Below are 144,179 nucleotides of genomic sequence, written 5' to 3'. Positions count from 1 at the left end.
TAACCTCAAAATGGGAGTTTTCTCTGTAACTGAAGACTTAAAAGTTACCTACAGGCTAATAATAGATTTTAAATGCTATTTATGAGTTTACTCCCCTATATTCATTGACCCTTACTCTCTATCTCCCCCAGGGGATTTTCTTTCTCCTCTTAGTCTCACCTCTTTAGGTACCACCCATCACTGAGATCTTAGCACTTGATCTCTTTTAATTCTTCAGTGTTCATTCATTCAGCTCTCATTACTACGCAGAGAAATCCTATGGTAGACTCAATGTGAATGACTTCAAGAGAGATAAGAGTTCCTTCTTTATTAAACAAGATGTTGAGGTTACTACCCTTTCTATGTTTCTTAGTTTTTTCTCTTTTCTTTTATTTTTCATCTTAAACTAACCTTGGATAAACTCATTGAACTCTGCCATTCTAAAATCCAGAGATTATATAATCTGGAGAAGGTTATCTGGAGAGAATCCAGGTCCAATACAAGAATCCACACCCTTATGCCTTCAGAGAGCATCTGGCAATTGCACAGTCCAATTTTCTTGATTCCATTCAGTCAGTTCTGGAACTTGACTTGGAATGCATTTCCTTGACCATTCTTCAAGTTGCCATCTCAGACTACCAGAAGGCCATCAGGCTCTCTGTCACTTCTCTTTCCCCTGACTCTACCAGCTTAGTTTCCTTTGTACTCTTGTGTTCTTTGCTTAGTTACATTTTAAGTCAAGGAATCATGCTCTATTTTACTTCTGTTCAGAATCTAACACTATGTTGCAGACAGTTGCACCTGGATTCTATCTAGTGAGACCCTCCAAGGGAATTGCAGTTCTAACTTTAGAGAGAACTGCTTGTTTTCAATTTTGGTATCAATTTTATAGCTTTGTATAGATTTAGCCATTGGAGGGAAAAAGATAGAGATATTTTGTAGCAATGGTCCTATTTTTACAAAAGAAATTATTTTATAATTTTCAGGGTAGGCAAAGTTACTCAAATAAATTTAAGAACTAAAGAGTAGACACCAAGTGTCCTGCTTCTTTTTAACTTTTAGGCAAATATCCCAATCGTTAGTTTTTATTCATTCTGACATCATATCTGGAGAATAAGTTTTTATTTGTGCATACTGAACATGACGTAGTGACATATGATTAAAGCAAGCTTTTATACATACAACTGTAAAATTTGCAGCAAAAATAAGGCACCAGGCTTTGCTACTTTAAATATATATCCACTTAAAACTACTATTTTAGGAAAGACGATTAAAGTAAGGAACAATCAAAAGTGAAAAGATAGCAGCACCTCCCTTTGAAGTGGAAAAAGTCCCTTGGTCTAACTAGGGAGTGCTGACTTGGAAAAATTGGTAGTTTGACACCGTGGAAGAAATAAAATTGTCATGAACAAAGGTGAAGAGGGATTATATTTGTCAAGAAGAGACTCCTTCTGGATGAACTGTCTGAGGGCTGTGGCATGTCACATCTTGTCTTGGAAAGTTAATGACTGGTAATGTTGGAGGAATAGGTCTTTTGTCAGATCATTATAGCAACCTAGTTACAACTGCCTTAAGATGTAATGACTGGTTCAGAGAAGGGGCCAAAATACTTTAGGTGAAACACGACTCAATCCAATCACCTTTTCCCTGATTAGCAGAGGGAAGCCAAGGCAGTTTTACCTAGAAGGCACTAAGAGTGAGCCCTAGGGCAAGAACACAGAAGCTGCTTTTGGTCCCCAGAAAACGAGGGCTGAAGAGTTTGCTTGGCCCCTGACACTGTGCACGTAGTCAGCTCTGCTTTGCTCAGCCTTGCTCTAGTATGAACAGAGTTGGTTTTGGAATGTACTCGTCTTATTTTAAGCATCCTGGAAGAATGGAAAGCAAAAAATTAACCTAGAAAATTGAATGAGGCTGGATGAAAGGTGTTCTTGTATTAAATTAAATATTTTATTGCTCTTTACAAAAAAGGACAAGATCCCATGCAGTTTAGGTACATATCAGGAAGTCAATAGGAAAACTGTCCCTTTCTAGGAGTTCTAGGGGTCAAATTTAATGCGTGGGTACAGTGAAAGAGCATTGGTTTTTTCCTCATCTATTACTGCATCCCAGTTTTGATGTGTGTTTAGATCTCATCTAATGTGAAAAAGGAGAGGACAAGAAAGGCTACTATTGAAAAAAAACACAAAGAAGCATTATTAGGATGACAAATACTCTTTTAAACTTCATCTTAACTGTTAATTTTAAAGATAATTTTCTCTTGTTTAAAAAAAACATCATGCCAGGTGCGGTGGTTTATGCCTATAATCCCAGCACTTTGGGAGGCTGAGGATCATTTAAGCCCAGTTGAGACCAACCTGGGCAACATGGTGAAACCCCATCTCTACTGAAAATACAAAAACTGGCCAGGTGTGGTGGTGCATACCTGTAGTTCCAGCTACTTGGGCAGCTGAGGTGGGAGGATTGGCTTGAGCCAAGGAGGTGGATTTGCAGTGAGCTGAGGTCATGCCATTGCACTCCAGCTTAGGCCACAGAGTGAGGCAGACTCCATCACAGAAAGAAAGAAAAGAAAGAAAAGAAAGAAAGAAAGAGAAAGAAACAGAAAGAAAGAAAGGAAGAAAGAAAGAAAGAAAGAAAGAAAGAAAGAAAAGAAAGAAAGAAAGAAAGAAAGAAAGAAAGAAAGAAAGGAGGGAGGGAGGGAGAGGGAAGGAAGGAAGGAAGGAAGGAAGGAAGGAAGGAAGGGAAGGAAGGAAGGGAAGGGAAGGAAGGAAGGAATAAAGGAAAGAAAGAAAGAAAGAAAGAAAGAAAGAAAGAAAGAAAGAAAGAAAGAAAGAAAGAGAAAGAAAGAAAGAGAAAGAAAGAAAGAAAGAAATTAGCCTCGTGTGGTGATGTGTGCTTATAGTCCCAGCTCCTCAGAGGCTGAGGTTGGAGGATGTTTGAACCCAGGAGGTCAAGGCTATAGTGAGCTCAGATCATGCTGCTGCACTCCAACCTGGGTGACAAAGTGAGACCCTGTCTCAGAAAAACAAACAAACAAACAAACCAACAGACAAAAAGGTACACACTTAACATACTGCTTATTACTACCCCAAGTAATCTACAGATTTAATATCAAAATGCCAATGATGTTCTTCACAGGATTAGAAGAAATTATTTTTCTTTCTTTTCTTTTTTCCTTCTTCTCCTTTTATTCTTCCTCCTCCTCCTCCTTCTTCTTTTTGTAGAGATAGGGTCTATGTTGCTCAAGCTGGTATCGAATTCCAGGGCTCAACCGATCCTCCCACACTGGCCTCCTAAAGTACTGGGATTGATTACAGATGTGAGCCACTATGCCTGGCTGAAAAAAATAAGCCTTAAAATTTGTATGGAACCACAAAAGACCCTGAACAGCCAAAGCAATCCTGAGCAAAAAGAATAAAAATATACTACAAAGCTGTAGTAGCAAAACAGCATGGTACTGGCATAAAAACAGACACATAGACCAATGTAACAGAATGGAGAACCCAGACATTAATCCTCACATTTACAGCCAACTGACTTTTGACAAAGGCACCAAGAACATACATTAGGGAAAGGACAGTCTCTACAATAAATGGTGCTGGGGAAACTGGATGTCCATATGCAGAAGAATGAAACTAAACCCCCACCTCTCACTCTACTAAAAAAATCAATTCAAAATGGAGCTGAGACCTAAATGTAAGATCCAAAACTATAAACTACTAGGAAAAAAAAAAAAAAAAAAAAAACCACAAAGGAAACACTTTAGGACATTGGTCTGGGAAAAGATTTTGTGAATAAGACCTCAAAAACATAGGCAACAAAAGCAAAAATAAACAAATGGGTTATATCAAACCAAAAAGCTTCTGCACAGCCAAGGAAGCAATCAACAGATTGAAAAGATAACCTACAGAATGAGAGAAAATATTTGTAAACTATTCATTTGACAGGGGATTAATATCCAGGATATACAATGAACTCAAACATCTCAACCACAGGAAGCAAACAATCTCATTATAAAATGGATAGGTGATCTGAACAGACATTTCTCACTTGATCTTAGCCGAAAGGCCTATAAGCGATGAACAAACATTTTTCAAAAGAAGACATACAAATCACCAACAAATGTATGAAAAACTACTCAACATCATTAATCACTAGGGAAATGCAAATCAAAATGACAATGAGGTATTATTTCATCCCAGTCAGGATGATTATCAAAAAGGTGAAAATAGCAAATGCTGATGAAGATGTGGAGAAAAGGAAACTCTCATACACTGTTTGTGGGAATGTAAACTAGTACAGCCACTATAGGGGACGGTATGTAGATTCCTAAAAACACTCCAAATAGAACTGCCATTTGATCTAGCATTCCCACTACTGGGCACCTATCCAAAGGAAAGGAAATTGGTGTGTCAAAGAGACATCTGCACCCCCATGTTCATTGCAATACTATTTGCAATAACCAAAACATAAAATCAACCTAGGTGTCCAACAACAAGTGAATGCATAAAGAAAATATGTTATATAAACACAATAGAATACCATTCTACCATAAAAAAAGAATGAAATACTGTTATTTGTGGCTATATGGATGAACGAAAGGACATTATGTTACTTGAAATAAGCCAGGAACAGAAAATGAAACACCACATGCTCTCATTCATATGTGGAAGTGTAAAATAATTTATTTTGGATTGGTGCAAACCTAATAAAACAGGTTTTGCACCAACCTAATAGAACAGAGGCTGTTAGAGGCTGGGAAGGATGTGAAGGAGGAGATAGGGAGAGATTTATTAAAGGATACAAAATTACAGTTAGATAGAAGGAATAACTTCTAGCGTTCTATACTACTCGAGAACCGAAAATATCTGAGACAGATCTCAGTCAATTTAGAGTTTATTTCGCCACGGTTAAGAATGTGGCCTCAGGAGATCCTGGTGACATGTGCCCAAGGTGGTCAGGGTACAGCATGCTTTTTTTTTTTTTTTCTTGAGATGGAGTCTTGCTCTGTCTCCCAGGCTGGAGTGCAGTGCTATGATCTCAGCTCGCTGCAGCCTCTGCTTCCTGGGTTCAAGTGATTCTCCTGTCTCAGCCTCCCAAGTAGCTGGGGTTATAAGCATGCACCACCACGCTCAGCTAATTTTTGTGATTTTAGTAGAGATGGGGTTTCACTGTGTTGGCCAGGCTGGCCTCGAACTCCTGACCTCAGGTGATCCACCTGCCTCAGCCTCCTAAAGTGCTGAGATTACAGGTGGGAGCCACTGCGCCTAGCCACTGCTTGCTTTTACATATTTTAGGGATACATAACACATTAATTAATACATGTAAGATTTACATTGGTTCAATATGGAAGAGCAGGACAATTGGAGGCAGTGAAGGGTGGGATGGGAGGACTTCCAGGTCACAGACAGATTTAAATATATTCTGATTGGTTGAAAGAGTTATCACTAGAAAGGAATCTCTGCGTTAAGATAAGTCTTGATTCAATCACGACTGAACTGTGTAACCCTTGCCAACCCCTCATTCGGGGCCCAAATCTTGTCTCTTGAATCACTAATACCTCATCATGTGGTAGATTTCTCAGAACCAAGATTCTTCCCCCTGCCCTAATGAAAAATGACCACACTGGAGATTTCCAGTGCTGCAGTTCACCTATCAACTGATTGAAGTCTCCTGAAGCAAGACATCACCCTGAGTTTGCTAAGCTCTATGATTTAAACGATGCCACCGTCTTTGAGGCCAATCCTTACAGCTAAGATTATTTCTGAGATCCTTCTGCCATTTCCGAGCTTGCTTTCTGACAGCTGCTGAGTTTCCTGCATGCCTCGCAAGTAAGCCTGCACAATATTTTGCAGATGCACAGAATTAGTATTTATTTAGAGCTGTGTTTGATAGTGAGATTTGGGTAAACTGAACCGCTTCTCTGAGTCTCATTTTAAAATCTGTAACATGAGGAAGTTAAAAAGTTTCTGAGTCCTAAAGTTTAACATGTTAAAAATTATCCTAACCAATGATTTAAATATACTGACAAAGATCAAGATGAGCTCATCAATCCGCTTATCTCTTCAGAAAAAAATATTCCTCAGAAAAAAAAAATAACAACAAAATGAATCTCATAACTTTACTTAAATCAGAATAGGTACTATTGGCAGACTAGAATTTTAAGGAATCCATACAAGCACAAAAGATAGAAGCCAGAGAGGATCAGACTGATACTCAAAAAAGAATTCCTACAAAGTTGAGAGTAGACTTGGAATTTTTCATTCATTCATTCATTTACTCATTCATGTATGTATTGATTTAGATATTATGTAAAAAGTGCCTACTACATGCCAGGCACTGTTTTTAGCACTAAGGATAACATAGTGAACAAAACAGAGTCCCTCTCTTCATGAAGATTTCAATCTTGTAAGGAAAACACACAAGAAGCAAGCAAATAAACAATAAGCGATATATGCTTGGTAATGATGGTAAGTACTATGAAGAATAAAATAAAGCCGTGTAAGGAATTAGAGTGTGAAGTGGGGCCAGAAGATGCTATTTTTCAATGGGTTGGTCAACGAAAGCCTCTCTAAGGAGGTGACATTTGAACAAAGGACTGAAAGAAGTATGTGAGCATGCCAAGTGCTCATCTGAGGGAAGAGCATTTCAGGCAGAGTGAATAGTAAGTGTAAAGACCATGATCCAGGAGTGTGTTTGGTGAATTGAGGACTGAGAAGGTCCCAGTGGCCAAAGCAGAGTAAACACCAAAGGCAGAAGGGACAGATCATTAAAGCCTTCTAGGAAGGCAGGGTAAGGACTAAGAGACATAGAATTTTGTTCTAAATGTGATGACATGCCAAAAGACACAATTTGACTTGTAGATTTTTTTTTTTTTTTTTAATATAAGAGACAGGGTCTCGATGTGTTGCCCAGGTGGGAGTACAGTGGATTATCTACAGGAGTGATCATAGCACACTACAGTCTCCAACTCTTGAGCTCAAACAATGCTCTTGCCTCAGCCTCCAGAGTAGCTGGGGTTACAGGGGTGTGCTACCACAATTTGCATTTTTTTTTTTAAAAGGATGACTCTTGCTTTTATGTGGAAAATAAAGAACATGAGGGAGGGGGTACAGAAGGAAAGAACCAAAGTAAACAAGCCAGTCAGAGGTTACAGGAAAGGTCCAAGCAGAGATGGTGATGGTTTGTTCTAGGGCAGTAGCCACAGAGGTTATGTACAAAAAAAAAAAAATCAGAAATACCTACAATTAATTCTAAACAATTATTTGAACTGGAAATAAAATTAATAAAGTAAATTCCAGATTATTATCACCTGGAATGATACAACATGGCAGTAGTAGGAGAAAGAGGACCAAAGGGAGTGAAATTGATCAAGGGCAAGACACAGATGCTGTTTAATTATAGGAGTTGAAGAATAATATAAGTAAAATGGTGGTTAAAATTGAAATATTTGTGTGCAGAAGAAAAATCAGATGTATAATTTCTACGCTACTAAAATAAAGAAGAAAGCAACTTAATTTCACAAATGGCAAAAAAGAAAAAAGTAGTAAATCATATAAAATGGCAGGAATAAATAAAATCACAATTAATACAAATAAATTAAATCCTTCTAATGAAATAAAGCCCATATATAATTGGGCTTTAAAAATCCAGCTATAGGGCACAGTGGCTCATGCCTGAAATCCCAAAGCACTTTAGGAGGCCAAGGCAGGCAGATCACTTGAGGCCAGGAGTTCAATGCCAGTTTGACTAACATGGAAGAACCCTGTCTCTACCAAAATACAAAAATTAGGTGTGGTGGCACATGCCTGTAACGCAGCTACTCCAGTGGCTGAGGCACTAGAATCTCTTGAACCCAGAAGGCAGATGGAGGTTGCAGTGAACCAATATCTCACTACTGCACTCCAGCCTGGGTAACAGAGCGAGACTCTGTCTCAAAAGAAAAAAAAATACAGCTATATTGGAACACAGTATCAGAACCACCTGGAAACTCATTGTCAGAATCAATATTTCATAAGAATCAAGGAGTAGACTTTTGGATAAAGGGCTTTTTCTTTTAGGACCCTAGAAAGTTAAGCAGGGATGTTTGGCATATCTGGGCCCTGACACTTGTGATTTCTCCTGGAGAAAAGAAACGAGTGCTGAAGAACAGGCTAGAAGGTATGCTTATTTCTACTCCTCAGGATATAGATTTTGTGCCTTTTTGAACTTAGTTTTTCCATGTATTTATTTTTTGCTTATTTTTTAAAAAAGGCAGTTGAGTAAATTGTTCACTCAAATAATATGTTTAAAATAACATTTTGGGGAGGTTATCACACATATAAAATTATGTGATTTTTGACAAAGGTGAAATTCAGTAGCGAATGGATGAGTTTTTGAATAGATGGTTCTGGATCAATTGGATATCTATTTGGAAAAAATGAACCCTGACCCCTTCCTCACATTATTCACAATATTAATTAAAAATAGATCAAAGACCTAAATGTGAAGAGTAAAATAATGAAACTCTAGAAGAAAACAGAATATCTTCAGGTCCTTAAGATAGGCAATGTTTTCTGGCTGGGCACGGTGGGGCCTATAATCCCAGTACTTTAGGAGGCCGGGGTGGGCGGATCACAAGGTCAGGAGATTGAGACCATCCTGGCTAACATGGTGAAACCCCGACTCTACTAAAAAATACAAAAAAATTAGCCGGGCATAGTGGCTGGCACCTGTAGTCCCAGCTACTCGGGAGGCTGAGGCAGGAGAATGGCATGAACCCCAGAAGCGGAGCTTGCAGTGAGTGGAGATCGCTCCACTGCACTCCAGCCTGGGTGACAGAGCGAGACTCCGTCAAAAAAAAAAAAAAAAAAAAAGATAGCCAATGTTTTTGTTATTATTATTATTATTTTTATTATTATTATATTCGAAGTTCTAGAGTACAGGTGCACAACGTGCAGGTTTGATACATAGGTATACATGTGCCATTTTGGCTTGCTGCACCCATCAACTCAGCATTTACATTAGGTATTTCTCCTAATGCTACCCCTCCCCCAGACCCCCACCCCACAACAGGCCCCGATGTGTGATGTTCCCCGCCCTGTGTCCAGGTGATCTCATTGTTCAGTTCCCACCTATAAGTGAGAACATGAGGTGTTTGGTTTTCTGTCCTTGTGATAGTTTGCTGAGAATGATGGTTTCCAGTTTCATCCATGTCCCTACAAAGGACACGAACTCATCCTGTTTTATGGCTGCATAGTATTCCATGATGTATATGTGCCACATTTTCTTAATCCAGACTATCATTGATGGACATTTGGGTTGGTTCCAAGTCTTTGCTATTGTGAATAGTGCAGCAATAAACATATGTGTACATGTATCTTTATAGTAGCATGATTGATAATCCTTTGGGTATATACCCAGTAATGGAATGGCTGGGTCAAATGGTAATTCTAGTTCATGATCCTTAAGGAATCACCACACTGTCTTCCACAATGGTTGAACAAATTTACACTCCCACCAACAGCGTAAAAGCATTCCTATTTCTCCACATCCTCTCCAGCATCTGTTGTTTCCTGACATTTTAATGATTGCTATTCTAACTGGCATGAGATGGTATCTCATTATGGTTTTTGATTTGCATTTCTCTGATGACCAGTGATGATAAGCATTTTTTCATGTGTTTGTTGGCTGCATAAATGTCTTCTTTTGAGAAGTGTCTGTTATATCCGTTGCCCACTTTTTGATGGGGTTGTTTTTTTTCTTGTAAATTTGTTGGGAGTTCTTTGTAGATTCTGGATATTAGTCCTTTGTCAGATGGGTGGATTGCAAAAATTTTCTCCCATTCTGTAAGTTGTCTGTCCACTCTGATGGTAGTTTCTTTTGCCATGCAGAAGCTCTTTAGTTTAATTGGATCCCATTTGTCTATTTTGGCTTTTGTTGCCATTGCTTTTGGTGTTTTAGTCATGAAGTCCTTGCCCATGCCTATGTCCTAAATGGTATTGCCTAGGTTTTCTTCTAGGGCTTTTATAGTTTTAGGTCTAACATTTAAGTCTTTAATCCATCTTGCATTAATTTTTATATAAGATGTAAGGAAGGGATCCAGTTTCAGCTATTTACATATGGCTAGCCAGTTTTCCCAGCACCATTTATTAAATAGGGAATCCTTTCCCCATTTCCTTTTTTTTTTTTTTTTGGTGTGTGTGTGTGTGGTTTGTCAAAGATCAGATGGTTGTAGATGCGTGGCATTATTTCTGAGGGTTCCATTGGTCTATATATCTGTTTTGGTACCAGTACCATGCTGTTTTGGTTACTGTAGACTTGTAATACACTTTGAAGTCAGGTAGCGTGATGCCTCTAGTTTTGTTCTTTTTTGCTTAGGATTGTCTAGGCAATGCGGATTCTTTTTTTGGTTCCATATGAACTTTAAAGTAGTTTTTTCCAATTCTGTGAAGAAAGTCATTGGTAGTTTGATGGGGATGGCATTGAATCCATAAATTACTTTGGGCAGTAAGGCCATTTTCATGATATTGATTATTCCTATCCAAGAGCATGGAATATTCTTCCATTTGTTTGTCTCCTCTTTTATTTCCTTGGGCAGTGGTTTGTAGTCTCCTTGAAAAGGTCCTGCACATCCTTTGTAAGTTGGATTTCTAGGTATTTTATTCTCTTTGTAGCAATTGTGAATGGGAGTTCACTCATGATTTGGCTCTCTGTTATTGGTGTATAGGAATGTTTGTGAATTTTGCACATTGATTTTGTATCGAGATTTTGCTGAAGTTGCTTATCAACTAAAGGAGATTTTGGGCTAAGAGGATGGGGTTTTCTAAATACACAATCATGTCATCTGCAAACAGGGACAATTTGACTTCTTCTTTTCCTAACTGAATACCGTTTATTTCTTCCTCTTGCCTGATTGCCCTAGCCAGAACTTCCAACACTATGTTGAGTAGGAGTGGTGAGATAGGGCACCCTTGTCTTGTGCTGGTTTTCAAAGGGAATGCTTCCAGCTTTTACCCATTTAGCATGATATTGGCTGTGAGTTTGTCATAAATAGCTTATTATTTTGAGGTATGTGCCATCAATACCTAGTTTATTGAGAGTTTTTGTCATGAAGGGCTGTTGAATTTTGTCAAAGGCCTTTTCTGCATCTATTGAGATAATCATGTGGTTTTTGTCACTGGTTCTGTGTATGTGATGGATTACTTTTATTGATTTGCATATGTTGAACCAGCCTTGCATCCCAGTGCTGAAGCCGACTTGATCATGGTGGATAAGCTTTTTGATGTGCTGCTGGATTTGGTTTGCCAGTATTTTATTGATGATTTTCGCATCGATGTTCATCAGGGACATTGGTCTAAAATTCTCTTCTTTTGTTGTGACTCTGCCAGGCTTTGGTATTAGAATGATGTTGGCCTCATAAAATGAGTTAGGGAGGATTCCCTCTTTTTCTATTCATTGGAATAGTTTCAGAAGGAATGGTACCAGCTCCTCCTTGTACCTCTCGTAGAATTCAGTCGTGAATCCATCTGGTCCTGGACTTCTTTTGTTTTATAGGCTATTAGTTATTGCCTCAATTTCAGAGCCTGCTATTGGTCTATTCAGAGATTCACCTTCTTCCTGGTTTAGTCTTGGGAGAGTGTATGTGTCCAGGAATTTATCCATTTCTTCTAGATTTTCTAGTTTATTGGCATAGAGGTGTTTATAATATTCTCTGATGATAGTTTTCATTTCTGTGGGATCAGCAGTGATATCCCATTGATCATTTTTTTTATTGCATCTATTTGATTCTTCTCCCTTTTCTTATTAGTCTTGCTAGTGGTCTATCAATTTTGTTGATCTTTTCAAAAAACCGGCTCCTGGATTCATTATTTTTTTGAACGGTTTTTTGTGTCTCTATCTCTTTGAGTTATCTGATCTTAGTTATTTCTTGCCTTATGCTAGCTTTTGAATTTGTTTTCTCTTGCTTCTCTAGTTATTTTAATTGAGATGTTAGGGTGTCAATTTTAGATCTTTCCTGCTTTCTCTTGTGGGTATTTAGTGCTATAAATTTCCCTCTACACTGGCTTTAAATGTGTCCCAGAGATTCAGGTATGTTGTGTCTTTGTTCTCATTGGTTTCAAAGAACATCTTTCTATCTGCCTTCATTTCGTTATTTACCCAGTAGTCATTCGGGAGCAAGTTGTTCAGTTTCCATGTAGTTGTGCGATTTTGAGTGAGTTTCTTAATCCTGAGTTCTAATTTGATTGCACTGTCATCTGAGACACAGTTTGTTGTGATTTCTGTTTTTTACATTTGCTGAGGAGTGCTTTACTTCCAATTATGTGGTCAATTTTAGAATCAGTGTGATGTGGTGCTGAGAAGAATGTTAAGTCTGTTGATTTGGGGTGGAGAGTTCTGTAAATGTCTATTAGGTCTGCTTGTTGCAGAGCTGAGTTCAGGTCCGGGATATCCTTGTTAACTTTCTGTCTCATTGATCTGTGTAATATTGACAGTGGGGTGTTAACGTCTCCCATTATTATTGTGTGGGAGTCTAAGTTTCTTTGTAGGCCTTTAAGGACTTGTTCTATGAATCTAGGTGCTCCTGTATTAGGTGCATATACATTTAGGATAGTTAGCTCTTCTTGTTGAATTGATCCCTTTACCATTATGTAATGGCCTGCTTTGTCTCTTTTGATCTTTGTTGGTTTAAAGTCTGTTTTATCAGAGACTAGGATTCCAACCCCTGCCTTTTCTTTTGTTTTTCATTTGCTTGGTAGATCTTCCTCCATCCCTTTATTTTGAGCCTATGTGTGTCTTTCCACATGAGATGGGTCTCCTGAATACAGCACACTGATTGGTCCTGACTCTTTATCCAATTTGCCAGTCTGTGTCTTTTAATTGGGGCATTTAGCCTATTTACATTTAAAGTTAATATTGTTATGTGTGAATTTGATTCTGTCATTAATGTGTTCATGGGTAATTTTGCCTATTAATTGATGCAGTTTCTTCATAGCATGATGGTCTTTACTATTTGGCATGTTTTTGAAGTGACTGGTACTGGTTGTTTCTTTCCATGTTTAGTGCTTCCTTCAGGGCCTCTTGTAAGGCAGGCCTGGTGGTAACAAAATCTCCCAGCATTTGCTTGTCTGTAAAGGATTTTATTTCTCCTTTACTTATGAAGCTTAGTTTGGCTGGATACGAAATCTGGGTCGAAAATTGTTTTCTTTAAGAATGTTGAATATTGGCCCCCACTCTCTTCTGGCTTGTAGAGTTTCTGCCAAGAGATCTGCTGTTAGTCTGATGGGCTGCCCTTTGTGGGTAACTCGACCTTTATCTCTGGCTGCCCTTAACACTTTTTCCTTCATTTCAACCTTGGTGAATCTGACAATTATGTGTCTTGGGGTTGCTCTTCTTGAGGAGTATCTTTGTGTTGTTCTCCGTATTTCCTGAATTTGAATGTTGGCCTGCCTTACTAGCTTAGGGACGTTCTCCTGGATAATATCCTGAAGAGTGTTTTCCAACTTGGTTCCATTCTCCCATCACATTCAGGTACACCAATCAAATGTAGGTTTGGTCTTTTCACATAGTCCCATATTTCTTGGAGGCTTTGTTCATTTCTTTTTACTGTTTTTTCTCTAATCTTGTCGTGTCACTTTTTTCATGAATTTGATCTTCAATCACTGATACCCTTTCTTCCACTTGATCAAATCAGCTATTGAAGCTTGTGCATGCATCACGAAGTTCTCATGCCATGGTTTTCAGCTCCATCAGGTCATTTAAGGCCTTCTCTACACTGTTTATTTTAGTTAACCATTCATCTAATCTTTTTTCAAGGTTTTTAGCTTCCTTGCAATGATTTTGAACATCCTCCTTTAGCTCGGAGAAGTCTGTTATTACCAACCTTCTGAAGCCTACTTCTGTCAACTTGTCAAAGTCATTCTTTGTCCAGCTTTCTTCTGCTGGTGGCGAGGAGCTGCGATCCTTTGGAGGAGAAGAGGTGCTCTGATTTTTAGAATTTTCAGCTTCTGCTCTGGTTTCTCCCCATCTTTGTGGTTTTATCTACCTTTGGTCTTTGATGTTGTTGACCTACAGATGGAGTTTTGATGTAGATGATCTTTTTGTTGATGTTGATGCTATTCCTTTCTGTTTCTTAGTTTTTCTTCTAACAGTCAGGTCCCTCAGCTGCACGTCTGTTGGAGTTTGCTGGAGTTCCACTCCAGACCCTGTTTCCCTGGGTATCACCAGCAGAGGCTGCAGAATAGCAAATACTGAAGAACAGCAAATATTGCTGACTGATCCTTCCTCTGGAAGCTTCACCCCAGAAGGGCAGCTGCCTATATGTGTCTGTCAGCCCCTACTGGGAGGTGTCTCCCAGTTAGGCTACACGGGGGTCAGGGATCCACTTGAGGAGGCAGTCTGTCCATTCTCAGAGCTCAAATGCCGTGCTGGGAGAACCACTGCTTTCTTCAGGGCTGTCAGACAGGGACGTTTAAGTCTGCAGAAGTTGTCTGCTGCCTTTTGTTCAGCTATGCCTTGCCCACAGAGGTGGAGTTGAGAGGCAGTAGGCCTTGTTGAGCTGTGGTGGGCTCCACCCAGTTCGAGCTTCCCAGCCGCTTTGTTTACCTACTCAAGCCTCAGCAATGGTGGACACCCCTCCCCCAGCCAGGCTGCTGCCTCATAGATCGATCTCAGACTGCTGTACTAGCAGTGAGCAAGGCTCCAGGGGCATGGGACCCAATGAGCCATGCACAGGAGAGAATCACCTTGTCTGCCAGTTGCTAAGACCTTGGGAAAAGTGCAGTATTTGGGCAGGGAGTGTCCTATTTTTCCAGGTAGTCTGTCATGGCTTCCCTTGGCTAGGAAAGGGAAATCCCCAGACCCCTTGCACTTCCTGGGTGAGGTGATGCCCCACCCTTCTTTAGCTCGCCTTCCCTGGGCTGCTCCCACTGTCCAACCAGTCCCAATGAGATGAACCAGGTACCTCAGTTGGAAATGCAGAAATCACCCATCTTCTGTGTCTATCACGCTGGGAGCTGCAGACCTGAGCTGCTGCTATTTGGCCATCTTGGGATACCCCCGGCAATGTTTTCTTAAATACGAAAAGCACTAACCATGAAAGAACAGTTTGATCAAATAGATTTCATTAAAATTAAAAACTTCTGTTCATTGAAACACATCATTAAGAGAGTGAGCAATAATCTACAGATTAGGAGAAGAAAAATATAAAACAACTATTAACATATGACTTGTACCCAAAATACATAAAACTTGACTACAAATCAGTAAGAGAAAGAAAACTCAATGTTTTAAGAAATGAACAAAAGATTCAAGTAGGCCTTTCATAAATGTGGATATTTAAACAGCCAATAAGCAAATTAAAAAGAATTCAATATCATTGTTTATCAGGGAACTGAAAATTAAAACCATACTCAGATTCCAGTACATACTTTCAAAATCAGCACTACTACTTCTGTACATTGTTGGTGGGGTTTAAATGGGTACAACATTTAAATGGGTGGGGTTTAAATGTTCCTCCCATTTCTAAATCCCCTATAGCCATTAGCAAATTTTCATTCTGCAATAAAATTCCTTTGCCTAGCACAAGGTGAGAGTGTTTTTTTTTTTTTTTCATACATAGCTTTTCCTTTCTAGTTCAACTGGCAAATATCAAGGACATAATAAAAACTAAACTTATATATCTGTACCAGCCTCCTTCCTTGTCTATTCATCCTATCTTTACTTTCCTTGGTTCCTTACTACAAGACAAAGTGGCCTGTGTTTCCTCACTTATCATGGAGATACCCTTAATCTAGCATGTCTAGTTTAACAGTTACATGATCTGTGTATATTGATGAAATAATTACTAGTAGAGAGTACACATGGAGAGCTCCCCCAAAACTGAAAACTTAAATTTTTTTTACTACTTTCAAGGGACTTTGTATATACTAATCACTTTATAAACAGGGAATGAATTTGGCATAATAGTAATCAGACAAAAACTAAAGACCAGAATATTTAGGGAAGTAAAGTTGCTCTCACATTCTAGGTATGAAAAGATAATGACCCTCCAATTTTGTCTGAGTGTCCCTTCATTTTACCTCATCGTAGGTAACATGTTTCATTTCTTCTATTATAGATGTTCAGAACAGCAAATTTTTTTTTTTTAAAAAAATCCACTTCTTTTTCTCTTTTTCCTCATAGTCTTTACACATTGAAATCACTGTTTTCCATGGCCAGAGATTTCCTGCTAGCCTCTCTTCAAAAGTAGTCTGTGCTCTTCCAACCTTTTCTCTCCACAGCACCCCTACAGTCAAATCCGAACTTCAGGAGCCAGTGTTACCTCTTAGTCTTAGTGCTTTCAGGAAATTCACTTTCAGGAAAAGGATTTGATAGAGAATTCACTTTTTTTCCACAGGTGACTGCTTTAAGGAATTATCTTTTAAAATCTTTTAAATTATGTTTTAAAATGAATTTCTGATGGTGGAATTTTAAAGTCTGACAAACTAGTAGAGGGATGGTGGTTGGATTTTTAGGTTAGTAACCTTCCCTCTAACCTTCCCTCTGCCCCTTATAGGTACAACACACAATCTTTTTTCCAGTAAAGCTAGTTCTGTTTTCAACAGACTACAAAGTATAGCTATCTGATCTGCCCTTAGTCCCATGTAACTTTGATCTATTTTCTTTCAGAGGTATCTCCTTCTCAAAAAGCCAGGAGGAACTGGCAAAGAGTTGAAAAGAGTTCTTTTTTTTTCACCCAGACTGAAATGACCTAAGTTGCAAGGACTGGGTGATCTCAGTTTCTTTGCAAAGTACAAAGTGTTGTTTTTCATGGTTGGTAGTAAACAAAGAACAGAATGCATCACTGGTAACACTTAACCAAAAACAACTCTTCAGTTTATGACCTATTGCCTAAATCAATGGCAGCTTACAATGGACATGTCTGTAAGTGGAGACCCTGAATATAATAAAATGCTAACATTCACGACTTCTGTAAAAAGCATTAGCAACTAAATAAATCCAACCATTGCTGCCTTTGCACTGAGCATGAAGAACATTTCTACTGTTTAATAAGAAAGAACATCATCTCAATAGCTTCTAATATATAATGTTCAAATTTATAAATCTATTGCTTTAGTATTTTAAAGTCAGGGCCTTAGTGTGGAAGGTCTATAGCCCAAAGAGATCAATAGCATTTTGTGTGATGTTAATATGTTACCATTATTTGAGGTTCAAATAAAGATTAATAAGGGAATCCCAAAAATTAATAGCCAAAGCAAAAATTTATGGAGAGATGGTGGACTCAACTCTTTGTGATGCACTACTAAAAGGTAGGTATAGAACTCTTTGAGGCTCTCTCTCTTTAAATACAAAACCTGCTCCTTTGGTCTCTTTGTATAAATAGTAAACACCAAATAAACATCAGTGATGTGGGGGTTAACATTAGCATCCTTATACCTAAGTCAATATTGCACCACCTAAAAATAATTATATGCTCTCATCCTCAGTTTGTGTCTTTGACATATCTTCTTGTTTCTTACACAGACACTTGAAATTTGGCATCTACAAGTAAAGAATGAATTTACCCAAAACAGGTGGCCATGGCATAAGGAACTAGTATGACAAATTGACTAAGGATGTTAATAATCATACTTGTAGCTATCATATATGCATAAAGTACTTGCTGTGTTAAGGATTGTTTTAAGCCTTAATGTATACTAGCTCATTTAATCCTTTCAAAACTCTATAAACTAATTATTATTCCCAATTTACAGAGAACAAATAGAAGGAAAAATGAGATAAAATTGTTCCTATCATTGCAGTTAGGAACTGCCAGAAAGTGAAACTAGGCACTCTCACTCTGAAGCGACATTAGTAGCCACATGAACTATTTAAATTAGTTAATCAGTTATTCATATTTTCATCAAATATGCACCACATTTTCAGCACTGTGGTAGACTCCATGGCATATATGAGTGAGTGATATGAGATATGGTACCTACTTTTATAGAATGTAAGGCCTAGCAGTCACCATGAATATTAATCAAATTGTTACACAAACAAATGTAAAACTGCAATGTTACTGGTACACAAAGGAGGGATGTATGATGCTATGAGAATCAATCAGGGAGATTAGGGAAAGTTTTGCTGAGGTACTCACATACGCACTAGATATGAAAGATAGGCAGACTTAAACTAGACAAAGAGGAAGAGGAGATTTCAAGGCAGAGGAAACACCGTGTACAAATTCTCTGTGGTAAGTGGCAACAGAAAGAGTACTAGTAATTGAAAAAAGGCCAGTGTGAGGTGGGATCACAGAGAGTGAGAGAAAGAAGAGTAAGAGACAAGGCTGGAAAGGTTTTATAGGTCATGGTAACTTACATCTTTGCCTTATTTTTCAAGCACTGAAAGATTTTATATTATTTTATTATTGTTATTCTTAATTTTTTAGATAGAATCTCACTCTGTCACCCAGTCTGGAGTGTAGTGGCATGATCATGGCTCACTGCAGCTTCGAACTACTGGGCTCAAGCAATCCTTCCACCTCAACCTCCCTAGTAGCTAGGACTACAGGGCTGTGCCACCACACCCAGCTAAATATTTTATTATTTTTATTTTTATTTTTTTTGAGACGGAGTCTTGCTCTGTTACCCAGGCTGGGGTGCAGTGGCATGATCTCGGCTCACTGCAAGCTCTGCCTCCCAGGTTCACGTCATTCTCCTGCCTCAGTCTTCCGAGTAGCTGGGACTACAGGCGCCCACCACCACGCCTGGCTAATTTTTTTTTTGTATATTTAGTAGAGACGGGGTTTCACCGTGTTAGCCAGAATGGTTTCAATCTCCTGACCTCCTGATCCACCCGCCTCAGCCTCCCAAAATGCTGGGATTACAGGCGTGAGCCACCGTGCTCGGCCTAAATCTTTCATTTTTTAGAGATGAGATCAGTCACTGTGCTGCCCAGGCTGGTCTCAAACTCCTGGGCTCAGGTGATTCTCCTGCCTTAGCCTCCCAAAGTGCTGGGATTACAGGTGTGAGCCACCATGCCCAGCCCGAGCACTGAAAGATTTTAAATGGGGGAAATTACATAAATAGGTTTGTATTTTTAAAAGACTCATCTAACTTTAATGCTGACAATGGGATGGAAAAAGACCAATGAAAATGCATAAATGAGTTAAAAGGTTATTGTAATAGACCAAGTGACAGATGACTGGACTGGAGTGAAGAGGGTGATAAAGAGAAGTAGATTGAATCGAACTATCATAGGCTTGGCTTTTTATCATAGAAAAATCAATAGGGCTCTCTTGCAAAACGATCTAAGCAAGTTTGGTCACATACGACTATTTTGTTCCTTTTTGACAGGTAAAGGTAGTCACCAACTGTTGAGTGAAAGGGTTGGCTACTAAGTTACGATAAAACAAGTCTTGGGCCAAATTGTGTTGTACACACAAATATTTAAAAACTATGGCTAAGTGTGGTGGCTCATGCCTATAATCTCAGCACTTTGGGAGGCTGAGGTGGGCAGATGACTTGAGGCCAGGAGTTCAAGACCAGCCCGATCAACATGACGAAACCCCGTCTCTGAAAAAAACACAAAAATTAACTGGATGTCCTGGCCCACGCCTATAATTCCAGCTACTCAGGAGGCTGAGGCAGATAATCGCTTGAACCTGCGAGGCAGAGGCTGCAGTGAGCCGAGATCGTGCCACTGCACTCTAGCCTGGAAGACAGAATGAGACTCCTTGTCTGAAAATAAAAAATAAAACAGTTATTGACAGGGAGTCATACACACAACAATTCATATAATCTCTTCAATAAACTCAATTAACATCGAACTCTCTCTTTCATGTATTAGTTATCCATTGATGCACAACAAATTACCTCAAAATTTAGTGACTTGAAACAACAATAAATATTTATTATATGAGAGTTTCTGTAGGTCAGAGATTTGAGAGTAGGTTGGCTGAGTAGTTTTGGTTCAGGGTCTCTCATGAATCAAGATGTAGGCCAGAGATGTTGTTACCTAAGGCTTAACTGGGACTGGATGATCTGCTTCCAAAATGGCTCACTCACATGACTGACGAATTAATCTTCATGTTTCCAAAATATCTTATTGGTTACATAGACCAGCTCTATTTGATATGGGAAGAGACTATAAAAAGAGATGAACACTAAGGATCACTGGTGTTAGGTCACTGAGGGCCAAGGAGGCTGGCTATCATATATGACTACCACATGTATGATAGTTCATTTAAGGCAAACACGGCAATATTGAGGCAGGATTTAGTCAACCAGAATCCATAGAATCAATAGCTAGATACAGGACATTTTAGAATCAAACCTTGGATGCCATTCCTAAGGATAAAGATTATGATGCTTACTAGATTTTTACACCCCATTTTGCAAAGGCAGAATGTCTAAAATATATTAGCCAATGCACATACTTTGAACAACACTAATTTCACCAGTGAAAACACATTGCCACATTGCTTATATTAATCATGCTAATTAGAAAAATTATAGTGTTGTTCAAGATAAGTATGACTTGAGCCCTTGACACAGCTTCCTCTGGAATGTGGCCTTTTGATTAAATATTTTCTGACCACACATGGGAATGTGACTTCTTAATTATGGCAAGCAAGTGCACTTATAACCTAAATTAACACATATAATATCACATACATATATATCCACAGAATATCATATTATCTATGATCATTTATTTGAAAGTAAATTAAAGACATCATAATACCATCCATTATTTAGAAGATGCAACCCATGAGCTAAAGTAACTATCTTGGCCAATGACTATCACCAAATGGGACTGTTCATGCTGGATAAAACAACTTACAATGGAAATTACTGAATGGTCATTAGTGAAGCATTCTGGATTGGAATGTGTTACAGAAAAGGCACTTATATTGATTTTTATTTTTGAGGACAAAGCATTTAAGATTATATTATAGGGTTAACATGAGAATTACACAATATATTATTTCAAAGCACTTAGGACAAGTGCCTGGCAAATACTAAAGTTGTCAGTAAATGTGATGATGAAGACGGTGATGATGATGATGGTGGTGGTGTGGTGGTTATCATCTAACAACTTCAGACAGATACATGTCTCTTTATGATTATCAGTTGTACTGAACACAGTTTACTACCCAGATTCCTTTTCAGGGCTGAAAGAGTTCTTTGCTCAGCTTCTGGGAATGACATTAGCTGACAGCTCTCAAAATATCAGCTCCATACAGGAACTGCTCTCAACCTTACTCAAGGTCACAATCATTTCCAGGAGTCAGCCATTAGATAAATGAATGGGCACTGATGTACATAGAGAGGTTCAACCCCTTGCCTTCATTTGGGATGCCTCTAAAGTGCCACTCTAGCTTTAGAGCCACCCTAGGGTCAGCTTAGGCTTTATTGTAAGTACATCACAGCCAACTTCTTCCTCTACTCAATCCTGCATTTCCCCAGTGTTGATTATAAGAGCATTCTCAAATAAATATTCCTGCATGCAAATCTCCATCTCAGGGTCTGTTTTCCAGGGAACATGATTGAGCACATCAACGTTATTTAGTAAATTAGAAAGCTGTAAAGCTGGGTGTGATGGCTCATGCTGTAATCCCAGTACTTTTGGAGGCTGAGGCAGAAGAATCGCTTGAGGCCAGAAGTTCGAGACCAGCCTGGGAAACAGAGCAAAACCTTGTCTCTACAAAATATTTTTTTATATATATATTTTTAATTTAAAAAGAAGACTGCATACACAAACGTACCTGGCTGAGCGCAGTGGCTCACGCCTGTAATCCCAGCATTTTGGGAGGCCAAGGCGGGTGAATGACCTGAGATCAGGAGTTCGAGACCAGCCTGGCCAACATGGTGAAACTCCATCTCTACTAAAAATACAAAAATTAGTCAGGCGTGGTGGTGCGTGCCTGTAATCCCAGCTACTCGGGAGGCTGAGACAGGAGAATTGCTTGAACACAGGAGGTGGAGGTTGCAGTGAGCTGAGATCATGGCATGGAGCTCCAGCCTGGGTGACAATAGTGAAACTCCATCTCAAAACAACAACAACAAAACAACAATAACAACAACAACAAAAATGTACCCTGTCTATTGTCTGGTACTGATTAACACAAGGTATAAGTTTGAGATAAAGTTATACACGTAATTTAAAATATTATTGTTCACTTAGATTAGAAATTTGAGATCTTAAGTTGGTACTAGAGACTAATAGAAAAAGTTGTTAATTGAAATGTTTATCACATTAAATACTTTCTTACTGGAAAATTTGAAAATGTACATACAAGTGTTCATCTAATGTATGAGAGCACAAAATGCCATGACAACTTTTAACACAACAAACAAAGTTAGCATACAGGTTCTGTTTGTCAGGATAGGCTAGGGAATAATGCTCCTAGTTATAAACTATACAAAAATCTGAGAGGCCTATCACATGACAGTTTCTTATTCAGGCAAATCTGCCAAGAATGCAGGAGTTTCTCCATGTCAGCCCTTCACATAGTGACTCAACATTCCAGATTGCTCCCTTTTTCTGGTGTCTCCATTTCAATGTGATGTCTCAGGGCTCTTTGTTCCAGAAAAGACAGTATGGATGGGCAAATCATACACTGACTCTTACATGCTTTGGTATGGAAGTGATACATATCACCTTTGGTCACTGTCCATTGGTAGAACTAGTCACATGGCCCTGCTCAGCTTGTAGAACTAAGAAATGTAGAATTTTGTGTATCCAGAAAAGAGAGAAAGACTGAAAATATTGGCAAATATTGGTAATATCACTGACAGGGGAAATTATACCGTCCAAGGAAAGCTAATATTTTAGTACCCATAAGGATTGTCTTATTAAAAATCTGCTTTTTATGTTGTTTTTGAGATAGGGTCTTACTCTGTCACCCAAACTGGAGCACAGCAGTGTGATCAGAGATCACTACAGCCTCGACCTCCTGGGTTCAAGCAATCTTCCCACCTCAGCCTCCCTTGTAGCTGGGACTACAGGTGCATGCCAGCACACCCAGTTATTTTTTAAAAATTTTTTTGCAGATATGGAGTCTCACAATGTTGCCTAGGCTGATCTTGAACTCCTGGGCTCAAGGGATCCTCCCACGTCAGCCTCCCAAAGCGCTGGGATTACAGGCATGTGCCACTCCCCCAGCAAAAAATTCCTCTCTTGAGACAAACTTTCTGCACAGATTTTATCCTAGAAAAGTAATTGTAAGCTCCTATGTTTATTATGTAATTTGGATGAAAGCGAATGTATTAAGTATATAGACAGACTCAGCAGCTAAAGTTGAATTTAGCAAGGCATGGATAGTCTCTTCAGTTGTAAGATAAACAATAAAAATAGACCACTTTGAGTGGGGAGTGAAAATTTTGGTATAATTTTTTTTCCAGAGGTTTCCTTGAAAAGATAATTGTAAAATTTAAAAATAAGAATAAAATACAGTCACATGTTGCTTAACAGACAGGAATATGTTCTGAGAAATGCATCATTAGGTGATTGTATGAAAATCTTAGAATATACTTACACACGCCTAGATGGTATTGCCTACTACACACCTAGACTGTACAGTATAGCTCATTACTCTTAGATTATAGACATAGCATGTTACTTTACTGAATGCTGTAAGCAATTGTAACACAATGGGAAGTACTTTTGTATCTAAACATAGAAGAGATTCAGTAAAAATACAGTATAAAAGATTAAAAATAGAACACCTGTCTAGGGCACTTACCATGAACACAGCTTGCAGTACTAGAAGTTGTTTTGGGTGAGTCAGTGAGTGAGTGGTGAGTGAATGTGAAGGCTGAGGACATTACTGTCCAGTACTGTAGACTTCATAAACACTGTACACTTAGGCTACCCCAAATTTATTTTTAAAAATATTTCTTAAATAATAAATTAATCTTAGCTTACTATAAATTTTTCATGGTTTTGTTCCTTTTTAACTTTTAAAAAATTATTGATATCTAATAAATATACATATTTCTGGGGTACATGCATACAATGTATAAGGATCAAATCAATGTATTTAGGATATCCATCACCTCAAACGTTTATTATTTCTTTGTGTTGTGAACATTTCAAATATTCTCTTGCAGCTATTTTTAAATATATAATAAATTATCGTTAACTATAGCCATCCTCCATGCTATGGAACATTAGAACTTATCCCTTCTTTCTGTGTGTTTCTACCCTTTAACCAATCTTACTTTACTCACTCCACCACACCCTTCCTAATCTCCAGTAACTTTTTTTCTACTCTCTACCTCCATGAGATCAACTTTCTTAGCTCCCACACGAATGAGATCATGCAATATTTGTCTTTCTGTACCTGGCTAATTGCACTTAACATAACGACCTCCAGTTCTGTCCATATTGCTACAAATGATAGGATTTTATTCCCTTTTTGTTGCAGAATAGTATGCCATTGTGTATATATAGCACATTTTCTTTATCCATCTGTTGAGGGATGCTTAGTTTGATTTCATACCTTGACTATTGTGAATAGTGCTGCAATAAACAAGGGAGCGAAGATGTCTTTTTGATATACTGATTTCCCCTCTGGGGAGATAAATACCCAGTAGTGGGATTGCTGGATCATATGAAAGTTGTATTTTCAGTTTTTTGAGAAACCTCCATACTGTTTTCCACAATGGCTGTATTTTTTTTTTATTTGTGTGTCTGTGTGTGTGTGTGTGTGTGTGTCTGTGTGTATGTGTTTGAGATGGAGTCTCACTCTGTCACCCAGGCTGGAGTGCAGAGGCATGATCTCGGCTCACTGCAATCTCCACCTCCCAAGCTCAGATGATTCTCCCACCTCAACCTCCCAAGTAGCTGGGATTACAGGTGGGTCCCACCATGCCTGGCTAATTTTTGTATTTTTAGTAGAGATGGCCAGGCAGATCTTGAACTCCTGGCTTCAAGTGATCTGCCCACCTCGGCCTCCCAAAGTCATGGGATTATAGGCATGAACCACTGCACCTGGCCAATAGCTGTAGTAATTTACATTCTCTCCAACAGCGTATGTTTCCTTTGCTCTGCATCCTGGCCAGCATTTATTTCTTGTCTTCTTAAAATTGTTTAATTAGTGTATTTTTTTTAGAGATGGGGTCTCATTATGTTGTCCAGGCTAGAGTGCAGTGATCACAGGTGTGATCATAGCACGTTGCAGCTCAGATTCCTGGCCCCAACCTTCCGAGTAGCTGGGATCACAGACATATGCCACCACACCTGACTATTTTTTGCCTTTTTGATAACAGCCATTCTAACTGGGGTGAGATGATATCTCACTGTGGTTTTGATCTGCATTTCCCTGATGATTAGTAATGTTGGGCATTTTTTCATGTATTTGTTGGCCGTTTGCTTGTTTTCTTTTGAGACATGTCTATTCAGATCCTTCCCCCACTTTTTAATGGGATTATTTGTTTTTTTCCTGTTAAGTTTCTTATATATTCTGTATATTCCTTCTTTATCAGATTAATAGTTTGCAAATACTTTCTGTCACTCTACAAGTCGTCTCTTCACTCTGTTGATCATTTCCTTTGCTGTGCAGGGAGTTTTTTAGTTTAATATAATCTATTTATTTATTTATTTTTGTTTCTGTTGCCTGTGCTTTTGAAGTCTTAGCCATAAAATTGTTGGCTAGACCAATGAAGACTAATGTCCTGAAGTGTTTCTTCTGTGTTTTCTTTTAGTAGTTTTACAGTTTGGTGTCTCATATTCAAGTTTTAAATTCATTTTGAATTGACACTTGTATACGGTGAGAGATAGGAATTTAGTGTCATTCTTCTGTATATGGATATCCAATTTTCCCAACATGATTTATTAAAAAGAATATCCTTTCCCCAATTTATATTCTTGGCATATTCATCAAAAATCAGTTGGCTATAAATAGATGGATTACTCTTAGGTTCTCTATTCTGTTCCACTGGTATATGTGTCATTTTTATACCAGGAATGTGTTGTTTGGGTTATTATAGCTTAGTATATTTTGAAGTCTGGTTGGGCAATGCCTCTCACTTTATAATTTTTGCTCAGGAATGCTTTGGCTACCCAGGGCCTTTTGTGGTTCCATACAAATTTTAGGGTTGTTTTTTCTATTTCTGTGAATAATTTTATTGGTGTTTTTATAGGGATTGCATTGAATCTGTAGATTACTTTGGGTAGTATGGTCATTTTAACAATATTAATTATTTCTATCCATGAACATGAGATATCTTTCTATTTGTGTCCTTTTCAATTTCTTTCATCAATGTTGCATTGTTTTTGGCATAGAGGTATTTTACTGCCTTGGTTACATTTATTTCTAAGTTTTTGGTTTTTTTGTAGCTATTGTAAATGGAATTGCTTTCTTAATGTATGTTTCAGCTTGTTTGTTATTGGTGTATAGAAACACTACTGATTTTTGTATGTTGGTTTTGTATCCTGAAAATTTACTGAATTTGTTTATCAGTTTTTAGAGCTTTTCGGTGGAGTCTATTTTGTCTTGTTTTGCTTATTAACAGTGTCTTGCTCTGTCACAACCCACGCTAGAGTGCAGTGGCATGATCATTGCTCACTGCAGCCTTGAACTCCAGGGCTCAAGTGATCCTCCCACCTCAGGTTCACAAGTAGCTAGGACAACAGGCATGTGCCACCGCATCTGGCTAAAATTTTTAAATTTTTTTAGAGATTGGGGTCTCACTATGTTGCCCAGGCTGGTCTTGAACCCCTGGGCTCAAGTGATCCTCCTGCCTCAGCCTCTCAAAGTGCTGAGATTGCAGGTATGAGTCACCATGCTCAGCCTTTTTGGTGGAGTCTTTAGGTTTTTCTAGATATCAGATTATGTTGTCTGCAAAGAGAAAATATATGACCTCCTTTTTTCCAATTGGATGTCTTTTAATTCCTTCTCTTGCCTGATTGCTCTGGCAAGGACTTCCAGTATTGTGTTGAATAAGAGTAGTGAAAGCGGTCATCCTTGTCTTGTTCCAGTTCTTCGCAGAAAGGCTTTCAGCTTTTGCCTGTTCAGTATGATTTTAGCTCCAGGCTAACCACATATGACCCTTAATATGTTGAGGTAAATTCCTTCTACACCTAACTTGTTGAGAGTTTTTATCATGAAGGAAGTTAAATTTTAACAAATGCTTTTCTGTATCTGTTGAGATGATCATAAAGTTTTTGTCCTTCATTCTGTTGATATCACACTTATTAATTTGCATATGTTGAACTATGCTTGCATCCCTGGGTAAAGCCCACTTCATCATGGTGTATTATCTTTTGATGTGTTGTAACTTTTTTACTTTATAAACTTTTTATTTTTAAAAACTTTGTAACTCTTTTGTAATAACACAGTTTAAAACACAAATGCAGTGTGCAGTTGTATAAAAATATTTGGTTTCTTTATATCCTTATGCTATATGCTTTTTTCCATTTAAAAAGTTTTTAATTTAAAAAAATGTTTTAAATACTGTAATCCTAGCACTTTGGGAGGCCGAGGTAGGTGGACCACTTTGGGAGGCCGAGATAGGTGGACCACGAGGTCAGGAGATCGAGAGCATCCTGGCTAACACGGTGAAACCCCGTCCCTATTAAAAGTACAAAAAATTAGCTGGGTGTGGTGGCGGGCGCCCACAATCCCAGCTACTTGGGAGGCTGAGGCAGGAGAATGGCATGAACCCAGGAGGTGGAGCTTGCAGTGAGCTGAGATCACACTACTGCACTCCAGCCTGGGCAACAGTGCAAGACTCCGTCTCAAAAAAAAAAAAAAAAAAAGAATGAAGACACATACAAACACATCAGCCTAAGCCTACACAGGTTCAAGATTATTAATATCACCATCTTTCACCACCATATCTTGTCCCACTGGAAGTTCTTCAGGGGCAACACCACACAGGGAGCTGTCACCTCCTATGATAACAATGCCTTCTTCTGGAATGTCTCCTGAAAGACCTGCCCAAGGCTGCTTAACAGTTAACTTTTTATAAATATAAGTATAGGAAATATACTCTACAATAATAAAAAGTATAGTATAGCAAATACATAAGCCAGTGACAGTTGTTTATTATTATTATCAAGTATTATATACTGTGGATAATTGTGTGTGCTAGACTTTTATGCTAGACTGGCAATGCAGTAGGTTTGTTTACACCAGCATGACTACAAACATGTGCAATGTGTTGTGCTACATTATGATTACTACAATGTCACTAGGTAATAGAAATTTTTCAGCTTCATTATAATCGTACGGGACAACCATTGTACAAAAGGTCAGACATTGACCCAAATATTGTTATGAGGTACATGGCTGAAGTTGTTGTATGTATAATAAAAGTAAGCTTTGCCTAAATTTAATTCCACATTTAAGCATTCACTTCTTTAAAAAGGACTCTCAGGGCACTGTAGCTCATACCTGTAATCCCAGAACTTTGGGAGGTCAAGCAGAAGGATTGAGTCCAGGGGTTCAAGACCAGCCTGGACAACATAGCAGGACTCCCATCTCAAAAATAAATAAGTAAATAAAAAGGAGTAAAATTCCCCTGTCAAGTAAGTATACCTCACACCCTTATTTCTATGGCATTCTTTAATAAGAAAAACATTCATATGAGAAACATTCCATATTATAGATTATAAGAAACCGCATACCATGAAAAGTTCAAACATGAAAATAGTCCATGAAAACAAAAGTGAATGAAGATACAAATTTCCATGCTTTCCAGACCTTAAAAATAAACATACTAATTTATTTTTGGCTTACAGTCCTATATAATTTTATCACATGCAATTGTTTAATATAATGATCACTACAATCAAGATATAAAACTATTCCATCCCTCCAAAGAAATTCTCTTATACTGCCCATTCATGGTCACACCCTCCCCACAACCCTAACCCCTGGCACTACTGATCAGTTCTTCATTGCTGTGATTTTTATCATTTTGAAAATGTTATATAAACAGAATCACATAATAGATAACCTTTTGAGATTAGCTTTTATTTCAGTCAGCATAACAGCCTTGAGATGCACTCAAGTTGTTGTATGTATCAATAGTGTTTTCCTTTTTATTGGTCAGTAGGATTTCATGATAGGGTTATGCCAGTTTGTTCATTCATCAATTGGAGGACATCTGATTGTTTCATTTTGGGCTATTGCAAATAAAGCTGATATGAACATTTATGCACATGGTTTTGTGTGTAAGTTTTGATCTCTCTAGAATGAATATCCAGTAGTTGTATTATTGGGTTGTACATTAAGTGTATGTTTAACTTTATAAGAAACTGCCAAACTGTTTTCTAGTGTGATGGTATCATTTTACATTAGCATCAGCAACGTATGAGAGATCCAGTTACTCCGCATTTTGTCAGCACTTGATATCATCAGTACTTTTTATTTTAACCATTCTAACAGGTGTGTGGTGATAGCTCATTGAGGTGTTAATTTGCATTTTTCTAATGGTCAATTATGTTGATATATAATAATGCTTTACACTTACATCATGTTTTGCATTTTTGCAAATAATATTTTAAACATCTCAATTAATCTTCACAAGTACGGTGTGGCTATTTTATTTTATTTTATTTCATTTCATTTTGAGACAGAGTCTCACTCTGTCATCCAGACTGGAGTGCAGTGGCTCGGTTTCGACTCACTGCAACCTCCACCTCCCAGGTTCAAGCAATTCTTGTGCCTCAGTCTCCTGAGTAGCTGGGATTGCAGGTGCCTGCCACAATGCTGGGCTAATTTTTGTACTTTTAGTAGAGATGGGGTTTCACCATGTTGGTCAGGCTGGCCTTGAACTCCTGACCTCAAGTGATCTACCTGCCTCAGCCTCCCAAAGTGCTAGGACTACAGGTGTGAGCCACTGCACCCGGATCAGGGTGGTTTATTTCAATTGATAAAAAGCTGATATATAAATCTAGAAGAGAGCAAAATGTTGTTACTTCAAAGCAGAATCAAAAGAGTTTAAAACTCAAAAAGAAATGAGGCACTTTAGTCAAAATTCCCCATTTTACAGAGAACTAAGTTCCAGAGGGATTAAATGGTTTCTCGCACAGCTGGAATCACACCCAAAAACCACACTTCCGATTCTTGAATTTCTTCCATAATGTCCTATCAAGGAATTGATAATTTACGCTTGAATCTTTCAAGTGACTGGGAAGCCACTCATTTTTTTGCTCTATTCTTTTTGGATGTGTTTCCTGATATTGAACTGAAATGACATATAAGCAAGTGACTGTCTGCAAGTACTTTGACATCGAGTTGAAATGGCTTGCTATAGCTCCTGTCAATGGGTCTAGTTCCATCCTCCAAGACCTTCCAGTGGAAGCATGATCACTTTTTAACATGGCAAGACGTCAGATGCCTGAAGACAGTCATCATGATCTCATATATATATATATATTCCAGGCTAAGCATTTACATTTTCATTCAACCGTTCTTAAGGTGAGCTTCTTCATCATTCTGCTTGCTTTTATGTAAACCAGTCCTAGATATCTTATGGTGCAAAATACTGAAGAAAATATTCCTAGTAATATAGCCAGAGTATATATATTTTCCAATTATTCATATCTACTGCAAGAAATAATGTAATGTCCTTGCCTTTCACTTAGTATATCATGAGTATTTCTTTATATCATTAAAAACTATCTGTAAATGTATTCTTAAAATTTTAAGTTGAATCTTTTATTTTAAAATTATGTTTATTTTTTTAATGTGTTACATGCACATGGCACAAAATTCAACACATTCAAGAGGTTTTACAGTAAAAAATCATTTTTCCCAGACTTCTAGTTGACTATAACATGCTACTCTATAATGTGACATATTTCAGACACCCATTTTTTAGAGACATAACTCTTTATGATTATGACACTATCATATGGCTATACTGTCTTTTTAATCATTCGTGCTAAACTTTTTTGCCATTATAATTTTTTATAAACTTCCTAATATATATATAACATTATGAATGTATTTTAGATTTTTTTTTTAAGTAGATTCTTAGAAGAAAATTGCTGCATTAAATAGTATGGCTTGTGCATAATAACTTTCCACAAAATTACTATTTTATGTTTGCAACAGTAGTATATGTTTATGGTAAATATTATTTTTTCCAGCTTATTAAATGTCTAAAGGTGTTTCACACATGCCGGTGCCTGTCGATATCATACAATTAAATGTGGTTTTTATTTTTTACCAAATATAATGCCTTACAATTAATATTTGTTATATTTTATGTTTACGTTTGTTTTATTCACCAGATTTTAAACTCCTGCAGTCCAACATACCTTATTCATATTCTAAAGCCTAACATAGACATTTACCCAGGTAGATATTCCATAAATTTTTGACATCTAAATGAGTGGATAAACTTAAAAATCCTACTAATTTGTTGGACTCTGCCTATATTGTTATAGACTCTCAAAATTTTATTGATTCTAATTATGCCTATATAGAATTTAGCCCAGAGCCAACATCAAGCTGTTCCAAAATTTGGGGAAAATACTATCCTTCCTGATTTTGTGAATCAGGTAAAAATTTGATAAATATGGATTCTATGTTTTTATTTAAGTCAATGAAACACAGATGACCCAGGACTGTAATTCTATACTAAAAACCTCTGGAGAGGCTGACTGCCATCTAGGAGTCAGTATCCTTTGGATGCTAAGTCCTTCTCTGACAGTACTACCATCTAGCCTCCCCAGCCCCTCCAACTTACTCACAAGGATATGATTAAAAAAAAAAAAAAAAAAAGTAACTAATACCTCATTGGCCCAGATAAATATTACTTACTGAATTTTATTGGCTGACTAGTCTAGTAACTCTATCAGGAATCAGGAAGAAAATTAAATTAGACTGAAATAAAATGTTATAGATAAACCCGTGCTGTATTCGACTGATTACTGCTTTCTCTTACAGATGCTCCCAAAGCATCCTTTAATTATTCCTTTTAGATTGTTGTCTAGGATCAGCACGGTCCTGGCTGGTTATCAGGGGTGTTAAGAGAATCTCAGTTGAATGAATAAAGTCTTAGTCAAATAAAGATTGATTATTTATTTGGGAGGGTTTCCATGTGATATGGGTTATCATTTTATATCACTGGCACTCCTGTAGATGTCCATAATCTTTTCCGTATTTCTGAGAGCTTGTGACTACTTAGATTACTGAAAAATACTTTTTCCTATTAGTAGTTTGGATAGGGTCGAGTAAAGTATCTGCATACAGACATCTGTGACTCCTGCTACACATGAAGGGGATGGGAAGTGGGAAGCAGTTGTCAATTAAACAAAGACTCTCTCTGATCACATGAAATAATCTTTGGGGGATCTTTGGATATTAGCTTGGCTGCCACATGACTTCCCGGTTCTGGTAACCTGTAGTAACCCTATCAGGTCTATTTCAAACTCTGGCAATCTCTGTCAGAGCAGAGACTGTGGGGTCTGTCATTTGCTCATTCCATTCTGGTTCACATAGTCCAACCAAGAAGTCCCTCAGACTTCCTCTACCCTCCAGCACCCATTTCATTATCTCCCATTCCCTCCAAGCCAGGAAAACCTAATTGTGATGGTTAATTTTACGTGTCAACTTGACTGTGTTAAGGGATATCCAGATAGATGATAAAACAATATTTCTGTGTGCCTCTGTGAAGAAATTAGCATTTGAATCAAGACGGACTAAAAATCTGCTCTACCAACGTGGGTGGGCATCATCCAATTCACTGGAGGCCTGCCCAAATAGAACAAAAAGGGCAGAGAAAAGGTGAATTTGCTTTCTTCTTGAGTTGGGACCTCCTTCTTCTCCTACCCCTGGACATCAGAGCTCCTGGTTCTGCAGTCGTCAGACTCTAGGACTTATACTAGCATCCCTACCCCACATTCTCAGGCCTTACATTAGGTGTTAAGTTATTGGTTCTCCTGGTTCTCAGCCCTTTGAACTTGAACTTAATTACACCATTGGCTTTCCTGGTTCTCCAGCTTGCAGATGGCAGATCTTAGGTTTCTGTGATTGAGACATTTCCATAATAAATTATCTATCTATCTATCTATCTATCTATCTATCTATCTATCTATCTATCTATCTATCTATCTATCTATCATCTATCTATCGGAAAAAGATAAGCTGAGGTACAACAAAATTTTAAAGTTTATTTGAGCAAACAGTGATTCACAAATTGGGCAACTCTAAACCAGAAGTGGTTTGGGAGCTCTGCTGAAGGAATGCAGTGTGGAGGATTTTATAGGAGGAACATGAAAGCAAAGACAATATTTGATTGGTTACAGTTATATCATTTCCGTCTTTGGTCATCCTCTTGGAAAGTCCCTAGCTACATAATTATAAAGCTGCTTCTGACTGATTGAGCTTAAGTTCTGTGTTATATTCATTTACCATAAATAGCTCAAGTTAAGTTTTAGATTATGTTTGCAAATCAAGCAAGGTTAACTTATGAGGCCTAACTGGGTTTGTCTGCACAGAGATTCGTCAGGCTTGGTTTCCATTTTTAATTTGCTTTAACAACATGTATCATTCTACTGGCTTTGCTTCTCTGGAGAACCCTAATACACAAGTCTCTTAGAGATATTACTGTATTCTCTTTGAACTCTTGTGTATTAACTTTATAGGGCTTCTGTAACAAATTACCACAAACTGATGGCTTAAAACAATAGAAATTTATTCTCTTAGTTCTGAGGCCAGAAGTCCAAAATCAATGCATTAACAAGGCTGTACTTCTGCGGGAGGATCAAAAATCTGTTCTTGGCCTTCTCCAGCTTTAGTGGCTGTCAGCATTCCTTGATTTATGATCACATTACTCCATTCTCTGCCTCCATGGTCACAACTACCCCCTCCTCTTCTCCATGTCTTCTCTTCTGTCATAGATGAATACATGTCATTGGCTTTACAGTCCACCAGATAATCCAGGATGAACTCCTCATCTCAAGGTTCTTAATTACATCTGCAAAGACCTTTTTATCCAAGTAAGGTACCATTCACAGATTCCAGGACTAGGAGAAAGGCTTACCTTTTGCAGGGGCCACCATTCTACCCCTACATCTTACCTAAGAATACAGGTTTTTCTTCTTTCAAGCTTTGCCTCTTGAAGCTCTGAAGAAATTTAAGACTTGTTCTTTTCTCATCACCTTAGCTTTGAAGACTTATGTCTCCATTTTAAGCATGCCTTTGGCAAATTCAGTGTATTCTTTTGTTTCAGTTGATTTTTTTTTTTTTTTTTTTGAATTTCTTCTTCTTTTGGTTAAATGACACCAATGGGCAAAAAAGTTACTTAGTAAAAAAAAAAAATTCAGGGATTGAGATTTCCACTTTTCAACCTGAAGGCAGATGTTTTCCCATGTTTAGTGTTCTATTACATTTTCCATAATTCCTCAAAGATGAGTACCACTGTTCTCAGATCTCATTTGTACTTTCTTTTTTTTTTTTTTTCTGAGACGGAGTCTCGCTCTGTCGCCCAGGCTGGAGTGCAGTGGCCGGATCTCAGCTCACTGCAAGCTCCGCCTCCTGAGTTTAGGCCATTCTCCTGCCTCAGCCTCCCGAGTAGCTGGGACTACAGGCGTCCGCCACCATGCCCGGTTAGTTTTTTGTATTTTTTTAGTAGAGACAGGATTTCACCGTGTTAGCCAGGATGGTCTCGATCTCCTGATCATTTGTACTTTTTAACCCCAAAGCCTGTAATGTAAAACACTCAGAGCAAATGTTATAATCTAAATTCAAACTGTTAAGTACTCTCTTAGAAAATTTTTTCCCCTAATTAGGAACAGTATTGCTTTCTGTCAATATCTATATGCTTTTGAGTAATATTAACAAGTTGCTATTTGTTGTGAGCCTGGCTCAGTGTTTTGAATATGTTACTTCTATTAATGAGAAAAATCCTATGGGAAAGGCATCGCTATGTCTATTTTACAGATGGGGAAAAGGATACCCAGAATAATGTAACAAGTAATGTTGTCAAAGACAAAATTTCAACAAATGTAAAGATCTAATTGGTTTTTATTAGTGATTCTAGAATTGGGCAGCATCTCGTTCTATAAAATAGAATAGTGCTTCAGTAAGTTGAGCAGAGGAAGTGGACTTTATAGAGAGAAAGGGGCTAAAGAAAGCAGAACTAAGGAATAAAAAGTGTATTGATCATTTCAAAACGTTACTTTCCTTACAGGGTTAAAAAAGAGGGGACTTCCTTATCACACTGATTAAAATTGGCCTGTTTGGAGATTTGGTTGTTTTTTCCCTCCTGATTTCTTGGAAGGTCAGATAAACAACTTAGTTTTGGTTTGGTGACCTGGAGTTTTAGTATGAGTGACTCCATTTTGGTTTGGTCTGGAGGGGCCTAGTGCAGGAGCCCAATCCAAAACAATAGCCTCCCATAAATTTTGTTAAACAGTGCTGAAACAGAATTAAACCTAGGTTTGCCTGGCCCCACAAACACATGTTCTTTCTATGATGTCAACCCACTTCTCTAGTTTCCTTTGTAGAGAATGAAGCAAATAGTAGTTAAGGAGTTCTTTCTCTGTCAGCTCTAACCTTACAGTAGAAGCTGCTAGTGGGCGTTTCCCTTTCTTGATCTTCTGGTTCTGAACAGAATTTAAAAGGCCTGTTCTTTGTCCTTCCTTAGCATTTTTTGCAAGTCTCACCTCATTTGCGGGTTTCTGGTTTCTTGACACTATCCTTTAGGGCCCATGTTACCTTCTTATAATTATCCTTGGTATGTGGTTGCTTTCTCCCAAGGTTTCTGTCACTTCCAATTAGCCAAGCAATTCCTCCTTGTTGGTCAGAATTAGGTTCCCAGTTGCTCTGCTGGGAGGTTAAATCATGAGAAAGGCAAGTCAAAAACTTGTCAGATGTTTTTGATTTTAGCCCAATAAAACTTTTAACGTGGTCCAGCTATTTAAATTTTCTTTTTTGTTTGTTGCATTGCTATAGGTATTGACAAATAGTATACTGAGGGCATTGTGTTATCAACAACTAATTCCTTTATGGAGAATTGCAATGTAGCAATATATATTTGAAACCAGTTTTTGTTGTTTTTGGAAACGGTCTCACTTTGTTGCCCAAGCTGGAGTGCAGTGGCACGATCATGGCTCATTACAGCCTCAACTTCCCAGGCTCAAGCCATCCTCCTGTCTCAGCCTTCCCAGTAGCTGGTACCACAGGTGTGAGCCACTATGCCTAGTTAATTTTGTAATTTTTTTGTACTGGTGGGAGTCTCACTATGTTGCCCAGGCTGGTCTTGAACTCCTGGCCTCAAGCAATCCTCTCACTTTGGCCTCCCAAAGTGCTGGGATTACAGGCCCGAGCCACAGTGCCCAGCTGAAATTAGTTTTAAGTCTTTTGTATAAAACACTAAAGCAGTTCCAAGCTTCCCATTGTCTATATGTACACATGGCTATTTTAGCACATTCCCATTTGTTAGCCTCCACTCAAGTTCACCATGTGGAAAAACATTTTCTAATAAACTAATCTATTTGTATATCATATCTTGAGTGTAATCCCAAACCAGAAAATAGGAAATGGGATGGGGAATATGACCTCTTTGAAGCAAAACATGTCAGAAAGCCTATAAATAAGATCATAAAGTAGAGGGCCATGAATTGAGGTGGGAAAAATATTATAATTCTTGCTAACTTCTAAGTAAGATTTAGGATTTCTTTCCATTGTGAACATATGCAAAAAACCACAGTGTTATTACAACTATTTTGGTGACTTTTTCACTTACAAAAATCACAAACATTTTCCTATCACATTACTATATTTGTAGATATCTCAACATACAATTAGTATTATTTCAAAATTATACATTAGACATGCTAGATTTTATTATTTAATGCAATAATAAAAAGTACATGTAAAGTATACATTTATTAAATATTTTGATTACCATATTTTAGTATAATTGATTTTATTTATAATCCTGTGCATTATATTTGACGTACAAAAAACATTACTTTAAAAAGGACTCTCTAGGCTTCACTAGACTGTCAAAGGAATCTGTGGCATAAAAAAAGGTTAAGAATATCTGTTACAGACTCTGGCATGGTAGTTAAGAGCATGTAGTCTGATGTCACACTGCTTGGGTTCAAATTCTGCCCTGTCACATATGATATGACTTTGGTTATATTATGTATAATCTTTGTTTCTTAGATTCTTCATGTGTAAAATGGAGATAATAATGCCTACCTAAAAGTCTTGCTATGAATATGAAGTAATATCAGTAACAAGCTTAATACAATGCCAGCATATAGTATGTTATTTATCCTTGTATCCACCCAGATGAAGAGTTTCATTTGGATCCTATTTACATTTATTTATCTTACATACTTTTTTTACTGTGTTGTCACACAGTTACTAACGCTGACTAAAGTTTTTAATTATATTTTAAAATACTGACTAGTTTTAAATTATATTTTAAAAATACATGTATAAGGAAGAATGATAAAGTCCCACATGCCCTCCATCCAGTTTAAGGAGAAAAAAGTTACTTTTACTCTAAAAAGGATGCATATAATTTATTATCCAAACAGTGACAATTTGGGGAGTGACAATGCTATTAATCATTACACCAGAAAATCAGCAAACCAGAACTGTGCTAGGTAAACCAGGACTGTTTGGCCAAACCAACACGTATAATTATCATACTCTTAAGCTCTTTGTTCACCTATTCCTTACTTCATTCCCTTCCCTCTGTAGCTAGAGGAAATCACTGTCTTGAATTTGGGCTTATCATTCTTTTGCTTTCATTTATAGATTTACTTCCTACGTTTGTACTCTTATGCTATTTACTTTCATTAGTTCTTTATGTAAGTAGAGTCCTACTGTAAAATTCTTTTATGAATTGTTTTTTTGCTCAACATTTTGTTAGAGATTTATCTATGTCCACGAATTTGTAATTCATTTTTTCCACCACTATATTCTACTGTATGAGCATATACAATGTATTTAATCACTCTACTGTTGATGGACGGTGGATTTTTTTTCCACGTTTTACTGTTATAAATGCCATTATGAATTTTCTTGCTCGTCTCCTGCTATACATTTTTCCTGGGTCACAGAAGATGTGCATCTTCAGTTACTAGATAACACCATATTGTTTCCCAAATTGATTATATCAATTCATACTCCAACCAGCAATTACAAGAATTGTAATGATATTGCCAGACTTACATTTTTGTTCATCTGGTGGGTGTGAAATGGTATTTCCTTGTGGTTGGGTATCTTTTCAGGTTTTCTCCTGTATGAATTGCCTGTTTGGGGTGGAGAGCATTATCTTCATTTTTATTGAATTGTAGTGGTTCTTTACACAGTGTGAATACTGATCCTTTCGATAGTCGTATGTGTTGCAAAGATCTTCTCTCAATTTGTGACTTGTCTTTTGTTTTCCTATGGTGTCTTTTTCCTTTTTAACTATTTATTATGGAAAATGAAAACATACCATAGTCTCCTTTTATCTATGGTTTTGCTTTCCACAGTTTTAGTTACCTGCAGTCACCTCCTGTCCAAAAATACTGAAAAATTCCGGAAATAATTCATTTGTTTTAAATTACACATCATTTTGAGCAGCATGATGAAACCTGCCATTCTGCTCCATCTTGCCCAGGATGTGAGTCTTCCCTTTGTCCAGTGTATCAGTGCTGTATATGCTACCCACCTGTTAGTCACTTAGTAGACTTCTTGGTTATCAGATCAAGTGTAGCGGTATCACAGTGTTTGTGTTCTTTATTTTACTTAATGGTTCAGAGTGTAAGAGTGGTGATGCTGGCAATTTTGGATATGCCAAAGAGAAGCTGTAAAGTGCTTCCTTTAAGTGAAAACATAAAAGTTCTCAATAAGGAAAGAAAAAACACAGTATATATAGGGTCCAGTACTATCCTCAATTTCAGGCTTCCCCTGGGGGTCTTGGAACATATTCCCTGAAGTGGGGACTACTGCATGTAAAAGTTTGCAGAACAGAATACTAAGTCCCCATATACTTATTATTCAACAATTCTCAACTCATAACCAATCTTGATTTATACTACCACCCACTTTCCACATCTCTTATCTTGAAGCATATCCCAGACATTGTATCACTACATCTCTAAATATTTCAATATGTATTTCTAAAAGGAATCTTTAAAAATTACTATGATCACACAAAAATGGTTAATTCCTTAATATCATCAAATATTAAACAAGCATTCAAATTTCTATCATAAATGTGCCCTTACAAAATTTTTCAAAAAAGCAATTTGAATAATGATACAGATAAAATCCTGTGGTAGACAACCTCCAAAATGGCACCCAATAATCCCTTCTCATACTGTACTTAGTTGGTTTGTGTGTCTGTGTTAGTCTGTTCTGCATTGCTATAAAACAATACCTGAGGCTGGGTAATTTATAAAGAAAAGAACTTTACTTGGCTCACAGTTCTGCAGGCTGTAGAAGCATGGCACCAGCATCTGCTTCTGGTGAGGGCCTCAGGAAGCTTTTTGTCATGGCAGAAGGGAAGGAGAGCAGCATTTCATATGGTGAGAAAGGGAGCAAAAGAGATGACAGGCTCTTTTAAACAACCAGCTCTTGTGTGAACTCACATAGCGAGAACTCATTGCCGCAAGGACAGCACCAAGCCATTCATAAGGGATCTACCCTCATGAACCAAACCAGCCCCACTTCCAACATTGAGAATCACATTTCAACACGAGATTTGGAGGGTACACACATCCAAACCATGTCAGTGACCCACAGTTTGGCCACATATCTGTGTAATAATATGTCACTTTGGGGGCTAGGTCAAAAAAGGCATTAAAAAAACATGGTGGCTTCTGCTTCTTTCTCTCTCAGATTACTTGTTTTAGGGGAAGCCAGGAAGCTCTATGAAGGGGTACATGTGGGAAGGAAGTGTGGTATTCAGCTAAATAGCTAGTGAAGAACTAAAGTGTCCTGCCAATAGCATGTGAAAGTGAATCCTCTAGTACTAGTTAAAACATCAGATGATTACAGTCTCAGCTGATGGTTTGACTGATAACTTCACAAGAGACAATGAACCAGAGCCACTCAGCTATGCTGCTTCTGGATTTTTGACCTTCAAACACTACATGAGATAATGAATGTTTATTGCTTTACATGTTGTATTTTGGGGCAGTTTGTTATGCAGCAAGAGAAAATTAGTATACATTCTGGTACTCGGAAGTGGGATGTTATCAAAAACCTAAAATGTAAGTGTGGTTTTGGAACTGGCGGTGAGCAGAAGGTAGAACTTGGAGGAGTTAATGAAAGTTTGAAGAGCTTTGAAGAAATTTTTTTATAGAAGCATAATAGATAACCTTTGAGGAGGCTGCAGGTGACATCTTAACAGATTTGAAATCTCTTGTTGGAAAGTAGAGGGAAGGAGATCCTTGTTACATAATGGCAGAAAGTTTAGCAAATTTGTTACCCACAGATATGTACAAAGTAGAAAATATGCCTAATTAACTGATTGATCTAGCAAAGGAGACTGCCAGCCAAATGTTAAATATTTCATGTGTATTTTTTCTTGTTGCTTATAGTAAAATGTGTGAGGAGAGAGACAGTCAAAGGAAGAACTGTTAAACAAAACGGAGCCACGGCTAGCCATGGTGGCTTATGCCTAAAATCCCAGAACTTTGGGAGGTTGAGGTGGGAGGCATGCTTGAAGCCAGGAGTCCAAGATCACCTGGCCAACACAGCAAAAACCAGACTCTATTACAAACAAACAAGTCAAAACTTGCTGGATTTGAAGATTCCCAGCCTGTGCAGATGACAAATGATGCTAAAATTGGGGAATGTCTCCGAGCAAAACAAATCCAGGACACTGCCAAACAAAAAGTTGAGGGTGTAGTTATAAAGTCCTTTAATAGCTCACAAAGATCTTAAGTTGTGCCTCAGAGTATTTTCATCAAACGATGTGTCTCAGAAAAATCTCTGAATAACATCACAGGTTTTAAAAAAGTTTAAGGGTGTTTTCATCAGCAAAAGCCCGAGGTACAGGAGTTTATGTGGAAGAGATGTGTGGTTGTTGCTTTTGTCTAATGGAGTGAACTCAAAATTCACAAGTGAGCCACAAAGTTTTTAAGAGAAGGCTTTTAGCAGAAACACAGCCAGCCTGGACTAAAACGCACAGAGAGGACCAAATGGAAAGAAGCTTGTGGGACATTCAAGCTTCTATAGGCAGAAAGCAGGCAGAACTGTAAACAAGAAAAAGAAAGGGTGACTCAGTGAGTAGGTCCAAGATCCCAGAAAGCAGAACTAAGAGAATTCTAGCCTTGAAACTTGACCAAGGAACTACCACTGTGCCCAGGTGGGTTTCAGAATTTCCGTGAACCTATGTACCTTCCATGTTCCCTCTTTTTAAATATACATGTCCACATTTATTATTTGATTCATTTTCTATTACATGTGGAAGCAGAGACTATGTCTTTAGTGTATGGGTCTTCACATAAAAAAGAACTCTTCTTGAGGAGCTGTACTTAAGTGCACCTATGAGTGGCATCCACAATTGGAACTGATTTAGATTTCTAGACTTTGAACTAATGGTGTAATAAGATGAGAGCTTTGGAGAGCTTTTGGAGGGGATGAATATATTTTGCAAATCAAGAACTATCAATCATTGGGGCCAAATTGTGACAGCCAGCTTCCCAGTATTCATGCTCTTGTGTAATCTCCTCCCATATATTGTCAGGGAAATGTCTGTGTGACTAACAGTATAAAGTAGAAGTAATGGTTTATCACTGAGTGATCATGGTTTCTCTCGGATCACCTGTTCTGGAGAAAGCCAGCTGCTTAGGCAGCTCTAGGAATGAGCCCTCTAGGAAGTGGATCCTCTAACACCAGTCAAACTTTCAGACTACAGCCCAGCCAACATCTTGACTGCAAATTCATGAGACCTTGTGCCAGAATATATGGCTAAGACACCCATGGATCCCAAATCCTAAGAAAGTGTATAAATATTTTTAGATTTAAGCTAGGGTGATTTGTTATACAGTAAGATAACTAATGCAAGTCCACAGGCTGCTTCATATTGAACTAAGTCTCTTGCAATCTACAGTTTTCTCCACTTGTCCTTCTCCCTCTCCCTTTCTCCTGCAACATATTTGTTGAAATTAATTTGTCCCAATATTCTCCAAAATTGGATTTTTCATTTATATTTTCCATTCCAAAATATTACGTTGCGGTAGGTCTCATTGGCTTAAGGTTTCATTGGTGTTTATATTTCCTGCAAATTGGATGGATCTAAATACCTGATTAGTATCAGGGTCAAATTTTTGATAAGATTTTAAAATCAGTAGTGGTGTTTTTCCATTAAGAAGCATATAATGTTTTCTTGTCATGTTAGCAGCTGTTGAAATGCAATAAATAAATCCATGTGTTCATTAGGAATTTCAAAATGGCAATTTTCTATTACTCCTCCATTTATTAGCTGGAATACGTGTATAAAGAGAACCCTCCCCTCCTCTACTATGTGGTTACCTACAGTTCACATAGAAAAGGCAGGACAAATGCCTACTAAAAAAAAAAACCTGGTTTTCAAAATAATGAATTGATGCAACAGCATCTTCTACTGTTGACCAACTAAACACTGTTTTACAATCATTACGTACTCATAGATTTAAAGACGCTTGATATGTTCCAATCAATTGGCATTTACTGTCCTTATTGACACTCAAATGGTCTCATCTATGGCCAGAAGGATGCTTTTCAGTTGTCTCCTGAGTCCATTTGATATGACACCCTCATAGTCTATAATAGCTTCCTTGCTATCTAGCACAACGCCAGGCTCATCTTGTACATTTCCTGTGCATGACTGAAATTAACCGCTATTCCAAGGGATTATGGAGTCTTTTGAACAGGGGTTTTTAACTTTAACGTTTTGGACATACACATTTCCCTTTATACATATTACATTTCCCTACCATAAGATCATAAAAATATTTTGCAATCTTTCTTTTGAAGGTTTAATATGTTTTCCTTTCACACTTACATCTTAGTCACCTGAAACTACTTTTTCTGTATGGTGTTAGGTAGGGAGGACCAACTTCATTTTTCCCCCTATGAATATCCAGCATCATTTACTGAAATGCTCTAGCTTTTCCTGCCGGTACGCAATGCCATCTCTGCCGTAAGTCAAGATTCCTTACAATCAGGATTCCTTATAAATCAATTTTTCCATCTCTAAGCAGTATTATAATATCCTAATTACTATGGTTTTAACAGATTTATTGAGGTACAATTCACATACCAATTTACTCATTTAAAGTGCACAACTGAATTCATTTTAGTATATCTACAGAAACGTGCAACTACACATTTTAGAACTTTATTGCCTCAAAAAGAAACCGCACCCTTTAGCTATCACTACCCTGGGCCCCCATCACCCCAAACTTTGCAAGCCCTAAACAACCACAATCTATTGTCTCAATACATTTCCTACTTTATACATTTTATTTAAATGGAATCATACGTGGTCTTTTGCGACTGGCTTCATTTCAGCATGCTTTCAAGGTTTATCCACATTCCAGCAGGTATTAGTACTTCATTCCTTTTGCGGGCAAATATATCCCATTATATAAATGCGTCACTTTTTGAGTATCTTTTCATGGATAAACATTTTATCTTTTGATGGATATTTGAGTTGTTTTTATGTTTTTGCTGTTATGAATATCTACAAGTCAATTCCATCTTAAATTTGCTTCTGGAATATCCTGAATTCTGCTCTTTGTCATAGAGACTTTAGAATCAGTTTGTCAAGCTCCTTGATAAACTCATTTGGGATTTCTATTGCAATTATCTTCATTGTGTAGGGGAGCATTGCCATCTTAACTCGAGTCTTTTAATAATTGAACATGGCAATTTTAAAATTAGATATTTTTAAATGTCTGCCAATAGTTTTGTAATTTTCTACAGAGGTCTTCTATACCTTTTGTTAATTACCTATAGATAATTTATATTTTCAAAGCAATATAGTAAATGGTATGTTACAAAAATCATTTTCTAACAGTTCATTTCTGCTGGAGAGAAATGCAATTCACTTTTGTATATTGATAGTCCTATCAGTCTGTTTTCACACTGCTATACATACTGAAGACTAATTTATAAAGAAAAGGGGTTTAATTGGCTCATGGTTCTGCAAGCTGTACAGGAAGCACAGTGGCTTCTGCTTCTGAGGCAGCTTCAGGAAGCTTCCAATCATGGTGGAAGGCAAAGGGGGAATAAGAGCAAGAGACGGGGAGAGCTACCACACAATTCTAAATTACCAGATCTCCTGAGAACTATTTCAGTCCTCAGAACTATTTAGTACCAAGAGGATGGTACTAAACCACTAATGAGAAACCTATTCCCATGATCCAATCTCCCACCAGGCCTCACCTCCAACATTGGGGATTACAATTCAACATGAGATTTGGGTAGGGACACAGATCCACACCATATCAATAGTATATTCAGAATCCTTGCAAAGCTCTTAAATAATTTATCTGTAGACTAAGTTATGTTTATTTCCAATTTTTAATCTTTTATTTTTCTTGCCTTATAATGCTGGCTAGGATCTCCAACATAGCACCTGTTCCTGATTCTAATGGACTGCTTCAAATACTTCATCTTAAAATATTGTTGCTGTAGTTTTACTAGCTTAAGGAAGTTCTACACAATTCTAATTTGCCCAAAGGTTTATCCATGTCTGTTAATTTTTGCAAATAGTTTTCTTTTCCTGCATCTGTTTAGATAGCCAGATAGTTTTTCTAATCTTTTAATAAAATACATTCCTGGGTTAAATCCAACCTGATCGTGTTTTATTGTCTTTTCTTAAAAACAAATTTTCTGAGGTCTCTTTTATTCAGGATTTTTGTCTTTGTGAATATGACAGGGTTCTAATTCTTACTGCCGTTATCAAATCATTACTGCCCTAATAAAATCATTTTATTAGGCTTCTGTGACCTTGATGTTAAATTTGATAAGGGCAGTAAGGGCTAATTCCACAGTATATAAGTGGAATATACTATGTATGGAAGTAGAATATACTGTGGAATGGTTTGTGTAAAATTGAAATGATCTGTCCTTTGAAGGTTTCACAAAAGTCTCTGGGCATCATGATTTCTTACATCAACATCCCACCATTTATATTTTCCATTACTTGTTAGCTTTTGAAAAGTTACATTTTTCTGGAACTGTCTACTTCATTGATATTTTCCCATTATAAAGTTGTTCGTAATTTCTCACCAATCTCTACAGCATTTGAAACAATGTCCCCATTTTCACTTCTAATATTTATTTATTTATTTACTTTTTCCAAGAGACAAAGGTCTCATTATGTTGCCTAGGCTAGTCTCAAATTCCTGGCCTCAAGGGATGCTCCTGCCTTGGCCTCCCAACGTGCTGAAATTACAGACGTGAGCTACCACACTCAGCTTGGACAAAATATAAAACAAACATCTGAGAGCGTTAGAGACAATAAAGTATTCAGAAGGAAAAAACAGAGTTGTCGAATCCAGCATTTATATTAGCTTTTCCTCTGGAGTATCTTCTGATTCCTGAGATGATGGCTGAAAAGTTGAACAGGGTTTCTCACCCATAGAATTAAAAAGACAAAAACTGAAGTTTAGGGCCTGGTCTGGTAAACTCTGCATGCTTGAGTTAGAACTTTAGAGGTCTACATTCTGAGAGAAAGTATGAACAGTAAGTAGACCTGCCTATATTCTAATTGTCTCTATCACTAACTGGATTAAGATGATCTTGGATTACTAGTGTCCAAAGGTCTTGCCAGGAGACATGAATTCTTTCTTTAGAAAACACCATCATATTGGACTTCAAAGTATAGTTTCCCCATAAACAATTCAATCAAAACAATTCTGACATTCAATTAAAACATAGCCTAAACCAAGTTTTATATATTTATAATGTTTATAAAATAAATAATATAAAATAACATAAAAATAAGGGACATAAAAACAAGAAAATGTGATAACAACAACAAGAAAAGTGTCAGATAATAGCAGACACCATAGTTATTAGATACAGGTTTTAAAGTAATTATGATTAGTATGTTTGAGGAAATAAAAGATGAGATATTGGGTAAACAACTGGAAACAATAAAACAGAATCAAGTAGAAATGTTTGAACTGATAACCAAAAATATAACTAAAATAAATGCTTCAAGAGAGATTTTTTTTTTTAACAGATTAGAGACTACTAAAAGAAAATAGTGAACTGAAAGTTAAGAAGAAATATCCAGGATGAAACAGATAGGAAAATAAATGGATACAAGTGACAAAGTGAACTCTCAAATACACCTGTAAGGGGACTATCAAAAGAAGAGGAGAAAGGAGAGTGAAGGCAGAAGCAATGTCTGATGAAACATACCTAAGAATTTTCTCAAACAGCCTAAGGACATCACATCCAGATTCAAGAAACATTACAAATCTCAAAGAGGGAAAAAAAAAAAACACACACACACACACACACACACACAAACAAACACAAAACACATGTGGGCACATCAAACTTAAGACAAACCTCTTAAAAGTAGCCATTCAAAAAAATAGATTATACTGTGGCATATACTTTGAAGAGAAAAAAACAAAATGGACATCATGTCTCAGAGGACATAATGGAAACCAGAAGGAATAAAATATATCTCCAAAATGATAAAATAGCTGCTAATTCAGCAAAAAGGTTCTTAAAAAATAAAAGTAAAATAAGACAGTTTCAGGACAGAAAATCTGAATGGAATTGCTACCAGTAGACATTCAAAGAAATATGAAAGTACGTCCTTCAAGAAGAAAAAAGATCTTAGATGGAAGCTCAGAATCCAGGAACCACAAAACACAAGAGAAAAAGTTAATGTTTGGGAAATGTAAATTCATACTGTATAAAAAAAAGTCTTGAGAATTTAGGAAATGCATATCAAGAATATATAATGTATATAACATGAGGTGGGGCAGTAAATGAAGTTGATGTGTTCTCAGGTCCTTTCATTGTCCCGGAAGAAGTATAATACCAAATTATCTTAAAGATGATAAACCAAGGTTCTATGTTTTAATACCTGAGGTGAACAGTAAAAAGATACTAAAAGATACCTGTCAAGCTTATGAGGTAGAAAAAATGGAATAATTAAAAATAATCTAAAAGGTCTATATCCATACCACCCTGAATATGCTTGTTCTCATCTGATCTGGGAAGCTAAGTAAGGTTGGGGCTGATTGGCACTTGGATGACAGTCTGCTTGGGAATATCAGGTGCTATGGCCTAAGGAAAAAAAAAAAAAAAATCAAAAAAGCAAAAGAGAGAAAATGAAAATAGGAGAGGCGGGACAGATAAAATAAGAATAATGACAAACTTAAATCCAAATATGTTAGTAATTATGTAACATGTAAGCAGACTCTTTACTCCAATTAACAAATTACCAAAGTAGATTTAAAAAATATATTATCACTCTTTGCATTAAAACCAAACTACCATAAACTGGGTGACTTAAACAACAGAAATTTACTTCTCACAGTTCTGGAGGCTGAGCAGTTAGAGAAGAGTGCCAGCATGGTTGGCACAAATCAGGCCCTCTTCCTGATTTGTAGTTGTCTGTTTTCTTGCTGTGTCCTCACATGGTGAAGAGCAAAGAAAGAGGGGAAGCAAGCTGTCTAGTGTCTCTTGTTGTAAAGGCACTAATCCCATGGAGGGCTTTGCCCTCATTATTTAATCACTCCCCAAAGGCCCCATCTACTAATATCATGTCATTGGAGATTAGGGTTTCAATATAAGAATTTTGGTGTGGAGGGAGAGGGGACACAAACATGCAGTCTATAAAATGCTTTTTAATTTTTTGAGACAGGATCTTGCTCTGTGGCCCAGGCTGGAGTGCAGTGGCATGATCTTGGTTTACTGCAATGTCTACCTCTTTGGGTCCAAGTGATTCTTCCACCTCAGCCTCCTGAGTAGCTGGAACTGTGGGCACACACCATCACACTCAGGTAATTTTTAAATTTTTTTAGAGAAGAGGTCTCTCTATATTGCCTAGGCTAGTCTCTAACTCTTGTGCTCTAGTGATCCTCCCGCCTCACCTCCCAAAGTGCTGCAATAACAGGAGTGAGCCTCTGTGCCCAGCCTAAAATGCTGTTTTAACTTAGACAATAAACATTTCCATTAGAAAGACTAGTCTAATGACTCTTTAAGAGCTAGATAAAATTCCACTAAGCATATATAACAATTGATCAATCTTATTGTATGTAAGACTGCAACAAACTTTTTACCATTATAGGTATTACTACAAATAAGTATTTGTCATAAAGCATTTTAAGGGCAATTTAAATGAAGTAACTTTTACAACATTCACTTAAATGATATTTCTTAAGGTGAAGGCGGGAAAACAAAACAAGGTCCCAGCCTTGGAGGAATTTATAGTCTAATTAGGAGAACAGTATACATTAGGGAAAAAAAAATTACAATGAAAGCATCCGACACTTATACTTCTTCAGAAACAGCAGAAATTTCTTAGCAGAAAAACTAATCAGAACATGTTGCAAAAAATATGGACTGAACTATGAAAAAGTCATATATCTTAATGGTTGACAGAGTTCCAGGTCAGTGTGGGTATCATAACTTTTTGTTGGTCTTGAAAGCATTTGAGAACAGTTCTCACTCAGGATATTTCAACTCATCACAAAGCCCGAATGGTAAGCAACCAAGACTTTTCTCAAAGATTATGCTCCTAATTCCCTTGCTGAAACTACTGAATTTCTTTTCATCTCCATCATCTATCTTTTCTTCCCTTTCATAACCGTGCCCTTTCTTTGTATCTTCGTCAAAGACACCCACCTATTTTAAATAATGGAAACAGGAAAATTATTGTACTTCAAGGCAGGCAATCAACAGATAATATTATTATTCTACAAAATAAAAAAGACTGGGTGGCACTTCCTTAAAACATATATCCATTTTAATCATTAAATAGCATTACTTATATTACAGATTTTTCACATGTAATTGAGAGAACTGTGTGAAATAGAACATTAAAGGATATTAATCAAGTTATTTATCAACTTGATTAAATAAGGAACATTGAACTCCATGATCTATTAAAAATGATAAGCAGATAATCAAAACTACGATTTCTTTTTATGGTTTTACTCTGGCAGGAATGGATTCCATTCTGATAGTAATCCCAGTTTTACTGTCACATAGAAGATACTTTGTGAACTTCAATGACTGCCAGGTTTAGGACAGATATTAAGAACCACAGTGTCAGAAATGAAAGAATACAATTTCACAGAATGTGTTGTTTCTGACAGGTTGATAGCCACTTACCTTCTCCATCTTTTCTTCCTCATGGATAGCAGCTACTTCCCACAGATACACCAACAGACAATTCTAGCCCCTCTCTACCACACTTACCAGTTGCAAGTGCCCTGTGGCTTGTCTATTTACAACCCTGTCCTTACACAGCAGAAGCGGAACCCTTCAGTAAGTTCTGGATTCATCCTCAGCAGGATCTGTTTCACAAACTGTTCTCCAGTCTCACCTCCCCTCCAGCTATTCTGTCAGTACTTACGATTCCTAGATCTCCTTTAATTGTCACGCTGTTCGTCCCCCCACAAAACCAAATTTAAACAACAACAAATCCCTCATACACTCAGTCTGTGTCCCTTTCCTGACATAAAGCAACTGACCCTGTGCATGCTTCTTTTGGATGGCTGAGAACTCCGATTCCTTTGGGTCATTTACAGCTTGGATACCATACCCTCCAGGTACTCTGATAAGGAGGGTGAAATTTAGTATCTATACACCTGCCTACTCAACCTTCTTAACTTTCCTCAAAACTTCCTAGTTTCCCTTCCCAATTCCAACTTTATAAAAAACGTCACACTATGGCACAAAGTGAATTCATGGATGAAATTACTAACAGCTACAATTTAAGTAAGGATCCCCAAGTCGTGAGACAAATTTCTGGGTTGAAAGTGCTCTGTATATCCATTTCAAGCCTGCCTCCAGTACGACGTCTCATTATAATCAAATAAAAAGGCAGAAAAAGTTGACTGGAATAGTTTGGGAAAAACACAAAATTAAAAGGTGTATGAGAGTTTCACTTATTTGCATCTGATATAGATATATATCTATATATCGATAGATATCTAGGTATCTATCGATATATCTATAGAAAAAGAAAACCCCTCATACATTCAGTCTGTATCCCCTTTCCTGACATAAAGCAACTGGCCCTGTGCATGCTTCTTTTGGATGGCTGAGAACCCCGATATATCGATACATATCTGTCTATATCATAGATACAGATCACAGATACAGACAGATACCTATATGGAAAACGTCCATATTGGAACGTATTAAACAGGCAGAATTTTCTTCCTGGTTTCTCTGCTCTTGGTAGATGTTCTTCCGACTTCAATTGCCACCTGTGAATAGTGAAGAAACTTCTCACTATGAGATTCCATTGCCCTGAGGGAGGGAGAGCTACGGTACCCACTAAAGCAGGGAACAGAAGCAACTGAGGGGCAGGTCTGCGGAAACGAGGATATGCTAATAAGGGACCGAGTCGGGAAAGCTAGAGGGTAAAAAGAGGGCGTCACTTAAGCTGAGACAAAACGACGGCCAAACGCGGTCTTGACACTCTAAATCACCTGGGTCTGGAGTCGACTCCCTTCGCGCACCCTCACTCCCAATCCCGGCCCCCTCCCGCCCCTCTCCCGCTCCCCACACCAACGTGTGCCTCCGTCACCTCTCAGACAGTGGATGCGTTCCTGCTGAAACCACCCAACCTACCTCAGGGTCCTCGCAAGCGCAGCCACTGCGCTCCGCCCGCCGACGTACCTGTGCTGCGCCTGCGCCTCCTCCGCGCTCTCAAGGTCAGCACCGCCCCCAGCCCATAACCTGGCACCCACGGAAGTTGCTTTAGAGGACGTCCTGCGTATCTTCACCTCTGCGTGGCGTGGGGTCGACGGCGCTCTGGAGAAGGGAGGAACTTCCTGTCCCGCGTGCGCACAACTTCCGGCAGAGCCGGAAGACCCTCTCTTTCGCTGTTTGAGAGGCTCCCGGCTCAAGGACCGGGAGGTGAGAGGTTTGGGACTGTCCCGGGGACTCCGGGGTGTCTGGTCCACGACCTATCCTAGGCGCCATGGTGAGTTCTTCTGTGAGAGCAGTAGTGACAACGGTGGGGCGAAAAGGGTGGGGAGGTCAGTCCTGTAAAAAGAGCCATCAGGTGCTCTGCTCAGAATGGAGTGAGTTGAGACGTTGGGATGAGCTGCTGGACACGACCCACCACCTGTCCTAGGGTGTCTGAGCCCCTGAGGAAGCAGCGTTACGCCTGCCTGGCTGGGAAACTAGCGGGCCGGAGGTAGGGGCGTATCTGTCAGGGAGTATGGACTGGGTAGCCTGCCTGTTAATGGCCCATTTACTGTGTATGGCCTGTGGCGCCAGGTGATCCCAGAGTTGACCTTGCCGGGTCAATCACCTCTTCTGCGCCCCCTTCCCCAGCCGCAGAACAGTGGCCAAGAACTTCGGATCTTAGAAATGCGTTTAGCCTCTCCAGGTGGACACAACGGGTCTCCTTCTTGTACAGGATCAACACCTGTCATTTAAAGAAACGGCAGTCCCCTTATTCTTTACACTTAGCCATTTCATAATTGAAAAGGGTGTCAAATAGAAAACCCGAATTAGTAAGGACAGACTTTATTCGAAAGAAATATTGCAAGGGTGTGGAGGAGGTTGAAGCAACTGTTGCAGTAGGGAGAAGGACCATAATATTTGCATGCCCCTTAAAGATTAGGCAGAAAGGGTTTGTCTTTTATAGGGAGGGGTAAATAAGACGTCAGGAATTGGGGTGAAAAGGTGGGTATGATCCGACAGTAACCAGATAATGTTTTACCCTGAGCCCATCTATTCTGAGGAGGAGCTGTTAAGAGAGGTTTGTATATGTTGTTTCAGACTGGGGAAGGACAAAATTCAGGTACCCCACGGAAGAGAATCTTGAAGTTTGGCTAAGAAGTACTTTGTTCCGATTGATCTGTGGGACAGGTACTTCAGCAAGTCATTTACGGAGCAAAGGATGGGAATTAGAAGGGTCTGGTTATGGCCTTGTTTTAGGTAAACAAGGGGTGGGGGGGTATGGATCGACCCTTAGGCTTATCTGAGTTCTACAGGAAAGGTGATTCTTTGCAGCAAGCCAATTTCTCAGAACACAAACAGGGGCAAGGGGTTTCTTACCCTTTGCAGTTTTTCCAAGATCACAGGGCTCTGGTGAAGTTCATTATTGTCATTTTCTTAACTGTAAACAAGATTTCAGACCCTCGCGTGCAGAGGCGTCTGTCCTGGAATTTAACTTCAGTTTGCTGTGTATTTTCAGGGCCAAATATTGCCAACGAACGTTATTGTGTGTGGTGATTGGCTTTTGAATGACTTCGAAACTTAACAGAGTGTAGAACAAAGATCTTCAAAATAATGTAGTTCCTGGTCCACTTTAACAGATAACCTATCTCTTTAAAAAGTGTTTTTTTTTTGTTTGTTTTGTTTTTTTTTTTTACCTCAGTGGATAATATGGTTTTTATTGAGTTGTTTTTCTTTTGTATCAGTGAAATTAGACAAGGTTAGGGAAAACAGAACTGGGAGGAACCAAAGCCTAGTAATCACTCTTCTATCCCCATTTTTACAGAAGAAAGAATCTGGAGTCTAGAAATTGACAGTGATTTATCTAAAGCAACAGTAGTTTGGCAGTCTGGACTAAAACTCATGTTTTCATTTTTAAAATTTTAGATTAACTTTTGACTTTTTGGTCTGAAAAGTTGAAGATAAAGTATAATTAAAATACTTAAACTCATCGTAGTCACAGAAAAGCTGAATGTGAGCTTGTTTTCAGTGTTTTGGAATACTAGAAGTAGAGCCCTTCTTATCCTGTCAGTTCAGAAGAGGTAGTTAATGTTTGGAACTAATGTAATCTTACGCTGTTTGTCTGAATGCCATTTTAGAGCTAACTAGTTGGCTCTCTTCCTTCTGGAATTGCTTATATTTCTGAGTTAATTATCTTGGCTGAGTTTTATCTTTCCCAGCTATGAAATTGATAATGTCTGTATATGCAAGTGTGGTTAATGCTTGGAATTTTTCAAAAGAAAGAGTTTAACCATTAAATGAAGTGAACATGGGCTCAATTTATTGAGGATTCAGCTCGTTGAAATCAGAACTTGTTTTGCATTGCTGGGGCCTAATGATATTATGGAAAGAACATTAGTATTGAACCCAGAGGACCCAGATTCTGCTCATTGTTAGTTATATAGATTTGGAAAAGTCACTCAATTTTGATAAGAGTTCCAAATTCCTCCCAGATAAGAGAAGTGGGACTTGATGGGTACTAAAGCACCTTCTTACATTTGTGATTCCGTGACTACTCAGAACATTTTTCAGGATAGTTATGTGTTTCAGATTAAATAAAAGTCTGATTTCCACTGTTTTGTTTCCGTGCCATTTTGGTTTAAGTTTGATTTCTTTTATCATTCTCTTTTTCATTTTTTTCATAAGTCACATAGATAATACTTGGAATCTATGTGTGTTTGGCCAAGTCTGTCACTACTATCTTAAATACTGCTCCAGAATGGAACTCAACTCTTGGAATGTTTTGATTTAATTCTTGTTTTAATTAATGATAAACTAATTCTGTGCTCTCATTCTCTGACACATTATGTAAACCAAAACTCAATGGATACCTGTGTCTATAATAAGGTTTTTGTATTATGAATACAGGAGAATAGGATTATGATACAGACAAAATACTGAACCCACGCTTAATTTTTATGCTTTCAAGTTGTGAAGACAAGTCTATGGGAAATTTCCTAATGGAATAAAGCCATTTGCTCTATTGCACTTTCCTTTTTGAAAATTACAGACCAACTTTGATCAAATAGAAATCTTTCTACCATTCAAGCTAATTTGTGGGAGATAGGTAGATTAGAGCTAGCTCCTGGAATTGCAGATATCATGGCTTGCATTTGTGTATCATCCTGTAGTAACTTACTGCTGGAATTGAACAATGGTTTGTGGGCAGGTGTGGGAGAGGGGGCTGTGGGGAGGTTGTAAACCTTTGCCATAATCAAGTGGATTTAATGAGAAGTTTTCTTTTTGAGGGTAGTGGAGGGGAGTGTTGGGAAGAGTGTAGTAAATGCTATAAGAGAAACACATATAATAGTCTCAAAGAGTACAGCGGAAATAAATTAATTCTAACTGAGAACAGGTTGGGTCACGTAGTAGGTCACAGGTTCCCAACCCCTGGGACTGTGGACTCCTACTGGTCCATGGCCTGTTAGGAACTGGGCTGCACAGCAGGAGGTGAGTGGTGGGCAAGTGAGTATTAATGCCTGAGGTCCATCTCCTGTCAGATCAGTGGTAGCATTATATTCTCATAGGAGCGCAAACCCTGTTGTGAACTGTGCATGCGAGGGATATGGGTTGGATGACCCTTATGAGAATCTAATGCCCGATGATCTGAGGTGGAACAATTTCATCCCGAAACCATCCTCCCTCCACACTGCCCCCACCATGTGTGAAAAAATTTGTCTTCCATGAAACTGATTCCTGACGCCAAAAAGGTTGGGGATTGCTGTAGTAGGTGACTTCAACTGAGTTTTTAAAGTGGGTTAATATACTAGTTTTCAAGCTTGAGTTTGCATAGGAATCATCTGTACTACTTTATAAAAACACTTCTCTGGGCTCATAATTTGTGGTAGCATGAAGTTTTAGATTTGTATTTTTGAATTTCTTTAAAATTTTTACTTTAAGTTCTGGGATATATGAGCAGAACATGCAGGTTTGTTACATAGGTATAAATGTGCCATGGTGGTTTGCTGCATTTATCAACCCGTCATCTATGTTTTAAACTCTGGATGCATTAGATGTTTGTCCTGATGCTCTCCCTCCCCTTGCCCCCAACCCCCTGACAGGCCCCGGTGTGTGATGTTCCCCACTCTGTGTCCATGTGTTCTCATTGTTTAACTCCCACTTATGAGTGAGAACATGGTTTGGTTTTCTGTTCCTGTGTTAGTTTGCTGAGAATGATGGCTTTAAGCTTCATCCATGTCCCTGCAAAGGGCTTAAACTCATTTTTTTTTATGGCTGCATAGTATTCCATGGAGTATATGTGCCACATTTTTGTGATCTAGTCTACCATTGATGGGCATTTCAGTTGGTTCCAAGTCTTTGCTATTGTAAATAGTGCTGCAATAAACATACGTGTGCATATATCTTTAGAGTAGAATGATTTATAGTCCTTTGGATATATACCCAGTAATGAGATTGCTGGGTCAAATGTTATTTCTGGTTCTAGATCCTTGAGAAATCGCCACACTGTCTTCCACAATGGTTGAACTAATTTACCCTCCCACCAGCAGTGTAAAAGCGTTCCTGTTTCTCCACAGTCTCGCCAGCATCTGTTGTTTGCTGACTTTTAAAATAATTGTCATTCTCACTGGCACAAGATGGTATCTCATTGTGGTTTTGATTTGTATTTCTCTAATGACCAATGATGATGACTTTTTTTTTCGTATTTCTTGGCCACATAAATGTCTTCTTTTGAGAAGTGTCTGTTTATATCCTTTGCCCATTTTTTGATGGGGAGTTGTTTTTTTCTTGTAAATTTGTTTGTTTCTCGTAGATTCTGTATATTAGAATTGCATTTTTAATAAGTTCTGCAATTAAGTTTTTTTTTTTTTTTTTTTTAATCCTTACTCTAGTACTGGATGCAGTTCAGAGTTAAATTGGTGAACCTTAAACCCCTACTAGAGAGAAATGCAAGTATAAGAGACTTTGATGGAAATACTGGAGGTCCTTTTGCTAGCTCAGTGGTAATTTGACATGTACAGTTTGAAGGATGGATTCGGTCAGGTATTAGCAGTTAACTACTAAGGTTAACTTTTAGGTTTAAAACATTCAGGTTTCTTCTCAGTTCTCTGACTTTATTTTCTTCTGACTGCTTTCCTTCACTACTTTCTTACTACAGAGGCCTAGTTGAAATAATGTTATAGACTGACTTTTCTCTTGCTTAGTATTTGGTTGGTTCAAGGTTGGTTTTTAAGATTAGTTGATACTTTGGGCTTTGATCCACTTAAAAAAAAAAAAAATTGTTTCTTTTGTTTTCTCTGGGACAAAAGCCTAAAGTGCATTAAGTTGATTTCAGAAAATCAGAAGATATTCTAAAGATATTCATTTCTAAGAGAGAAGTTATTATTTTCTTACTGTCGTTAACATGGTTTTGCCCATGTTAATAAGAATGAATACAGCTTGTCTCAAAGGAACTTTTTAGAAATAAACTTAAGTGTAAACTGCCTTTCTACTCTTTGTATACCACTTACCTTTGAGTTATAGAAAAAAAGAAATCCTTACAGTCATGGTGAAATGAATATTCTCTTGACTTCGAAATGACTGTACCTTTTGTTTCACCAAACTTTAAAAAAAGTTCTTAAATCATTCATTTGTTATGTATTCACCATCTGTATGCCAGGCACTGTTCTTGGCAACAGGGATATAACTGCTTAAAAGCAGAGACAGTCTCGACCCTCATTTATTGGGAGAGGCTGATGATAATCTCATGATGAAATGAGCATGTAATATGTCAGTCGTGATACATTTAACAAAGATAGAGTAAGGGGATAGAAAATACCTGTTTTAGATAGGGCATGTAGGGAAAGCTTCAATGAGGAGGTGACATTGTGGCAAATTTGGATGCATAGATATTCAGCCCATGTGACTGGTACCTATGCGTACATATTTATTAACTGCTCCTGAAAAATTATTGTAGTGCGGTGTATCTAAAAATCAAGCACAAAGCTCATACTGTTTTCAGTTGTATAAATCTTTCCATAAATTTATTTACTGTCAACTTTCCAAACAGTAAACAGAAAAATAATAGAAGTGTGTGTTTTTAAAGATAGTAATCGATTATGTGAAATTTCATGTAATATATTTTATTTTTGTGTCACATTAAAATTTTTTTGCAGACTTTTTAAAGAGTAGTTTTAGGTTCACAGCAATTTTAAGAGAAAGATACAAGAGATTTCCTAGATATTCCCTGCTCCCACATATGCATGTCCTCTACTATTATCAACATCCTTCTCCAGACTGGTAAATTTCTTACAACTGATGAATCTATATTGACACGCCATAATTGCCCAAAGTCCATAGTGTACTTTGGAGTTCATTCTTGGTGTTGTACATTCTATGGGTTTGGATATAGTTGTAATCTTACAGTATGTAGACTTTTCAGATTGACTTCTTTCACTTGGGAATATGCATTTAAGGTTCCTCTCTGTCTTTTCATGGCTTAATAGTCCATTTCTTTATAGGGTTTAATAATATTCCATTGTCTGATGTACCACAGTTTATTCACCTACTGAGGGGTATCTTGGTTGCTTCCAGATTTTGGCAATTATGAATAAAGTTGATATAAATATCTATGTACAGTTTTTTTGTGTGGACAAAAGTTTTCAGCTCCTTTGGGTAAAAACCAGCAAGTGCAATTATATGGTAGGACTGTAAGGAACCACAAACTGTCTTCCATAGAGGTTATATCATTTTGCATTACTACCATCAATGAATCAGCGTCTCCATTGCTCTACATTCTTGCCAGCATTCGGTGTTGTCAGTGTTCTGGATTTTGGCCATTCTAATAAGTGTGTAATGGTATTTCCTTATTTTAATTTGTATTTTCCTAATGACATGATGTGGAACATCTTTTCATTTTTTTACTTTCTGTCTGTATGTGTTTGGCAAGGTGTCTTTTAAGGTCTTTGATGCATTTTTTAAATAAGGTTGTTTTCTTGTTGAGTTTAATTAAGAGTTGGTTATATTTTGTATAACAGTCCTTATCAGATATGTCTTTTGCAAATATTTTCCCCTGGTCTGGTTTGCTTTCTCATTTCCTTGGCATTGTCTTTTACAGAGCAGATTTTAATTGTAATGAAGTACAGCTTATCAGCTCTTTCTTTCATGGATCATGCCTTTGGTTTTTTGTCTAAAAAGTTGTTGCCTTGTCCACAGCCATCTATGTTATCTAACAGGACTTTTATAACTTTGAGTTTTACATTTAGGTCTATGTTCTATTTGAGTTAACTTTTGTGAAGAGTGTAAGGTGTGTGTCTAGAGTCTTTTTTTTTTTTTTTTTTTTTTTTGCACATGAATGTCTAGTTGTTTCAGTACCATTTGTTGAAATGTTTTTTTTTTTTTCCTCCATTGTATTGCCTGTGTCCTTTTGTCAAAGATCATTTGACTATATGTGGGTTTATTTCTGACCCCTCTATTCTATTCTGTTGATCTGTTTATTTCTTCTTTCATCCATAACAGAGTCTTTATTATTCTAGCTTTCTAGTGAATCTTGAAGTTGGTTCATGTCAGTCCTCCAGCTTTGTTCTTCAGTATTGTGTTGGCTCTTCTGGGTCTTTTGCCTCTTCAAATAAACTTTAGAACATTCCTTTTTCTTTTTCGTTTTTCTTCTTCTTCTTTTTTTTTTTTTTTTTTTGATATCCTTAAAGTAACTTGCTTGGAGTTTGATTGTAATTGCATTGAATCTGTAGATTAAGTTGAGAAGGACTGCCTCCTTGGTAATATCCTTTTCATGAACATGGAATATCTCTCCATTTATTTAGTTCTTTGATTTCAGTCATCAGAGTTTTGTAGTTTTCTTCATACAGATCTTGGCAGATTTTATTAGATTTATCCGTTAGTATTCATTTTTTTATGGGTGCTAATGTAAGTAGTATTTTTAATTTCAAATTCCACTTGTTCATTGCTAGTATGTAGGAAAGTGATTGACTTGTATATTAACTTTGTATCCTGCAACCTTGCTATAATTGCTTATTAGTTCCAGGATATGCCACCTATTTTTAGTCTTTTAAGTTATTGCAGTTCTTAGAGAATACAATTACAACTCACTTACCCAGTGATTTTTATGTTCACATCTTTTAATTGTATAAAACAGGCATAGTAGTTCTGTTGTTAAAGTAGGTTAAATATCTTTTGCGTTTTGGCTATAAACTATAAGATTTAGAAAACCTAAAACAGTTTAAACTTTTGCTACTTTGATACCGAGACTTGGGATCTTAGTATCTTATTTTAAATTAAAAACATTCTTAATCATTATGAAAATCGATGTGTGTGAAGTGTGCTGGCAAGCACCTGTAGTTCCAGCTACTTGGGAGGCTGAGGTAGGTAGATCACTTGAGCCCAGGAGTTTGAGATTGCAGTGAGCTGTAATCATGCTGCTGCGCTCCAGCCAGAGAAACAGAGTGAGACCCTGTTATAAAACACAAAACAAAAACTAAAAATGACTATTTGAAAAGTAAAAATAAATACATGGCATTAAAAGTGTGCTTGAACTAGAATTCTATGATTTTTATAGTTTGATTCAAGTTTCTGTGATTCTGATTGTGTAAATTTGGAAATACTGTTGATGAACATTTAGCTAAATGTACATTATAGGATACAAAGAGAGGAATATTCAGTTTCTATGAAATTCGAGAAGGGTTTCGTAAAGAAAAGTTTGGATAAGATTTTTAAGGGTGAGTAGCAATATGTCTGGTGGGTAAGAAATTAAATTTTACTTTTCCTCAATAACGATAGCAGCTGCATTTATTTTGCATTTAATATTTACCACATATTATTCTACATTCCACTTATATTGACTCATTTACATCTTTATGAAGTAGTTAAATTCTGTTTTTTTAAACCTCTATCTTACAGATATAGAAATGGATGCACAGCAAGATTAGATTAACTTGTCCAAAATCACACAGCTAGTGATGACAGAATTTGACTTTTAACCCAGGCTTCTTGTCCGTTGTGTTGTTGTGCCAGTCTGACTATTGTTTATCTTGAGTAAGATTCAACTTATGAAAAGATTGAATTTCACAAGTTCAATCTCGTGTTTGAAATGCAAAAACATTTTCCTGTAGAAATCATAATTAGTAATGATATTTTTAGAAAATGTTTCCCAAACCTAGTTAATACCTAATATATCTCTATAATATTCAAGCAATTAATCATTACTATCCAGCATAGCAGTACTGATTGACATTTCTAGCTAGGTGTCAAACATATGTGCCACTGCTGCAGTAAGTCAAAAGATTCTTTCATATTTCTTCTGCCTTAACTGCATCCACTTAAGGCACTGCTTTACACCAAAGCTTTAATTTCTCTTAGGCCTGAAGATGCACTTCTAGTAACACTGATGAGTTGAAGAGCAATTTGAGAAATTGGGGATGAGAAGTTCTCCTGAACTTGAATTTCTTGTAAGTGTAAGCATTTAGTGAGTTGCACTTGTTCCAAGCCTATCTCACAGTTATCCCAGTTCTTTTCCTGAGGACTCTTCTTTCCACTTGGGCTATTTGCAACTAGAACTAACTTTCTTCTTCAGGTTGCAAAGAAGAATGTAATCTTGTAGAGTACCTTGCCTTTCCTTCCATACATTCAGCAGACATAGTTCCTTTAAGGGATTTTACTGCTAGGAGAATTTCATAGGTCATATTCCCATGTTACTGCTTCACAGGTGTTTACTAATTTACTTGCTTATCACAGAAATCCTCTAGAGGAAAAAGAGACAATAATGATGGGATGTTCTAGTAAATTTTTGGAAGTAGAGAGGTTCGGATTGTGAAGAGGAGATGAGATAAATAGTAAGTGGCACTGCAGAGAGAAAGGGAGATTTTTCTCTACTGGTAGAAGTGGCTGATGAAGAAGGAACTTCAACAAGCTGTTCTGCTCCATGTTATAAATATATGATTATAGACTGCCAACAGTTAATGCCGTGAGTACTTGATACCATAAGGCTATGGCTGTTTTTAAAGTAAGATTAATACTTTTATCTTTGTGATAAGTAATTAGAAGCCCTTTGAAATACTAATCTAAATTATTTGTTTATATAGCTATCTTATGTCTGCCCTTTACACAGCGCTTAGCTGATTTTTGTTATCTTTTACCTGGTGATTGCCACCATTTGCCCCAATGTACTGAACCACTTAGAAAAAGCAATGTCATAGTTTCCTGCTTTCTTTTTCTAAAAGAAAAAGTCATACAGCAAGGTTCTGTTACTGAAGCCAAGACTTCATTACCTTTACTATTATGGAGTATTTTTATTATTTCTGGAGATTTGGGGCCTTTTTACAATGAACATAAATGATCAAATTCTTATGGTTTATGGGGATATGTATTTAAGTATTCGTGTTCCATAACTAGAACCATTTGTTTCTGCATTCGCCCTTGGTCGAGAGAGAAAGCATGACATTTTTTCCTTGAAAGATTTGTTTTCATTGATGGTTAAATTTATTACTAGAATTTTACTTATGTTTAAATTAATGCTTACTTCCTCCTTCCTCCCTTCCTCTGAGAAGATTAATTAACATCAGGACAATGAAGCTTCATTGTATCAGTTATTACTAGACAGTTTAGTTGTTTGGGTAGGATATTGCATGTCGAATGTAACGGTCTTTTCTTATCACAGTCTTTAAGAAAAAGTAGAAAAGAGCCCGGATAACGGGAATTAAAAATAATTACCAACAAAATATGTTTTCTAGTCAGTAGGGACAGATAAGCTTTAAAAACATTCATTGTACTGCAGGTCATAACTTTAATTGAGGCATTTAGTTCATGATGATTCAAACTATTTTCTAATTTAATTTCAACTAACATTTACTGAATGCTTATTCTTGATTTTAATAGAGAGCTTCCCACTTAATCATTCTTATCAGAAGTGTTTAATGTCATCATAGTTCTTTCTCTTGATAACCACTAAAAAGAAAACGTTTGGATTATAAAGAAAATGAATCATTTAAAATGAGAGAATTGGCCACGTATCTGAGAGATAGATTTTTTTTTTTTTAACTATAGAACTGTTGGCATTCACAGGTCTTTCCTGAGAGAAATACCCACAAACTACTAATTGAGGTGAATATAATGGGTGGTGGGCTAGGTGTACTCCTTTAATTTGGAACTCGGATTTCCTTTCAGGTCTTATAAATATTAGCTCATTTAATCTTTATGAGAAAGAATTATTCCTTGCCATTAGCAATAATTGCACAGGCTTTTTTTGTGGTTTAGAAATGTTAAATCTGTGAATGCCAGTGATTAATTGTGTATTTAGCTAAAATATTGCAGTCATAGACAATATGATCTGTTTGGTATTTTGGAGATCATTTGCCAGCCTTGTCATTTTGTAGATAAGGAATGAATCCCAGGGAGAGCTTTTCTAATTGCTGTGTAGCTAGTTATTGACAGAACTACTTCGATCCTAGCGTGTTTAATTATTTAATGCATTAAAAATATTTACAATGAATGCATTTACCTAACAGTTAACATTAGGGGTACACATTAAATTTTCTTGGCTTTTGTGTATGGCTTAAAATTTAGTTAAGCTGAAATTTTTATATTAAATTTGTTTAATGAAGCTTTATCAGTGCACTTTGAGCAAAGTTTTGATTTTTAGTTTGTTTAAAGGAAAAATTTTGTTTGTTTGTTTGTTTTTTGAGACAAATTCTCGCTCTGTTGCCGAGGCTGGAGTGCAGTGGTGTGATCTCGGCTCACTGCAACCTGCGCCTCCTGGGTTCAAGTGATTCTTGTGATTCTCGTGCCTCAGTCTCCCGCATAGCTGGGATTACAGGCTGTCGCTGCTACTCCTGGCTAATTTTCGTATTTTTACTAGTGAGGAGGTTTCACCATGTTGGCCAGTCTGGTCTGGAATTCCTGACCTCGAGTGATCTGCCTGACTCAGGCTTCCAAAACCCTGAGATTACAGGCCTTAGCCACAGCACCTGGCCTTAAAAGGAAAGTATTGTAACACAAAACTATTGCATTAAACTGAGAAGATTGTCTTGTAAAAACAGATATACTCCTTCCTTTGAGAAAGGAGAAAGCACAATATATTGTATGTAGAAAGCACAATTTATTATCTTTTAAAGTTAATAATTTTCCTTATGCTAAAGCTTAGTGTGTGACACACAGTAGGAACCTGAATGCAGTGAAGAACAGTGGGAAAAATTTATGTTTTATCCATTTATTTTATCAAAAGGTAAAGATTTATTCAACTTGTGTTGAATATCTGTCATCTCCCACCATCCTGGGAGTGGAGGCTGAAGAAATGAGATGAATGCCATTTTAGAGGGGGAGAGATCCTTAAATTAGTGGTCACAATTGAGCATGATACAGGTTATTTTGGAGTTATGCATATGTTCTTTAGTAGAAGTTGGAAAATCAACGAACGTTTTATAGTGCACATGAATGTTGAAGACTGAGTAGCAGTTGGTCTAAACAAGCTGATTTGTACATGTCAAGCATGTCTTTTCATTAATTGATTTTGGCTAATGACTTCTTTGAATATATACCTGTAGATATATTTTCTATAATGTTAGAAAATACTCTTAAAGAAGAGTGGCAGAATTTAGGAAGCTTTCTTCCATTGAACCTTTTATTTGTTACTTTTTAGTACTATAGTGAAACATTTATGCATGTCTTGGCTAGAGATGAAGTGGGTTGTTAATATGTTTAAGAATATTTTCTTCCTTGTCAACATTTTAATGACTATGGCATTGCTTTATATGAGATATTACATTATTTATTCAACCTCTTTTAATGGTGGAAAGTTATATTTTAAAATAAACAATTTAATTTGAACACCAATATGTTAAAATGGTTTATGTCTTATACTTAATTAGAATGTCTTCTATTCTTATGAAAAAGTATCTTTTTCCTTGCCTTCTTTGTTGTTGGTCTTCCATTTGCCTTATCATTTGTACTACGGAAAATGTCTTTTTATTTCTAAATTTAATCAAAATCTGATAAATGATTTTGTATCGTCATCTTTATCCGAAAGTCTAGAGCTAGTATTTTTTAAGATAGTTACGTCAAGTTCACACATTCTACTGTTATAGTTCTAATCTTTAAAAAATTTAGAATGTATCTAGGCATTGAGGATTTATGCTTTTTGACCTTTGAAAGGACATTAAATTTCTTGTTTTTCTGATTTAGAAAATGGCAAAAAAAAATATGCTTTCACTTCTTAGGGAAATTAAAAATGTATTTTATGCTGTAAAACATTAGTGCTGACAAACCCAATTAATTCTGTAAACAATTACATTTGGAAATTTATCTGAGTTCAAATTATAGTTGTTGACAATTACGATTTATATGTAATTCTAGTTGTAATATTAAGGTGAACTATATGAAATTGCCATTTTGTAGGTCAAGACCATTAAGTATTAGCAATTTCATAGGATTCAACCAATAAATGTATATTAGATATCAATAGGTGATCTTATTCTTTAGCTGCTTTTCTACCAAATCTTTCTGTTCTTTCATTTCATATTTAGTATAGCCCCCTACCCCCAGTTTTTACTTCCAGTCCAGTTTACGGTCTGTAAGGGCTGCAGGTATGTTAGAAAACCAGTAAAGGCCACGGTAGTGGGATACTAGAGAAGCTTTATGGGAAGGAAGTCTGCTGGTCTCTTCATGATTGTTTTATGCTGCTTTTATCAGCTTTGGCATCATATGGGAAAATTTCTCTTCTGGATTAAATATAGACAGTCTTCAGATGTACTAAAGAACCTATTGGAAATAACCATCTTCAAAAACCCAGTTTGGGTCCATCAGTTGCACATACTTTCATCACACTTTTCTTCTCAAGTTTCTAGACCTCCTAGTCGTATTGCCAGAGTGGTAATCCTGGTTTTTTATCTTATGACATGACATTTTTTTCCTCCTTTGAAGACCCTGATCTTGGTGTGGTTGTTCTTCAAGTTTTTCTTTCAAACTTTGTCCATTTTGGTGCTTTCTTTGGTTCTTTTGATTACCCACTTAATCATCCTGGATTTTCCTATTCTTGTAACCTGTATAAGGTCCCATGATAATCAATCTTTTTTTCCCCCCCTTAAATTTTTTTTTATGGATACAGAGGGTCTCACTTTGTCAGGCTGGAGTACAGTGGTGCGCTCATGGCTCACTGCAATCTCAACCTACTGGGCTCAAGTGATTCACCTCAGCCTTCTGAATAGCTGGGATTACAAGCACATGCCACCATACCCAGCTAGTTTTTTTGTTTTTATTTCTGGTAAAGGGGTGTTTTGCTATGTTGCTCAGGCTGGTCTTGAACTTCTTCCCTCAAGTAATCCTCCTGCCTTGGCCTCCCAAAGTGTTGAGATTGTGGACATGAGCCACCACATCCTGCTAAATAAATCATTTTTCTGATGCTTTTACCTAATATGCTGAATCGTGCAGATTTGCAGGTGCTTGACAATCATTCAATCAATTCTATATTCCTCTTTTGTCAAAATTTTCACAAATTTTAGCTGTCCCTTCTTCCCCTCCTTTCTTTTACAGCTCAACTCCTTACCCCATTGTGATTCTTAGGAGATGATCTGAGAATTTTGAATTTTGAAATAATCTATAATAAGTTCTTAAGATAACTTCCTATCTGCTGGAAGGTAGGAGATCTAGAACCTTGACCTGGTTTTTCCACTACCCTGATCAAATTCATATAAACTGCGAGACCTCTGTTTTCAGAATTAATACATCTCCATACCTATTTGTGCTTTCAATTCAGTAGGATGTATGAGATCTTGTAATAGATAAACTTCTTTATGTTTTTGATTTCATCTATTTCTGACCCTTAAGCAATTAAATTCCCACATTTAACTCTTCAGCACCTCCCTAACATTGGTTCCTTCCCTTTTGCTTTAAGCATGTACATTTCTCTCTTATAATAAATATATTTACATAATCACCTAAGTCTTATCTTACTGAAACTTGCAGAGATAATTACTAATCACATGCCTAATTTATTTTTTCTCTAAAAGTTTTAATTTTAAAAATTTTGCTTTTGATTTAGAAACTGTTTTGGTTCCAGCTTTTATGGTATTGCTTGGACTATTTCAGTGGATTTCTAATATAGTTCCTTGCTTCCAATTACTTTTACCACTTCAATTTATTTTTTCCCATTATAGTTGCAGAGTCATTTCTCCAAAACATGTTTGATTTGGTTACTTCCAGGCTTTATATCCTGGAATTATTTCCAAGTACTTGCAGAAGAATCCATTATGTGCAATCCATACCAAAGTCTAGCCATGTGGAACTTCACATTATTTCTGGATTGTGCTGTTTGTTCTCTTTGTCTTTGTACAGGTAGGTATAACTGCCTGACCTTCTCTTCCTTTCCTGTTCTGATAGTGGAATACTCTTTTAAACCTTATCAAACTGATTCAGATGTCACCTCTGTGAACCAGTATTTCCCAGACCTCCTTTGTATATTTAATCACTCTTTTGGAGTGTTCCCATAACATTAGAGATTGATCTCTACCATACCACTTATATTTTATTTGTAGGTGGCAGTGAGGAGTGATTAACACTTAAAGTGTTTGATAAAATCCACATATGATGAAAGAAATGAGTTAAGTATTCCTTCCAGGACCCATGGTAGACTAGATTGTAGCCAAATTAATGGTATTTACATATCCAAAGAGAGTAATTTTTCGATAGGCTTTATCTAAAGAAAGAGTATATCAATAAAAATAGCTAGAAATGAACGTAATTTACCCCAAATCATTTGGGGGTTGAGAGTATTCTACACTCTAGAGTGGTATTTTGTATATTTCATCAGACTTTCATCACTCCTTGAATGAAATATCCTTTAATGATATTTGCTCCTTTCTGCCCTAACTCACTACTCACCAAGCATCCTGTTTCTAATTTGGCTTCCAGTATATCATTAAGACAGTAATCGAATGGAACACTTAGTAAACCTAAATATCTGATCCACTTCATAGTTTGTTTCACTGTATATTAAGTGACAAAACTCTCACAAATCTTATTACAACCAGTCTGTCAATATATAAAGATTGATCATCCTTTGTATATTAGCAAAAGCCTATTTGCTGTGTGTTCGGAAAAGCTGAGGATGCACCCAGGTGCTTTCCTTGGGAGGCCTGTCTGAAGTTTGTCAGCCTTCTGTGTGAGTTTCTTTCAGTCTACAACTTTTCCTGTCAGTGGTTCTAGTATTCTACCAATCATCCAAACTAAAACATCTTGAAATAACCTTTGAAGCATTCCTCAGTTTTATTCTACAGTTGTTTTATACTTTATGTTCAGTCACATTCAGAGTTTGATTTTCTTCTGAAGTAGCTTTTATTTTTGTTCTTTCCTTTTGTTTCAACTACGTTTATCTTATTCTTAGTTTTTATCTTTAATAGATGAATATATCACTATGTCTAATTTTCATCATGTGTTACTTGAATTATTTCAGCTCCCTACTCCTGCCTGTTTAGAAGTCCTAGGTGATCTTTCTATTAAACATTTCAGCTAAATACCTTCTCTTGGTTTTAAAGACTCAAGGAGCTAAAATTCAGTCTTCATCCTATTTCCCACAGTTCCTTTTTATTTACTAAGTTTGCTTGGTTGAGCTAGGTGTTTTGCTATTGCATGTACCTTCTGTGTTCATGCTTGTCATTTAGCCTGAAATTCCCTTCTCTTTACTTTTCTATGTGATTTTAGTTTCTATCTTTAGGTTTCATCTACCCTATGAAACTTTATCCAATTTAAAAAATTTCTACAACCCATATTCATGGTACTGTGCAATTTTGTGCTCAAATATTATTTTAATATGTATATTTATTGTTACATAATATGTTAATCTTGGGTTTTAAGCTCTGTTAAGACAAATTCTTTTATAGTAGCCGCATTCATTCATTGAATTTTCAATGCTTTTTCTATTTATAGGTATAATTTTTGTAGTGACATAATTTGAATTTACAGTGATTTTTAACATTAAGATCATAAATCATTTGTTATATAATTTATATTGATATGTAGTTCTTTTTGAAACCACCTTTGTGAAATTATGACAGTAAGAGAAATCTGACATAGGTGACTCCATCTTGCTTCTAACCTCCAAGCTGTCCTAGGTCATTTTTGGGCATAGGCCAGGCTAGCCTTGGGAGGCATTTACTTTATAGTTTAACTTTGAAGCTAGGATGATAATAGTTCCTGCCTAAAACTAATCCCTCCCTGTTGAAACCACCTGAAACTGCCGTTTAAGACTAGTGAAAGACCACAAGATTAGAATTATGGGAGGAGCTTGAGTTCTATTAAGATGTAAGTGTAGTTTTTATAATCCCTTATTGCTCAGGAGTCATGTGGCCAGAAGTCATAAGATTTGTGACTTCCCCAATTACTCCTATAGATAACATCACTATTGTAATACCTAAGATTGGTTTTTTTTGAGATGTTTTTCAGACTGACCACATGCAGACTGTGACTCATGACTCATCTGGTCCTGTGTTCCAGTTGAGTGTATGAAGCAGACTCCCGTTTTCTATACCCCTATGATTTCATCTCCAACCAAGCAGCAGTCCCCATTCCCTAGCCCCATTGTCCACCAAATTGTCCACAACAGCTTTTAGCCTCTGAGACTTCGGGCGTGATCAGTCTCACTCAAATCAGTCACTTCTCACTCAAATCAGTCTCACTCAGTCAGTTGAGCCATTTCTTCCACGTGACTGGCCTTGCATTAAGTAAACTCTTTATTGCAGTGCCGTGATCTCTGTAAATTGATATTGTCTATGCAGCAGTCAGGAAGAGCCCATCAGGCAATTATAAATTTAGGGGCTTGTCTGGGGTCTGCGCTTCTGGGTGCCTGTCTGCTATTTGTCAGCTTTCCACTGGTACAGTGGAACTGGGGGTGAGCTCGGGCAGTTGCTTATTTGTCTCGAACTGAGGGCCATCTCTGATAGGTCTCTGCCAATGAGATGCGGTCAACCCTTTGTGCTTGGGCCTAATTGCAGTGAAGAAACAGTTCCTGGAAGATGTCTTTAAATTGGGCTGGTAAGCGTACAAAGCACTACCAACGTCCTCTTCCTTCTCCTGTTCTGGTTGGCCCCTTTTGGGCCAACTTAGCTCTCCCTAGATTGTACAGAGAGTCTTGGTTTAGCAAGATTTCTCTCCAGTTGGGTGGAGAGCAAGGGCTTTTTTGGAAAAACACTCTTCTGGTCTGTATTCTGGTTCTGAGAGGCTTCTTGTCTGTCTTTGTCTGTGTTTTCTTACATGTATATCACGCTGGCTGGAATGGGAAATGTTAATGGGAGACTTGCCTATAGTTCTATGAAATGGAAAAGGATGATTTTTCTTTTGTAACATGTCTTGGCCCCCTCACCAAAGCCACTCAGAAAGAGGGAACCTAGAAACCCGGCAAGCTAACAGAAGGGTAAGAATTTCTTACCAGCCAGGCTTCTGGTCTCGGTCTCTCTCTCTCTCTTTCTCTCTCTCTTTCTCTCTCTGTGTGTGTGTGTGTGTGTGTGTATGTGTGTGTGTGTGTGCGCGCGCGCGCGTGTGCAAACTGGCAGAGTGGATGGTAAAAATCACTGTTTGTCTCCTTTGCAAGATTTTGATTAATGGGAAAAAAGATTTATGAGTCTAGTCTTAGGATGTAATGAATCTGGTGTCTTTCTGTGTTGTTCTATCATAGTGAAGGATACCATAGGATAGAACATAGATATAGGACCCCTGCAAGCCTTCTGGTCCAGCTGGCCCTGCAGATTGGTTAGTTAAAACTTTGTTGTGGGTTCCTGAGGCAAAAATGGGATGAGGTTTCCCTCTTGTCTTCTTTTGTGTCCATGGAGCTTGACTTTGTGACCACGTGGGGATACTCTCTCTTGGTCTCTGCCATCTGGAGTTACAAGTTTTAAGGTTCATGTGAGGCAGCTGATCTGAAAGGACTGAAAGTCTGAGAAAGGCCAGCACACTTTTTGGCCCCAGTGTGTCGAGTCCTTCAGTGAGTTTTGTCTTAAGAGGTGCCATCCCTATGGGCCTTTTATTGTTTTTTTGCTATCTTAAGCCCATTCTTTCTGAGAAAGAATTATCAGGGATAATTCTGGGGAGTAGGGATGCTTCCTCTACTCCTTCTCTGGAAATACCTCTTGCTTATATGGTAAAAACCTGGAAGATTATGATCTGAGTTTTAAAAAAAGTTTTTGGGTTGAGTTGTCATTGGAACTAAGTACACGATTGAAAGAAAAAAAGATTTTTGAAATTTTTTATTCTAAACAATTGAAAAGAGGTTAAATAATAGTGTCATGACTAGCCTTGAGAATCCCCTTGTTCAGTTAGAAATGCTTTGCAAGCTCAAAAATGACTGTGCTAGGCTCCTTCTGGGAAGAGTAATGGTGACTGCCCAGCACTGTAGCTCAGTAGCTAAGGATTTTGCCTTTCATGGTGATGGCTTGGATTCAATACCTGGCTTAGGGATTGAGTCCTTTCCGGTTTGACGTTTGTGAGACATTTTGCCTCTTATTGACCCTTTTCCCTTCCATGGACAGCTTTCCATTTCCTGCTTTCTTTCTGTGGAGGGCATACAGGGCTTTGAGGCCTTTGTATGTAGATGATTAGCTGGGAAACTGAGACTTTATAGAATGTGGCCAGACAGAAATGTGAGTTGTACCCAGTTTGCATCGCCAAACTTTCCTTTCTTTGTGCCACTTTGCCATTTATAAAACCACTTTTCGTTTCTTTGGAAATACCTGGTGTGTCTGTGGTTAAGTCATGATCTTAGTTAAGGCTTACTGGGGGGGGCAGAGGGAGCGGAAGGCTTAAAAGCCAGAGGTGTCATCTGTTTGTCCTGGCTGGAGTCTGGTAATAAGAGATTTAAAAGAGCTCTATGGTTAAAAGGTGAATTAAAAGCTGGTAGGTAAGCTATACATATATTTAAAAGGCCTTTATAAGCTTTTTTTGTCTTCTTGGATCTTGTTTTTTTGAGGAAGTTTTTTATTTTTTTTTCCCCTCAGTCAACTGAATTGTTTCTCCATTTGCTTCTGTCTGTCCTCTTACTACCCTTGATGCCCACATGAGATGACCTAAGGCAGTTTCTGGCAGCCTGGGTCTCCTTGGGAAAAAGAGAGGTGCCGCGATTTTGGGAGAAACCTCTGTTTTCCTCATGGAACCGCAAGAATTGTAAGCAGAGCAATCCCTCTCAGAATCGAAGTTGATGCTCTGTTTTGTGTAGTGTTACTTGACTTTTTTTTACTTTTGGAGACATCAGAAATTATTTGGCATTATGAGAGAACTTTTAGCCTTGGTGTGTAATAAGAGATATACTTTTAGGGCTGGCTAATGGCAGTTACGGAAGGGATATTCAGGTTTTTGCATGTTTAGATAAGAAAAGCATGCTTTTGACCACCTGAAAGGTATGGAAACATCCTACCTCCCACTGAGAAGTGAGAATCCTGTGGGAAGAACGGGCTTATTGACTTTGGGTTGTCCACCAGCCTTGGAAAAATGTCCTTACAGTGAAATTCACTATTTTGTCCTGTAGTGTTTCTGTCTTTTGGGGACCCAGGATTTGGTGTAAAAATGGAATCCTTGATTTTTATCTAGATCTTTCCATGTGAGGCAGACATCACTGATGATTCACAAAACTTCAGTCCACTGGGTCTTGACTCATACATTACCTTCCAAATGCCCTTTTACACCTTTTTGCTGTCAATAGTTTCTCTCTTCTTTTGCTGTGTTCTCATAGAATCCTCTTCCTGTCTTCTTATTACATTGTATTGTAAGCAGTTACAATTGCAGTACCATTACAATTGTATTGTAATGGTCCATTTACTCTCCTAGTGAACTGGCGGCTTATTGATGGCAGGGACTGTGCTTTTCCCCCATTGTTAGTGATCCAGTGCCCCACACATGTAGTTTGTTGTTCAATAAATGTTCACTGAATACACCAAATAGACTGGTGAAAAAAGCATTGAGTTGGAAATTGTCTGGGTGCCAGATACATCAGTAACCGGGTAGTTGAGTGATGTTTGTTGTTTGGACCCTGTTTTCCTTATACATAAGTTGTTCAAAGATGGCTTGTTTAAATACGTCTAGTGTGAATTCTAAATTTTATGTGAACCTGGGTTGAAATGACAGTTTACATATTCTTTTGTAGTATAAATTATATGAGCATCCCTAAGAAGCCTGTCTCAACATATCATGCTGTCACTAAAACATGTAAACAGTCAAGAAACAAATGAATAGGAAGGTCATTGGGATATAATATCCTCTTTTTTATTTTCTCTTTTCTAACTTATTTAGGGAGATAACTGAAACCATTTGGGATGGTCTGAGTCCCAAGTATATATGCAGATATGCCTTTCAGTAGTAAACAATGTATGCTTTGTTTCGGTCTGTCAGCAGGAAAGCTAGTTTAATGAAACATAAATGTCAACTCCTGAGGTTGACACAATACTCAAAGTTTGAATTTATAAATTGCAGCATGTTTGTATTTAAGTTTTTAGAGTTTAATTTTCAGTATTAATAAAGCAAGACAAAATACTGTTATTTGGTACATTTTATTTCTTAGAGAATTGTTTAATTTTTCTTGGTAAGAATTTTTGTAACCTTCCAAGAAACTATTACAAAAATTGTAAGGATCATTCTTTTAGAGACTAAAGGCGGATAAGTTTTTCTTGTTCTTCATGGCCTTAGGTTAATAGATGTGGAAAGGTTGGAACCTAAGTTACCCCAGTGTTACACACTTCTTGGGGCTTATGAGCTATTTTTTAAATGGCTTTCCCCAGTTTCAGTTATCAAGAAAATCAGTGCCTAGAGGCATTGAATCCAGACAGAAACCATCTCTTTGGTCAGTTATTGTTTTGAAGTGTTAATAAAACCATTAAGGCTACTTGAATCAATGACCCATATGGTTGTGTGTTTGAGACCTCAGCCATGATAAACTTGGTATTTTCATTGCATCTCTGCTTATTTGACCAGTTTTCTATTGTGAAATTTATGTTTAAGATTATGGATAAATTTATGTAAGCATTCTCCTTTAATTAAAAATTATGAAGAATATTCAAGATATTTGATTTTTGAACATTTCAAAGTTCTGCTTTTGTATAAACTTACACAGTGACACTAAATTGGTTGGTGAAGACAGGTTATTGGAATGGTTTGTTTTTGAATTTTAAATGATTGTGTTTCTTAGTTAATGAACTGAGTACTTTATACATTAATACATTAATCCCTGGCATGTACACTGTAATTGTCAATTGCATAGTAATATTTTAAAAGTTGATTTTAAGTTCAACATTAATAATATATTAAATTGATAATACATGTAATTCTCTAAAATGATTGCTATTTTGAAAGTATATTCTGAGGATTCGTTTTTAAATGTACATGAAATGGAGCAACTGTGGTGAACTGTTTTCCACATAATTTAAAAATTCTGTCTCCAAAAGCTTGCGTAGATTCCTGTATTGGAATAAAAGTTACTTTTTTTTTTTTTTTCAGTAGCACATATTTAGTCACCTACGAGCAGATACATTGTAGGATAGATCTGTTGACTTATATAGAAGAATATAATAATATATTTTTTTTAGCACAGTATTCAGGTGATGTTTTGGGAAATTATTTTCAGCCTCATTTAAGAAGACAGAAATGGCATAGTAAAGAGAGTGAGGTTACATTTTTGTATTGAACATTATTTTAGTCAAACATTAACACTGAGAATGTACCAACTATAGTGTGATGTTTGCCTTTCTTAGGGTCAGTCTCTTTAATTTCTTCTTTGCTTTTATGTTTGATCAGTCTCTGAATTCTTCAACAATGTCTCTAAAGTGTATTTCTCTTCTGGGTACCGAAGATACCACTGTAATTTAAAGTTTCATCATTTTTTGTCTGGATTATTACAGAAAGTTAGTTGGTATTTCCTAATTCTAGTCAATCCAGCTCACTGATTTTTGCTTGTTTGTTTTTGCCTTAATATAATTTACATCTTTAAAGGTAGATCTGTCAGCAGTATCTCATCATGTTTGGTGATTTGGAGGAAGGGGAGAGTTGGGCAAGATGCCCTCTTCCCCAGTTTATACACTGCCTCATATGTATCTTCTAGGCCAGTCTTTCTGAAATACCATTTAACAGCTGTGACTTGTAGTTGTGACTGAGACATAATTTTTGCTGTTAAGGAGCAGAAATCACATACTCTTAATAAATTATTATATATGTTTGTGAGAGATTTTACTGAATTATTACCTTGAAGATTCTGTGTAATGCTGTCACTTCTTTCAAAGCTAGGCTGATGTTCACTTTGTCCACAAAACTTTCCATGACTACAAAATGGTCTCTTGCTTTTAAGTCTATAATCTCAAATAGACCAACCTTCTGGCATACTTACTAATGTATTTCTTGGTCTGGTTCTGCCCGAAAGAGTTCTTTGTAATGACATTCATTGTATGAAGATTGTAGAACTTCTATCACAAACTACACAGAAAATAGGATAGTAAATTCAAATGACAGGAAATGTTAAAGAAAAGGGTGAAAAATGCAGCCTTTGATGTTAGGTCAGTAGAAAAATGAACTGAACTTTAACCTAGTTGATAGAGTTTAAGACATTAAAATATCCACAAATAAAACCATAGTTGAGTCAGGTTTGGTAGACATTTTAAAAACAGTTGGGTAACATGATACCTCTAGTTTTGTTCTTTTTATCCCTGTTTGCAGATGACATGATTCTATATCTAGAAAACCCCATAGTCTGTGCCCAAAAGCTCCTTAATCTGACACACAACTTGAGGAAAGCTTCAGGACATAAAATCAATGTATAAAAATCAGTAGCATTCGTATACATCAACACCAAGTTGACAGCCAGGTCAAGAATGCAATCTGACTCACAATAGCCACAAAAAGAGTAAAATACCTAGGATTACAGCTAACTAAGGAAGTGAAAGACCTGTGCAAACGGAATTACAAAATACTGCTCAAAGAAATCAGAGATAACGTCAACAAATGGAAAAGCGTTCCATGCTCATGGATAGAAAGAATTAATATTATCCAAATGGCCATACTACCCAAAGCAGTGTACAGATTCAATGCTATTCCTATCAAAACTACCAGTGACATTCTTCACAGAATTAGAAAAAACTATTTTAATTCATATGAAACCAGAAAAGCTCGTATGGAACCAAAAAAGCTCAAATAGCCAAGGCAGTCCTAAGTAAACAAAAAAACAAAGCTTCGACTTCACATTATACCACAAGACTATAGTAACCAAAACGTCATGGTAGTGGTACAAAAACAGACACATAGACCAATGGAGCAGCATAGGAAACTCAGAAATAATGCCCCACACCTACAACCATGTGATGTTTGACAAAATCAATAGAAACAAGCAATGGGGAAAGATGTCCTGTTCAGTGAATCGTGCTGGGATAACTGCAAGCCATATACAGAAGATTAAAGCTGGACCCCTTCCTTATACCATGTACAAAAATCAACTTAAAATGAATTAAAAACTTAAACCTAAAATAAAAAACCAATAAAAACCCTGGAAGATAACCTAAGAAATACTATCCTGGACACAGGACCTGGGAAAGACTTCCTGACAAATATGCCAAAAACAATTACAACAATAACAAAAATTGGCAGATGGGACCTAGTTATACTCTTTTAAAGAGCTTCTGCACAGTAAAAGAAACTATCAACAGAGTAAACAGACAACCTGCAGAATGGGAGAAAATATTTGCAAACTGTGGATCTGGCAAAGGTGTAATATTCTGAATGTATAAGGCACTTAAACAAATTTGCAAGCAAAAACCAGACAACCCATTCAAAAAGTGGGCAAAGGACATGAACAGACATTTTTCAGAAAAAGTGGGCAAGCGACACTTTTCAAACGAAGACATTTATGTGGCCAACAAGCATATGAAAAAAAATGCTCAACATCACTAATCATTAGAGAAATGTAAATCAAAACCACAGTGAGACAGTATCTCTCACACCAGTCAGAAGGGCTGTTAATAAAAAGTCAAAATATCACAGATGCTGGTGAGGTTATGGAGATAAGGAATCACTTATACACTGCTGGTGGAAATGTAATTTAGTTCAGCCATTGTGCAAAGCAGTTTGGCGACTTCTCAAATAACTTAAAACAGATTACCATTTGACCCAGCAATCCCATTTTTGGATATACATTCAAAGGACTGTAAATCATTCTACTGTAAACACACATGCATGCGTATGTTCATTGCAGCACTGTTCACAATAGTGAAGACATGAAATCAACCTAATGCCCATCAATGGTAGACTAGATAAAGAAAATGTGGTGTTAAATACATATATACCATCGAATACTATGCAACCTTTAAAAGAATGGGATCATGTCCATTGAAGCAACATGGATGGAGTTTGAGGCCTTTATCCTGAGCAAACTTACGCAAAAACAGAAAACCAAATACTACATATTCTCGTTTATAAGTGAGAGCTAAACACTGAGTTTACATTAACACAAAGAAGGGAACAACATATACTAGGGCCTACTTGAGGATGGAGGATAGGAGGAAGGTGATGATTGAAAAACTACCTATCAGGTACTATGCTCATTACCTAGGTAATGGAATAATTTGTACCCCAAACCACTGTGACATGCAATTTACCTGTATAACAAACCTGCACATATACCCCTGAACCTAAAATAAAAGTTAAATAAATAAATAAAATGGTCCTGTTTAAGAACCATTTTTAATTTCTTTTTTGAGAACTGTCTGGACATATTTTTTTCTTTTTTAAATTAGGCAATTGATCTTTGACTATAATTTATAATCTCTATAATATCCAATAAGTAAATTTATCTCTTTGTGATGAGTTATACTTTTCCCCAGTTAATGTTTTTACATTGTTTATATTATAGTTTCTTCATGTAGAAATTTTATTTTATTTTTTCAACTTGTTTTGGTCTTCTTTATCATTTAGGAGACTGCTGTCTCTTTTTGAAAGTCTTTATTCTTGACATCGTAAGAAAAATTTTGTCTTCTAGTAGTGATAATAACAATGACAATAAAAACAAATAGTACTAACATAACTCTGTACCGGGCACAGTTTCTAACCTCAGCTTGATGAAGTAGATGGAATTTCTAACTCCATTTTATAGAAGGGGAACTAGACTTGCAGAATGTTTAATTAAATAACATGTCCAAAGTCATATAGCTAATAGGTGATGGAGACCAGCTTATAACTGAGGCAGTTTGGGTTCAGAATCCATTTTCTTAAACCAATAGGCCATACTGTTTTTTCTTCTTAAATTTTTTAACATTTTTAAGTGCTTTTTTGGTATATTAGGTTTGAGGTAGGAATTCAACTTTGTTTTTGGAGTGCTTGGCTAGAGGAGGAGCCAGCAAAGGGGAGGGTAAAGGATCGATCATCAATGTAGTAATAAAGCAAGGAACGTGGTGTACCATGAAGTATACTACTGAGATTTAAGTTGAGGAAAAATAATTTGTCAAGATGGAGTGATCTTCCTTTATGGTATATGTTTCAGTGGAATATGCTGAAGTAGAAGTCAGATGGATACTGTGTGGGAGATAGGAGAAAATGGAAACAGTGAGAACAAGTCTTGAAAAGTGGCTGTGAATATGAGGTTGAGAGAAGGCTGTCAAACAGGGGGAAATTATTGTTATTCTTTAGAAAAAAATGAAAGAGACTTACAGGTGTTACACAATGCTGATAGGAAGCATTCAAAATAGAAAAGAGATTAAAGAAGATAGAGGAAGACTATTCAATGGCAGAAGTTCCTGAAAATCAAAGAGAGTGGGCTCTAAAGCATAGATACAGAGATTTGCTTTCTATAGAAGATGCTCTATTATTTCTGGGGTATAAGAAAAGACAGATGTAGATACAAGTGACTTTGTGAGCTTATTGGTGGGAAGTGAGAGAGTTCCCATTTGATTGTATCTGTTTTTCCTGTAAAGTAGATGTCCTCTACCGAGTGGAGAGTTAGACGTTTGAAGGGAGTTGGAGGGGTGAGGAGAGGAAAGAAGGTTCAAATTAGCCATCATGGAGAATATGGGAGGGATTGATGAGAGTAAACTAAGATAAATTGTTGGACATTAAGACTCATTCACTGGAAGTGGGTGGTAACAGCATGAGTTCAGTTTTATTAGTGACTTTCAGGCCAGTTCTGCCATCACATTTGGTACAGTTAATGGTTTATGATCACTACTACCTAGGATTAAAAACAGGCATATTACTTTTAAAGCTTGTCAAGCTAATGTTTTTAGTGTGTTGAGTAAATTGGAGAAGGATGAAGAAATCACTTTCCACTTCATTTTGATATCCTTAATTTATGCAGAACATTTCTTGAGAATAGATTATAGATGTGTATGCTAATTCATTTTAAGTTTATATTAAACTATGTGATCTTGAATACCTAATTGCCAGAATTTAACAGTTGTCCCTCAGTATCCACAGGGAATTTATCCCAGGACCACCCCATACCAAAATCTGAGGATGCTCAAGTCCCTTATATAAAATGACATAGTATTTGCATATAACCTATGCACTTCCTCCTCTATACTTGAAATCATCTCTAGATTACTTATAATACCTAATACAATGTAAATGCTATGTTAATAGTTATACTCTGTTTTTAAAATTTGTAATATATTTTTAATTGTATTATTTTTTACTGTATTTTTTTCCTGCATATTTTTGATCTGCAGTTGTGGAGCCTGCAGATATGGAGGGCTGAGAGTAATGTATTTTAATAGTAAACTCATTTTTCTTAAAATGTAATTTTCAAAATGTACAGAAAGTTTTCCAGCAATGTTCCCAAATCCAAATTCACTCATTATTAAAATTGTTTGTTTTTTTTACACAGGGTGTGATAGGTATACAGCTGGTTGTTACCATGGTGATGGCCAGTGTCATGCAGAAGATTATACCTCACTATTCTCTTGCTCGATGGCTACTCTGTAATGGCAGGTAAGGCAAGGATAGGCTGATTTCACCTGGCACTTTCAATCTCTAGTTTACCAAACTGATTAACTTCCTAGTTACTGTTTCTAAAAGTATAACAAAGGGAAGTCAGAAGAAAAATCTAGCTTTCTTGTTTCTCTTAAAAAATTATTATTATTTTTTTCTGTGGAGACAAGACCTTGCTATGTTGCCCACGCTATTCTTCAACTCCTGGCCTCAAGCGATCCTCACACCTCAGCTTCCCAAAGTTCTGGGATTGTCTCGCTCTAGCTTTCTTATTACTCTTAGTTTGAGATATTTTTAGTTTATCTGTTTAGCACAAAGGTAATAGGGTCGTGGACAAGAATTCAGTCCTCTCACCGCTGCCTTTTTTTTTTCTCTGTCTGTGGGCACTGAAAACACCACATATTTTTCTAATTACCTTAAAAAAAAATTTGGTCAACAAGGGGGTGAGAAATTGTAAATCCAAGTGCTTAAATATTTTTACCATTGTTCAAAGAAAATATTGAAAGCATATATTCTATTGGTGACTCAGTCCAGAATTTATTATAATACAGATGTTAGGAGGTCTCAGTTTTACTGCAAAGAATTTTAAACTGTTTAATTTAGCAAGGAAGGGGATGAAGTTGTGTTGTGGGATTTTAATTTTGTCTACTACACTATAAGCTCACAATCCCTACTCCTTCCACAAAGGAGCTAAGTAGACTTGCTGAAACATGTACCTCCCACCCCCCAAAAAATTAGATTTAAAAACTATAGATATAGATACAGTGGGGCAAAATCAAAGAAAGTCTGCACACAGAAAAACATGCCAAAATCCTGTGTAATTGTGAAAGGTAAGTGATAAATTTGGTACCATGACTATTTACTTCAATTATTCATTTCAGTTAAATAACCAAATTTTGTTACTGCTGTGTATGTCCATTTTCTTTTGGTTAGGCCTATTAAAGTTAGAAAAAAATGGATACCTGTCCTAGTAATGATTTTATGTTCTACATGACAAATACACTTTTCATTCAGGGTCTTCCCATTTACAAAGCTTAAATTTCCTTCACAGAATTTATTTTCTGTTTTAAATTATTTATATTCTTCTCTATGCTTTCTACTTTTTCCATATTGATGTTTAATATTGAAAAATATTATTCAGACTGCTTTAAAATTTGTTTGGAACAATGTGATACACAGGTGTGTGTATGTATAATGAATGTGTGAGAGCGGTTCACAAATGCACATTTTTAGGAGAAAAATAAATAATGACTAAAGTTTTGGTGAAGTGTAAAATAAGTGAAAATCAATAATCTTTAACTATTTTTTTTTTTAACCGTGTAGGCTTAATATGCCTGTGCTATCTTGTTTACTGATTTCACTTATCTAAACCTTTTTCGAAGACCAGGAAAAGATAAACATCAGCTGGGCAAATTATCATTAATTTGAAGTAAAAAGGGTCTCAGGAAACTACATAACGTACATTAAGGTAGCTTATTTTCTCCTGAGAATTGTGTGTTTCTAAACTATGTTTATGATGTAATGTCACTTCCATATCTCCTTTGTCTGTAAAGACCTTGACAATTTTGTCCCATTTTAGTGTATGTGCATTTTCATCTTGTTACATATTCTACTTTCCATCTATTTCTGTAAAATTTATTCTCACTAGTGAAAACTAAAGCCTGAGACATCAAAAACCTGATTATCTTTATTAATATTGGAAGATTTATATTTAAAATCTTTTTCTGATAAGAATGTTTCATAAGTATACATAGATAATTTGAGGGTAAGCTCAGCCTTTAAAAAGCAACACGAAATTGGTTTTCTTTGTGATCTTGACTTGCTTTTGTAAATAGATTAACTTTTATGTTAATTAATGGTGCCTTTAATGCCATATCAGGGTCTAAGGATATCGAGACAGTCTAGTAATGGTTACTTTTCTGCTACAGGTAGTTTCATTTCCTCTCAATTTTTTTTTTTTTTTTAAGATTATTTACCTTTTTTAATGTTAAATCCTGAAATTTTGAGGTCATGTTGTCATTTATCTCAATTGAATAAAATTATTGATTTTATCCTTTTGGCATAATTATTGTTTTATGAGCCTTTTGTAATATATAATGATTCTGTTTTAACAGAAAAAAACCTAAAATTATAAATTGAATTGCCTATGTAAAAATATTACTGATCAGAAATGACAGTTTGCATTTTAAATCATATGATGCAGTTGGGTTGATAAATCTGAGAGCATTCTTTAGGGTCCATAAATGCTTAAAGGAATTAAAGGAATTTAAGGAGAGGATCATGATTTTTTTTTTTTTACAACGATGAATAGTGTAGGATGGCTTCGGAGTGACTATGTTGAATAGGCTGGCTTGGGAGTGATTATATAGAATAGAACTATTTAAAAGAACTATTCAAGTAAATAGATGTGTAGATAACAGAGATTAATCATGAGTATGACAGAAGAAATTTGTTTCTGTATACATCATGTTAATATTCATTTTTTCCATTGGTATCCTAAATTGTAAATAAATGTTCTTTTTTTTTAGTTATGGCTTCTCTTTTGGTGTCAAATAATCTGTCCCTGTCTCTCATTGACCGGCCAATCGTGGATCAAAAATATTCAGAAAAAAAATACAAATTTAAGTTTAAAAAAACACTATAAAAACTATTTATATAGCATCTACGTTGTATTAGGTATTATAAGAAACCTAGATATTATTTAATGTATAAAGGAGAATATATAGTTTATATGCAAATAAAAACTTTCATTATATAAGGAGTTTTAGCATCTTTGGATTTTGGTGTCCTGGAAGGGGTGTTGTGGGTATTGGATGGTCCCCCACCTACCCTCAATTTCCCTCAGATACCTGGGGACAGTTGTATGTTGACTTAATGAGTAAGCCATTTTCCTTGATAAAATAAGCAATTATACTTGATGGAATAAGCAGCTTTTACTTACAAATTAGCAGTTTGTTGATTTTTAATATTAAAAAATTGACTTATTTTCTAGCTCTTGTTAAATAACACATATTGCTATTAGTATTTTTTTAGACTGTTCTCTTAAACTTTTTTTTTTAAAGAAACTGTGTATAGTCTTTAGTCTGGTTTAACTCCGTTAATATTATCCTTATAATTGTTTAAAACTTCTTTATACTGATACAATTTTTAAATGTTTTGTTTCATTTAGATCTGTTCATTGAGCTAGGGAGACGTGGTGATATGTTGCAGCTTCCAAAATCTCAGTGTTATAAAATTAATGAAAGTTTCTCAGTTTCTTCAGACACGAAGCAGGGTCAAATGGGGAATCAGAAAGGGATTGGGCAGCTCTCCAGGTAGGTCCTTCACAAAATGATGACTCAAGGGCTCAGCTATCCTCTGAGCTGTCCTTCTTCCCTTATGGCTCCTCTGTTCCCCCTGCTACCTTAGACTCCCCTGCTAGATTGCTGTGCCAGTTGGTGAGTGAAGAGAGAGTAAGCTGTGGATCTTTCAGGATATTCTAAAGTGTCAAACTTAGAAGTAGATACATCATTTTTGCCCACATTGCATAGGTTGGGGCCCTGTGACTAGTTCTGGCCAAAGTGCTGGGGAGGCTGGGAAATAATACTTATGATATAAAAAACAAGATTGGTGAGTACCTAGTTGCTTTCTGCCATAGGTGATATCTCCATTTTTACAAATGACAAAACAAGTTTTAAATGATTTACTCAGTTTCACACACTGATAAATGAAACTGAAAGTCTGATTCACAGTCTAGTATTTATGTGATTTATGGCTGCTCATCAGTTCCACATCTTGTCCTGGAGCTGTCATACTTGAACAGAGTTTTAAATTTGGTCAGGGAGACAAATACAACTTTTTTACAATCACTGTGACTTTTGTTGGCAGTTCACAGGGTAATTTATTTAAATTATTTTCCTTTTCTATTTTGTTTTTCGAGCCATACTTTGTCTTTTAGAATATATCCTTCAGGTTATAAGTAGTATGCACTTCACTTGCTATATTCTTATGGATTCTTCACGACAACATAATCAGCTTTTATTTAAAGTAAATTAAAAGGCACATCAGCATTTGATTACCAAAAGCATGCTAAGTATTAAGTAGAGTTTAAGAACCTAATGCCCTCACACTATCTCTTTCTCTTTCCTTCCTAAAAGGGAATAAAAATCCTAAGAAGTTGCTTCTCTGTTGTGAACTGCTTTCCCTCATATAAGGAACACTTGTTCTAACAGTTGGTCATATCAGTTAAAGACGTTCTTATCATGTCCCACATACCACTGATTTGTAGCCAGAGTATTCACTACTTTGTATTGTAATAAAAGTTCCTTTTTGTTTTGAAGTTTGCTTGGCCCCTCTTTTCTTGGAGAGGTAAGTGTTAGGTTATATTCTTTGTACATTTGAATAGTGGGTTTTGCATGAGGAGTAGGATACTGCTTTTTCTCTGTGATAGCTTCCTTGCTGAACCTGCTTTCTGTTTTTTCTAATTGCTTAGTTCAAACCTCATGCATTTTTCTCTACCCCTTTATCTTCCTAAAACTACTTTGGTCTGCTGTTTCCCTTCATAAGTCCCTCACTGAAAATATATTATGGTCAGATTTATTCTGATTTTTGTCTCATCCCATATCGATTAAAGAGGGTGTTACATTACCTTCATATTCAATTGCTCAATTGCTCTAATTCTTTGTGCCTGTTCTTTATTGCATGTTGCCTGATCCAGTAATCTGCAAGTTCCCTTTGGTGAGAGAAACCTACTATTCAAATGCACAGTAGGTGGGACCTATGACCTAAGGGAAAGGTTTAAACCTTCAGCTAGCACCCTTATGGAATGCCTGAGTCCTTGCTCTCCTCGCCTTAGCTTTTCCAACTTCCAGTTCCAGAATGTTCATGATATTCTATCAAAATTTCCAACAAGTGTATATAATGTGTATAACAAATAGTATTTTAGCTACTTATGCTGAAAGATTGTCTAGCTTTTAAGTGGTATTTGTTTTCGCTTAAGCCTCCCCGCCACTGGTCAAAATTATAGAGATTTAGAATGGAGACTAAAACTGTCATTAGTGACTGTTTTAGTAGGTTAGGGCTGCTGTTACAAAGTACCATAGACTGGGTGGCTTATCAACAGCAGAAATGTATTTCTCAGTTCTGGAGGCTGGAAGTCTGAGGTCAGCATGCTAGTATGGTCAGGTTCTGGTAAGGACCCTGTCTCAGGTTGCAGACTGCTTTTTGTATCATCACCTGGTGGAAAGAGAACAAGCTAGTTCTCTGACCTCCTTTTAAAAGGGCAGTAATCCTATTAATGAGGGCTCCACTCTCATGAACTAGTAACTCCTGAAAGTTCCCACCTCCAAATATCAAATTGGGGGTTAGATTTCAACACAAAAATTTGGGGGGGTGGGGACCATAAACATTCAGCAGTGACCTATGTTGTATATCATGAAATAGAGTTTTATATGATTATGTGTTAAAGCTTATTTAGCTTGCGCTATTAAAACTATGCTTTTCTGTGTTTGCTCACATTTAGGTTTCTATTTTAAATTTCTAAAAGTTTTATTTTTTCAAATTTCTAAAACACTATAAATGCTACTTAAATTTTAAAAATAAAGTCTAGGTCAGGACATTATTTTCTGCTACATATTTTTTCAGTGGTGTTGAACTGTTTTAGTATGAGTTGTAGTCTGATAATGTTTTACATTAGAGGTTTATGTAAGAATGATCATTGAAAAATTATTTTAATTATTTAGTAGAGTACAATATCAGATTGGCTTTATTATCAGAGTCACTGCAGATAATCTGAGCATAAGTGAAAAAAGCCACCAAGTAGCCAAGGTAAAAGCTATGTACTGAAAAGTTGTATATGTAACTTAAATATGAGAGACTTATTTATTTTAGAGACAGGATCTTGCTGTGTTGCCCAGGCTGGTTTCAGATCCTAGGCTCAAGCAATCCTCCTGCCTTAGCCTCCCAAAGTGCTGGGATTACAAGTGTGAGCCACCACACCCAACTGAGTTTTTAAGTGAGATTCTGTTAATACTTACTCTCTATTTTCTAAGAAATATATATTTTTCCCGTTTCAAAAACAGTACATATCTATAATGTGGAAAAATATAGTAAATTGATAAGTAAAATTAAAAGGCAATGAACTATATTCCCGTCATTCAAAGACAGTCACTTTGTAAATTTTTTTGTATTTCTAATTGTTTCTGTTCATATTTTCCCCTCATGCTTGTGATATATTTTATGTCTAATTTTACATCATGTTCTTTGCTTAACATATTATCATAAAGCATTTTTCTCTAATTGTATTTTTGTGACCATTGACTTGCTGCATTCTAATGACTTTTATATCTGTATCTGTCTTCCAAGCCCATATTAGAAAGGCACGCATAGTGCAGCAGTTGCAAGCAGGCAGTCATTTTACTGAGATAGACATACCACCTAATAGCAAAGGAAAAGACTGGAAATTGAGACCAGAATACAAAGTGTAGTAGCTGGGAACCATAACATATGGAATCAAACTGTATATGCAGCACTGACTGCTAAAGAAAATTGTGAAACTGTACTTCTGGATTTTACTTGGAATCTATGATCACAGACCTTAGATGGCTGCTTTATACTGCCTGACAGAGTTTGTATGCTGTACTTCTCAGACAACGTTTTCAACCTAAATCCTTTCTCTCGAAAACTTAAGCATCCCTACCTCAGCCTCACCCTAAGCTCTTGAAACCAGAGCCCATCACTCTCATCTGTATACTACCAAACCACAACTCTGGTTAAATGTGCAGCCCGTCTTCTTTATCTTTAAATTTGTAAAATATATTTTATCACCTGCTCCATTTCAGTTAGATTATTCCTGTTACCACACACACTTTTTTTTTTTAAAAAGTTCTCCCATTTAAAGTAACAACAACAAATAAAGAAGTCACAGCTCTACCTCTCTCCTCCTTAAAAAACGAAGCCCCTCCATATCCATTTCTTGGTTTTTGGCCATTGCTTTATTTCCCTTTGTAGCCAAATTTGTTCATATGTTGTCTACATAAACTTTACTTTTTCACTTTCTCAGTAACTAGTGTTACACTATCTTTTAGTTCCTTTTTAGTTGGTTTTATTAATCCCTATGGATTTAGATACCACAATTATATAATCACCTCAAATTATCTCTGAACTACAGATTCTAATATGCAGTTGCCCTCTTGTCATTTTTACTTGATGTCTCATGGGTACTTAAAACTCAGCATTTTTAAGTTCGTGATTTCTTCCTGATCTCTTCCATATCAGAAAATGTACCATCATCTTCAAATCAGAAATGTAGATATTATCCTTTATTACTTACTTTTGTTCACTCTCTACCTTTAGTCCATCAGCAAGACCTGTTGATTCACTGCCCTTGTCTCCTTCTAATTAACAGAACAATGAAAGGGATCTTAAAATGTGAATTGAATTATTTATCTACATTGCTTTGAGACCATTATTTAGCGTAAAATCTAAAGTCCATACTATGACCTATTAGCCTTTGCATGATCTGTTCCCGTCTTACCTCTTCAGCCCCCTCTTATGTTTCTCCTTGAAGCTCTTGCCTCATTGGCTTTTAGTTACTGCAATGTCTTATGTTCTTTCATGTCTCTGTGCTTTTGGACTTGGTGTTCTCTGCCTGGAATGCTCTTCCTCTGTTTTCTCATTCTTAAGGTTGCTGGTTAAATGTCTCAGAGAAGTTCGTCCTCACCTAATATCTAAGGCTGTCTCTCACATTTTCACCACTTGTTTCATTCTTTCATGTGGGATTAAAATTTATTTTTCACTATTCAATTGATTAAATTTTACCCCCCAACTGGAATATAACCATCAAAAAGGCAAGGGCTTTGGCTTTAATTGGTTGTGATTGTATCTCCTCTGCCTAGCAGAGTATCTGAATACAGAAAATTCTCCCTAAGTGACTGATAAATGAATGAATGGGTAGGTGAGTTACAGACTAGAAGTGACCCTAAAAGTATCACGCATCCTTAGATTCCAACTTTGAACAATAATTCTCACTAATAACGATAACCCTGAGTTATTCCATAGGAAATGTAATAAATCTAAGCCATTTTAGAGAAATGAGTTTACAAAATAAGATTTAACAAGTATGAGTATATTTAAAAAGAAAATGTGTCTTAAGGCTGGGCGCGGTGGCTCACACCTGTAATCCCAGCACTTTGGGAGGCCAAGGTGAGCAGGTCACGAGGTCAGGAGATTGAGACCATCCTGGCTAATATGGTGAAACCCCATCTCTACTAAAAATACAAAACATTAGCCAGGCGTGGTGGTGGGCGCCTGCAGTCCCAGCCACTCAGGAGGCTGAGGCAGGAGAATGGCATGAACCTGGAAGGCGGAGCTTGCAGTGAGCCGAGATCACGCCGCTGTACTCCAGCATGGACAACAGAGCGAGACTCTGTCTCAAAAAAAAAAAAGGTAGAGAATGTGTCTTAAAATATTTCATTACTATAGGGCTCTAAATAAAACCTAATTTTTCCTATGCTGAGAGTTCTTTCACTAATTACTATTTCTCAGAGCTGAACAACTGATTTTAATCTTTATACATGAGTTATTCTGGATCATGTTCTTTTATATGAGTTATTTCTTATAAGTGTTCTTCTAAATGTTATGCACTCATCCTCATTATTTGTGGATTTTGTTTTGGGATTTGCCTACTTGCTAAAATGTATTTGTAATTCCAAAATCAGTGTTTTTGTGGTCATTCATGGACATAGACGGTGATGAAAAATTTGAGTGGTCTGTACGTGCATGCTCCTGGTTGAGGTCTAACAAGGCAACAGTCTGCCTTATTGTTTTGGCTGTCATACTGTAAACAAATCTCTTTTTTATGATCTGTTTAGGGCCACATTTTTTTTACAATTTTGCTTTTCATTGGTGATCTTGCTGTTTAAAATGACCCCCAAGCATAGTGCTGGTGGTAGTGTCTAGTATTCCTAAGCACAAGAAGGCTGCCTTATGGAAAAAAATTGCTGGAATGACGCACAGAACTCAAAAAAAATGCTATACTTAATGATTACTAGTATTAGATAAGCTTTGCTCAGGGATGAATTATGCTTTTGGCTGTGAATTCAATGTTAGCGAATCAATGATATATATTAAATAAGATATATTTAAACAGAAACACACATAAAACAAGCTTGGGTATTGATCAGTTTATGAAAATGTTATGACCGGAAGCTCACAGGAACCTAACCCTGTATTTGCCCTAGGAGCAATGGTTCAGTGTTTGTGGCGACTTTATAAAACATAACTACCACGAATAATGAGAATCAATTCTGTAAGTTAAAATTCTGGACTTCAGTATAAATTCAGGAAGTGCCTCCTTACCTGTTTATTGTAATTTAGGGACTTTTAGATTGGGATATATATATTTTTTATCTTAAATTCATTAAGCAAAGAACTGAATTCATTTTGGTTCAGTTATCCTTTTTGAGCACTTACTATATGCCAATAACTACTAGCTTTGAAGTATACAAAAAGCAAGAAAGCCGTAAAATCTTTTATCCAAGAATCTTTCACTTAGGGTAACATTCCATTTTAATTTTAATCCAACTTACCTGAAACCACCTGGATATGCTACGCTTGTATTCTGACAGTAATTACCTGGAGTTAGTACAAATCTCACAGGTTAAAGGCCAAGTTCTCCATAAGACTGCCCCTACTTCAGATACCAGCTTCAAGTTTTCAGGGTACCCAGGCCACCTGCACTTCTGACTTATTAGTAGGTTACAAATCTGAGGATTCCCATGATCCCCTCAGGTCCAGTAATCTGCTAGAATGATTCATAGAACTTAGGAAACTGCTTTATCTATTATTACAGTTTTATTTAAAGGAAGCACATAGGGTTAGGTCTGGGAAAGAGCAGAGTTTCCATGCCCTTTCTTTCCCTCTGGAGTCTGAGGATGTCACCCTCTGGGCATACCAATGTGTTAACCAACAGGAAGTTCCTCTGAGCTTTGATGTCCAGAGTTTTTTTGAGTTTCATTATATAGGTACAATTTTAAGTCATTGATACAGAATTGATTTCAATGATCCAACTCAATTTCCAGGACCCATCCCTGGAGGTCAAGTTCCTGAAAGTCCTGACCCTCTAATCTTGTGCTTGGTGTTTCTGATAATCAGCTCCATCCTGCAGCTATCTGGGGCCCGCCTTGACCTACCTCATTAGCATAACAGAGATACTTCTACCACTCTTGTGTTTATAAGGACTTTTAAAATTCCGTGTCAAGAACTGGGGACAAAGAGCAGATGTATTTTTTTTATTATACCACAAGAAGACTGCTTGTAAACACTAAGAGATAAATTAAGAGTTTGCCAAGTAGGGAAATAGGTGTTTACAAGGAGAGAAGAATATATACAGAAAGCACCAAGGGATGAAAGAATTTGTGAGGAAGAAAATGTCACTTCGTCAAGCCAGAAAGTGTCACCTTCAAATGAAAATGGTTGAAGGTGAACCTGGGAAAGTAGGCATCGGTCAGATCATGAAAGGCTGTAGAAGCAAGAGATAATGCATGACTCCCATACAGATGTGGGCCTTGTAATATATGTTTTAATGGAAAATTTCAAGTATGCAAGGAGTAGATACAATGATGAATTCCTGTGTACTCATCACAGTTAATAGCTGGTGGTCAAACTTGTTTCATCTGTACTTACCCCACTTTACATTTCAGTGTATGTATCAAAAATAATGAGTTTTTTAAAATTACCACAATCTCATTATCGTACCTAAACTTTTTTAATAATAATTTTTTAATATCATCAAATATTCAGTCAGTACTCAGATTGCCAATTCTACAGTTGTTGGGTTTTTTGTGTGTTTTTTTGTTTTTGTTTTTGTTTGAGATAGGGTCTTACTTTGTTGCCCAGAGTGGAGGGCGGGGGCACAATGATGGCTCATTGCAGCCTTGACCTCTCAGGCTCAAGCAGTCCTCCTACCTCATCCTCTCCCCCGACCACAGGTGCATGCCACCAGGCCTGGCTAATTTTTTAATGTTTTATAGAAGTAGGGTCTCACTGTGTTGCCCAGGTTGGTCTCAAACTCCTGGCTTCAGACAATCCTGCAGCCTTCTAAAGTTCTGGAATTACCAGTATGAGCCACCACGCCTGGCCTGCAGTGTTCTTAAAACAGCAAATCAAAGAGACCGTGTGCCATGACTAATGTTTGTAATCCCAGCATTTTGGAAAGCTGAGGAGGGAGGATCCTTTGAAGCAAGGAGTTTGCGACTCCTCTGGGCAACCAAGTGAGTCCCTATCTCTATTTGGGGGGGGGGGGGGGGGGGGTAACAGCAATTGGGAAATTTCAAATTTAAAAATTCTAGATTTTTGTAATTGAAGAATTGGGGGGTCTAGCATACTAGATGGATTTCTTCCTCTATAATAGGGCCTTTGTCAAAGTTTTTGCCTAGCTGCCTTATTCATTGCTTTTCTCTGTGAGGAGCCTTGGAAGTGATTTAAACAGACATGGGTCTTGATAAGATTTGTATTATGGAAAATAAGTAAAGGTGGTCCACCTTTCTATAAGGTGAAAAAACAAGAAAACAATAACTAGAGGTAAGCTCAGATGGATTTGATGAGTAATGTGTCCACAGGAAGGCAGGGAGGATACCAGTGAGAGAATTTTGCAGTAGTCAGATGTTCAGAGGAAGATACACTGAAGTAAGGTCTCTGCAGTAGGGCAGAGTTGAGAATTTTAAGAGATGAGAAACAGAATTAATAATAACATGTGGAGAGGGCACATTGAAAATAAGATATAAATATCAAATTTAAGTGATTGGTAGATAGTTGGTACGACTAGGAAAGCCATGAAATTCAGGATGAGCCACTTGGTGCTTGGGAGGGAATAACTGTTTAGTTTGGATCTTGAGTATTCACTTCAGATTAAAGTATTTTGACTGTGGTAGAGAGGAATACAACCAGTTGTTGGATCCTTACCTGAGGAAGGTTAGATATAGCTAAAAGTAAAGTGTTTTGTGATACAATGATTTTCTCTAATTATTCTACACGTAAAGTTTGAGAATTCTCGAACTAAATTAAAAAAGCAAAAGAAAGGAAAGACTACCTGTAAACACGAGAGTTCATTCAAACAACTCTCTTTTTAAGATAATTCTCAGTTCCTTCAAATGAGGGATTAGTAGAGAATTAATGTGCTCCTGCCCACTTGACTACAGACTTCACTTCATTTACTTTTAATAATAAGCTTGTATAATCTTAATATGTATTAATACATTGTCATTTGTAAGAAATATAAATACAAATGGCATTGCTGGACCTGGCATCTAGTAAGTGGTTGGTAAGTGTCTGCTGGATGTTTATCTAAACCCTTTTAAAGTTTAAGAGATAGTATTTGTTTCAGATTACAGTTTTCACCTGATATTTCTCGACAGTGTCTTCACAAATATAAAACTTAATAAATATAGGATAAAGAATAATTCTGGTGATTTTAAGCGCTTTATTTAAAAGGATTCTTTTTTTGCTTAGTTTGAGGTGGTATCAACATCCTACAGAAGAAGAATTAAGAATTCTTGCAGGGAAACAGCAAAAAGGGAAAAGCAAAAAAGATAGGTAAGTTATACTGAGCTTGTAAAGTGTTAAATATTTAACACAATTTATATAAATATATTTTATGCTTTGAGTAAAGAAACATACCAATTATGTTGTAAGTAGTTGATAAATTTGAGATCAAAACCCATGAAAATCTAATCTGTAGTAATATATACACACAAAATAGTGATTATTTTACTCAAGAATGGTTAACTTTATTCTTTGTTTAAATCATGAAAACAATATAGCCATCATACTAAAGAAAATGTAGTTGGGGTTGATTGGGGAGAGACTTATAACCCGTATCTTTATCCTACAATTCATCAAAGATGTCAGTTGGTTTGGGTTATTTTCCAGTTTTTGCTGCTACTGTGTATTATGACATTGGGGAAATTAACCTGCTCTTGGCCTCAGTTTCCTCATTTTAAAATTAAAAGGGATGGACAATATAACTATGTAGGTGCCATCAGCTCTTGAATGTTCTTTTCATGTTTAAAGTTCATGAAGAGAACTGCCTACTAATAAACCTCACAGAACAGACCATAGTAGCCTCATCTGTGAGATGGAAAGAGTAAACAAAACAATGTTTTGAATAATCCTTCCAACTTTAAAATTTTATATCTCTATTTAAATAGAATTCTTAGGGAGAGTGCATATTAATTACCTCTCTGAATGGACCGTAGTTTTCTCAACTGGGGATCCAAGAGGACGTCTTAGGTCCCCTGTGACTCTGAAATCATGATTGATTGACAACAAATTATAACCATGTTTCTCATGTATATCATAAAAATGCTAACCTAGCCTAATACATTTATAGAAGCTAAAAAATAATTAAACATTAATGATTATTTGGCATGAAATTGGAAATTTGAAAAGACTGTCTTTTTAAATCTTACTACCATCCTTTTTCACTTATCATTACAAATATACCTGGAAGCTCATTGGAATATTAATAGTAAACCTTCCTTCTTTTTAGTCCAGTAGTTAAGTTCTTTAATAAAATAGTCCTTCCTAACATTATAGTTTCCAGAGCACTTTTATACACAGTTCTACTTAATCCACAAAAAAAACCAAGAGTGTTAGCTAATAATTTAATTTACTCTTTATTAATGAGAAGCTATTGATCAGAGATATTAAATGAGTTGCCCAAGTTCACATAACTAGTAAGGTTACGTACTGGTAACCAGGATTTGAATCCAGGTTAGTTTTTAGTTTCTGTTTCTTTTTAACTATTCCACTTCCACCTATTTATAGCTACCATGTTCAACATTTATAAAATTTAGTTATGTAGAAAGAGTCTCACTCTGTCAGTCAGGCCAAAGTGCAGTGGCAGAAATCTGGCTCATCATGGCTTCAACCTCCTAGGCTCAAATGATCTTCCCACCTCAGCCTCCCAAGTAGCTGGGACCAGATGCATGCAACACCATGCCCAGCTAGTTTTTTAAAAAAAAATTTGTAGACACAGGGTCTCCTAGTGTTACCCAGGCTGGTCTCCCTGAGATTAAGCAGTCCTCCCGCCTCGATCTTCCTGGCCTCTCAAAGTGTTGAATTACAGGTGTGAGCCACTGCACCTGGCCTGAATCCTTATTATAATGCCTTGTAATGAATAATTATGTTCTAGAGTAATTTTTAATAGGTTGAACATGCCTTATAGTTACAAAAAGATACATTAACGTTGCTGTCTTATTCCTAGTAACAAGAATTATTTTTTGGTTTATTGACATGAAATTATTTTTTCCTGAGGCTTCCCAGTTTTTTATTCAAGGATAAATGCAAAGTTGTTTTTCAGTATTGAGATTAATAGTATTAAAACTTAGTTGAAGCTGGCCATGGGGGTGTGTACCTGTAGTCCCAGCTACTCAGAGGCTGAAGCAGGAAAATTGTTTGAGCCCAGGAATTTTGAGTCCAGCCTGGGCAACTGTGTGTCTAAAGAAATACATAAAATAATAAATTGAAACCTTAGTTTATTACTTTCTATATGTTTGTCTTTAAAAATTAAATTTGGAAATCATACAGATACACCAGAAGAATTTGTTTTCCTTCATCTGTGATTTTGAGTAAAAACTATTGCAAGTTAGTCTTTCATGTTTCTGAATTTCTCATACACATAAATCTTAATATAATTCTTCAACTCTGATTTGCATATGGTTCCGGGTCTGTTTATATGTATGTATGTGTGTGTGTTTATACACGTCACTTCAAGGAGAAGTGTACTTTGTCTTCATTTGCATTTACTCTTGTGCTTAAAGAAAAAAGAGAGTAGGAGAAATGGGTGTGAAATGCTAAGCTAGAAAAAAAGGTTTTGTTGCAGTAACTAATTTAGGTAATTATTTCCCTGGTAATCTGTATATTCACATGATAATTTACATTCAAATTTTATAGTACCCTTTTTAAAACTACCTTTGAGTACCTTACATCCTTATTGATGAAATATTAGGAATTCTGCCTTTACACTGTGAAATTTAAAACTTCATTTGTAATTAGTTTGAAACAAGCACTTGGATAACAGTGTAGGTAACTTGTTTTTTATGTCACTTGTCTGATTTTTATAGGAAATATAATGGTCACATTGAAAGTAAGCCATTAACCATTCCAAAGGATATTGACCTTCATCTAGAAACAAAATCAGTTACAGAAGTGGATACTTTAGGTAAGGGAAATCTTGGTAAAATGTTCTATGAATCTCAGTTTTATATTACGGTAGTGAAAGTACTTTCATTTTAATCATTAAGTCCATTATACAGAATAAGGAATCTTTCTAAGAACTTAGATGCTCAAATGACTTCATTTGAATTGAATTTCTTTTTTTGTTCACCTAACTTGTATTATTTTTCCTATTTTCGGAAGAGGCTAACTTACACAAGTTTATTATGCAGTTTCTGTTTATTAGATTGAGATCACAGTCAATTTTTATTATCTAGAATTCTAGACTTCCTTTTACTCTTTGTTTCAGCCTGCCCTTTTCTAATGTGGCTTGCAAAACTGCATTTGAAATGTCTGGCCATGATCAGCCCAGGGGTTGGGGTGCCTACTTTTATGCAGTTGAAAAATCGAATACAACTTTTTACTGCTCGTGAACCTAATTACTAACAGCCTACTCCTGACCAGAAGATTTACCAATAACATAAAAAATCAACACATATTTTTTGTGTTATATGTATTATATACTGTATTATAACAATAAAGTAAGCTAGAGAAAAGAAAATGTTATTAAGAAAATCATAAGGGAGAAAAAATATATTTCCTCTTAAGTGGAAGTGGATCATCATAAAAGTCTTCATCACTGTGATATTCACTTTCAGTAGGCCGAGGAGGAGAAGGAAGAGGAGGGGTTGGTCTTGCTGGTCAGAGGTGGCAGAGGTGAAAGAGAATCTGCATATAAGTAGATGTGCACAGTTCAAACTGTATTGTTCCAACTGTATTTCTATTGATTTACCCATATTTAGAGTAATTCAATTCTCACATATATTAGAAAGGAAAATGGTTTTAGAATAATGAACTGAATTAGAAATCAGAAAAATTTACTTATTCAGGATTTACTTTCATCCATTTGTTATTTCCAAATAGGTCATTTAGTTTTCCTCCTATAAATTATAGAACTGTAGTGTCTCAATTATTGTAATTATATAAAGACTACGATGATTCTAGTTTAAAATGATATTAATATGAAATTATTTGAATCTTAGAAGGAAGAGGCATCTAAGGTGATATAATTTAAAACACTGGTTTTTAAACTTTGGGATATATCAAAATCACTTGATGAGTTCTTTGAAATGGATTCTCTACTCCCATCCTTGAAGATTCAGTAAATGTAGAGTAGGTTTTGAGAATTTACATTTTTAAAAGTGCTCCAAGTGATTTTGATTTTTGACTAGGTTTGAGAACCACTGGTTTATGTGATAAATGAAATGATGCGTGTTTTTTAAAAATAATTCTGATAATGTCAAATAAGGTGTCATTATGTAATTTGACCCTTCTTGGGTTAAATCATACCACCATCAAAAAATCTTAAGAGGTCTAGCATCTCAAATAGTATTATTTTATGATACAAGGTGGCTTCGAAATACATGAAGGTTTATTATTACATCTGTAAAGGTTGTATGTGTATGTAAAGCATGTCCTAGAACTAAAAAATATCAGTGAAGAGCAATATAAATCACTTGTCTAATATCATTTAGACTCTTTTTTTTTTTTTTTGAGACGGATTGCTCTGTCACCCAGGCTGGAGTGCAGTGGCGTGATCTCGGCTCACTGCAAGCTGCACCTCCCAGGTTTATGCCATTCTCCTGCCTCAGCCTCCCGAGTAGCTGGGACTACAGGTGCCCGCCACCACGCCCAGCTAATTTTTTTGTATTTTTTAGTGGAGACGGGGTTTCACCATGTTAGCCAGGATGGTCTCAATCTCCTGACCTCGTGATCTGCCCACCTCAGCCTCTCAAAGTGCTAGGATTACAGGCGTGAGCCACCGCGCCGGACCCATTTAGACTTTTAAGACTGGTTATGTCTTCCTCTTTTTTCTTTTTAACTATTTTACATTCAATATTTAAAACATTTAAAGACACTTTGACTTTTTGATTAGTAGTTGTCACATATGTTTCACTACTCCTAAATGTGCTTACTTGTATAAAATGTTCATAGATACGTATAAGTACAATAATATATAAACGTTCTTCCTGATTTTTAGTAGTTTTGACATTTTTACAGATAATGTTTATTGAATAATTTGTCAGCTAGCTTTAATAAGATCTTAAAATTGTTGAGTATCAGACATTGTTATAATATTTTACTTGTATTACCCCATCCTCACAATTCTGAAGTAGGTAACTGTTATCAGTTTTTGTTTTTGTTTTTTTAATTCATTAGGAAGAAGAGTTAAATAACTTGGACAGGGTTACACACTGAATGTGGTACAGCCACTCAATGAGAACTAGGCTATTTTTATGAACTAAAAAAAAAAAAAAAAAAAAAAAGAATTTAGGGTATTGTAGCTTTAGCATGTAGTTTATGGAGTATTTGGTTTCACTTTTAGGATTTTTAGAACTAGTCGCAAATGATACTCGTTTATCAACTGGTCATGTAATATTAAGAGCATTTCCAGTTAACCAGAATAGCAGGGAGATGTTCATATATGTTTGTAAGTTTTCTTAGTCATTTGTGAATGCATGTTGTATATGTGTGTTTAGGTGAAAGTACAGGGTTTTCTGTCTTCTTTTGACTTCAATATTTTATTAAAAGGCATATATATAATTGTATTATGGATTACACAAAGAATGTAACACGAGTTAAATAGCCAAGAATATATATAATTTGTACTTTCATGGAATGTATATATTATTGATGTCCCAATAATTATCATAAAAGTCTATCTTAATTTGTATTAACTATGTATTATAAGAACCTCTTAAAGAACATTAGAACTTTTGAATGTCACTTCACTGTTTGCTATGAGTGAGTTCCATGGAGGAAGTCCCTATGAGTATGGGTAGGTTTGGAGAATTAGAATGCTTATTTAAATTATTGATAATAAAACTGAAAACTTTAAATGGATTTTGGTCTGTCCTTTCCATCCACTTCCCGACCTCCTTCCAGATAGAAAGCTCAGTATGGGTGATTTTTTTTTTTTTTTTTCTTAGCAGGAGGAAAGGATTGAGGGTAAGCATCCTGTAACTACATCAGGATCTTTCAGGCTTATGTTCAGAAGCTGTAGGTAAATCGCAATAGAAGACCTAAAGCAGGGCTGTGGTTCATACCTGTAATCCCACCTCTTTTAGAGGCTGAGGTGGGAGGATGGCTTGAGCCCAAGAGTTTGAGAACAGCCTGGGCAATATAGTGAAACCATGTCTGTACAAAAAATTTAAAAATTAGCCAAGTTTGATGGTGTGCATCTGTAGTCTCAGCTACTAGGAAAGCTGAGGTGGGAAGATTGTTTGAGCCCCAGAAACTGAAGCTGCAGTGAGCTATGATCACACCGCTGCACTCTCAGAAAACCTAAAGCAGTTAACCTAAAAGTTAAAGTACATTGAAGTAGATTAAGAGTGTTACAATAACTTGATGCAAATTTAAAAATCATAAAAGGATTTTGGATTATTAAAATGTTATGTTCATCTTATAGAAATGGTATAAAATTTGGTTAGTTTTGATACTACTTTTAATAGGTCTTACTGTATGTGATATTTTCAAAATACTTTTTCTATAAGAATGTTGTATTTTCAAGTGTAATTGTATTATATTTTATCACTAAAAACTATCCAAAGCAATGCAGATCATTTTATTATGTGCCATAAGAACATCTGAATTGATGGTTATATACGTGATTTACTTCCACATTTTTAGGAGGCCTTCTAAAAAATGATGTTGATGTTTTGGACTACACTCTGGTAGAAGTAAACCAGAATACCTATGCCAACTGAGATGCAAAGGGTGATGGAATTATATTTACTTTCAAAGAATGTTAATTTCAATGTAAACTCTTAAGAATGGAATAGTTTGTTGAAAGGGTATGGTTTTATGGAAAATTAACAGACATTTTATAAACTTTTCTTGCAGAACAAAATAGGGTATAAGAGTTATATTTAGTTCATTATTTTTCTTGAGACAGAGTCTTGCTCTGTCATTCAGGTTGGAGTGCCGTGGCGTGAACTCAGCTCACTGCAACCTCCGCCTCCCAGGTTCAAGCTCTTCTACCTCGGCCTCCCAAGTAGCTGGGACTACAGGTGCCTGCCACAACGCCCAGCTAATTTTTGTATTTTTAGTAAAAACGGGGCTTTGCCGTGTTGGCCAGGCTAGTTTCGAACTCCTGACCTCAGGTTATCCGCCTGCGTTGGCCTCCCAAAGTGCTGGGATTACCGGCGTGAGCCACCGTGTCCGGCCTTGTTTATTATTTTAATCTGTAGTATTTCATAGAATTACTAGTTTACAATTAGTACAGCCAATAATTGTAACATAAAGTTTAACTCTTACTTCACAGAAGTGAACAGTATAACTAAATTGTTGTGTTCCAGACTAAGTTGTTTTCTGAAGTGAAGGTATTTAAAATAAAACACTTATAATTTCTGTAAAAAATAGCTAATCAGTTAATACCAATAAATTTGCAATCATACTTTACCAACAACTTAAATAACTTTGGTAATCTTTTAAGGTTTATTTTAATTTGTGAGGTATTAAAATTTAGTTTTGGATGCTAACATCCTCATTCTATTTCCTGCATTTTTAGATTCATATATTTGTAAATCTTACATTGCAAATGAACAAATAAAGTCTAGCATATTTTAATTATAAATAAGTCCTCATAAGTTATTTATGAAAATTTAAGTGAAACTTTTTTTTTTTTCCCCAGCATTGCATTACTTTCCAGAATACCAGTGGCTGGTGGATTTCACAGTGGCTGCTACAGTTGTGTATCTAGTAACTGAAGTCTACTACAATTTTATGAAGCCTACACAGGAAATGAATATCAGCTTAGTCTGGTGCCTGCTTGTTTTGTCTTTTGCAATGTATCCTTCAAAACATCATTAATATTAATTTATTTTGCAGATAACACCATTAGGTCTCATCTCTGATTTGAGAAAGATTTTATGTTATTAGATAACTTTTCTTTATTGAAATCTTTTTTATGTAATTGAAAATATTTTCAAAGTAATAGAGTTAAATAATTTAAAAAGCTAAATGTAAGAAAAATGCTAGTGCCCAGCTTTTCCTTTTTATCCAAGTTTAATGTCACAGAGACAGCCACGTTCACCCCTTTTTGGCATTTATTTTAGGAATTCCTTCCTTGTGTTTAAATATTATGTGATAATGGTACTATTTATGTATTACTGCACCTTTCTACCTCTTCTCTTTTCTTCCCTTCTTTCATTCTCCCAAAATAGTTAGAGATAACATTTTATTAAATTTATAGTCAGTTTTACCATGTTATGCCTATGAAAATATTATTTACAGCTGGACATTATAGTGTATTATTACTACTATAAATAATTTTTTATTTTTGTAATTGTGGAAACTATAAACTCTTCCACAGAATTGGTAGAACCTCAGTAGTTCAGATACTTCATTTCTGGTTTTTTTTTTTTTCTCATAGAAATATCCTCCTGGAGCCCTCAGTTTTCTAAACTTCAGTATAACTAATATCCTGTGACTTTCTTCACTGTCTTCCAAAAATTCCCTCTACCCCTTTCTGGATCTCATGATTTCCTCTTCCTTGGTTTATTCTTTTTTTTTTTTTTTTTTTTTTTTTGCAGAGCACATTCTCCTATGGTGTCCTTAGAAAGGGTGCTAAATTTTTATTTTTAAATCTTGCTTTCCTGGAATTATCTTTATTTTTCCCCTCATACTTGATTGATAGATTGGCTCAGTAGAAAATTCTAAGAAAGAAATAGGTTTGCTTGAGAATCTTGAAGTCTCTTGAGAAATTGGATGTCCTTTTGTTTTTCATATATACCTATCCTTCCCCTAGTACATACACCCTCTGGAAGCTTTTTCTTTTTATTCTTCTGGTTTCTGACGTTTTATCATTGATAGTGCTAAGTTCTAGATTTACCCTTTAAATCTGAAAACTCATGTCTTTTACTACTATTTTTGTTTTCTTATTTTTATTAAAATTAAATATGTTCCCTGCTCTTTTCTTTATTTCCGTCTCTCCAGCGGCAACTTCTTCTAGCTCTTCTCTGTTTGATGCTTACTTTTATATTTCCATGTACTTCCAAGGCTGTTCCTTGATTTTAGTTTTAAGCTTAACTATTGCCATTTCACTTTGGAAATAAGGATTAAGCACATATCTTTGGGCTGCCAGTTAACCACTGATCATTTTCTATTCATCTTCCACATATAGTAATGTCATGTTTTTAGAACAGTATTCAGTGTTTATGCCGTGATCATGTAAACACCACTCACAGATGAATAGTTAGTTGCCTTAATGTATTCAGAAGTATCAAGTAATATGTCAATTTCATCTTGAATAGAGTTCCTCCTGGAGCCCTCAGATAAGCCCCAGTCTAGATTGGTTGACCTTCCCACCTGATATGCACCTATTCCCCTGGTATCACTCATTATCATCTTCTTGGAGATTCTCTTTGCATCTCCCTCAAATTGGAACTCTTTTTCAAGATATTCTATGTCTACCTCCTACTTGGTTTACTTTCTGATTTTGGTGGAGCATATTCTTCAGTATCATCTTCAAAAAGGTTGCATGGGAACTACATTTTTTGTGACCTTGCTGTTTTGAAAATATTTTACATTTTCCCTAAAAATTAATTTTTCCTTTGGCTGAGAATGTAATTCCATGCTGAAAATTATTCCCTTGATAATTTTGAAGGCATTATGTTTTTGTCTTTGAAGTTCCATTCTTACTCTTAAGAACTGAGCTGCCAATCCAATTTCTCATTTATTTTCTTTTTCTTTTGAGACAGGGTCTCACTGTGTTGCCTAGGCTGGAGTACAGTGGTGCAATCACATTCTCTGTTTATTTTTTGTAGAGACAGGGTCTCCCCAGCTTGCCCAAGCTGGTGTTAACTCCTGGCCTCAAGGCTTCTCCTGCCTTGGCCTTCCAGAGTGCTGAGATTACAGGTGTGATCTGTTGCGCCCAGGAATCTGATTTTTTTATAAGTTCTGTTTTTTTCTTTGTGTTATCATTACCATCTTTTTTTAGCTAGCCACCTGGTGTGCTAAAATTTTATGATGATGTGCCATATTTAGGGTCTGTTTTCATCCCGTGTTGGGACTTTACCAGTCTATGAACTCAATGTTCTTGAGTTCTAGAAAATTGTTTTGAATTATTTTATTCGTATCTACAGCCATACCACCCTGGACACACCCAATCTCATCTGAATTATTTTATTGGTGATTTTTCTCTTCTCTATTTTCTCTCTTTCTGGAATGCTTATTATTCAGATATTTGATCTCCTAGACTGGTTTCCCAAGAGTGTTATCCTCTTTCTTGCATGTATATGTTTATGTTTATATTTTTATATTATTTGTTTTTCTGGGACATGTTCTTAACTTTCTTAACTTTTTATTGAGTTTATTATTTTGAATTTCTGCTATAATTTTTAATTTTCACAACCTCTTTTTCTTCTGTTCCACTACCCCTTTGATGGAATTCTGCTCGTTTTATGGTTACATTATCTTCCCGTGTCTGTTTAAGATATTAATGATAGATTTTGTTAAGGTTTTTTTTCTTTTGTCTGCCTAGTATCTTTTTACTCTGAGTTGCTTTTGTTTGGTTGCTGTCTTTCACGTTGAAGGCTCTTAGCTCTAGTGACTGATGTTTGCCTGTCCGTAATTAAGTGTGAGACACTAAAAAACTGAATGGAAGCTCTGAGCACATGGTGAGGTAAGTTGCTGAATCATCTGGATAGGCCAGAGATTATCTTTTTACCCTCTCGAAAGCATAAATCTCCATACTTGCTTCAGATGTGGGCAGATTGAACTGGTTACTTTTAAAAAGTACTGATTTCATTAGTACTTATTTTTAATACCTCCTATTATTACCCCCCCCCCCCCCCGCCGCTGCCGCGACCACCACACACACATTCAGTAACCAGCACTTTCACCCTAGTGTAGAGAATTATTTGTCATCTAACCAATTTCCTTATCCTTTTGTGGAGTTTTGCAGTGAAAAGGCAGATTTCTTCTTGGCTTTCCGATTGAGCTTCTTCATTCTGTTGAGCCTGCTTTCTAGCTTCCACAATTTTTTTGCTTTTTCTCTTACTTTATTCATGTTTCTTAAAACCAGATTCCTTTACCATCATTTTGGTGGGATTTAGGAAGAGACAAAAAGTAACTGATTTGCTTAATCTGTCTTAAAGACTTTTTTTTTTAGAGACATGGTCTTGCTCTGTTGCCCAGGCTGTAGTGCAGTGGTGTGATCATAGTTCACTGCAGCCTCTAACTCCTGAGCTCAAATGTTTCTCCCACCCCAGCCCTCCGAGTAACTGAGAGTACAGGCACGTGCCATCACAACTGGCTAGGTCTGGGAAGTCTTTTTTTTTTTTTTTGGGAAGTCTTAATAACTGCAGTACAGACTTTTAATCTTCCTGTTTTATCCATTCATCAACCCTGTGTTTGAAGGTACCTCGTATCTCCAGTACTTTTCCCAGGTTTCTGATGAACGAATTGGCTTTCTTCTTACTGAGTTCCTCCCCTTGCAGATCAAGTATAGCAGAGAAAGCTGAAACCTAATTGCTTTTCTCTATCCACTTAACATCTTCCAAAATTTTGTTGATTTCTTATTTATTTACTTACTTACTAATTTTTGTCTCTTTTTCTATTCTCTATTCTTGAGGTTTTTGACTTTTTTATGTGCCTTGCTGAGTTAGATTGTGACAATGAGCAGAGGAAATGCATGTCTTATGTCTTAATATTTAACCGGAGACTGTAGCACCATCTTTTAAACTTGTTAAGTGGATACCATTTAAAATATGTGACATAATTTGACAGTTCATCACCAGCATACTACCCTTCCGTTGCCTCTTTTGGATTGATTTAGGTATAATTTAGACTAGGAGAGCCAGAAAAAAGTCTTAAGAGTCAATATCCACAAAGTATGTAGTATACTGGGTAGAAATACTAATCATGTGTGTCAGTTGAGAAACATCCTTAGATATCCAGTGTTACAGTAACTCTAAGAGCAGTTTTTAAATTCAAGCTCATAAAATATTCCTCTTTAATTCTGTGGTATTAAATACGTGAAAATAACAATCAGAATAAAGACCTATCCCTAGACATCAAGTCATATAAAACACATGAAAAATATTTTCCCATGATAATTAACACGAGCTGATTATATGTCATGTTACTTTTTTTATACTTCAGTGAGTTCTCATGTTCTCCAAAATACTGCCCTTTCTTTTTTTTCCCCCAGAGACAAGGTCTCACTCTATCGCCCAAGCTGTGGTGCAGTTGCACAGTCCTAACTCACCGTATCCTTGAGCTCCTGGGCTCAAGTAATCCTCCTGCCTCAGCCTCCAGAGTAGCTAGGACTACAGTTGCACCCAGCTAATTTTTGATTTTTATAGAGATGGGATCTCACTATGTTGTCCAGGCTAGTCTTAAATTCCTGGCTTCAAGCTATCCTCCTGCCTCAGCCTCCCAAAACACTGGGATTACAGGTATGAGTCTCTGTTCCCTGCCAGTATTGCTTATTATTGAATATTCTTTTCTTCACTTTCTTCATGGCTAACACCTATATGGGAACACATATACTTGTTTTGCAGCTTTATTTTAATGTGATTGAGCCCTTGATACATACCTACCAGATAAGTTAGAAAAATATGCTTTTTAATAGCTATTCATATTGTTTATGTGAGTAAATTTTATGTTTCAGTTTACTCTCTAACGCCTAATAATGCGGGAGCAAAGGTCCCACACAGCCTTTAGCACTGGAACTGACTTTGCTTCGTTTTAAGTAATGCATTTGTGAAAGGCATCAAACAGTAACATCTCTGCAGGAATCCTGTAGCTGGCTGTCTCCCTATCCCAGAGAGGACAGAAAGTGCTGAAGAGCTTACAGGCCAAGCTACTTTCTGCCAGCTTTGATACTCCACAAAGAGGGTGGGGAAGGAGGCAGTAAAATTATGTGTATGCTTGGGTATGTGATTTTTTGTTGTTGTTCAAACCTGTGGCATGTGATGAAGTTACCTACCACCTTTAAAGGCATATAGGAGACCAGAATTAAATTCCAGATATCCAGATTAACGCCAGAAAGAAATAAGTTTACAGCCTATCTTTTATCTTTAGATAGGCTGGAATATAGCTGAAGTAACCCCTGTCTGGCTTCTCTTTGTTTTCTTATTGTATGTGCCTACTTATTAGTCAAACACATGTCTCCATGGATTACATAGGACAATAGCTTTGCTTAATTCCATAGTCATACATACTTCAGTTAATTCAGAAATTCTCTGCAGTTGTTACTGATGAAGTGTTCTTTGTTAAAATGGTCCCTAAATTAAATGGTCCCCAAAATTAAAATGGTCCCCAAATTAGACACATAAAACTTTAAAAATCAGTTCACTTTAAGGAAGAAAATTGTTTAATTTCCATGATTTTTTTTTCTTTCCCCCATCACTTATATGTGACATACATAGGACAGCAAATTATGCTTTCTACAGAATCTTAAAAGTTCTAAAAGCACAGGAATGACTTTTTAAAATTTGACACTAAAACCTTGAACCCTGAAACCTAGAACTGAGTCTTCTCTTGTCATCAGCTCTGCTTTCTGCTTCACCTGAGGTGTTCAGGCATCTCAGCCATCAGAGCTGCTTTGAATCTCACTCCTAAAGCCAAACTAATTCTCAGCTCTACTCTACTTTCTTTCTCATTTGTAATTCTAACCATTTTCTCTGACCAAGTCTGTGTGTTCCCCTTCCATTTATGCCAAGTTACATGTTATGGGGAAGGAAAAAGGTAAAGAAACCCTTGCAGTGAGGATGGAGTATTTCTAGTAAGTGTCTTTCCTGTATGATGGCCCATGAAGTCTTAGAGTCACTGTAGAAATGTGTACTGATTTTATGGATATGAAGCATATCGTTTTCACTTATGAAAAAATGAAAAGTAAAAAGGTAAAAATGTGGCTTGCAAAGCCCGAGGTCCTTCAGTGGAAGTAAAACTTTAAAGAATGAAAATATTCTACAATGTATAGATTTTTTTTTCCCAAGAACCTTTCTTAGAAATAAGCTGTAGCACAGAGAGTAATACTGAGTCAATTATGTGAATTTGAGTGAGAAGAAAGCTATTCTACAAAGAGTGATAAAGCTTCTCAGTAGTCCTATTATATTTGGTTAAAGGCCTGGATCATTAGTCACATTTCCACAGTGCTTGTATTTTACAATGTGGAGGTTTAAGGTACAAAACCTTATTATGTATGTTTTCATGGCTACGTTAAAATTTTAATTTTCTTTCATTGCCAGGCATACAAATTTTATGCAAAGCTAAAAACTGTGACTAGTTTAAGTTAAAATAAATTCTAAAGTTTTCTGGTTTAATATTCAGTTCTGTATGTAGATTTGTATATTAAAGGTCTACAAATGTTGCATTTATTTGCTGTGGGAAATAGACAACTACAACAAACTAGTACAACTTAGTCACCATTTCCAAATTCCTTCAAAGGCTCTAAGTTACTGTATTCTTTTATTTACAAAAGTGTTCTGCTTTAGATTAATAAGGAAAAACAAAACATTTAATCCTGAAGTAAACTGTGTAAGATTTCAGTTCTAGTGAGAAAAAGAATGAGACTCAGAGTTATTGAATCCGAGCCAAGGTACTTGTTTTATGTCGAAAACTTGTATATGGCATGTTATATCAAAGCCTGTTTGTTGTATGAACGTGGAGATTTTTTCGTGACATTGATGCTGTCGTATTACTCAGATTTCAAGACAAAAAACTAGAATTAAATAGGGATTTGGGGTAATAGGACATTATTTCTGTTTATTAATTTATAATTGAGTCTGACTTTGCTCTTTTAGCTGCAAAGTGATATTTTTTTTTCTGAAACTAAAATTTTGTTCTGAAAATAAAAATTTTTCTGAAACTAAAAGATAGTTTTATTTTGTATTTTAAATAAAGGTTGTATATTATGCTTTTAGAAATTTTTGGCTATTATTTCTCTTTACAGTCTGGTTAGGTTGAGGCTGGCTCTAAGCTTTTTTTTGTGGAATGGCGTTTTAAACATGCATGATACTTTTTTGCATATATCTAAGGGAATTTTAGGTTCTTTTTCTCTATAATTAAAGTAATGGAACTTGCATATCTAAGAAAGTATGAAAAATGTTTTAGTTTAAAATTATTTTTGTTAAAAAAATTTTTTTAACATTGGAAGATACAATCATATTATTTTTAAGACTTTTACTTAATAGGTCATTAGGATTAATGTACTTAGTTTTCAGTGTATATGTGTAATAAGTTCTTGGTATAGTTTGTAGGTTTCTTTGCAATGTAGAATGTGAAGTATAATGTATTTTGAGTATTTTAGTTGCCTTTTCTTATGGAAAAACAAACATGGAAGATTTGATTATTTGAATAGAAAAAAAATTAGGGATTTTATTTAGTAGCAATGGTCAGAAAAACAATAGAATCTTTTTTCACAGAACAGAAAAACTCAGTTTGCATAAAAATCACTTAGTTGAGTGGAAATATGTTCTGTTTTAAAGAGATAATCATAAATTTGTGAAAGTTTTTTGAGAAATCTCTGTGTTTATTCTTTAGGATACTATTTATCATATTTGTGTATTAGCAACAAAATATTTCTTCTTGGAATATGGGTCTATTTCTTTTCTTCTCAAAAGAGCATTGATAAAATATCTTTGAACAATCTCGGGATGTTAGCGTATAGACAGTGTTTTCTTAATTTGAGAATTGGGCCTTTAAAGCAGTTTATAAACTAAGTTGAAACATAATGGTACTTTTCTTTTTTTTTTTTTGAGATAGTCTCTCTCCGTTGCCCAGGCTGGAGTGAAGTCGTGATCTTGGCTTATTGCAGCCTCAGCCTCCTGGGTTCAAGTGAGTCTTGTGCCTCAGCCTCCTGGGTAGCTGGGACTATAGGCCACCACACCTGGCTAATTTTTTTTATTTTTAGTAGAGATGGTGTTTCACCACATTGCCCAGGCTGGTCATGTATTCCTGAGCTCAGGCAATTTGCTCACCTCGACCTCCCAAGGTGCTAAGATTACAGGTGTGAGCCACTGGACCCAGCCCATAATAGTACTTTTATAAGTATATGTTATTTAAGTTGTTATTCTAAATCTGAGAGAAATTTGCCATTTTAGACCTAAAAATTGAACCTGTTTATCATTTGGAAGCTTATCTTCAGCTTGAAGGTAAACCTCCTGAGGAAATTGTACTACCTGTCCTTGACTTTTCTTTCCTATTACAATTTAGTGTTTTTATTTCTTGATTTGTTGAAATGTTTTGGTGGCGCTTTCTGCTAAAGCATGCATGTGGGGTAGGTAGCTATTTTTAGACTTTGCAGTTTTGAAAGTTAATTTTATACTCATTCTGTTGTTGGCATTTGGTTGGTTATAGAATTCTAGGTTATCCGTATTTTTCTTCATAATTTTGAAGGCATTGCTCCATTGTCCTCAACCTTGAAAAATGCTATTAAGAATTACTTATGGCGGGCCGGGTGCGGTGGCTCAAGCCTGTAATCCCCGCACTTTGGGAGGCCGAGACGGGTGGATCACGAGGTCAGGAGATCGAGACCATCCTGGCTAACACGGTGAAACCCCGTCTCTATTTTAAAAATACGAAAAACTAGCCGGGCGAGGTGGCGGGCGCCTGTAGTACCAGCTACTCGGGAGGCTGAGGCAGGAGAATGGCATAAACCTGGGAGGCGGAGCTTGCAGTGAGCTGAGATCCGGCCACTGCACTCCAGCCTGGGTGACAGAGCGAGACTCCGTCTCAAAAAAAAAAAAAAAAAAAAAAGATTTACTTATGGTGATATTTAATCTTTTGCATATACCTAATTTTGCTTTATTGTTCTTCTGAGGAAACTTTTACAGTTGTCTCTTGGTTGTTCTTGTTTCTGAAGGTTCATGATGATGTACCTCATGAGGATCTTTTTTACTTCTTTGTGGTGAGCTTTTGGTAGGCTCTTTAATTTGGAAACATCAAGTTTAGAAAATTTCTTTGATTATGTCTTTGAGAATTTCTTCTCTCTGTCCCTCCACTCCCATTTTCTTTCTCTGTCTCACTTTTGTTAGTCAGATGTATGTTCTGGATTAACCTCTCATCAGCTTTTGTCTTTTTTTTTTTTCTTTTTCTTTTTTTTTTTTTTTTTTTTTTTGACGGAATCTTGTTCTGTTACCAGGCTGGCGTGCAGTGGTGCGATCTTGGCTCACTGCAACGTCCATGTCCTGGATTCAAGCAATTCTCCTTCCTCAGCCTCCCGAGTTAGCTGGAATTACAGGCACCCACCACCATGCCCGGCTAATTTTTGTATGTTCAGTAGAGACAGGATTTTGCCCTGTTGGCCAGGCTGGTCTTGAACTCCTAACCCCAGGTGATCTGCCCACCTTAGCCTCCCAAAGTGCTGGGATTACAGGTGTGAGCCACCATGCCTGGCCTTGTCTTACTTTTCATTTTGTCTTTTTGTTCTGCTTGATGGAACTTTTAATTTTTTTTTCTTATTTTTCCTGTCCTGTTTCTTGTTGATGCCTAACCATTCCTTTTTCATAGCATCCTGCTCTTATTTCAAAGATGCATTTATCTTTGTCTAGCTTTATGAAATATACATATCCTATGTTTATAAATACCTAAATAAAAATGTGTGTATCTGTTGCTGTATATATAGTTATATATCTAAACTTCATTCTGCTGCCTTTATCATCTCTTTTTTTCTTGAAGTTACTTTTTTTCTGTTGCTGATTTTAGCTCTTTCTTTTTTAAATAAGATGTGATGCTCTAATACAGATATTGCCTAACTATGACTTGCAGTATCTGGGTTGCAGCCTGTTTTTGTACAGCTCTTGAGCTAAGAATGGCTTTTTGACATTGTTAAAGTATTAGGGGAACAAAGTAGGCAGAAGAATATGCTACAGAGACTGCATATGGACCACAAAGCCTGAAGTATTTACTATCTGGTCTTTTATAGAAAATGTTTTCCAATTCCTTTTTTAATGTCTGAGGATTCCTTTCATTTTTAAGAGATGGCCATTAAAAGCTGATTGGAAGCTCTGTATATAATTAGGGCTTGGTTAGTTTCACTAAGGAATAACTTGGTAATACTAAAGCCAGCTTTATTTTAGGTAGCCCAAAGTGTCATTGTTTATTGATCTTTTCCTTGAGGCTTTTCAGTTTCTCTAGAGGAGAATCTCTTAATCTCCTGCCTGGAGTGTACAAACCTGCTACACATGTTTCCAAGGTTAGTACTGCCTTTGAGTGTAGACTTTCACCTGATCATCCTGTTTTTGATGCAGTTGACTAAATCTGTACTCTCCTGTGCCTCAGGTTCAGTTTCTTCAGAGGCAAAAATCTTAGTCTTCTGCTGGAGTCAGAGTGGTCTGGCTGCATAGAAAGAAAATCAGTGGAGAGTTGTGAGCGCAGTTGCCACTTACATAGAAGTCAGTGCACGCCACATCACTGCCTGTATACTTCTTAATCTTGTACCTCTTAAATTAAATTATCGAATCTTAAAGATTTAAACACAATCAGGAATGGTATCATTATCTGTTTGTATTGTATTGATCCATATGTTTTTGTATACATTCCCATAGTTTTGGTATTACATGTTAAATATTTAATTCAGTTATCTAGAAAACATTTAAGTTGTTGCTGAGAACTAGGATGATTTAATCTTTGATTTTCAAAATAACCCTGTGAGGTTGTGTGTGGTGGCGGCATTTTACAAATGAAGAAACTGAGACACGGAGAAATTAATTTTCATGTAGAAGATCACGTAGTTTAGTAAGAGTAGAACAAGAATTAAGCCAAACACTCTAGGTCTAGAGAATGCTTTCTTTACAACTTGGTCACACTATAGTTTAAAATAGTATATTGATTACATGGCAAGTGAATTATATTAGTAAGTGATACAATAAGTTCCAAAGAGGAAAAGAATGGCCTCAGCTGAGAAGGTAATGGTAAGTATCGTGAAAGATGTGGAGCTTTTGTTGAGTCTTGGATTAGGTAGGAGGAGGGAAGAGGGCAGTTCAGATGATAGATAATGATCGAAGACAGTGTAGTGATGACACTCAGGAGATGGTAAGTACACTATTCTGATTAAGGTGAAGATTTGGGGACTATGGAATGAAAACTTGAACATGTGGGTGTGGCCAGATCATAGTATTACATATGGGTTATTGGGAGATGGTGTTCTAATATGGAACTCAATAAATAATTTGGTTTTTAAGATTTATCCAGTATGCAATATGAAGTGAGGATGCAGTGATTATACCATTTTAGGCATTTGTGGTGTGAGACTGTAAAGCATTAGTGATAAGTGCAAGATCATGCTTCATGTCTGGATCAGGCTGCATATAATTTTGTTTTCCTTTAGTGTTGACATATTTTGTAATTTCAGTATTCTAGGATAACAAAGTGCAGTGGTAGGTGTAATTTTTGGGAAATTTTATTCTGATGATTTGGAACCACTTTTGGCCAAAGATACTATTTTGTTTTTCAGTGTAAGCAAAGAAGTTGGAAATTGTCTCCTTATAGATTCTAGTAAACATTTTCAGTAAAAATAAAGCAGTGTTTTTCAAACCTGGGTTTAAAGCATTTAGGCTATTAGAGATCATCGCTGTATCTTAAAAGCAATTCAGTTGTGGTTTTGCAGCTTGACTATATTCATCTTTCTTTGTCCTCTTCTAATATGTAAGCTCTTCGTTATAATGCCAAGAAAGAGATGGATGGACCTGTATTGTTTGATACAGGTTGAGCATTACAGTCCAAAATCCAAAATGCTCCAAAATCTGAAACTTTTCCAGTACTGGCATGACACCAGAAGTAGAAAACTTTACACCTGGCCTCAAGTGAGAGATTGCAGTTAAAATGCAGTCAAAATTTTCTTCACGCATAAAATTATTAAATATATTGTATAAAATTACCTTCAGACTGTGTGTATAAGATATATATGAAAGGATTCTTCTGATGATGAGAATGTTTTAATTCTTTACTTCTGTCAGGGCGTTCTATTTTGAAAAGATTTTATGTGTTACTGCTATAAGTACCACATTGACTTAGGTGCTATGTACAGTTTTTTAGAGGCAATATAATCAATTGTTAAGTGCACAGATTCTAGATCCAGACTGTCTAGTTTTAAATCTCAACTTTCTCTAATCTAGCTGTGATTTTGAGGTTTTTACTTTTACCTCTCTGCCACAGTTGTTTTTTGTTGTTGTTGTTTGTTTGATTGTTTTCTGAGACAGAGTTTTACTCTTGTTGCCCAGGCTGGAGTGCAATGGTGCTATCTAGACTCACTGCAACTTCCATCTCCTGGATTCAAGCAATTCTCCTGCCTCAGCCTCCCGAGTAGCTGGGACTACAGGCATGTGCCACCATGCCTGGCTAATTTTTGCGTTTTAGGTAGAGATGGGATTTCACCGTGTTTGCCAGGCTGGTCTCAAACTCCTGACTTCAGGCGATCTGCTCACCTAGACCTCCCAAAGTGTTGGAAGTTTATAGGCGTGAGCCAGTGCACCTGGCCCACAATTTGTTTTGTTTTGTTTTTTTAAGTTTTTTTAAGTGTCTGTAAAGTAGCAATAATAATATGGTTAATGTGAGAATTAAAAGTTAATTGGTATTGCCCGGCACATGGCAAGTACTAAATGATAGCTGTTATTTTCCATGCTTGACATAAAGTTTACGTAAAGATTGCTTTTCTAGGTTTGTTTGCCAAGCACCTTATTTTGTTTGTTTTGCGATTTCAAGGAGAACAATTTGGTGTATAATGGAGATCTGAGTTCTAGCTTTGGGCCACGCACTGATTTAACCTTGATTAAATCAATTTGTGTGTGTGTCGGGATGGTTCAGATAAGATAATCTCTTCAGCCTGTTTTAATAGATGAGCATGTTGAAACTTTGGCTGTGTTTGAATACTCAGTTGGAACTTGTTTTCTCTAAAGATTTTCGCTTAATACTAATGTGAAGTGGTGATCCCAGACATTTAGTTTTCATACTACAGATCAACAATAGCTACTAGTAAAATTCTCGGGTTTTAACTTGTTGAATTATTATGGATGATTCCTGTGTTATGTGTTTAATTATAAATGTAAACTGGTTTAACAGACATGCCTAATAAAGACAGTTCTCTAGAATAACCTCTACCCTGGCTTTTCATGTCACTGAGTACGTATTGCATAAAAATCTTGAAATAATCTTCTAGTAAAATTTGAGTGAGATAAACTAGAAATACATTCCCTAGCTATAACTTAGTATGTGGGTGCTCTTTTCCTTAATTTAAAAATGTTATAAACTCCACTTAGAAATAAATGTTGTAGTCAGATTTTATTGGAATCAAGTCCTATCAAGATCGTTGTGTATAGTTCCCATGAAGTTATTGTGGTTTTTCCTGAACTTTTCCTTCTGCAGCAAAGTTCTATTTTCATTAACTACACACTATTTTAAAGTAGAAGATGGTGGTGAAAGATCTGTTTGTGTCACCTTTGGATTTTTTTTCTTTGTCAAAGCAATGGCAGTATTGATTGTAACAGAAAATTATCTGGAATTTGGACTTGAAACAGGTAATAGTTTCATACAACTTTAAAAATCAATTTTGCTTTCTCTAATGCTAATATTTTTGACCTCAGTATTTAAGTTTTATATCTGATAAATATTTAAAATTAAATTTAAAGTGTATACTCTGTAATGTTCTAAATAATTAACCTTTATTATTCTTAATTAAGATCTTCTTTTTTTGCTTTTGTTTTAGCTAAGTTTTTAATTAATATGTTTTCCAAAAATACTGTCTCATTTTTTTCCTTACAGTTAAATAAGTTTCTGTAATGCTAAAGTTTACTCACATAGTTAAAGAATTAATGCAAATTTTATGCACACTCATGGAATGTACAAATATCAAAGGGATGTTTTCAAAGCCTGTTCCTGCTAATAACCAAATTTTATTGCGTTATGGCATACTAATTAACACATGAAAGAGCTAAGCTAGTCACTTCAACATTTAAGATGCTCTGTTTTCTAGCATTTTATTTCCACAGAAAGATTCTATATTTCATATCTGTGATAAGAGTAATCTGTTTTTGTTTTTTTTTTTCCTACAGGGTTTACAAATTTTTCAGACAGTGCGATGCAGTTTCTTGAAAAGCAAGGTTTAGAATCTCAGTAAGTCTTTGAAAAATTAAGCATTATTTAAATTTAACATTTTATATTTTTAATAAAGCAGCATTTACTATAGCTGTTTTAAATTAGTAAAGAGTTTTAAGTTGGACTGTCACTTCTAGAAACATCCTTACTCATAATTTTTATGACTATATAAAGTTAGTATCTTTCATAGAATTCTTATATAAATTTGCATTTCTTAAATTCATCTCCCTCAAAAGATTAAATTTCTATCCAAGTTATATATCAATTCCTTGTTGAATGTGTAAGTTAGGTTGTTGTGACTGCGACTAAAGAGATGCCTCATTTAGTTTACAGTTCACCAGAATCCATTATAGGTACTTGAATAATAGCAATCTTTTTGTAGAAATTTGCTTTGTTTTACTGTTATTGTTGTTTGTAACATAATTGATTAGAAGAAAGGAAATTCTTCGAAAGCTAATTATAAAAATTTATCAGCTTCTTTGAAAATTTTATTTTTAGGAGTCCTGTTTCAAAACTTACTTTCAAATTTTTCCTGGCTATTTTCTGTTCACTCATTGGGGCTTTTTTGACATTTCCTGGATTACGGCTGGCTCAAATGCATCTGGATGCCCTGAATTTGGCAACAGAAAAAATTACACAGTAAGCGGAAAATGTACATAAGCACATGCAGATAAATATATGTTTTCCATCTTAATGAAGGTATAATATTGTAATGTAATCATAAATTATTGTATTGAAAATTAATAAATAACTATTTGATGTCACATTACTTCCTCTTTCAACTATAAGCAAGTTTCTTTTATTTGCTTCTAAATTTTAAGTCTTGTATTTAAAAAGATACACCATCAGTTACTAAATTTGTCTTGCCTGTTAAAATGAACATCTCAAAATTTATGTTCTTTCTAATTCAGGGGCTTACATTGCAATCTCTACAACTAAACTGAGGCTCCATAGAAATTTCTCTTAAAAAATAAGATCATTTTACTTTAAAATATTGTTTTAAGTTTTTATATGAATCTATTTAAATTAACTTTTTAATGTAAAATTTTATTTAAAAACATTTTAAAACTTAAAGTTGTATGTAAGAGATGTTTGTTTTCCTTAAGTTATTGACCTGCTTATTGACTCTTATTAAAATAATACATTATTTTGGAATTGTTAATACTCTACAATGTTATATGTTGTACATTACTTCTAACTACCAAATTCTATTTTAGTTCTGAAATTCTACGTTAGTTTGGACAAGTCATATTTCATCTTTATATGTAGTTCAAAGCCCATTTACTGTATTCTCTGTGGTTGTCACAGATTTTTTTTGTTGTTGATGTAGACATCTTGGCAGAAAGATAGGTTTATATCTACTTCAACTCATATTCAGATCAAAGTTCCTGTCTCGTCGTTTTGTTTTGCAGTAGAAGCCCAACTTGAGAATATTTCATTTTGATATGTGTATTTATAATCATTAAGTTTCTCTGGGTGATCTTATTTCCTAACATTTCTATTCTTTAAAACCTATTTTTAATGAGGCTGAGTCTTTAGTCTTTGCACATTCTTGTCTCTGTTACCTATGTCATTTCCCTTTAATTTAATTTTGACTGTCTTTTTTTTTAACCTCACTTCCATTTTTCTACATATGCTTTATACGTGTGTTTACCTATTGTCACCTTCCACTACACACTCCTTCATCCTTCTTTTTTTTCTTTTTTTCCTTCTTTTACTCAGCGTGCTTTTGGCTACATCCTGCCTTTCTCCCACCACCCGTCTCCCTAATGGCTTCTTTTAAGACAAAACCTGGTTCTCCCCCTCCTCTCTACACACACACTTCAGTCCACTAACCCCAGTGTTATGATTTAAATAAGCTGAAAAGGGTGGGTGGAGGGGAGCCCTTCACAAGCTACTGAAACCGCTGTGGGCTGCTCCTTGATACTAGAGTGTTCCCTAGCAACACTGCATACCTAATACTGCTTCTTTCTTCCCCACATCCGATGGTTTACCCAGGCTGTGGGATGAAAGAATCACTTTATAAAAACATTTAAAGCATTTAGTGGTGGTTGGGGGTGGAGCACACATTTTAGTGCCCTTTTTAGTAAAATGTGGCTTCGTTTTAAGATTTTTTCCCTTTGGGGATTTGGGATTTTATTTTCAGTTATTGCAGCCCCTCATTGTGTTGTAGCACTCTGCCTTGATATAAGGGTGTGGGCAAGCTAGTTCTGTTGTGAGAATAACATGACTGGCACAAAGAGCAGCATTCTCTTCACCCCCATGGCCAGGCACTAGGACCTGTTTTCATATCAGAGGTTAGAGCGAGAGTTCTGCCTTTCCCTGTCAGGTGTTCATGGCTTCCTGACCCAGCCCTGTTCACTCACACAGATCCCTGTCATTTGCCTGTGTAGTAATACTTTAAAATGTGGTGTTTGTGTGTATTTTGAATCCTCCAGTTTAGCTCTTAAGTGTGGTTGATAATGAAAGCAGTTTATGGTAATAAAATGTGTGAAGAATTTGCCTTTTTTCTAAAATAACAAAAATGTTCATCAGCCATCTGTCTCTGTAGGGTACAAACTTGGACAATTAACAATGAAGTTATAGTGCAGACCTGAAACCTTTGCTGTATTAGGTATATTGCCTTGTCAGGAGTAATGCAAATTTTTTTGAGATATATATATATATGGGATAGGGAAATTATTTCAAGTGTGTTCATACTCATTCAAAAAGAAATTAAAATGTGGAATCACTTATGATTTTAACAATGGAAATTAAAAATTATACATGATCATTACACATTGAAAGGTTCCTCAGTTGCAGGTTGTTGGAGTAGGTTCCATCTGCCATATGCCTTCTAGTCATATGGACCTGGCTAATCACTATCATTTACTTGTAGATAATGAGGAGACACTTTGTTTCATTTGCACTAGAAAGTATCAGATGACTCTTCTGTACTGAAAATCCATTAGATTCATTGACTATCTAAAGTTAGAATCATTAAATACCTGCTTATTAAATCAGGAATAAAGTATGGGATTACTAAAGAATACTAGAATAGAAGTGAACAAATCTGAATTTTAGTCCTGTATTTACCTCTGGCCTGTTATTGCCAAGAGCAAGTCATTTAACTTTTCCGCATCTAAATGTTCTCATTTGAAAAATTAAGATAATGACATAATATCTCACAGGCTCAAATCAGTGTTAAATCATAATGATAAATATAAAATGATGGTGACAGTAGTACCGTAAGTAGTAGAATATTGCAAATAAGTTCCTACCTCCATTTTAGTAAGACCCAAGCTTCTGTAGTTTATTAGCACATGTTGTTTCTGAATTTTTATATTTATTTCTTACATATTTTCAGAACATTACTTCATATCAACTTCCTGGCACCTTTATTTATGGTTCTGCTCTGGGTAAAACCAATCACCAAAGACTACATTATGAACCCACCACTGGGTAAAGAAAGTATCCCTTTGTAAGTATGGGCATTTGAAAGCTGATTTTTATCACCAAAACTGCTTTACTAAATGTTATTTACTGTATTTGTTTTTCAGTGATAAAATCAGGACACTGTATTTTTCAGACATTAATAGGAATGCTAAAAGATGTGTTAGAAAATTGAAGCTACAGAGCATCATTTAACATTTTTGTGATCTTTATTAGTTAATGTTAATGTTTATTACTTTGCACTAATATTATCTTATACACTGTTTTTTTTCTCTTCTTTACGTCCAGTCATCATCATTTTTCTGTTGTCATTGTGCCTATTGTTTAGATACTTTCTGGAGTTCTTTTGTTTTAATTGTGAAAATTATGGAGAAAAAAAGTAGTGTAAATGGAAACTCATATACTCAACCCCTATATTTGACAGTTGTTAACATTTTCCATATTTGCTTAATCCATTTTTTATTTTGTTTTTTGATGAAGCATTTTTGAATTAAATTAGAGACATAGCAGTTTTATCCCTTCATACTTTAGCTTGCACCTCTAAAAAAAATAAGGATATTTTCCTATATAACAATAATATCATCATACCTAACAAAATTATCTAATACTAATACCTTAACATTATTATCTAATACTAGTTTATAGTTCTATAGTTAGGCAACTATATTTTAGCAGAAGATGGTGAGGAAACAAACAGTTTATTAATAGGCGTTAATAACTAGACTTGATATGTTAGCCTTGTAGAACTGTTAGAGTAATAGAAAGTTTCAGACAGAACTGGTCCAAACTCCAGCTCTCCTCCTCACTAAAATCTTTGCTTGAGGCAGATTACTTAACCACTGAGCCTCTGTTTCCCCATGTGGAAGACGAAGATAATAGTATCTACCTCACAAGGTTATCATTGGAGTAAATGAAAGAACACATGTAATGCAACCAGCTGGAATTAAGTGCTTAATAAATGTTCTTTTCACTGCTTTGCCTCATCAGAATTAAAATAGAAATACTTGACTAGTCGTTGACTCTGCAGTGTACCTTTTATATTGTGTACTTCTTTTAGATCCTGGTACCAGTTTTTCTTGGAGTATATATAAAATCAGTGATGACCATGATAATTTTTCTTTTTAGATTTAATCCTGTTGAACCCAGGAAATAGCCACTGAAAAAGTAATGCTTCCCCCCTGCCGATATACACTAATTACCTTAATGGTAATTTTAACTTGACAGATTCCTTAAGTATTGAAGAGTAATTCTAAGGATCCTAGGGTTCTAGAAAAATCTCAGAGAAACTGCTAATTCATATCTTTGATACTGAAAGCATTCCCAATCCTTCCTTGAAATTTGGTCGTGGAAACTGGATTTCATACTCCTGTCATTATGTTCTCTGATTTTATATTTGCCTTAGTTAAATTGAGAAAATAAGGAAACTAGCATTTATGATACACTTATACCAGTTATTATGTGAGATATTGATACTTTACATATTGTATCTTTTTATGGTAATTGTGCATATGTTGTTGTTCTCATCCTGTTTTATAAATGAAATAACAGGCTCAGAGGTTAAATAATTTGACTAAGGTTATTCAGCCAAATCGTGTGTACATAAAACACTTGGTAGTTATACCAACATTCACTTCCCACTTCCAGTCTGATTAAATTACATGTGGATTCATTAGTAGTGAATACTTTATTTAATGGAAATGGGAATAAGGAACTTTTCCCTTGTGTGTATATTAAATTATAGGAAAAATGTGGTTTGTACATAAAGACCTGAGGTTCTCTTTCTATGGTTTTACCTCTGCTCTCTTTTATTATTCTTTAATTTGAATTCATGGTTATTAGAGGCAGTTTTTAATTGTTGTTAAAAATCTAAAGTGCATATGGTAGATTGTGAAAAATGGCTTCCCATCAAAGAGGGTAGGATGAAGGAAAAATGAAGTGACAGGTTCTTCTGTCACAGACAAATTGATTTGTGGAAAGGTCTTTGTAATCAGAAGCAAAAAATATGGTATAATGTAGTTTCAACCCAGAAATGTATTTGAGTCCATCATGTGTTCTGATAAAGCATTGAAAAAAAATAAAATATTGGTAAACAGAGTCCATGTGTGCTTATAACCTCATAAAAAGAGCACAGCATATACAGGAAAGCTCAGAATGGCATCAGGAATTTAGGGTGATTTCTTCTGCCTGTGCTTTACCTGTGTACTTTAAGCCCCTCCTCATGCTCCTTCTTGAGATACTCTATCAGATCAATTTTTCAGATATTTATGATGATACTGAATAATCTAATTAGAAAGTACTATTTAATGACTATTATCCTAAATCCTGAACCCATAAACTGAGCAAATAATTTTCTAGTTCACTACCTTCTATTCCTTTCATTCACATTACCTGTTATCCTCAAAGGCTGTGAAATAGCTGTCTTCAGGCTGCTCCCAGTTAGTTGTCCTTGTTGCACAACTGGAGGGAGCACAGTATTGTTTATAGGTCCCCAGGAAAGGGTCAAGGCTGTGGGTGGGCTTGTGTCTTATGTACTGTTACCCTCACATGATGGCTCCCTAATCTCATTGTTCATTGTAGTGGAAACATGTTGATAAAATGTTACGCCTTTATCTTTCTTAGCCAACAGTGCATTTCCATTGGAATTTTATGTCCATGTCCCCTCGTGACTTAATAAAAAGAGAGAGTTTATAAAGTAAAGCCTTTGTCCCATCCCCATTTCTTAACTCCATTTCATTAACAGTTCGAGCAAAATATTACACTTCAAATTTTCCTATATTATAGTTTTAGTTATGAGGTTTTTTTTTTTTTTTTGGTAAATATTTTCTCATTTGTTCTTCTTTATATGCATCCATTCTACCTCATGTTCTTACGAATTTCAGGGAGACCCTTCTCAGTTCCAGGTTTTACCTGGCAAATCAGTCTGTGCATTACAACGGTCATATTAAGTGCCTGGTAGGTACTAGATATAAGACTAGATGCCAAGGGTGGTCTAGTCACTACATTCAAATTACTTGCAATGTATTTCTTCATCAGAGCAGAAACCCATGGTCTTTTAAAAACATTAAACACCAAAAGGACATCAGAAGTTATCTCTTCTTTCTAAAATTCTTTAAGCAGCCCTCATCAGTGATCTGGTTTCTGAAACGATGTCGCCTCCCGGGTTTACGCCATTCTCCTGCCTCAGCCTCCCGAGTAGCTGGGACTACAGGTGCCCGCCACCTCGCCCGGCTAGTTTTTTGTATTTTTTTTTTTTAGTAGAGACGGGGTTTCATCATGTTAGCCAGGATGGTCTCGATCTGCTGACTTCGTGATCCGCCCGTCTCGGCCTCCCAAAGTGCGAAATGATGTCTTTACGTTATGTGTTTTCACCTAGAATCCTAACCTTAAGTTTGAGGAATTGCTTAGAACCGAGCCAGCTTCAATGCATAACAAGTTAAATGAATTGTTGTAGAGGAATTTCAGGCATCTGATATCTTCATAATGTATCAGAAGTTTTGATTTTCCAGTGGTCCCAAGTGAAGGCTCAGCAGAGTGGAAGATCCCATGCAAATAGGTGTATGATCAGGCAAAGCTGTACCCAATGATGTTTGGTGATGGACTTGATTAGTCCCACAGGCAATCCCTGCAGTTTTCTTGCTTTCCCCAACTTCTCTTTTCATGTCACAGCCAGTTTTTATCCATGGAGGAGGGTATATAGAGAAAAGGGTATCATGTATTGCTCTACTTTTTTCTTCTAGATACCTGTTAACTTCTTATGCTTTCATAATACATTTATCTAGTTCTGTTACTCAAGTGAAAGTATTATACAGATAAGTCTATGGCAGAGTCAGATTCTTTTGTGTGTCTAACTGTTACTAAGTATAGACTTCTTATATTTTATATGGTGAGCATTAACATACAACAAGCATGCTAGCATATTGTTGTCTTTGAGAGCACTATATCAACTTTTTGATCTGTAGAATGACAGAAGCCACATTTGATACTCTGCGACTCTGGTTAATAATCCTGCTGTGTGCTTTGCGGTTGGCCATGATGCGTAGTCACCTGCAAGCTTATTTAAATTTAGCCCAAAAATGTGTGGATCAGATGAAGAAAGAAGCAGGGCGAATAAGTACAGTTGAGCTACAGAAAATGGTAAGTTTTATATCCTAGTCAAAATGAAAAATAGCAAAAACCACACTCTAAGAAAAAAGAAAAATATTAGTTTCCTTTAGTAGATAGTATTTCAACCCGTCTTATTCTTATTGTAAATAAACAAAACAATCTTAAGCTAACAGATATTAAAGAGACCTTTTTCTGATTTTGGTGCCACGTGAAGGAAGGGGTCTTAATTCTTCTTCCTGCCTTAAGTGCTTGGTGTCATACAGTGGGTGGTACAAAGCTGTTTTATGCCTAATATTGCTAAGTGGGACCCTTCTAATTGATTTGAAAGACGTTATAACATATTGTCCAGACTTTAAGACTTAAAGAGTAGGAAATACTACTTTTAGTGGCTACATTTATTCATTTTAAATGTACTTGAATATGAAATGTAAGTATTTAATTTATTTGAGGCTTCCACAGAAGAAAAGGACAAGGAATCCATCTGCCACTATAATGGACCAATAACTTGATTGTATCTTTCTTTAAGAGAGGTAGTTTTAGCTACCTCCTTTTATTATTATGATTGTTATTTTATTTTTTTGTAGAGACAGCATCTCTCTGTATAGCCCAGGCTTGTCTTGAACTCCTGAGCTCAAGCAATCCTCCTGCATCACCTCCCAAAGGATTGGGATTACAGGCTGAGCCACCATGCCCAACCAGCTCCAATTTTTTATTCACCTCCATAGTTAGAGGCATTTATTAAGATTTAGACAACTTTTTTCCTGTTTTACCTTTTATATATTTTTATATTTTCCATAATTTGACTTCAAATATGTTCATGTAGAATGGGGACTTAATTTTTTATTTATGAGGGATTTATGCTCATATGTGACTCTGCCTACTATTGTTATTTAGTTGGATATTTTAGGTAGATGCCCTTACATTTTGTTTTATCTTTGAAATATGAGTAAATGTATACCATTTGAATCTTAGTCATTATTTTCTCCAATATATATACATCATTTAAGAATTATTTTTAAGGAATCTATTTTAATGTTCTCACATTCTAAAACCTTGTCTTCAAATTGAGCCTTCCCAGAGTCATTTTGGGGACATTTAGCATTGACATTTAGCTTCCTTCTTGTGAAAGGATTATCTCTTAAACATTTTGGTATGACAATTATATGAAAGTTTAATTCACTCCTAACATGTCAGTTGTATTAGACACTTAAGAATGTTGTTGGTTGCAGGTGGCTCGAGTCTTTTATTATCTTTGTGTCATTGCACTGCAGTATGTGGCGCCTCTGGTAATGCTGCTTCACACAACTCTGCTTTTGAAAACACTAGGTAGGCATGCCCTGGCAACTAGGAAGCATCTTTTACTTTCTACCTATAATTAATAAGGCTTTTTGTCACCAACAAAGAAATGCAACTCTTAAAATTGTTTCTCTTTTTAAAAGCTGTAAAAAAGAACCATGGGAAAGTTTTAGCTGTGGAAGGTGATTTATCATTTTCATTTTGAAAACTCAGACCCATGGTTTTATAACTTTATGCTTTGTCTTCAAGAATTGTTTACTAAAGGTTAAGTCTCAGATTTACCCAGTAACTTTAGTAAGCACTGTTGATCTTAGTTACTTTTGTGTTATAAGAGAATGATTTAAGGTTTTGTTATTGCCTAATATTTCTATTATTACAAGGCAATTATAAACTTAAATAAATTACAGAATGCTATGGTAAGTTCTAGTTTAGATAACTTACATTGAAAGGGTGAAGATTTCTCAGTACAAAATTCTACAAGTCTCTTCATTAAGCTATCAAGTCCCCATGTGGTGTTATTCAAGAAGTATCTATTACTGCATTAATCATTTCCCCTTTTTTGGATCAGGCAATCAGCCACTGTTAGGGTTTAAGAAACCCAAAGGAACTAAAAGTATTATTTGGCTTCATGGATTTAGTGGGTGTTATAGACCTGATGATAGGTGTAGGTGCCCTGTAAGAATCTATGGAATGTAAAGGGATAAGTAGTTCAGTTGTAAATTAAGTGACTCATATCCTGTCCACTATAGGAAAGTATATGATGAAAAAAATTTCTGGAAGCTGTTAATAGGTTTTCATATTGAAATCATAGATAATTTCTGAGAAAGGAATTTATTTTAATATTCTAGAAGTAGAAAATATTTCTCAGAAGTTTTTGAATCTGTCCTTGTCACTCCAGTAGAGTTAGCTGATTCATTTCTTATACAATGAGGAAATTGTTTTTGTTGTTTTACCCATTTTTAGTGCAATTAATTAAAAGTATATCAGACTTTTTGCTTTTATGTGTACCTTTACTGATGAGGCCAGATAGTCTCTAGTCACGTTAATTTTTTAGGGATCTAGAAGGATTATTATTTTACTTTATTTTCAACATAAAATGATGTACTATGCCTCTAAACTTATTGTTAATTTCAAATATAGTAAAGATCTTTTTTTAGTGAAAAGCTTTGTAATTAGTTACTCTTCAAATTGTATTTGTGTCTTCGATTTTCTAGGTAATCATTCCTGGGGAATTTATCCAGAATCTATCTCTACCTTACCAGCGGATAATAGTCTACTTTCCAATTCTGTTTACTCTGAATTACCATCAGCTGAAGGGAAGATGAAAGTAACTGTTACGCAAATAACAGTGGCACTGAGCAGCTTAAAAAATATTTTTACTCCTCTTCTTTTTCGAGGACTTCTGTCTTTTCTGACCTGGTGGATTGCTGCTTGCCTCTTTTCTACAAGCCTTTTTGGGCTTTTCTATCACCAGTATCTGACTGTGGCATGAATCTCAGTTAACAAAAAAGCATATCCAAATCACACTTTAAATTCAAATATTTGTGCCCTTAAAGGGCTGATGAAAACCAGAAGAAAGCAAATACAATGGGGAAAAAATCAGAATGTCTTGTATTAAATGTTTCCTCTGTATTCTCAGGGTGAATTAATGTTGTAATATTTAAAATTACAAAATAGATTGTTAACTGTTACACTGTGGCATTGGAATTTTAACTCTTTGTATTTACTGGTAGGAGAGGGCTATCTACAAGGGTAATATTTCTGATTACCCTGGTTTACAGAAACCTCCAGCAGTCTTTGAAACATCTCACATGACTCTAGTTACTGATTGCTTTTAATGCTATTATGGTACTGTTGATAGTCATAGTGGCTGCCTATAGAACAATCTTCAAACTGAGCCATGCTTTAGGAGAGGGAAAGGGGCTAAAGTCTCTTCTGTTGGTAATATATTAGTTACTCTTGAAACAATAAAATCCAACAGAAAGGAAGAGATAGCTACTGTATATTACAGTAAAGAAAGCTGCATAGTTATTTTAAATTTAATGGAGATGAATATGGTTAAAATATATAACTACTGCTGCTTGAGAATAGCAAGAGTATTGTTTTAAAACATATTCTACCCAACTTGAGAGTTCTTTTAAAATGACTGGCCATATGAACATTTGTAGTCTTGCCATTAGGTTTGGACCTGCCATATTTTATTTTATTCTACGATCCTAAATAGTTCCTTTTAATAGGCTAAAAATATTTATCAATACTGATCAGACTTTAAAGAAATTACTTTGTAAACCTGCTGACTACCTGTATGTATTGTATATATATTATATATTAAATATATAATATATTGAGATTATAAAAGATGAAAATATTGAATCCTTATAATATTTTAAGTTGCAGAATGTATGTTAAAAAGTGACTTGAATGAGATGTATTTGTATCTAGAAATTTTATTTCTTTTTGGAATGAGATTAAAATACATTTTGAAAGTTCAGCAGAGTAAGCAATTTATCTGTATTGCCTATGTGTGAGTGTATTTAAAGTTTTATGGACGCTTAATAATTTCTCCCAAATTAAAATTCTTTTTCTGTCATTTCTGAAAATCAGAATCTTTCCCTCCCAAATCAGGTCTACAGGTATCATGTATGCCTTGGTTAAATAGGACTCATTTTAAATTTGTAGTTTCTAGAACAAGAAATATTTTTGTTTTACTGGCCAAAGTTGAGATAATTTGAATGAAACATTCAAGGGAAATGAAAAAAAAATAAAACTCTTTTTGATTCTTTTTACATCTAAAGTTTAAAATGAAGGGTCAAGATTGTAAAATGTATAAGAGATAAACAAAGGTAGTTTTTTTCTCTTTTTAAATAAATGAATAAATACTTTTCCATATAACTCTTAGGAGGCTGTCTTTATGTTTCAGTGCTGTTACCACTGTTGAAAGCAAGTTTGAAACCCTTCTTTTGGAATAACTTTCAGGGCTTAAGGTTCACATTCATTTGAAAATTTTAATATAGCAAATTCCTGTCTTTGGGTGTAGATTTAAATATTTTGGAAATAGCCATGTTTTAAAAGAAAAGGAATGCTTATACACTGCTGGGGATGTAAATTACTTCCACTCCTATGGAAAACAGTATGGAGATTTCTCAAAGGACTAAAAATAGAACTACCACTTGACTGAGCAGTTTCAGTATTAGATATCAATCCAAATAACAGGGAATCATTTTATCAAAAAGAGACCTGCACTGATCTGTTATTGAAGCAGTATTCAACAGTAGCAAAGGCATGGGGTCAACCTAAGTGGCCATCAATGGTTGATTGGATAAAGAATATGTGGTATGTATGCACCATAGAATACCATGCAGCCATAAAAATAGAATGAAACCATGTTTTTTGCAGCAACATGGATGAAGCTGGAGGCCATTGTCCTAAGTGAACTAACTCAGAAACAGAAAATGAAATACCAGATGTTCTTTTATAAGCGGGAGCTGAACAATGAGTACTCATGGACATAAAAATGGAAATAATAGACACTAGGGATTCCAAAAGAGGGGAAGTGGGAAGGAGACAAGGGTTGAAACACTACCTGTTGGATACTATGTTCACTATTTGATTATGGGTTCACTAGAAGCCCAAACCTCAGCATTGTGTAATACACCTATATAGCAAACCTGCACACGTATGCCCTGAAACTAAAATAAAACATTTTAAAAATTGAGTAGTAAGTACTTAAACTGGATAAAACTCTTTGAAATGAATTGTGAAGATATCCTAATTACGCTTCATGTGTATTTCCAAAGAAAGCATTTCAAATATATTTTGAGAGATATCAGCATCATCAAAATGTGTTTGTTTTGTAATAAGATGATACCAAAATTTAACATTTGTTTTGTTTCTGAAAGTTCTCACATGTTGGTCTAGAAAAGAATCTCACCTGGTATTTATAATCATTCTTACCAAAGAGCTACCTTTTAAAAAGTAAAATTGAAGTTATTCTTTTGAGTTTCAAAGATTGTACAGTGGAGTAATATGGGGTAAAAGACATAGAATTCATTATTGGATGGAATAATGTGTATTCCTTAAGTTCTGTTAGTTCATTCTTTTTAAACTTAAACTCTAAGTATACTCTGGCTTGGGCAAACCAAGTATTATTTTAACAGATTTAGTTTAGTGTTTTTAGCCTTTCAAAGCAAATTTGAAATAATTGGTTTATTTATGCATTTTGTCTTTCAACCTAGAGTTATGTTCTCTAAATGCAAAAGGGTTTGTACTTTATGTAAACCCAATAATGTTTTAATATCCCCAAATTAGACCAATATAGTTCTTTTATTTTGTATTTTATACTTTAGTCATTATAATATGCTTCAAAGCATATAGTTATTTTTATTATATGTGTTTGCCCTTATAATCTTGCTTTTGTATGATTAGTAGGATTGTGACAATTTATTGGTTCATGTCTTTCCTACTCTCCCACTTGCTAGCAATTGCACTATAAGATCAGAGCTGTATTCTTCCTGCTACCCCCATTGATTTGTCTGTAATGAAAAGCATATAATTTTATCTTAATATCCATGTGCATTTTTATTATATTGGTATTTCTCCCAGAATCCCAATTGATGTGCATAAAATGACCAATGCATGCAAGCAGAATGGGCTCATTGTCTTATTGTTTCTGATACAAATATCATTGGTAAAATAGTGGCATTTCTTCCTCAGTTGTGATTCAGAAGAGATATTCATCCATTAATGGAATTGACAGGTCCAGGAAGCAATAAATAGAATTCATTATGAAATCTATAATTGGAACTTCACTGAATAGATTTTATTCTTTCAAATGAAAGATTAAATTCTCAGTATTATGAAGCCTAAGGTCTCAACATTCTCTGAATTCATACACAGTTTCTGAACCATCACATAATCGAAAATGGTCTATCAAGGTGTATGGCATTATTCAGCAAAATAAAACTAAGTGATTTTTAAATGCAGATCATCCTGTGTCTTTGCAAAGATTTAGGTGGCTTAAGGAATCAGATTTAAACACACTAGTGATACTAGAGCTTGAACCCAGTGTCTCGAATAGTTGTACCATCTCATCTTTTAACTCCTATCCATCGTATTATGTTCGCACCTCGGCTTTAGAACTGAGCTCGTTATGTGCTGTGAAGACTCTGACATGGACACCAAGGATGATCAAAAAGCTAATGTCTTGCTTGATATCTTGGGATTAAAATAAAAGCTAATGTCAAACTTTTCTTTTTTAAAGTGGTAAACATTTTCACATATTTTTGTTTTCTTCCTAAGTTGGGGAACAAAAATAGGTCGAGCCTTTTTATATGTTTGTCTTCTGTTTCCACTGGACTCCTTTTTTAGCTATGAACTCTTCATGTTGGACAGGCTTATTTTTAATGGATCAGAGTGTGTATTTTTCCATCCTATTGTTTTTTGTTTTGTTTTCTTTTGTTTTCCTCCCATCACTCCCTGCATGCGGGTACTGTTCTTTCTCCCATTTGGGAAAAGACAATTTATTTTCTTAAATAAAGTAGTAGCATAATTTTGTAGGTAGAATGCTAATCTAAGAATCAGAAAACATCCCATTTCTGTCTAAAGTTTTTTGTTTGTTTGTTTGTTTTTGCATCTTTAAAATGAAGAATTTACATTAAATGTGTGGCTATATATTTCTTTCTTTTTTTTTTTTTTTTTTGGTGAGATGGAGTCTCTTTCTGTCACCCAGGCTGGAGTGCTCACCCAGGCTGGAGTGCAGTGGCGCGATTTCGGTTCACTGCAAGCTCCACCTCCCAGGTTCACGCCATTCTCCTGCCTCAGCCTCCCGAGTAGCTGGGGACTACAGGTGTTTGCCACCACGGCTAGCTAATTTTTTTTTTTTTTTTTGAGACAGAATCTCGCTCTGTCGCACAGGCCGAGTGCAGTGGCATGATCCCTGGCCACTGCTAGCTCTGCCTCCCAGGTTCACGCCATTCTCCTGCCTCAGCCTCCCAAGTGGCTGGGACTACTCACCACACCCTGCTAATTTTTTTTTTTGTATTTTTAGTAGAGACGGGGTTTCACCATGTTAGCCAGCATGGTCTCGATCTCCTGACCTCATGATCCACCCTCCTTAGCCTCCCAAAGTGCTGGGATTACAGGCATGAGCCACCGCGCCCAGCCGGCTATATATTTCTACATGTGGTAACTGATTTATCTGTGTTATGAGAAAAACATAACAGCTATGTTTGATTTTAGGAATGGTTACAGATCATGTTGGAGGGCATTCATTTTTTGTTATTTGAAAATGACTTCACAAAGAGTGTTTTCTCTGGAATAATTTGGTTTGTACCCATTTAATTATTTTTCAATAAATACCTGTTCAGTGCCAGTAATGTGCCATAGGCTGTTCCACGTACCCTAGCTACAGCAGTGAACAAAACAGCAAAATTGCTTCCCTCCAAGAGCTTAGCATCTAATGGGAAGAATGCAGACAATAAATTAAGATGAAGAGTCTAATATGGGATATCTGTATGCGTATTGTTGAGCTGATGTCCCTGTTGGGGCAAGGAGGGTCTAGGACTTTCTCTTCTGCCATCTTGCTGACGTCATGCTCCGTTTGGAATTACATCTTTAATATGCTAAAAGAAAATAGCCACTAATGTAAGCTTCCATGGCTTTTAATAGAAAGACTTTAAAAAGAAAAACTAAGGAGATTTGTGGTCAGGATGAAGGGCAGTAATCATAGATGAAGACATGGAAATGGACAAGGAAGGCATTTTAAATATTTGCAAATGGACAAAAAACATTTATTGAATGCCTCGTGTTATTTTAAAATTCAGCATATCTAAAGTTCACAATAACAATGGAAAAGGAAAGGATAAATGAAGTTAAAATAATATGTTTTTAGCAGTATCATGAAAGTGTGAATGTAATTTGTATTGTGATAAAAGATTAATGTACATTGTAATCTCTAAGATAATCCATAAAAGAATCCATAACAAGTAAATAGAAGAAGGAAATGGAATAATATTTAAAAGATGAAAACAAACCATATAGGACTGCGATCAAAAGTAGTGGAAATGAACACAACTATATCAGAAGTTAGATTAAATGTAAATGGACTAAATACCCCAAACAAAAGTATTTTCAGATTACTTAAAAACAAAACTGTATGACTATATGGCACTTTTAAGAGTCAAATCTAAAGTTAAAAAGGCACAAAATTGAAAGTAGTAAAGTGAAATACTAAAGGAAACCTAATTTAATTACTCTATTAGAACAAAGTATGCAGTAAGACAAGAAGCATTACTAAAGAGATACATTTCATCATAACGGAGGTCATTCACCTTCAATACATTTCAGTGGCTGAAAACTCACACGCACACACAAGACCATAGAAATTCTAAACAATGTTGGACCTATAATCACGAAACTAACAATCACATTCAAGATTACATGGAACTTTATCAATATGACCACTGTATTAGGATTTTCTAGAGGGACACAACTAATAGGATATATGTATATATGTAGAGGAATTTACTAAGGAGAATTGACTCAGACAATCACAAGGTGAAATATCACAATAGGCTCTCTGCAAACTGAGGAGCAAGGAAGCCAGTCCGAGTCCCAAAACCTCAAAAGTCGGGAAGCCCAGCCTGCAGTCTGTGGCTGAATGCCCAAGAGCCCCTGGTAAATGAACTGGTGTAAGTCCAAGAGTCCAAAAACTGAAGAACTTGGAGTCTGATGTTCAAGGAAGGGCAGGAAACATCCAACACGGGAGAAAGATGACTACCAGCAGACTCAGCAAGTGCAAGTCTCCACTTTCTTCTGCCTGCTTTATTTTATCCTTTATACTTTTTGTATCTTTCAGTCCAATCAAGTTGACACTCAATCATCACAACCACAGTCTGGGCCATTCAAATAAAAAATAGATTAAGAAATATAAAAATACTGAAATTATTTGTAATGTTTCTCTGACCACGATGGAATTAAGCTAGAAATGATCAAAAAGATGGCCAGGCACAGTGGCTCATTCTTGTAATCCCAGCACTTTGGGAGACGGGTGGATCATCTGAGGTCAGGAGTTTGAAACCAGCCTGGCCAACATGGTGAAACCCTGTCCCTCCTAAAATATATATGTGTATGTATATGTGTGTGTGTGTGTGTGTGTGTATATATATATATATATATATGCACACAAAAATTAGCTGGACATGGTGGTGCACACCTGGAATCCCAGATACTCAGGAGGCTGAGACAGGAGAATCGCTTGAACCTGGGAGGCGGAGGTTGCAGTGAGCTGAAATCACGCCACTCTACTCCAGCCTGGGCAACAAGAGTGAAACTGTATCTCCAAAAAAAAAAGTAAAAATAATGAAATCATTTGTAATGTTTTCTGACCACCATAGAATTAAGCTAGAAATGATCAAAAAGACAACAAAATTTCAACTGCCTTAACTTTAAGCATTCTATTTCTACATAATTCATTGGTTAAAGAGCAAATAAAAAGAAACTCAAGTATTTTGAACGGAAAGGTAAAGAACGTGACATCAAATTTTGATGCTATTTAACCCATTGTAGAGCAAAATTTATAAAGTTTCCCATTCAAGAAGCTATAAGAGGTCATCAAACCTAAGGAAAGTAGAATTAAAGGAATAATTCAGCAAAAACCAATGAAATACTACACAAATGTATAATAGAGAAAATTAATAAAGCTAAAAATGATTGTTCCAAAAGATTAATGAAGTTGATTATATTCTTACCAAAAATGGCTCAAGGAGAAATAAAGTTAAAAACGGTAACCCATATCAATGCTAATTAAAAAACAGTAATCAAAATATGAGATGACTACAGACATTTAAAAAGACAGTAAGAATACAAGCAATGAATACTTGAAAAATTAGTAATTCTTGTTACAATAGTGTCAAAAAGCAAGTTAGAAGTAGCTTTTTACCAACATATATAAGACCTGTACACTGAAATCTACAAAACAGTAAAAGAAATTAAAATAGACATAAGTAAATGATATCTTTCACATGAATGTATTGGAAGACTCAAAATGTTACATAAATGTTGTATAAATTAACACAAATTTTATATAAATTCAACACAATCCAAATAATAGTTTCACCGAACTCTTTTAAATAAAAATGTTCTATCTGATCGTAAATTTATATGGAAATGTAAAGTACCTAGATTGTCCAAAGTATTTTGCAATGGAAAAATTTAGAGGATTTGAAATTTACTGTAAAGTGACATTGTGATTCTGCCATAAAGACAAACAAATGGATCAATGAAAGAGAAAGCTCAGAAATAGACTCATACTTACACACTCATTTAATTTTTGACAAAGGTGTCAAAGCAGTACAATGGGGAGAGTCATTGCAGCAATTGGTGCTAGATTAATTGGATGTCCACATTTAAAAATAAATGAACCTCAATCCCTACCTCATACTATACACAAGAATCAATTCAAGAGCCAAATGTAAAAGCTACAACATAGTTTGGCAATTAGTCGTGGGTATAGATTTCTTAGGACACAAAGTATTAACCATAAAATTGGTTTTTTTTGTGGTTTTTTTTTGAGACAGAATCTCACTTTGTTGCCCAGGCTGGAGTGCAGTGGCACGATCTCAGCTCACTGCAACCTCTGCCTCCCGGGTTCAAGCAATTCTCCTGCCTTAGCCTGCTGAGTACAGGCGTGTGGCTAATTTTTGTTTTTAGTAGACACATTTCGCCATTTTGGCCAGGCTGGTCTCGAATTCCTGATCTCAGCTAATCCACCTGCCTCTGCCTCCCAAATTGCTGGGATTACATGTGTGAGCCACCGCACTCGGCCCCCATAAAATTGTTTTTAATAATGAAAGATTTCATAGAAATTAAAAACTTAGGCTCATCAAAAAACTTAAGGAAATAGACATGCTACAACTTGAAATGAAATACTTGCAAAACGAGACAAAAGACTGGAATCAGGATATATAAGGAATTTTTAAAAATAGGAGATAGATGAGAAATTTGAATTGGCACTTCACAGTTGACAGTTAAACACATGAAAAAGTGTTCAACCTCTAGCAATTTGATTACGATGATCCTTGGTATCGTTTTATGTTTCTTATTACTTGGGTTCATTCAGGTTCTTTAATCATTGGCATTTTATTTCAGGCCATGTTAAAGGCTGACTAGTTTTTCCTCCTGAGAAAAGAGGAGAAATTTGATTGCAATGCTTTGTTGGATTTTACAATTTTCTTGACATCTCTTTCTGCAAAAGAATGTGTTTAAAGGGTGTCTACATGTGAAGTGTCAGGATGGCTACATAAAATTTTTAGTAAAAGCACTACCTGTATAAAAACATGTAAGACCTTTCAGTTACATACTCAGACGTACGGAGTAAACTTGATACTATTAATAGTTTTCTTTGACTCTTTATAGGTGTCGATTTTGCTTGAGAATATTGAAGGTCTTGACAGAAGTTGTGGATTTCAGTTTTAACAAATGCGTTTTAAGTGGAAGAGCATTTTCCTGGTCTTGTCCCTCCAATGTGAGAATTAGAAGTGCCATGTTTATGATTATTCAGCTGTATTTGTTGCCAACTTGTAAAGCAATACAAACATTTTTTGGTCCGTTTGACTGAATTTGTCCCACAGCTCATTGTTGCTCTGTTCATTTTTTCCAGGTTTCTTTTTTCTTTCTGAGTTTCATTTTGGATAGTTTTTATTGCTATGCTATGTTTTCAATTTGTCTTTTTATTTTTGGCAGCATCCTGTCTAATATTTAATTCAGTGAATTTTTCAATCTCAGACATTTTTAAAAACGTTTAGAACTAAATTCAAATTGAGTCTTTAAAGGTATGTTTATGCTTTCCTCTACTTTCTTGAACATATAAAATATCGTTATGACAGCAGATTCAATGTTCTTGTCTACTAATTTTATCTTGTGTCTGTTGACTGATTTTTCTTTTCATTGTGGGTCATGTTTTCCTGCTTGTTTGCATCACTGAAAATCATTGACTGGATTCCAGATATTATGAGTTTTGCCTGTTGAGTACGGGATATTTTTTTTCCTTAAATAGAGTTATGTACTACATAATGACTTTTTGGTCAACAATGAACTGGGTACGTAGAGGTGGTCCCATAAGATTATAATGGAGTTGAAAAATTTCTATCACCTAGTGATGTCGTAGCCATAATAACATCGTAGTGCATTGCATTGCTCATGTTTGTGGTGATGCTGGCGTAAACCTGCTGCCCTGGAAGTCATATAAAAGCTTAGCACACAATTATGCACAGTACATTGTACTTAATAACAATAATAAGCTACTATGTTACTGATTCATATATTTGTTATACTTTTTATTATTATTTTAGAATATAGTCCTACTTATTAGAAGAAAAAAGCAGGTCCTTCAGAAGGTATTCCAGAAGAAGGCATTGTTATCATGAGATATGACAGTGCCATGCTTGTTACTGCCCCTGAAGATCTTCCAGTGGTATAAGATATAGAGGGTAAGACAGGGATATTGAGGATTCTGACACTGTGCAGGCCTAGTCTAATGCAGATGTGTCTTGTTTTATAACAAAAAGTTTAAAAAATAAAAAATAAAAATAAAAAGCTTTGAAAATAGTAAAAAGCATATAGAATATGCATATAAAGAAAGTAAATATTTTTGTACAGCTCTGTGTATTTGTGTTTTAGGCTAAGCTATTACAAGAACCCAAAATTAAAAAATAAAAACTTTATAAAGTAAAAAGTTACAGTAAGCTAACTTTAATTATTGAAGAAAGACAATATCTTTGTAAATTTAGTGTGGCCTATGTATACAGTGTTTGTAAGTCCACAGTAGTGTACAGTAATGTCCTAGTCCTTCACTTTGCCTCACCACTCACTGATTCATCCAAAGAAACTTCCAGTACTACAAGTTCCATTCATGGTAAGTACCCTAGACAGTTATGCTATTTTTAATCTTTTATACTGTATTTTTACTATACCTCTTCTGTTTAGCTATGGTGAGATACACAAATACTTAAAATTGTGTTACAATTGCCTGCAGTATTCAGGACAGTAACAAAATGCACAGGTTTGTAGCATAGGAACAATAGGCCATGCCATATAACATAGATGTGTAGTAGGCTGCACTATTTTGGTTTCTGTAAGTCCACCCTGTGATGTTTGCACGATGATTAAATTGCCTAAGGACACATTTCTCAAAACCTATCTCCATCATTAACTAGTGCATAATTGTATTCTTGAGCTTTGTGCTGGGATCCAACTAAGTCAATAGGAAACCAAGGAGGCAGTTTTGATTCTTTTAAGGCTTGTATTTAAGGTGAGATCAGACTTTAATTTCATGCTAATTTTTACCCATACTGAGGCAATACCCTTTTGAGTACTCTACCAGTGCCTCATGTATTAAAAGGTTTTCCTACTTTGGCTAATGGGAACAGGAATTACACTATTCCTATCCTTGTATGAGTTCAGAGGATTGTTCTGCCTGTCCTTTTTGGTAATTCTTTCCCCAACACTTAGAAATTTCCTCAAATGCATGCATTGGGCAGAACTTGGCTGAAGATGTGAGGGAACTCTCAACCTCTGTAGAGCTTTCTCACCCCGCAGCTTTCCTTTCTGGTACTCTTTTCTGTCAATTGTAGTTCCCTTAGCCTTACCAGATTCTCAACTCAGGAAGACCATTGGGCTCTGTTTAGTTTTTCCCCTGTGCTGTGACTGGACAATCAAGTCAGTAAGCTGGAACAATCAAGGTTTCATGTAGAATTTCTTTAGTTATTTAGTTTTGTAAAATACAGGAGTGGATCTGGTCCCTATTAATTTCACCTTAATTGGAAGAGGAAGTCCCCAGCTTCTGATTTTAATTTCTTACTAGAGAATTTTTATTCCCCCAGTAATATTCCTTTCAGAGACAGGCTTCCATTCACATACAATTTTAAAAGATGTGTAACTCAACATTATTGGTCATCAGGGATATTCTAATTAAAATCAAAATGAAATACCACTATACCAAATGTAGACAAGAATATGATGCAACTGGAAATCTGATACTTTGCGGTACAACTACTATGAAAATGACACGGCTACTTTACAAAAAAAGTTGTAATAATTTCTTATAAAACTAAATTTACACCTGTCCTGTGACCCAGCAATTTTACATTTATGTGGTTACTCAGGAGAAAAACACATCTACAAAAAGGTCAAGAATGTTCATAGCAGCTTTATTCAAAGTAGTCTCAGACTAAAAAAAAGCCCAGGTGTCCATCAGTAGTAGAATATATACACACACTGGTATAAATAAACAATGGAATAATAGCAGGGAAAAAGTACAAACTGATGATTTATGCAAAACCTGGATGAATCTTTAATATGCTAAAATAAGTCTTATACAACAGAGTACATACTGTAAATTCCATTTATGTAAGTTTCTAGAGTAAACTAATGTACGGTGGAAAATATCAGAAGAATGGTTGACTTTTGGGAATGGTGGAGGTGGGGATTGACTGGGAAGAGGTATAGGGAAACTTTCTGAAATGAGAATGTTTTATATCTTGGTAGGATTTGGGTTAAATGGGTATATGCCTCTGTCAAAATTCAATGGATGTCCACTTAAAATTTGTGCATTTCATGTAATGTGAATTTTACCCTAAAAGGAAAAAAGCTATGAGGAAAAAAAACTAAACATATTGAACTCTAATAATATGCAAAGAATATTTAGGGGAAAGTGTATCTGTAATTTACTTAAAAATTCCCACCAAAATAAGATAAATTGCTAGAACTATGAGTGATGAGTTGGTAGACATATACATTTTAAAACAAAATATTCATGGTAGCATCCAAGTGAAGTGTACATGTGTGTTCATTGTAAAATTCAACCTTCCAAGAATATTTATTACTTGAAATATTTATAATAAAATTTTGAAAAATGAAGAATATATAAGTTGAGAATCCTAAGTTTGATAATCTGAGATCTGAAATGCTCCAGAATCCAAAACTTTTGAGTGCCCACATGATGCTCAAAGGAAATACTAATTGGAGCATTTTGGGTTTCAGACTTTTGGATTTGGAATGCTCAACTGGTAAGTATAATGCAAAAATATTCCAAAACCAGAAAACGCCCAAAATCTGCAAGACTTCTGATTGCAAGCATTTTGGATAAGAGATAATCTCTATTATAAACAGCCTTACATCAATAAATTTGACAAATGAAGTGAAACGTTTATTGGAAAAGGCAATTACCAAAGCAGCAAAAGAAGAAATAGAAAAATCTTAATAGTCTACTAGCTATTAAATAAAGGAAATTCATTATTTAAAAACTTCTGTACAAGGGAAATTCATAGCCCAGATGGCTTTATCTGTGAATTTTGCCCAATAGTTGAGGAAGATATAATATCAATTTTGCACAAAGTCTTCCAGAGTGAATGGTTCCTTACTCTTTTTATAAGCCAAGGTAATATTGACTCCAGAACCCGTTAAGAGATATTACAAGAAAGGAACAAATTAAAAACCAATCTCTCTCATAATTATAGATGTAAATACCCTTGGTAAAAACATTAGCTAATCCAATTTAGTGCTGTATGCATCAAAGCAAGTGAGATTTAATCCAGGTTCGCTTTACATCTAAAAGCCAGTTAACATAATTTATCAGATTGAGAGGAAAAAATGCACAGAGCTAAACTAAATATTATGATTCGGGAAAAGCATTTGACAAAATGTAATAGCCATTCACAATAAAGCCTTTCAGAAAATTAGGATGAGAGAGAAGCATCCTTAATTGGAGGAAGATTATCTACTAAAAACCAATGGCAAATATTAATTATGAAGCATGTTATTGAAGACTTTTCTCTTGTGCTCAGAAAAGAGACAAGGATTCCTACTATGACCATTTCCATTTAATCTTGTACTGGAGGTCCTAGGCAGTAAAATAATGCAAGATCAAAACAAACAAACATTAAGATTAGAAGGGTCAAAACTGTCATTATTCACTATTGTGTATGTGTACCTAAAATATGTATTTGAAATTCTTCATCAAAATATAAAAACAAACTGTATTTGGCAAGGTTGGTGTACACAGGTCGGTAGTAAAAAGTTAGTTGTATTTTCACATGCCAGCAACTGACTGAAAACAATATTTTAAAATGTTGCCATTGACCATAACATCGAAAACCCCCAAATGTATAAGACTAAATCTAATAAAAGATGTGCCAAGACCTCCTCACTAAAAAATTTCAAAACATTTTTGTAAGTGAAGAATTTCTAAATAAATGGAGAGATATATAAAGTATTATTGCACAGATGTCAATCCCTCAAATCTACAGTTTCAGTACAGTCTCAATAAAAAGCCCAGCAGGTATTTTTGTGGAAACTAGTAAGTTGATTTAAAAATTCATATGGAATACAAAAAGCCGAGATTCGTTGATGCAATTTTGAAAAAGAAGAATCCAGAGAAAATGATACATTCTAAAGTTCTTCTGATAAAGTCGAAGTGCTGTTGCTAAATGGTTTTAGAAAAATGTGACCAATAAAACAGACAAGAAATTCCAGGAACTGACCCATACATACACAAACACTTACTTTAATTGTTTTTAAACTTTTATTTTTCATGGCTATGTAGTAGGTGCATATATGAGATATTTTGATACAGGCATGCAATGCATAATCACATCAGAGTAAATGGAGTACCCATCACCTCAAGCATTTATCCTTTGTTACAAGTCATACTGCAAGTAAGTACAAGAAGTGATCTTTTCATTTAATGATGAATCAGTTGCATATCTATATCGTATAAAAGTGTATGTTGACCCTTTTCTCAGACCATACAAAAAATTACAGACAGATTGCAGGTTTAAGCTACACGTGATTTTAATTAGGCAAAATTGGGGAAACTGGACCAAAAAAAAAACCTGCTAATAAAGAAAATTGGTTAAATGGACTATATTAAAATTAAAAACCCCTGTTCACAAGAGAAAAATACCATCAAGAGGGTAAAACAAGGCCTTATACTGAGATTTAAAAAAATACATTCCAAAAAACCTCATACCCAGAATCTACTAAGTGTACTTACAATCAATTATATTTACATATTTTTAAAAGACACCGAAAAAGAGAGAATGGCTTATCACAAATGAGGATATCGGAGTGGTCAATAACATGAAAACATGCTTGACTTCATTCATCATCAGGAAAATTAAAGTACAATGTGATACTACTATACATCTAACAAAAGGGCTAAGTTTGAAAAGGTGGAAAATATCTTCAACCTCATTGGTAAAATAAGAAACAAAAGATGGAAAATATCAAGTATTGGCAAGAATGTGAAGAACTTTCACAATATAAATGAGGATTTAAACTGCTATACATTCTAAGCAATTCCTATGTATTGCTATGTATCCTAATTGCTATACATGTTAAATTGAAAAAACGTAGCCATTTTCTTCTAAGGCTTAGCATGTTTCCTTGTGACAATTTCACTAGTAAGTATTTACCCCCCAAATTCCATACATGTTATTAAATGACATGTACTATACCATAGATAATAGCAGTTTAGTCCCAAATGGAGAAATATTCACATGTCCTTCAACATTAGAATGAATAGATAAATTGTGGTACATTCACAATGAGTGACATCAAAATGGATAAATTGTGGTAGAGTCACAATGAAATACACAATATCCATCAAAATGGATAAATTATGGTAGAGTCACAATGAAATAGTAGATGTAGTGTATAGCAATGGGAAGAAATAGTCTATAACAGAACACAACAATGTAGATGAATCTCACAAATATTGATAGTAAGAAAACATGCAACAAAAGATACTTTGCAATTCCATTTATGCAAAGTACTAAAATAGACAAACATGCTGTTGGAAATCTGGATGTTGTAATTATTTCAAAGTAGCTCAAAGGGGGCTTCTGAGGTGCTGGAACTACCTTGCATCTTAATCTAGGTGCTAGTTACAGAGTTGTGTTCTATTTGTGAAAATTCAAACTATGGAGTTATAATATGTGCAGTTTCCTATGTGACTATCATACTTCTGAGAAAAAGCTAAAATTAGTGATGCTACTGATAAGTATATGATAGGCTGTTAAAATAGTGTGGCTCCCCCCACCCAGCAAACATTATGAAATCATACATAAAAATATATTTATTTTAAAATCTCAATTTTACTCCTGCCCACTCCTGAAAGAAAAAACAAACCTAATCTGATATCTATTTGCTGAATATGAAAGCCTAAAGTGGCTACAATAAAGGTTTTTATAATTTTAGTAATAGTATTTTAGTATTTAAAATCTTAATCATACTGATTGGGATTACCAAATAGATATTGAAGAATGGAGTTGTAAATGTACAAACTTGTTTCAATCAGCATTTTTAAGAATTGTTTTCAACATTGTTAAATAAATCAGTTTAAACTTTGAAAATTATCTTGCTTGCTCTTGAATGTGGTGATGACTCTTATATGTTTGATAACTTTGACTTTAAGTCATGCCAACTGAATAATACAGCAACTGTAAGATCAAAGGTTAATAATTATTTTAACTTTCAGTTGGGTGGTTGATCACATTATTTCTCTAAATACCACACAACCTGGTTCTTCTTAGCTCCTGCATGTCATGAACCAAAAGGAACATCATGTAATCCTTCAAAGCATAGCACCTAATCCTTGATTGATTACTTGGCACTGGGGAGTGTGTATGCTATTTTTAATAATAAAGAAGACAAATAGATTCTAAGAAGCTATTATTAGGTTCCTATTTATACCAGTGTCTAATTATAGGATGGATTTATTATTATTTGGCATTTGGCATTCATTTTTTGGATCAGGCTTTTAATAGTTTTAAACAGTATGTGAATATAAATAATATATGTATAAATGTTAAATATTCAGACTTATTATGTTGCTTTGGACAAATTAAGAATTTTCAGTTCTTATGTGTATTCTAGACAGTGTAAAAACTGTCTTTTACTCTGGGTCATATTCCTACTGCCTTAACATATAAGCTTTTCAAGAGGAGTCAGGAGTTGGGAAGGAGTAGTAGTCTAAGGCTGCTTCTGCTAATTTACTATGATGTTATTACATGTAATGATTCATTTATTCACTGAATCATATATTTATAAATAAAATACATACATGTGTATATGTAATACAGCAATGAGCCATCACTACATTATCATTTGGAATGGCTAACATCTAAAAACCCAGCAATACCAATTGCTGGCAAGGATGTGAAACAAGAACTCTCGTGTGTTCCCGGTGGAAATGTAAAATGGTACAATCACTTTGGAAGACAATTTAGCAGTGTCTTATATAGAAAAGTTTTTCACATATGAAAAAAAGCTCAACATCACTGATTATTAGGAAATGCAAATCAAAACCACAATGAGATACCATCTCAAACCAGTCAGAATGGCTATTATTAAAAACTCAAAAAACAACAGATGCTGGCGAGGTTGTGGAGAAAAAGGAAGGCTTTTACACAGTTGATGGGAGTGTAAATTAGTTCAACCATTGTGGAAGACAATGTGGTGACTCCTCAAAGACCTAGAGGCAGAAATACCATTCAACTCAGCAATCCCATTACTGGGTATGTACCCAAAGGAATAGAAATTGTTCTATTATTATTATTATTATTATTATTTTGAGACAGGGTCTGGCTCTGTCACCGAGGCTTGAGTGCAGTGGCATGATCTCGGCTTGCTGCAACCTCGGTCTCCTAGGCTGAAGCAATCCTCCCACCTCAGTCTCCCAAGTAGCTGAGAGTATAGGCATGTGTCTCCACATCTGGCTAATTTTTGTATTTTTGTAAAAATGGGATTTCATCATGTTGCACAGGCTGGTCTCGAACTCCTGAGCTCAAGCAATACACCCGTGTTGGCCTCCCAAAGTGCTGAGATTACAAGCATGAGCCACCATGCCGGGCCTAAATCATTTCTATTAATATTATAAAGATACATGCATGCATATATTCATTGCAGCACTATCCACAATAGCAAAGACATGGTATCAATCTCAATACCTATCAGTGGTAGGCTAGATAAAGAAAATGTGGTACATATACACTATGGAATATTATGCAAGCCATAAAAAGGAATGAGATCATATCCTTTGCAGGGCCATGGATGGGGCTAGTAATGCAGGAACAGAAAACCAAAACCAAATACCACATATTCTCACTTATAAGTAGGAGCTAAACGATGAGAACACATGGACACATTGGGGGAAACAACACACACTGGGGCCTGTTAGAGGGTGGGACATGGGAGCAGGGAGAGCATTAGGAAGAATAGCTAATGGATGCTGGGCTTAGTACCTGGGTGATGGGATAATCTATGTAGCAAACTACCATGGCACATGTTTACCTATGTAACAAGCCTGCACATCCTGCACATGTACACCTGAACTTAAAAGTTGGAAATAAAAAAACAGTTTTTCCATACCATTCAGGAACCACACTCCTAAGGTATTTGTTCAACTGCTTTGAAAACTTAGGTCAATACAAACCCCTGCATACAAGTGTTTATATCAGTTTTATTCATAATCACCAAAAACTAGGAGTAACCAAGATGTTCTTCAATAGGTGAATGAATAAACAAACTATGGTACATCCATGCAATGGAGTTCTACTCAGCAATGAAAAAGAGTAAATTATGAAGTCAAGCAAAGACTTAGATGAATCTTAATTGCATATTACTAAGTGAAAGAAGCCAAACTGAAGACTACACAGTGCACACCTATCTTGGTTCTTTCATTTTTGTGGGGGTGGGGGGCATGGGGTCTGGCTCTGCCTGGCTAGAGTGCAGTTGTGCCATCTCGGCTTACTGTAACCTCCACCATATCTTGGTTTCTATTACCATTAGTCAGCAAATGAATCAGTGCTCTTTGAAGAAATGGCCAATTCTAGAATTGGGGCAGTAAGTGTACAAGATGAGCATGGAGCATCTTGTGCCAGAATGTACAAGAAGTACTCAAAACAAAACCACCAACACTACCATCAACAGAAAAGCCAGAACCAAAGTCAAACCCAATAAAAATATAGGGGAAAAAAATATTAATACCATGTCAAAGGGACACAGGAGCCAACTTAAAAGTACTCTCAATGTTCAAACTGGAACAATTTGAGCAGCACAGTAAAGTGGTATTAAATTATAACCCAAAGCATAATGTGAACATCCATGAGTCCATACTGATGGAAATAAATGGTTGAATAAGTCAATAAGTAGGGCAGAATAGATAAATCTCCAACGCAGATCAGTTCCAAATAATTTGCATACATATTGCACCCTCAAGGAGGGTGAGCGTAACTCCTCATTTATTTATTTATTTATTTATTTATTTATTTATTTATTTTTGAGACAGAGTTTTGCTCTTATTGCCTAGGCTAGAGTGCAGTGGTTCAACCTTGACTCACTGTAACCTCCGCCTTCCAGTTGCAAGCAATTCTCCTGCCTCAGCCTCCCAAGTCACTGGGATTACAGACTCCTGCCACCACGCCCAGCTAATTTTTTTGTATTTTTAGTAGAGACAAAGTTTCGCCATGTTGGTCAGGCTGGTCTTGAACTGCTGACCTCGTGATCCACCAACCTCCGCCTCCCAAAGAAGTGCTGGGATTACAGACATGAGCCACTACACCCAGCTGAACTCCTCATTTCTTAAATGTGGGAAATGCAAAGTGACTTTCCTAGGAAAAGTACAGTATGAAAAGGAGAAAAAGAATAACCTGATAATGAAGAAACCTGAAAAACATCACCTTAGCCAAGTGATCAAGGTTAACATCAACAATGATAAGTTATGTTGATAGTTTGTACCCTAGATATAATGGGATGAGAGTGGCATTTTGCCTCTGTGGTGTTTCTCCCACAAACCCATAATACCAGTCGAATCATGAAAGAAATATCAGAAAAATCCCAATAGAGGAACATTTTACAAAATACCTGACCAGTACTACTCAGAAATTTCAAGAATACCCAAAACGAGGAAATTCAGAGAAACTTAAAGCCAAGAAGTGACTAAGGAGACATGACAACTAAATGTAATGTGGTGTACTATACATGGTCCTGGAAAAGAAAAGGGACATTAGATAAAAACTAAGGAAATGTGAATGAGGTATGGACATCAGGTAATGTATCAAAAGTGGTTTATTAGTTATAATAAATGTACCATACTAATGTAAGATGTTGCTAATATGGGTACCTGGGTTTAGGGGATGTGGAGCTCTCTGTACTATCTTCGCTATTTTTCTGTATGATAGTTCTCCCTTATCTGCAGTTTTGCTTTCTGTGATTTCAATGATCAACCATTGAAAATACTAAATGAAAAATTCCAGAAATACACAATTTACAAGTTTTAAATTGCACACTATTCTGAGCAGCAGGATGAAATCTCTTGCTGTCCCACTCCAAGACATGAATCATCCCTTTGTCCAGTGTACCCATGTTGTATATGCTACCCACTCATTGGTCACTTAGTAGTCGCCTTGGTAATCAGATTGACAGATCACAAGAAGGGTGAGTACAGTACAATAAGCTATTGTGAGAGAGAGAGAGACACCACATTCACATAACTTTTATTAGTATGGTGTTATAATGGTTTCATTTTATTGTTAATCTCTTACTGTGCCAAACTTATAAATTAATTTATAAATTAAACCTTATTATATATATAGGAAAAAACAATATGTATAGGGTTTGGCACTAGCTGTGGTTTCGGGCATCCACTGGGGTTTTAGAACATACTCCCAGAGGGTTGCTGGCAAGATGGTTGAATAAGAGCAGCTCTGGTCGCAGCTCCCAGAGAGATCGACGAAGAAGGCGGGTGATTTCTGTATTTCCAACTGAGGTACCCAATTCATCTCACTGGGACTGGTTTAACAGTGGGTGCAACCCAAGGAGGGTGAGCCAAAGCAGGGTGGGGTGTCGCTTCACCCGGGAAGCACAAGGGGTCAGGGAACTCCCTCTCCCAGCCAAGGGAAGCCATTACCGACTGCACGGTGCACTCCAGCCCAGATACTGCGCTTACCCCACGGGTCTCTGCAACCCCTAGACTAGGAGATTATTTCCAGTGTCTACACCACCAGGACCCTGGGTGGCCTGGGCGGTCTTTTGAGCAGACACCAAATTAGCCCCAGGAGTTTTTTTTTCATACAGCAGTGGTGCCTGGAATGTCAGCGAGACAGAACCATTCACTCCCCTGCAAAGGGTACTGAAGCCAGGGAGCCAAGTAGTCTGGCTCCGCGGGTCCCATCCCCAGGGAGCCCAGCAAGCTAAGATTCCCTGGCTTGAAGTTCTTTCTGCCAGCACAGCAGCAGTCTGAGCTCGATCTGGGACACTGGAGCTTGGTGGGGGTAGGGGCATCTGCCATTGCTGAGGCTTAAGTAGGCGATTTCACCCTCACAATGTAAACAAAGCC

At 36.0% G+C, this 144,179-nt stretch overlaps 1 protein-coding gene across 13 annotated transcripts; it reads left to right on the top strand.

Annotated features, from left to right (window-relative positions):
* The first annotated feature begins 50,885 nt into the window (after window positions 1-50,885).
* Window positions 50,886-124,275, top strand: TMEM161B (transmembrane protein 161B). 13 transcript variants are annotated; one of them, XR_002522633.2, is made up of 13 exons: window positions 50,891-51,044; window positions 78,558-78,661; window positions 91,148-91,231; window positions 93,763-93,860; window positions 97,544-97,630; window positions 98,547-98,703; window positions 112,226-112,377; window positions 112,912-112,972; window positions 113,453-113,606; window positions 116,301-116,414; window positions 120,346-120,520; window positions 121,720-121,816; window positions 123,001-123,385. XR_002522633.2 is itself a non-coding variant. In XM_021939544.2 (12 exons), exons 6-12 carry the CDS (start codon window positions 112,326-112,328, stop codon window positions 123,276-123,278), a joined length of 918 nt encoding a protein of 305 aa, XP_021795236.1. In that variant the 5' UTR covers window positions 50,886-51,044; window positions 78,558-78,661; window positions 91,148-91,231; window positions 93,763-93,860; window positions 98,547-98,703; window positions 112,264-112,325; the 3' UTR covers window positions 123,279-123,385. The 13 variants fall into 13 exon arrangements, 12 of the variants coding, with proteins under 12 accessions (XP_021795236.1, XP_021795238.1, XP_021795237.1 ...); XM_021939544.2 differs by lacking the exon at window positions 97,544-97,630 and having other exon boundaries at window positions 50,886-51,044; window positions 112,264-112,377; window positions 113,453-113,593; XM_003899908.5 differs by lacking the exon at window positions 97,544-97,630 and having other exon boundaries at window positions 113,453-113,593.
* Window positions 124,276-144,179: the final 19,904 nt, after the last annotated feature.

This window comes from Papio anubis, chromosome 5 (genome assembly GCF_008728515.1).
Source record: "Papio anubis isolate 15944 chromosome 5, Panubis1.0, whole genome shotgun sequence".
Classification (NCBI taxonomy): Eukaryota; Metazoa; Chordata; class Mammalia; order Primates; family Cercopithecidae; genus Papio; species Papio anubis.
This window is presented reverse-complemented; position numbering and strand designations above follow the sequence as displayed.

Coding starts and splice junctions, on each gene's coding strand:
- TMEM161B (XM_009208734.4), top strand. Junction 81,976..91,147: donor GGGATTGGGCAGCTCTCCAG/GTAGGTCCTTCA, acceptor TTTTTTGCTTAG/TTTGAGGTGGTATCAACATC. Junction 112,973..113,452: donor AAGCAAGGTTTAGAATCTCA/GTAAGTCTTTGA, acceptor TTTTATTTTTAG/GAGTCCTGTTTCAAAACTTA.